We start from the raw sequence: 142,021 nt of genomic DNA, 5'->3' as shown, positions 1-142,021 counted from the left end.
TCATTAATACTTTTTTAAAAGCAGGGGCAGTTACCAGTTTGCCTTCTCTGATTATCAGGATTTTCTACTCATAAGCTCTATTCTGTTCCTTTTTCAAAAGCAGGCATACATGCTTCTTTGCATCCAGACTCACAAAATCACCATCTTCAAGCCAAAATGCCGCTGCTCCAACCATCTGAAAAAGTCCTGGGAAAGCCTCGGATTTCTCCGGCAAACAAGTGTCCCTGGCACACACAGTCTATAAGACAGAGGCGAAGACACCCTAGCACCTGACCCTTATCAGACCCTTCACATTCACCTTCTGTCCTCCTGACGAACCCATGATGTCAGTATTAGGATCTCCACTTTACAGGGAAGAAAATTGAGTTATATTTCAAAATAGCTAGAAGAGAGGACTTAAAATGTTCCCAACACATAGAAATGAATACACAAGGTGATAGATATCCTAAATACCCTGACTTGATCATTACACATCCTATGCCTATAACAAAATACCACATGTATCCACAAATCTGTATAACTATTATATATCAACTAATTTTTTTAATTACAAAAAAAGAAGAAAAGAAAACTGAGGTTCAAACAGCAAAGAACCCACCTGACATGACCCAGCTAATAGGAGACAGTGCTTCGCACCCCACCTGTCTGACTCCTTCGTTGCCCTCTTTCCATGACCCCAAGTGACCTCCTTCCCACACTGCCTCCCTAACTCCTAGCACTGTGCCTGCTTCCTAGCAGAGACCACCAGTGATTTATAATAAATGAGGGACAAATGCAAGCACAATATTCCAGAGGTAAGAGCCCTCCTTAAAGAAAGCCTAGCATGGCTGGCTGAGAAGACATGGGATTTTTTAGAGAATGAAAAATATCTGTCATATTTTTTTACACATTTTTGTCAATATAACTGACTACAACAAACGTAATTGGGTAGTTCACAAGGTATTAAACATAACCAACTCTCTGCCCCAAGGCTTCCTCCAGCCCCACTCTAATCCCTTCTCTCTCCTTCCTGTCACCTCCCCGTTCCCAGGCAACAAGTGATCCATTCTCTGTCACTATGGATTGATTTGTGTTTTTTAGAATTTTATATAAATGGAATTGTACAGTATGTACTCTTTCTATAATTATTTTTTGAGAATTATCTATTTGGCTGTCTATATCAATAGTTCACTCCTTTTTTATTGCAGAATAATATTATATTGAATGAATAAACCACAATTTGTTTATCTACTCACCTGCTGATGGACATTTGGGCAGTTTCAAGTTTGGCCTATTACAAATACAAGGATAGGCAGATGCTATTGTTTTCTCCTGGGTAAATACATAAGAGTGGAGAGGCTGGATTATATGGTAGGTATGTGGTCAACTTCTTAACTCTTAGAGAAAGAAAAGCACTTTAATGTGATTTTAAGTCAAAACAACCGCAGTACTTCTCAAGCAGCCTCAAAACAGGAGTTTCCCCACAGCTGGGTTTTACAACTTTCTGCTGCCACCATCTGGGAAACAAAAAGACAAGAGCTGTCCTCAGGATCCACTCCCTGGGCCCAAGGCTTACCCTGCCCTCACTGCTCTCTCCAGCAATGCTACCCCCACCCCACTACACCATACCCCACCACACCCACAGCCTACAACCCATTCAAAGACCATTTAACTCACTTGGTTACCAGTGAGGAATTTCTGAGTGATTCAGTCACACCCATAATCAATGGGAAGAAGGAGGACAGGGTTAAAACCTCTTTAGTCCTAATGTGGCAGAGGAAAAACATATTTCAAATGCTAGAAATAAGCTAGCACTGCCTCTGTAATCCAAACCAGCTTTGCAAATTGTGATATATGTCACTGGCATTTTTGTACCCTGGTGCCTGCCACTTGGTAAGTATTTAATTTACATTTGTTGAATGAATGAATGAGTGCACAATCACCACACACATTTCTCTAATTAGCAACAGTAAGGTGCTGTGGGTTCATAGTAAGAGCACTCAGTGAACTAAGGGTCAGACCTGGACTCTGATATTTGCCCTGCCCCTAAACTAGCTGTGTGCCAGGATTCAACCTTTCTGTACCTCGGCTTCTCACATATAAAATTAGAAAACAACCTGATGACTTTAGCTTTTGAGAACATTTAAATAAGATCCACAAGCAAAAATTCTTTATTAACTATCAGTGTGCCACAAATGTACAATATTGACATTTACAAATGTATTCACAAATAAAAATGACTATACAGAATGCCTTTTTATACTGTCTTCCAAAAACATAGATCTGTCTCATACATTTAGGGCTATGTTGTTTGTGAGTTAAGGAAGAGCAAATTTATGCTTCCCCTGGTAAACCAAGACATTGAGATGCAGAGAGGTTAATTGTGTTAAACACCCACTCTGAATGAAGAGACTCCCTAAACAGGCTTTGTGTGAGCAACATGGCTGTTTATTCACCTGGGTTTGGGCGGGCTGAGTCCTAAAAGAGAGTCAACAAAGGGCAGTGGGATAGGAGTTGGTTTTATAGGTTTGTGGTAGGCAGTGGAAAGTTATAGAAGACAGTTCAGGGCAGTTTTTGCAAGCTGGGAGGGGGTCATAGGGTCTGGAGTCAAGAGGTTGACCAAGGTCAGTTACAAAGTCCAGTTGCCTTATCAGTTGAGGCAGGAATAAGGAACAATAGAAGAATGTCTCAAAGTTAATTAGGCGCCCCAGGGGTTGATCATTCTTCTCCTTTTTGTGGTTTTCCAGTTACTTCAGACTCTCTAGTTCCAGGAACTTATCTGGAGTGTACATGCAGGTCACAGAGGTTACCAAGGCATAGTCCATGGTGCAGTCAGCCTAAAAGACCTTACAAATTGAGTTTCTAAAGATCACCCAGGGAGTCATGTTTTGGGCAAATTTGACTATCTCTCCCTTCTGAAGACACACATTCCTCTTTCTCTCCACATTTCCAGCAGCATTTCTCTGTACTGCTGTGTGTCTCTGACACTCCTAAATATGGAGATAGACTTTGTAAGACTATGTGGAAAGCAAATGCAAATTTCTTCCTTGCACCAATAAGGATGGTTCATTTGTGTGCTTGGTTATTTATAAGTGGTGTTAATTAAACTTTCTTAGATAAAGACCACCTAGTTCAAATACATAGACCAATACTATTGAAATATAATAAAGCTAACAGGCTATTAATGCAAGAGATTATTTTCACCACTGTCAGAAAAAATAAAAAGATATACAGAAATCTAAAATTCTTCAGAGTGGGCCAAATTCTCACCTGACCCTTACTTGTCCGCCACTGCTCCCACCTCCACATTGCCCATCTGCGCTATGCAGAGCTTATTTTAGATGAACATCTGCTCTGGTTTGGAGTTGGGGTTGGGACTGGAGCGGTAAATCATGACTTTGTAAGGACTGGGCAGTGGATTCTCCATCTTTCTCCATCTTCTACTATCCCATGGCACTGTTGTGTGCATTCCAGTGTAATTACTTTGCTCTTCTGTAACACAGGTGCTCACCAGGTAGAAATGATTAAACGAACACACACATAAACCAAGCTTCCAGATTGTGTGAGTGGGGAGAAGTAGAAGAATGCAATATTCCCTGCTAAGTAGCATCTTTTTCCAGAATCTTCTGGTGGAGAAAACTTCAAGATGATCACACTAATTACAATGAAATATGAATAAGGCAATGACAATGTTTTCAATAATAAGAAACAGAGCAACCACAGGGGGTCCCAGGGCTGTGGAAGCAGCACTCCTCATGACCCCATCCTGTCACACTCAGAGTAGAGGAGAGGAACTCACTCATTGTACAGCTAGCCTCATGGCTCCCTGAATGAGCTGTTTAACCTCTTCATGTGCTCTTCGGAAAGATGACCTTTGAGAAGGAAATGTAATTAACTTACTAACTCTTTAAACATTAAGAGTTTGGGTAACTTTGTATGAAAAATAAACAATGAAATTAAGCTCTATGTTGTCAAGATAGCAGAAATTTTAATGGTCAATAAAATCTATTATAAGTAAAGTTGAATACAGTAACTTACATTAAATACAGGGCTGAGGTGAGTGTGAGTACAGAACCTTTAAGCTCCCATTAAATGTAACCCAATGTCAGTAGCTGTTAGTTGGATCATCCCCAACACATGTGAGCATCACTAGCACCAGGAATTTGTTCTCTAATTTCACTAAAAGGAAAAAAGACTCCCTGGAGAGTAGCAGCTGATTGAATGTCTTAGAGAAGCAAAAAAGACTACTTTGAAACTGGAATATCCTATTGTTTCCAGAAAGCAAAGATGTTTTTTGAAAACGTCTGGAGTAGACCAACTTGGGGTAGGCTCCACTGGCCATATAATGACAATTTAAGTATCATCATCTTTATATGCAGTGGAAATCAGTGATTCTCCAACCTGAGAGAGTGTCAGAATCCCCTGGAGGTAGTAAAACACACACATTGCTGGGCCGACTGCTGGTTTCTGATTCTGTAGGTCTGGAGTGAGGCCCAAGAATTTGCATTTCTAACATGTTCCTAGGTGAAGCTGCAGCTGCTGATCCAGGGTCCACATTTTGAGAACGGGTATCCTAATTGAATTGAATGAGTATAAAGTACCCTAATTGAACTGAATGAATCTGTGAGCATCTGCAAGTTCATTATGATATTCAACAGAGCAAAGTCTATATAAAATTTACAGAAAGGTAGTTATAAAAACATTATTACATATGTTAACATATTTGGAGGTTTATATCTCCTCTTAAGTATATGTTGGCTTATAAAGCACAGTTCTTTTGAAATCTGTGTAAGCAATAAGTGAACACACACACACACATACACACACACAAATCCACAAGTTAATGAAACAACTCCAGGAAAAGCAGAAACTGTACCAAAAGCAAAGAAATCTAATCAGCACCAGCTGTACACTTAATAACAAGGTAGAAAGGGGTCCAGTCGTCAATCAACACATATTGCATAATAATCAATCAAAATCTTTGTGTTCCAAAATGATAAACTAGCCAACTGTCCCAAAGAAGAGAGTTAACATGGTTCATCTTCTCTTGGAAAAGAAAAGCTCCAAATGATTCATTGTAATGAGATACTCATAAGGAAATGATGTGTTTTCAATTAAAACATCAAACAAGGTGAAGACATCATAATGGCAGGACAATGAATTTGTCAAAGTCAGCCATTTGAAACCTAAACCAACATAATTTCTGAGAAAGATACCAAATTTCAACAAACCAAAATCTGCGAGAACGTCATCGACTTAAAATCCCCATTGATTAAACAAGGTGCAACTTAAGTATAAAAGGCACTTGGCTAATGACTCAGGTTTTGCCTTACGCTGGACTATGAAATCAAATTGAGGTCTCAACCAAGAACCTCCCAGATCTTGAAACTGCAGAAGACCTAATTTTTGTTTTGCTTTATTTTTAACTTTTTAATCTGATAAGATTATTATAACTTTAGGAGAAAAAAACAGAAATAAAACTGGATCAAATTACTGTAATTTCAAATATATAACTGAGAAGGCATAAGGGTAAGAATAGGAACAGAGTAAGAATAAAAGCCTGTATATCTGCACAAAGCTAGCTAGCACATGAATGCTAATTGTAGCTGTTTATAATAACCCAAAATTGGAAACCTCCCAAATGTTCGCCAACAAGTGAATGAATAAGAAAATTGTGGTATATCCATACTATGGAATACCACTGACTCAATAAAAAGGAATGAAGTGTTGATACATGCAGAAACACAGATGAATGGCAAAAATATAAAAAGCAAAAGAAGCTAGACATAAAAGAGTACTGTATGATCTTTGTGCTATTTAGCATGTGTTAAGTACCTTTTTTGGTGTTTAAAACATTTATGAGAAGTTTGTCTATTGGATTGGTGACTTAATCAAATGTTTAGAAACATTTATAAGATGGCTTTTAGTCAATATTGGTAAGTATGAGGGATTATAATAGGTTAAAATTCAAAAATTTTTATTTATTAGTTGTGGAAGCCCTATATAAATATGTAAAGGAGTATAAATTTTAATGAATAAAGAAATGCTAATTGTTTAAAATGTTTATAGGAATATGCATTGTTACATTAAATAAGACATAATAGAAGAGAGTGGTCCTCGCTTGCACAAAAGCCTTTTACACATTCAATAATGCATCAACATGCATCAGTACGATTCACCTCCCATCTTCATCAGCATAGGCACATGCATATAGCAAGGCTGTAATCAGTGTGTATAGGCCATCTGGGGTCTGTTGTTTCACTTAATGATTTTTCACATATGCAATTTGACCTATAGCATGGCCCACAGCATTGTCAATTTTTGAGACATTGATAAGGCATTCCTAGTATACCATAGTTTGACAGGCTTTTTCTCCACCGTGGGGTTTAAGTTCAAAGGCATGGAAGATTACTGTTACCAACTGTTTCTTTCTTGCATTGTACACTAGTGATACCCAGACCCAGCTCAGAATCCCAGCTCCACCCTGTCATAGCCATGTGACCTTGCCCACCTGGCCTTTCCCAGCTTCACTCATCCAAGGGTTATGGAGAGGATTACAGAGGCACTGCAGTGCTGGGCACATAGTGGCCGGATGTGTTGAACCCTAGATCTAACACATAGTTTTCAGATGTTCTTCGCTCTCACTAAATATGCTCTCAAGGGCAACCAAGCCTTTCAATTTGAGTGTGATATTAACAGAGCTTCTGCTTAGGTTGTTTTTTATATTCTAGATGTAATCTGCTTTTCTTCTTTGAAAGATCACTCAAGCTTACATTTTTCATTCCTCAAACCAGTATTTTCCCTGCTTTTTTGTTTTCATTTTTGTTTCTTCACTCCTATGCTTGCTATGCTTGCTATGCTTCACTCCTATGCTCCTTCCTGTGGACCTTCTCACCATTTGTGCTGTCTTTTCTATTGGGTACATATCTTTTCAACATTTTCTTTAGGCATAGATTGGTGTATGTATTTTATATACTGTTTATAACCTGTAACCATATGATCAGTTTCCACTCCTTTAAGCATTGTTTTTCATCATTTTAATAGGTATGTGGGTAAACTGCAATTTAATTAATTACCCACTTTTCAACATTTAGATTGTTTTTACTTTTTCACTATTGTAGATATACTCTGATAAATATTCTAAGAGCTATATTTTTAGACTTATCTATGATTATTTCCTTAGAATAAATTTCTAGATATTAAATTGCTGGGTCAAAGAAAAATATAAAATTCTTTGAGTGTGTATTTTCACATTACCTACAGAAAAATTAATACCAAATTATGTTACAGCTTTCTGCAGAAAACCTAAGGCAATCTTACCATGTTGATGAATTTTGTGTGGACACTCTTGTACTGATCAATTTTTAGAAATATTAACATTTTCAATAAAAAATTATTTCCTAAAGATAAATAAAATGCAGATCTTCCATTTTACCAATCTGATACAAAAGAAGTGGATACTCTCTGAAATGTCACCTTTATTAAACCAATGCTCTGTAAGGACACCTTACAATGTGGTGTCTGGTTGGTGTTTTTTTAACTTTTTAAATTGATGCATAATATTTGCACATATTTACGAGGGTATATGGTTCATAAAAGCTCATTCAGTTGAATGGAAGGAGATCAGTGTGTGCAGCGACCTGGGGGCATTCCTATCCCCTTGTTGCTCTGATTTCCCTGCGCTATGCCGACTGAGCACTTTGTTTCAATCACAAGGGTCTGGGCTCTGCATAGCTATACCATGCCTTTTAGATTAAATCTGATTTCTTCCTTCAAGTGAATGCTTTATTCTTATAGCCAACAGGGCACAGAGTTCAGAGAAAGAAGATCATGTTCTGTAGTGTTTATTAATACCTTAAAAGCATGTGCCCATCTGTTCCCAGTTTGAAAGAAGTCAAAGTTAGGCTTATAGAAAATCAGGCACAGTGAATCAATCAATTAACTATTGTTGAGTGTTGATAATGTGCAATAACAAAATTGTTATAAACAAAATCAGAGAGTAAACTTAAAATACATTGGTAAATATTCTTTCTTTTAGGTTTAGTTACTTTTCCTGGAATACTGGATGAATGATGGTTGAATTTTTTTCCCTAGATTCTTATTTTCTCTTAACCTGGAATAACAAGACCACAAAATATTCTATTTTTTCTCAAAAGATACTTTTTTAAATTGAGGAAATTCAGCAAACCACATTGCCATGTATGTACCTATGCCACAATCCTGCATGTTCTTCACATGTACCCCAGAAACTAAAGTGCAATAAATATATATAAAATAAAATAAAATTTTTAAACTGAGGAGATTAAGTGTCTCATCATATAAGTATTGGCCTTATATGTTTCTTCTGTGGAATATCAATTTATGTATTTTGCGTATTTTCCCACTGTTTTCATATTGATTTATAGGAGTTCTTAAAACTATTTTGATATAGAGTTTTTGTTAAATGTGATGCATCTTCTCTGTTTGTAGCTTATCTTTTCATCTTATTTAACACATCATTGATGAACACAAGTTTTTAATTGTAATATAATCAAATTCATCACACTTCCATTCTATAGTGGGCTTTTTTATGTCCAATGTTTAAGAAAGCCTTCCCTACCCTCAAGATCTAAAGATATTCACTACTATTTTCTTCTGAAAGTTTTGAAGTTTTGCTTTTGATATTTGAATGCTTAATCCATCCAGAGTTGATCTGCATGTCTGATATAAGATAGAAATCTAATTTACTCTTCATATGGATAGTAACTTTTTCCAGTGCCATTTATTGAACTCATAAGTAACTCTGGAAATGCAAATCAAGACCATAAAGAGACACCAATTTACATCCATATGATTGGCAAAAATTAAGTCTGGCAATACCAAATACTAAAGTGGATAGAGGAATAAGATAGCATAAACATTGCTGGCAAGAGTACGAATTGCTACAACTGCTTTGGAAAACAGTCTGGCATTATCTTGTAAAGATGACATTCACACACCCTACTACTAACCCGGCATTCCATTCATAGGTAGAAACCAAGGATGACTCTGGCATTTGTGCACCAAGAGAGAGCCACTTATGAGAATGTTCAGCACGGTGATGTTGATTACAGCAACAAATGGTAAAGCCTACACTCTGGAATCAAGAAGGCCAGATTAACAAATGATGGTATATTCACACTGTGGAATACTATATAGCAATGAAGATGAATTAATCACAGCTAACCACAACAATATGAATGACTCTTAGTAATAAAAAAACTTAATGAGGAAAAGTCCCAGAAGATTATATATGGCATGATATTTTCAAGGGACTGAACTTTTGTGCTTCCCCCACCCCCACACCAAGAATTCATATGTTGAAACCCTAATCCCAATGTAGGCCTGTGGGAGATAATCAGGTCATGAAGGTAGAGCGCCTTTGGATGGGATTATAAGGTGCCCTTATAAGAAGAGACCCGAGAGCTAGATAGCACTCATTTCATCTTTTGAGGATACAACAGGAAGATGGCAGTCTGCAACTCAGAAGAGGGCCCTCCCCAGGGTCTGACCAGGCTGGCACCCTGATCGTAGGCTTCTAGCCTCCAGAACTGTAAGAAATAAATTTCTGTTGTTTATAAGCCACTCGGTCTACAGTACTTTGTTATATCAGCCCACACTGACTTTAAAAATCCTTCTTATAAATGTCAAAAGCAATTAAAATTAATAATTATATCATTGACATGCCCATATGTGTGATAGAAATATATTTTAAATCAGCAAGGAATAAAACAACAAAACTCAGAATACACTACGTCAGGTGGGCAGAGGTGGAGGATATTGGGCTAGGGCAGGAGAACATGGAGGTGTAAGTTACCATCCATGCGTGGTTCTCTCTGTGAACGGTGGGTTCCTGGGTGTTCCTTGTATTATTCACAGATAAACTCATAAGTGCATAAAATGAGGTCCAAGCATGGACCAATGATGAGCGTGGGAGGTGAATTGAGGAGAATAAGGACTTCAACTATGTGCACCTGAGGTCTATGGAAAATAAAGTTGGTGGAAAAAAAAATCAGCACAAGCCCTTTGAGAAATGAGCTGGTCTAAGATGTGGAGTGACAATCTTAAAAACAAAGATCAAATAGCTATTGATGCAACTATTAGTAAATCAAAACTTCTGTTAGTTTAGTTTTTTATTTGAGTAATTTTTGTCATTAATCCCTATTAGTAAATCAATACTAATAGACTTTTTGATTTACAAATAGGTATTAATAAAAATTACTCCCTGCCACTACAGTCTCAGTGGTACAGCCCTAACAGCCCTCAGACTGGGAAGAAACAAAGGGCCTAGTCACTACACTGGCACCTCCAGCACACTGCAAGCAGCACACGGAGAAGGGTCTAGCCCCTCCCTAAGAATCCCCACCCCTACTCTTCACCAGGCAAGGCTCCCGGCTCATGAACACAGAATAATCACCACACCCATGGCTGAGCATACCCACTGGTAATGACCTGGCCTTTCCCCTGGAGAGGCTTCCAGAGGCACACAACAGCCCCTCTGCTACTGCCACACTAACAGTTCTATCCCTCCTGCCCTTGGTCTGGGAAAGAAACAAAGAGCCTGAGGGTTATATGCAAGCTTATAGCACACCACAGCCACCATACAGAGAGGATACCAATCTCTCCTCCCTGTGAGTCTTTAATCTCCTGCTCCCCAACAAGTGGAACCCCAAGCTCATGCCAGCAGTGCAGCTGCCCCACCTCACCAGCTGAACACCTCAGTAACATGGTTCTGCGTTTCTTGGAGTCGGAGCCTTCAGGGGCAGCTGAAAGCCTCCCTGCCACTGCCTCTGCAGTCGAACTGCCCTTGCTGCCCTTAGCCTAACAAAGGAGTAAAGATCCTCCTCATCCACACCTCCAACAAAGTGCAGTCAACCCAAGGAGAGGAGTCCAGTGTGTCTCCCACAGGTCCCACCTATCTCTGCTGCTCGTGATCAGACAGGGAACCCCCTGTGTGGGCCCACAGCACAAACCCTCCATCCTAGGCTGATTGCACTGATGGTTGCTGACCTGCATTTCCGGGTGGAGCCCCCAGGAGACAAGCAAAACTGGCACAAAGACTCCCTTGCCAGGTCTCCTTCCACAGCCCCTGGTCTAAAGTGTGAAGTGATGATCTAAAAAACAAATATCAAATAGCCATTAATGTAACTATTGGTAAATCCCACTTATATTTGCCATAAAAAGGATAAAATACCTGGGAATACATATAACCAGGGAAGCAAAAGATCTCTACAATGAGAGAAAATACTGCTCAAAGAAATCAGAGAAGAAACAAACAAGCTGGGCACAGTGGCCTGTAATCCCAGTACTTTGGGAGGGCAAGGTGGGCAAGGTGGGCAGATCACTTGAGGTCCAGAGTTTGGAAGCCAGCCCGGCCAATATGGTGAAACCCCATCTCTACTAAAAATATAAAAATTAGCCAGGCGTGGTGGCAGGCACCTGTAATCCCAGTTAAAGGTTAAGGCTGAAGCAGGAGAATCACTTGAACCCATGAGGCAGAGGCTGCAGTGAGCCAAGATTGCACCACTGCACTCCAGCACTCTATCCTGGGTGACACGGAAAGACTGTCTCCAAAAACAAAACAAAACAAAACAAAAAGACACAAACAAATGGAAAAACTTCCCATGCTCATGGATAGGAAGAATTAATATTGTTAAAATGGCCATAGTGCCCAAAGCAATTTATAGATTAGATGCTATTCCTATCAAACTGCCAGTGACATTCATCAGAGAACTAGAAATAACTATTTTAAAATCCATATGGAACCAAAAAAAGAGCTCAGATAGCCAAAGCAATACTAAGCAAAAGGAACGAACCTGGAGGCATCATGTTACCTGACTTCGAACTATACTACAGGGCTACAGTAACCAAAACAGCATGGTACTGGTACAAAAACAGGCACATAGATTGAGGGAACAGAATAGAGAGCACAGAAATAAAGCCACACACCTATGACCATCTGATCTTCAACAAAGCTGACAAAAACAAGCAATAAGGAAAAGACTCCCTATTCAATAAATGGTGCTGGGATAATTGACTAGCCATATTCAGAAGATTGAAACTGGACCTCTCCTTACACCATGTACAAAAATCAACTCAAGATTGATTATGTGGGTAACCCACCATCTGGGCACCGAGGAAGGAGTGCTAAGCAGATCCCTGGTGCAATTAGTGCCTGAAGAATACCTTAGTTTATAGTGTTACTGCTCAGTTATTTCCTTTACATAATCCTTTATATATAATCATGTATTAGTTTATAGTCAGAACAATTTGTGCCAGAAGAATATCTTACTGCTCTGTTATTTCCATATATATATATATAATTATATCTTAGTTCATAGTTAGAGGAATGCCTAGAGCAAACACAGTACAGAGCATGAATTAAGGAATAAGCAGCTCTATGTGTATATATATATATATATATATATATACACACAATCATAGCTTGCTTATAGTCAGAGGAGTGTCAAGAGCAGACATGGTGCAAAACATGATTTAAAGGAAAAAACAGTTATGCCAGGATGAGAATTTGTGGTCCAGGCAGTAGTGTCCCTGCCTGAAAGGGCATGTGCTACATAGCAGGTGGGCCCAGGCAGCAGCATTCAGTATCATAAAGATACCCACTGTATGGCAGGCTTGGAGCTGAAAAGGAGTTGTAGTACATTCCATCCAGTTATTGTAAAAAGCTGACCTCAGGTTGGCAAGCCTGCAAATGTCCGAGGGCTTAAAACCCCTCCGGTATAATTGCACCTAAGTGGCTGTATACCTGTCAGCTCTGTTGCTATGTACTGACTCAAAGCATCCTCTTATAGAAATCACTGGAAGCTGCCAGCAGGTGGCTGTGTACCCTGCCAGTTCTTTAGCTACTGTGCTGACTCAAAGCATCCTCCTATAGAATTCCTTAGAAGTAGCCTGCCCCTAGATAAAAGACGGTGCACATTGCACCCTCTTCACTGCTTACGGCCCACCTCCTTGCCTGGTGCCCTAATGGGAGTGGATCCCTTGCTGGACACTGCCCACCTTCCAGCCTAGGTGACCTAATGGGGGTGGACCCCTTGTTTATTGCTCATGTGATTGTCTTGACCCTATCACTATCCTTAAGATGACGTCATTCACTACCCTGCCCCCTAACCCATACCCAATAAATACAGATGCTCCTGGACATTTGGGACCTCACCTGTCTCCACTTGTAAGCGGCGTGCACCCTGCCTCCACAAGCCCAAATGCACTTTCTTTGTCCTTTTGTGTCTTGTCTTTTTATTTCTTGGATCCAGTGCCACAGCGCAGTGATAGGGGACACCCCACGTCCCTGTAGGGCAGGATCCTACAGATTAAAGCCTTAAATGTGAAACCCAAAACTATAAAAACCCTGGAAAACAACCTAGGCATACCATCCTGGACATAGGAAGAGACAAAGATTTTGTGACAAAGACACCAAAAGCAATCATAACAAAAGCAAAAATTGACAAATGGGATCTTAAACTTAAGAACTTCTGCACAGCAAAAGAAACTATCAGCAGAGTACACAGACAGACAATCTACAGAATGGGAGAAAATATCTGCAAACTATGCATCTGACAAAGGTCTAATATCCAGCATCCATAAGGAGCTTAGACAAACGTACAAGAAAAAAAAAACCCCATTAAAAATGGGCAAAGGACATGAACAGACACTTTTCAAAAGAAGACATACATACAGCCAACACACACATGAAAAAAAGCTCAACATCACTGATCGCTAGAGAAATGCAAATCAAAACCGCAATGAGATCCCATCTCACATCAGTCAGAATAGCTGTTATTAAAAAGTCAAAAAATGGCAGACACTGACAACGTTGCAGAGAAAAGAGAACATTTATATACTGTTGGTAGGAGTGTAAATTAGTTCAACCATTGTGGAAAGCAGTATGGCAATTCCTCAAAGAGCTAAAAACACAACTATCATTCAACCCAGCAATTCCATTACTGAGTATATACCCAAAGAAATGTTAACCGTTCTATCATAAGGACACATGCACACATACGTTCATTGCAGCACTATTCACAATAGCAAGGAGATGGAGTTAACGTAACGTCCATGAATGACAGATTGGATAAAGAAAATGTGGTAAATATATGTCATGGAATACTATGCAGCCATAAAAAGAACAAGATCATGTTCTTTGCAGGAACATGGATGAAGCTGGAGGCCACTATCCTTGGTAAACTAATGCAGAAACAGAAACCCAAATACTGCATGTTCTCAGGTAAAAGTGAGAAAATTTTGTATTTTTAGATTAGAACTCATGAACACAAAGAAGAACAACAGACACTGCGTCCTACTTGAGGGTGGATGGTGGAGGAGGGAGAGGATCAGAAAAAATAACTATTGGGTACTAGGCTTAGCACCTGGGTGATGAAATAATCTGTACAATAAACCCCTGTGAAACAAGTTTATCTATATGACAAACCTGCATCTATATCCTCAAACCTAAAATAAAAGTTAAAAAGTTACTAATAATAAATTTATTACTATTTATTTTTCTTTCCAGGGACTGCCCTTTCCCACCTTTCAAGGCTGTAGTTCCATGGCCTCACCTCCCCCTGCCCACAACATGCAGGCTGGCCACACAGAGGAGGTGGTTCTGTGACCCAAGCAGAGTCCTTTTCGAAGTCTTGATGCAGATGCTGGAAGAGAAAGAATTTCTCTCCCCTCCTAAAATTACTAGTGATAATAATCACGGAAGTCTAGAGCTTTGCCTTTATGGGAAAATCTAAGAACCTAGAGAAGAGCAGAGTTGTGAAATAAAGAGAGAAACTAATCCTAATTATATTCTTTAAGCTCAAATCCAGCAGTGCCTGAAACCCATAACCCTGGAATTCCTAGGTAAAAGAACAATTACAATGACTTTTTACTTCAGCTTGTTGGGTTTTTGGACACTTAAAACTGGGAAAATCTCAACTAATGCTGTGTGTGTGTGTCTACTAGATTGTGAGCTTCTAGGAGTACCTGTATGTAAGGACCTAAATGGCACCACCATTTACTCGGTGGCAGCTCCTCAGGCGGCAGGCACAAGGTCTAGATGACACTTCTCAGCTTCTAGAGCAAATGTGTGTTTCAGAGAATGAGAAGTTCCAGAGAAACTTCTCAACTTCCAGAGCTTCCTAGATCCACAAGCTCCTGGGAGCCCTTGGACACTCAAAGGAATCCAAAACCAAGAACGCCTACAAGCTCTCGCTGGTCTAAAGGCTGTGCCCTGCACTCTCAGCCCGATTTTGGTGATAACAGCCATCACATCTGAAGACCTGGAGCCAGGGGATAAAGGGCTTTGCTAGAACTTTCCTTCAAGCCTAGAGTATGCAAAAGCTTCCTGTGTTCCAGGTAAAAGCATACCAGGTTGGTTTGGTTTTGTGAAGCGTACGAGGATGCTTTCTGGTGTGTTCTCCTAAGTCCACTGAGGAATACAGATGGGGAATGTACGGTGGGAGGAGAAACCCAGTCCCCCTTCGGCCACAGCCTTGTTGTGTCTCACACGCCTCCCTCCCAACCCATGGGCTCCCTTAAGCACTGACTTAACCTATTCCTGTTAGTAAACTCCAGTTTGCATTCTTTTTTTCCTCTTTATTATGGTAAAATACACACAATCTAAAATGTACCATCGTAACCATCTTTAAGTGTAAAATTCAGTGGCATTAAGTGCATTCACAGTGTTGGGCATCCATCACCACCATCCATCTCTACAACGCTTTCTACTGTGCGAAACTTGAACTCTGTACCTGTTAACCAACAACTCACCATTCCCCCTACCTCCAGCTCCTGGCAACCACCGTTCTACTTTCTGTCTCTATGAATTCAACAGCTCTAGGTTTCTCACATAAGTGGAATCACACGGTATTGTCCCTTTGTGTCTGGCTTATTTCACTTAGCATCATGTCCTCTAGGTCCATACCTGTTGTAGCATCAAGTTTCCATTTTGAGCCGCCTCTGGGTGCTGTGAGTTGGCCTCCCAAACATGCCCTTTCACAGCTGGCATGTGGGCTGGCTTCCAGAGAGGAAGGACCAAATGCTGAGCCAGATGTTGCAAATCCTGCCAATCCCACCCTGGTCCAATGAGCCTCCCTCAGAGGTTTCCTGGGTACAAGAGATGGGAAAGTTCATCCCTCCAGGCACGTGTGGTCTCCAGGCTCATCACTTCTGCTTTTCCCAAATGTATGACCTGCTGTAGAAGCCTGCCAAATAATCTTTGGATATTCTTAATATATATCTGCTAATCCTCCTCATCCATAGTCATCAAATATTTGTTGGATGTCTACCATGTGCCAGGCTTCTCTGCTGCTGGCCCAGGACATGACATGAGAGCTGGAGCTCCTAGCTGGAGACCTTGAAAAGAAAAGCTACATTCTGAGGTTGATGGAGCACGAAGACAGGCACGTGTTTCCTTATTGACACCGTGAAGCCATGATGTCAACCCGAGACTATCATAAGTCTTCTGTCAAGTGAGAGAGAAATAACCTCTTTTTAAAAAAGAGTGCTGGCTGGGCACAGTGGCTCACACCTGTAATCCCAGCACTTTGGGAGGCAAAGGCCAGTGGATCACCTGAGGTCAGGAGTTCGAGACCAGCCTGACCAATATGATGAAACCCTGTCTCTACTAAAAATATAAAAATTAGGCAGGTGTGCTGGTGTACACCTGTAATCCCAGCTACTCAGGAGGCTGAGACAGGAGAATTGCTTGAACCTGGGAGGTGGAGGTTGCAGTGAGCCAAGATCATGCCACTGCACTCCAGTCTGGACGACAGAGCGAGACTTCATCTCAAAAAACAAAATAATAATTAAAAAAAAAAAAAACTCTCGCAGGCACATTGATTTTCAGAAACACTTGGCCAGCCCCCACTGCCTCTGTTCATCTCTGCATGCAGTGAGAAGTAGATCGGGCTCTGTGTTTGCAGATGGGAACACTCGGAGCATGACACGGCACATGAACCTCCCTCAGGACATAAATTCCCTTCTTCCATTCAGGCAGTGGCCCAATGTGTATTTTAGATTCCTTCTTTTGCATGCATCAGCACCTCTACCACTCATTTCATAAGCCAGCCTATATTTTGCTCTTATATTTTTAATCCAATTGAGTAATACAGCTACCAGTCTAGGCCAAAATTAGATTGATTTCCTTGTGACTATGAGTAACACAACAGAGAATAAAAAGGAAACACATAAAGACAGTTTGTCTCCAGAGAGGTACATGGATGCTCTGAAGAATGTCACGCTCCAATCCAGAGTTTCCCAGCATTTGGGGCTCTTCTGTACTCTCTTCATGAACTTCATTATATCCACTAGTACTTTTATTTTAACAGCTGTATTAAGATAGAGCTCACCCACTTAAAGTGCACAATTCAATGTTTTTTAGTATATTCACAGGGTTGTGCAACCATCACCATAATCTAATTTTATTTTATTTATTTTTGAGACAGAGTATCACTCTGTCACCCAGCCTGGAGTGCAGTGGCACCATCACACTTACTGAAACTTGACCTCCTGGGATCAAGTGATTCTCCCACCTCAGCCTCCTGAGTAGCTGGAACTACAAGTGTGCATCACCATGCCAGGCTATTATTTACATTTTTTGTAGAAACAGGGTTTTGCCACATTGCCCAGGCTGGCCTTGAACTCCTAGGCTCAAGTGATCCACCCACCTCAGCCTCCAAAAGTGCCAGGATTACAGGCATGAGCCACCTCATCCAGCCCATAAACTAAAGTTAAAACATTTTTATCCCCACAGAAGAAAGTTCACATCATAGCAGCTGCTCCCCATTCTTCACATCCCCCTCTGTACACACACCCCTCAACTCTGAGGGCTGATTAACCTACTTTTGTCTCCAGGGATTTGTCTCCTATTGCAGATATTTCATAGAAACGGAATCATATGACGTGTAACTGACTTCTTTCACTTAAATAATGTTCGCAAGGTTTACCCATATTTTAGCATGTATCAGTACTTCATTCCTTTTTATTGTCAAATAATATTTTATTATATGGATATACCACATTTTATTTATCCATCCATCAGGTGTTGGAAACTTGTGTTATTTCCACTTTGTAGTTATTATGAATAATGCTGCTATGAACAATTGTGTTCAAGTTTTTGTGTGGACATATGCATCTTTTCCCTAGGAGTGCATTTACTAGGTTAAATGATAACTCTTGGACTAATATTTTGTGGAACTGCCAAACTGTTTGTCAAAGCAGCTGCACCATTTTACATTCCCACCAGCAATGTATAAGTGTTTCAGTTCCTCCACAGCTTTGCCAATACCTATTATTATTTGTCTTTTTTATTACAGCCATCCCAGTTTATGTGAGGTTGTGTTAAAATAGGCAATAGAAGGGCACCCCTCTACTGAAGAGAGGAAATCAAGTTCTGTCCATCTTGGAAATGGCAAGCTGGAAAGATACCCCAACACCTGTTCCACAGACACACACACAGGCAAGCTGGGTTACTGGCACCCCTGAAGGATGTGAGGCAGTGGCCTTGAGAGGGATGGCTCCAGGAAGGGCATGGTGGCTCAGGCCTGTAATCCCAGCACTTTAGGAGTCCAGGGCGGGTAGATCACTTAAAGGCAGGAGTTCGAGACTAGCCTGGCCAAACTAGTGAAACCCCATCTCTACTAAAAATACAAAAATCAGCCGGTAATCCCAGCTACTCAGGAGGCTGAGGCACAAGAATTGCTTGAACCCGGGAGGCAGAGGTTGCAGTGAGCTGAGATCACACCACTGCACTCTAGCCTAGGTGACAGAGCAAGACTGTCTCAAAAAAAAAAAAAAAAAAAAAAAACGAGGGATGGCTCCATTGTCCATCACCAAAGTCCCCAACCCCCTCGCTTCAAATAGCTCAAATGTGGGTGTTCACCATTATAAGTATTCCCTACTGTTCCTTCCCACCCTGACCCTTTTTCCTCTGGGTCAACATTCCCACTTGTTGAACTCCTACTACGTGCTATTTTAAATCATCAGCATGGAATTTTCTATGGATTTTTCATTGTTATTGATAATTCCTTATATGAAAATAGTGGGGCTGTAAAATTTCTTCCAGGTACACTTCGCAGTAGTGTGCTGTGGCCAGCTTATGCAGGCTCTGCAGAGCCCACTGTGGCTTCTCTTCATGACTCCCCTGGTTCTATGCTCAGTGACAGTAAACCAGCAGCTGGAAATTGGCCAGACGTGCAGTATTTATACCACGAAATCAGCAAATTCTCCCTAGCAGGGCTTTCTCCCCTCCCACCCGCTAAATCCCCCCAGAGTCAGTTATTAAACATTTACCAGGCTGGGCCTCGTGGCTCATGACTGTAATTCCAACACCTTAGGAAGCCGGGGCAGGAGAATTGCTTGAGACCAGAATTTGAGATGAGCCTGGACAACATAGCAAGATCCCATTTCTACAAAAAAAACTTTTAAAAATTAGCTGACAGTGGTGGTTCGCACCTGTACTCTCAGCAATTCTGTAGGCTGAGGCAGGAGGATCGCTTGAGCCCAGGAAGTCGAGGCTGCAGGGAGCTAGGATCACACCCCTGTGCTCCAGCCTGGGTGACAGAGTGAGACTGTCTTAAAAAAAAAAAATTACCAGCATACAGCATATACTTCTTGTATGTACTTCCCTACACTTTTTTCTCTATACTACCTTTACCATGAACATTTTGCTCATGAGAATCGCCAAGCAAAGCCACTAAGTGATTATACAAGACTGAGTGTAAGTCACTGTAAGGCCAGTCGCCTCACCGGGAGCTCGGACACACCCCCTTCCCTCGCTGGGAGCTTGGACACACACCCCCCACCCCGCCTGGAGCTAGGAAAAGAAGCCCCGCCAGGACCTACCTGATAGCATTTTGTCCCATCCGGGTCCCATTCCCCACCTAGCATTTTGTCCCATCCGGGCCCCACTCCCCGCCTAGCATTTTGTCCCGTCCGGTCCCCACTCCCCTTGGGCTCAACCAATCAAATGCCTCCACTCCCTATAAAACCCCACGTCTGAGAGGAGTCCATGCGACTTCTCCTGCCTCTCCTGTAGTACCGCAGAACTTTGCCCGGGAGCTAAATAAATTCGCATTGGATTTTTTTGTGCTGGTCTCAGTTTCTTCCGTTTATACTCAGCAAGAACCTAACAACTCTTACAGTCACAGCCTCGCTCTTGTGACTTCTTTCCTCTACACTGCTTGCCCTGCCTCAAGCCGCCTCCTGCCACCCACACCTCCAGGTGTAATTGGCCCTCCTTCACTGCTTCTTACCTTTTCCCTTCACCTCTTCCAACTAGACTTTTTACTCTTTTAAAAAATAACTTAATTTTTCGTTATTATGAGTACGTAATAGTTATATATATTTATGGGGTGCATGCCATGTTTTGATACAGGCATACAATGTGTAACTAGATTTTAAGGGCAAGAAAGCATGGCAGAAGGGATAAGGTAGCTACAGCTACCTACAGCTACAGCTGGCTGCCTTGTCTTTCATGCCATGCTTTCCTGCCCTTAAAATCTAATTACACATTGTGTGCCTGTGTCAGTGCAGCAGTGGAAGCTAGCTAGCTACACCGTTTTAAACACATACATTTTAAAAAGTAGAGAACAAAAGTAGCCTCTGCCCTGTGGAGCCGTACTTGTAATGGGTCCCATTATTAATCAGGACCCTCACAAGCTTGTTTTGAACGTTTCATAATATGTACCGAACAGGGTGAATTTGGCCAGTGGTAATGACAACTCTAAAGACCAGTAGGAAATGAGAAATGAGACCGAGTGCCGTGGCTCCTGCCTGTAATCCTAGCACTTTGGGAGGCCGAGGCAGACAGATCCCTTGAGCCCAGACTGAGTAACATAGCAAACCCCCATCTCTACAAAAACTTAGCTGAGCATGGTGGCGTGCACCTGTAGTCCCAGCTCCTAGAAAGGCTGAGGCAGAAGGACCGCTTCAGTCCGGGAGGTTGAGGCTACAGTGAGCTGTGATTGTGCCACTATACTGAAGCCTGGCTAACAGAGGGAGACCCTGTCTCAAAAAAAAAAAAGAAAAGAAAAGAAAAAAGTACATGAGAAATGATTTTTTTTTTTTTTTAAGACAGAGTCTCGCTCTGTCACTAGGCTGGAATGCAGTGGCGCAATCTCGGCTCACTGCAACCTCCTCCTGCGTTCAAGAGATTCTCCTGCCTCAGCCTCCTGAGTAGCTGGGATTACAGGTGCCTGCCACCACGCCCAGATAATTTTTGTATTTTTAGTAGAGACGGGGTTTCACCATGACCTGACCTCGTGATCCGCCCACCTTGGCTTCCCAAAGTGCTGGTTGCAGGTGTGAGCCACCACACCCAGCCAAAATAATTATTATAATAGCAATAGATCATTTATATTTCATATTTCAAACCATAGAGGCTATAGATATGAGAGAGCAACAGACTAGATTTTTACCTATCTCCACATATCTCTGAATTTGATTTTTCTTTTCTGAATACTTAAGTGCTATGAGGAATCTAAAGATACAAGCTTAGAATGCCTGGCTTAAAGTTTCCAGAGTGGCTCTAGTTTTAGATGATCAAATACTCTATCAAAATCTGAAATCTACACATCTCTGCAGTAAAAGAAAATTACGGTCACGTGCTGTGGCTCACATCTGTAATCTCAGAACTTTGGGAGGCTGAGGTAGGCGGGTGGATCATTTGAGTCTATGAGTTTGAGACCAGCCTGGGCAACATAGTAAAAACTCATCTCTACTAAAAATACAAAAAATTAGCCAGGTGTGGTGGTGCATGTCTGTAGTCCCAGTTACTCCAGAGGCTGAGATGGGAGGATCACCCGAGCCCAGGACGTCGAGGCTGCAGTGTGCCACGATTGTGCCACTTTACTCTGGTCTGGGCCACAGGAGTGAGAGCCTGTCTAAAACAGAAAGAAAGAAAAAAATTACAAAATGTTACCTAAAGCCATTGAATTTTTATGTTTATATAAGCCTTTTTATATAAATGAGCACAAGTATTTTTTAGAGATGGAGGTCTTGCTATGTTGCCCAGGCTGGTCTCGAACTCCTGAGCTCAAGACTTCCTCCCACCCCAGTCTCCTGAGTGGCTGGGACTACAGGTATACACCACCACACCCAGCTTAAGCATTCATGGTTTTTCATATGCTTTTTGAGGTTTAGTCTGGTTCTTTGGTCTCTGGTTCAGGAAACTGTCAGGGGTCTTTGGGGCTGTGGAACAGCCATCTGGAGCCTCTGACTGCAAACAGCTCCACCCCCACATGACCAAATTGCTTTTAAGACGCAATTGCCTCCTTGGGCTCAGAAGGTTCCAACCAGCTACCTTTCAAAGAAATAAAAAGAAAAACAAGAGGCTCAAATGCTTACTAAACTAAGGATAACAGCTCCCAGCTACAGAGTGCTGCTATATGGACGACGATCAGACCAAATTCTAACTGCATCACCCAGGAGACACAGTGGATAAAGGATTTGCCCAAAGTCACCCAACTTGAAGGGCAGCGCCAAACCCGTCTGACTCCAAAACCTGTGTTCTTTCCTCCATGCTCTTTCCTCCAGTCTCAGATCATGTGCTGGGAAGAGAGTCAAGAACTAGGAAGCTGCTGCTTTCACATACAGCAGCGAATGGTCTCCGTTGATTCTCCTGCTCCTCCCCACCCCTACCCCCGCACAGCATCCCCACCCTCTGCGAGCTCTTCATCTCCTATCTCGTCACCTCCCAGAGCACAAGGTCTCAGTCCCAGCTGCATATTAGAATCCCTGGGGAGCTTTTTAAAAGAAACTGCACCAGGGTCCCATGAAGGTCAGATCAATTGAATCAGAATATCCGGAGGGAGAGTCCTGAGCATGATAATTTTTTTTAGCTCGCCTCAGGAGATGGTAATGTGCAGCCTGCATGGAGAATCACTGTCCCGGAGCCAAACACTGGTTGTCCACAGGGCCACACTGGTTTTTAAAGGAAACGTCATTGCCCAGCTTCTATCCCAGGCCAAGTAAATCCAAACCTCTGATCATCATCTTTTAGATGTTTTCTCTCTACAGTTTAATGTAGGGTGTTGGTAGAATTGCTAGACTTTGTAAACCTGTTTTCTTTAGTTGGCTTCTGGAATATAGTTAGACCATTACTGCACACTGATAATTAAGAAAACAAGAATCTCTGTGAAGGGCGCGGTTATAGATTTCTTAAGCTCCCAGAGATGTTCTCACAGCATTCAGTTTCCTTCCGGGTATGAGAGCACTGGAGGCCTCAGAGGTCCCAGGAGAGGGGATAGCCACTGAGCTCCTATTGTCCACAAAATAATAATAACTCAAGGCACAATGGAAAGCCACCTTGATCTGTACAATCCATTAGGAGCCAAAGTCCTTGTAGGAAGCCAGAGCCCTGGCAAGGTGAGGTGAGAGAGATGGAAAGAATAATAACAACGATGGTGATTAAAGTGCTTTACCTATGTTTAGTCCTCACTGCAGGCCTATGAAGGTACCACTGCCCCATTTTGTAGATAAGAAAACTGAGGCATAGGATGTTAGAGGCATTTGAACCAGAGCGACACCATCTTGATTAGGGGCTGGGTAAAGTAAGACTAAGACCTGCTGGGCTGCATTCCCAGGCGGTTAGGCATTCTGAGTCACAGGACAAGATAGGAGGTTCGCATAAGATACAGGTCATAAAGACCTTGCTGATAAAACAGGTTACAGCAGAGAAGCCAGTTAAAACCCACCAAAACCAAGATGGCCATGACAGTGACCTCTGGTCCTCACTGCTACACTCCCACCAGCAGCGTGACAGTTTACAAATGGCATGGCAATGTCAGGAAGTTACCCTAGAGAGTCTGAAAAGGGGAGTCATTCATAATTCACCCCTTGTTTAGCATATAATCAAGAAATAACCATGCAAATGGGCAACCAGGAGCTCTTGGGGCTGCTCTGTCTATGGAGTAGCCATTCCCTATTCCTTTACTTTCTCAATAAACTTGCTTTTGGCTGGGTGCAGTGGCTCACACCTTGTCATCCCAGCACTTTGGGAGGTCGAGGCGGGTGGATTGCCTGAGCTCAGGAGTTCCAGACCAGCCTGGGCAGCACTGTGACACTCCGTCTCTACTAAAATACAAAAAATCAGCCGGGAGTGGCGGCGTGCACCTGTAGTCCCAGTTACTCGGGAGGCTGAGGCAGGAGAATTGCAAGAACCTGGGAGGCAGAGGTTGCAGTGAGCCAAGACTGCACCACTGCACTCCAGCCTGGGTGACAGAGCAAGACTCTGTCTCTAAATTAATTAATTAATTAGTAAAATAAACTTGCTTTCATTTTACTCTGTGGACTTGCCTCAAATTCTTTCTTGTGCAAGACCCAAAAACCCTCTCTTAGGGTCTGGATCCCGACCCCTTTCCGGTAACAGAGAGATTTTCTGACATGCCAAAGATCACACCTTTGCTAAGTGGCAGAGAAGGGAACCAAAGCCAGGCAGTGTCCCTCACCCTCGCTCAAGGAGCTTACAGTCCAGTAGCAGTGATAAGACATGAATGCAGAAAATGGCCCAGCAACGTAGTGTGTGGGAAATGAGGTATATAAGTGCTGTCAGGTAGCTCAACACGTATTTGGAGCAGATTAAGTCCATCAGAGGCAGCAGACCAGCGCCTTAAAGGTTTAATGCAGTGGTCCTCAAGCTCTGCTCCTGGAGGGTCTGGGCACGTTTTCAGCTAGATACAAACATTTCCCAATGAAATGGAATAATGGCAACCTTACTCTGTTGGTGGGAAATAAGCAACTAATGACGGTTTTATCCATTTCAACTTTTTCTGCCACAAAAATCTTCCTGAAGCTTTTATTCCTGCTACAATGCATGTGCTCATAAATGGGGGGGGCGGGTACAAATTAATATTAACGGAGGCCACCAACAGACAATCCTGCTTAGTTCTTATTTTGTTTGTTGTCGGTGGTTGCCATTTCACATCATGTAGATAAGGTAGTTATCGTTTCTTTTTTTAAAAAAAAATCTTCTTTTATTGCCCTGTTTGGAGATTATAGCTATCATTTCTGCTAATGAAATGACTCCTCTTGTAAGTGGAGAATGAAACAGATCAGAATCTTACGATGTTCTCAAAGTATACTCTGACTCCCGGTGCCTCTCCCTGACTTTAGGTGAGACCCTCAGCGAAGTGCTCCAGATTAAACCTCTCCCCCACCGGTGATGATGGAGGAAGACAAGAGCGGCTAAGAACCCACTGGATGAGTTACTCGGCTATCCTGGCAGACTGGCTGACGACCATCACTTTTGGGAGCAGCTGGGTCAGGTTCACATGATTCCCCCAGCGACTGAAGCTGAGGATGTGCAGTTGTGCTGAGACACATTCCTCAGGACCTGCAGACAGACAGATGCCTTGTAGCAAAGCCAAGAGGTAGACCTGGGGATGCAAGGGGGAACCTAGAACCCCCACGTGCAGGATAATGGTTGGAAGCTAAATTCACGTATACATGGTTGCCGTATTCTTCTATGTGGAATAAGTCACACTACTGCATCAAAAGGCTTGGTTCACTTTTGTCCCCTATTCAACATTCCCATTGTCTAAACACAGGAGCCCAGGAAGAGGGTTGAGTTGACTAAACGGTGCACAGAACCATGACAGGTCCTACTCCTTCAATTAGGAGATGGCTGCTCAGGCATAACTCTTGGGGATTGTGATTTTGTGATTTATAGTCAGAAATAGATACAGTTGGCCTTTGTTCTGTTTCCTGGCACACAGTCCCTGAAACTCTTGAAATCTCCAAAGTGTTGTGTCAGTATCTTCTTTATGCTAATGAGATGTCTGGTTGGCGAGGAACTCTGGTTACCGGCCTCGTGATTAGAGGGTTGGAACTTTGAGCACCCCCCTCCACCTCTAGGGTTGGGGGAGGACTGAAGGTTGAGTTCATCACTAATGCCAAGGATGTGATCAATCATGCCTAGTAAAGAAGCCTCCATAAAAACCCAAAATGACAGGTTTTGGAGAGCTCTCAGGTTGCTGAACACTTGGAAGCGTTGGATGGGACACACAGAGATGGCAGGGAAACTCATGCCCGTTCCCACACGCTTCACTCTGCACATCTCTTCATCTGTATCTTTCATAATATTCTTTATAATAAATGGGAAATCTAACTGTTTCCCTGAGTTCTGTGAGCCATTCGAGCAGATGATGGAACCCAAAGAAGGAGTCATCGGAAGCCGTGATTTATAGATGGTTGGTCAGAAAAAGCAGAGGCCTGGGTTTGAGATCGGCATCTGAAGCAGGGACGGTCTTGTAGGACTGGGCCCTTCACCTGCACGCTCAGATGCTAACTTCAGGTAACAGTGTCGGGATTCAGCCAAATTGTAGGACACCCAGCTGGTGTTGGAGAATTGGTTCATGTGTGGAAATCACCTGCACATCTGGTCACAGGACTGTTCTGTGTTGAGTGTTGAGAGTGTAGTAGGAGAAACAGTTTGATACAGGGCTCAGTGAACTGTGGCAGGGAGGGGACTTGCAGGGTAACCAAAATGGGTCTGACACAGCCTTTGACTCTCAGAGCCTCCTGGTTCAAGGGCCCAGAATCATAGGATGCTGTTACCTAGATAACCCTCCCCACGCTACAGGTGAAGAATAGGAGCCCGGGGAGGGCGTGACTTCCCTGTGACCAGTCCCCATTCTTTCCAGTCGGATCAGGGCCCACTTCCACACAAAACTGCACTCACACACATCGGCTGGGTCATGGGCTTTACACATAGCAAAGGCTGCATCTGGGATTTTTAATCTCTGCAGAAAGCAATGATCAGGACATAATGGATCAGAAATCTATATACCACAGAAGGAGGAAATACAGACACTTCCAACACATGGCAGCAATCTCCTTTCCCTGAGACAATTAAAACAAAAACAACTCTGGCCACCCTATGGTCCTTCTTTTCATTCCCAAGAAATCAGAAAAGTAAAATTTGAGTTGAGAAAGCTTGCCCTCCAGTGGAGAAATAATGAACTAACCACGCACTTCAAAGTTTCAGAAAAACGATTATCATATGCTAACCAAATGTTAACAGAAAAATAAATACAAGCATAAATAAAAGTCAAGGAACAAATATGAGTACCTGCTGTGAGCTGAGCCTGGACCCTGCCTTCAGAGAACCTCTTGTTGAGGAAACAAGACTTTAAACACACACAAGGCCAGGAAAATGAGTAAGATATGCCATGATTACTGGGCATCTGACAGAGAGGAAGGAACACTCAGTTCAAACTTAGAAGGAATGGGTTTGGATCCTGCTCTGTACTAAGAAACTGTGTGGCCCTGGGAGAAGCTTATATCCTATCAGTTGAGTGTCATGGAGAATGGGGTTGATAATATGATCTCTTTCACAGGGCAATGGTGAAGGCAAACGAGAGATCAGAAAAACTACTTAGTGAGTGTGAATGTTTATCAATGACATTTATGAATATTTATTTCGTGCTGAGCTCTGTGATTCATACCCAGAACAGACATGGTTGGAGGCCTTACAGAAGCTAAATAAGTGGTCAGTCACACGGCACCCAAATAGCTAGCAACTGCTGGCCCACACAGGTCCTTGCGAGATTTGAAAACAAGTTGCAAACGATGCCCTTTCTGAAAAGAACTATTAGACAGATGTCACTGTCTAATATGGTAGCCACTAGCCTCCTGTGACTAAATTTAAATTAATTAAAATTGAATAAAATGTAAAATCTAGTTCCTCAGGCACACTAGCCATATTTGAAGTGTTCAAAAGCCACCTGTGGCTAGGGCTACTGAATTGGACAATGCAGATTAGCTGAGATAGACAAATAGAAACTGTTTTCTATGTGTTGCCCTTGGCTTTTTCCTTCTCTTTTCTTTTTCCCACTCTGTGTGTGTGTGTGTGTGTGTGTGTGTGTGACAGAGTCTTGCTCTGTCACCAGGCTGGAGTGCAGTGGCATGATCTTGGCTCACTGCAACCTCTGACTCCCTGGTTCAAGTGATTCTCCTGCTGCAGCCTCCTGAGTAGTGGGGATTACAGGCACATGACACCACATGCCACCACGCCTGGCTAATTTTTGTATTTTTAGTAGAGACAGGGTTTCACCATGTTGGCCAGGCTGGTCTCGATCTCCTAACCTCCTGATCCACCCACCTTGGCCTCCCAAAGTGCTGGGATTACAGGCGTGAGCCACCATGCTCCGCTGAAAGGGCCAATTCTGATTATCGTATGCCGTATCTTATAGATGGTCCCTGCCTCCCTTCTTGTGCAATACAGAGGAGTATTTTATCAAATATTTTGTAAATGCAAATTTTTTTTAGTAGCTCCAGAAACATTTTTAAGAAGAAGGAAGGACTCCCACCTCTTTCAATTTTTTAAAAGAGGTGAAATCATTTGCTGGTTGTTCATTTTTTGGTACAACCAGAAAATAGTGTGGGATACTGAATTATGGGAGGCTTTGACTGTCTTGGGTGTCAGCTGGACATTCCATAGATGCGGGAGTTAGTTTTACATCCCATAATACAAAGCATACTAAATGGCAATATGGAGTCACAGTCCTGCATTTAATGTCTTCAGCATTTAAAATTACTTCTCCTCCCATGTTGTTTTTTAGTAGAATTGTTTCCTAAAGTAAACCACTCCTTCCTTAATCATGGCTCTCCCTTGTCAGAATTGTGTGCACTGTGACATCTTTGGTCACGTTAGTCTTGCTTTCCTAATGACCTTGTTAATGTGCTATGCAAGATCGAAAATTTGAGGATGTAGTGTGTATGCTATCCAACTGCGAATCGGTGGGGTGTATGTAACGGCTTATCAACAGTTGAAAATACTGCTACTTGATATCCTCTTAAGGAAAATTTGCCTTGAAATTTTGAACTGGAAAGTCACTGGGATAACTTTAAAAACTAATACATGACTTTTTTGATTTGGGGTACATATGTTAATAATTGTGTACAAATTGAACTGTCTGTGTTCTGATCCTCAACACAAACAATAAAATCTCAGTTATGAAGGAAAAAATAATTGGTTTGTTCAAATCGATATTCAACTAAGATCTGATCGTTGCCTTTGGTTTTATCTGAGTCTCTCTTACTCTGCAGACTCCCTCTCCCTTTTTTATCTTTATAATTTATTTGTTCAGTAATCAAGTCACTTATCTATAGAATTTCCTGAATACTGTATCCCCATAATGTCTTTGAACATGTTTCTATGTCACCTGTATTTCCTATAAACTGGTAGAGAGATCTATCCAGGATAGGGGCTTGTTCATAATTAGGCTGGATCTTTTTTGAGGGTGTGGAAAGTGTGGCAAGAAAACTTCACAGAAGGTCATACGTCTTATTGAATTCACCAGGGGGCACTGAAGAATCTGGCTGTCTCTTTTTGTGATGTTAATTAGATCAGCGAATTCAGGTATTATCAGTGGGTTCAAGTGTTGTGAGCTTTATTTTTCCATTGAAAATTTCCCATGAGCTTTTTACCTAAGTTTTAGCCATTCACGATATTGCCTAGAACTGTTATTTTATTAGGAACTGCAAAATGGTGATAATGTATTTTAATTCTATCTTTCCTTTTGCATTCTTAGATGAAATTATTCCAAAAGAACTTTCCTTCATCAACATTTGCTAACTCCAACCTACAGTTCACACAGAATAAACGCTTATTATTTCTCTTTGTCAGTTTTCAGATTATTTTTTCCCTAGCATGAGAGCGGCTCAAACATGCTTAAAATGCTCATGGAAAGAAACCAGTAGAGAGGAAGAGACTGAAATGGTACAGGACATGATCAAGCCAAGTAAGTACCCTAAGACCTGAGGGAAAGAAATTTAGAACATGGGGAAATTACCCTTTTTAGGAAGAAAAATGTGACAAGAGGAAAGGAGGAAAAATTTCTGCAATCAGAAATAAGATTACAGACTTAGTACAAGGAAGATTAACAATTTGCATCTGATGGCTTCTATTTTTTGTTTCAATGAGAAGTGAGGTTATAATTTCCTTATAAATTACCCAGTCTGTGGTATTACAGCAACAGAAAACAGACTAAGACAGATGGAGATGAAAAGTATTGACACCAGGGAGATCAAGAAACTGAGAGGCCAGATTGAATGGGTGCACCAAATAGATGCCGAAACCACATGGGATTTCAGCATGATTGGAGAGAAGGGAAAATCTGTGAGTCAGAGAGGTGTATAAATGACAGCAACAAAGAGGCGGCAAGAGTACAGCTCAATAGCATTATCCTCAAAGGAGCATGGCTTCATTTGTACAATGGTGGAAGAGTGATGGGCTAGAAATGGTGGAGAGTGAAATGCTCTGAATGCAAAGGGAAATGGTGAGAGAATAAACAGCCTCCACCAGAAACGGCTGCATAATGGGTAGAGATGTTATAATTTTCAGTTAAAATTACAAGATAAAGGGAAATGGTGAAGGCAGAGAGTGAAGCTGTACGGAACTGTGAAAACGTAGATTTAGTACAAGGAAGATTAAGAATTTGCATCTGCCAAAGCCACGGAGTTGAATATTTTTAGAGGGTAAATTGCAAAGAACACAAGGAAAGCGTATAGAGGGCGACTGAGCTAAGGAAGAGAAAACAACACATGGGGATAAGAGGATGGGAGAGGAAAGCGAGCCGGAGGGCGCTTATGCCATGAGTGAAACTCAGAGATCGTCACAGGTCTGCCAGAAGTTGAGTCCCTAGAGATCTCTGGTGAATTAGAATTAGGGGATGGGGGAAAGGGGATAGGGGAGTAAACAAGCTATGGGGTGAGTATGAATCCCTACAGATCTCTGGTGGATTAGGAGTAGGGGTGGGGGGTGGGGGATAGGGAGTAGTCCTGAATAAGCTATGGGGTGGGTTTATTATATGGCTGCAAGTTCACAGACTCCCAGGGGCTGGGATTGAGCCAAAGCTAATACACAATTCCACTCAGGAGCTATGAAGCCACTTTAGCTACTTGAAGATAAAGAACTTTCACTTATCACAATGGCTGTCCTAAAGATGTAAAGTCACAAAGTGCTGCTAAAATATTAACAGACACTTGTGTTCTAGAACTAACATCTACACATTCTGGGAAAGAAGAAAGGGCTAGTAGGCTTTTCCTATCCTCAGGGATTAAAGTAATTTTCTTTAACAAGCTGTTAACTGAATCTATTAATGAGGCTATTGGCAAGAGAAAAACTCAGATCTCATGACTATTCCTCTCAGAGAACCCAAGGCACTGAAATCCATTGTAATTCCTATACTAAGTTTCAGTTACTTAAATTTGCTGTCTAAACATCCTTATTCTATTGCCTATTGAGGAACTTACTTAAAAAGACACACTGCAATAGTAGATATGGAAACAACTCAAGTGTGCATCAACAGATGAATGAAGAGTATGTGACATATATAACAATGGACTATCACTCAGCCTTAAAACACGAGTGAAATCCTGCCATTTATGCCAACATGGATGGATATAGAGGACACTATTCTAAGTGAAATCAGCCAGTCACAGGACAAATTCTATATCATTCCACTTACATGATGTTATCTGTAATAGCCAAGCTTGTAGAAGCAGAGAATACAATGGTTGCCAGGGTTTGGGAGTGGGGAAAGTGGGGAGTTGTTCAATGGGTTCGAGTTTCATTTATGCTATACATAAATTCTAGAGATCTGCTGAACAACATAGTGCCTACAGTGAACAATATTATATTATGCACTTCAAATTTTCTAAGTGTTAAGAACACTCCATGTTGTGTTCTTACTACAACAGAAACAAGGACACAAAGAAACTTTGGGAGGTGCTGCATGTGTCTTTTTCTCTGATTGTGGTGATGGCATCACAGTGTTTGCATATGTCCAAATTTAACAAACTGCATGCATTTACTAGGATTACTATACCTCAAAAAAGCTGTGAAGCAAAATGTGACACATTGTCACCAGGTCACCTATTCTCATCTTAAGACCTTTGACCCTCCTAGTCCTTCTGGAACAGTCTTCCCCTAAATATCTGGTCTGCAAAGCTGGCTCCATTTAGGTATCTGTTCAAATTTCATCTCATTAGAAAAGTCTTCTTGAACCATCCTACTTAAAAAGAGTAAACTCTTTCAACCACTCTGCATTTCATGCAGAGGTTTTACTCTTTTATTACTTTTTATTTTTAATTATTACTATTATTAAAGAGATGGAGTCTTGTTAGATTTGCACTGTTGGAGCTCAAGTGATCCTCACCTATCAGCCTCCTGAGTAGCTGGGACTTCAGGTGCGAGTGGCCACACCCAGCCTGTGTAGATTCCTGCCTGTATAAATACTAACTCAAGCTAATTGTACTGTCTTCGACAACTCTACTCTCTACTTATTTGTTGCCTGCTTTATCTTCCAGTTGAGAGGGAAAGGGGTGTATTAAGATCCAACTATATTGTTGGCATTTTTTTTTTTTTTTTTTTTTTGATGGAGTCTCGCTCTGTTGCCAGGCTGGAGTGCAGTGGCGCGACCTTGGCTCACTGCAGTCAATCTACACCTCAGCAGTTCAAGCAATTCTCCTCCCTCAGTCTCCCAAGTAGCTGGGATTGTAGGTGCATGCCACCACCCCCAGCTAATTTTTGTATTTTTAGTAGAGACAGGGTTGGTTTCACCATGTTGGCCAGGATGGTCTCAATCTTTTGACTTTGTGATCTGCCCACCTCGGCCTCCCAAAGTGCTGGGATTACAGGCGTGAGCCACCGCGCCTGGCCTATTGTTGGCTTTCTATTTTTGTCTTCAGTTGTCTGTTTCTGCTTGATATACTTCAACTTTGTGAAACATGGTCTCAGTCTGTCACCCAGGTTGGAGTGCAGCGGCATGATCACAAATCACTGCAGCTTCAAACTTGTAAGCTCAAGTGATCCTCCAGCCTCAGCTTCCCAAGTAGCTGGGATTACAGGCATGAGCTACCATGCTCAGCTAATTTTTTTTCTTTCTTTCTTTTTGAGACGGAGTTTCGCTCGTTACCCAGGCTGGAGTGCAATGGCGCGATCTCGGCTCACCGCAACCTCCGCCTCCTGGGTTCAGGCAATTCTCCTGCCTCAGCCTCCTGAGTAGCTGGGATTACAGGCACGCACCACTATGCCCAGCTAATTTTTTGTATTTTAAGTAGAGACGGGGTTTCACCATGTTGACCAGGATGGTCTCGATCTCTTGACCTCGTGATCCACCCACCTCGGCCTCCCAAAGTGCTGGGATCACAGGCGTGAGCCACCGCGCCCGGCCCATGCTCAGCTTATTTTTATTTTTTGTAGAAACAGGGTCTTGCTATGTTGCCCAGGCAAGTGCTTGACATACTTGAGGCTGCAAGTACATTTAAGTTGATGGTTTGTATCTTTTGGGATTTGTTGTATTTCTTAAAACCAATTTATAATGTGTTACATTTTGCATTAAATTCTATTTGAACTATTACCCCAGCTTTATTCTAGTTATCAGCCTTATAGTGTCACCCTTTTAATTTTTACTTTCAAGTATGCATCTTGTAACGAATTTTTAATACAATTTGAGAATCCGAGTCTTGGTTGGTTAACGTCTAATCAAAGTTTATTCTAACTAGTGCTACATCAGAATTTTTGCTATCTTATTTTCTATTTGTTGTATTTAACATTGCTCCAAAGTATTTTCTATGAAGAGCTTGGTATGACAAATCTTCTGAGATTTATATGCATGAGTATTTTTAATGTGCTGTCACAGTCTAAAGCTAATTTAACTGGATTTAAATCTTAAGCTCAAAGTTATTTTTCTTCAATGCTTTGAAAAAAACCTTCCATTTTCTTTCTTTTTTTTTTTTTTCTTGAGACGGAGTTTCGCTCTTGTTGCCCAGGCTGGAGTGTAGTAGTGCCATCTCAGCTCACACAACCTCCACCTCCCGGGTTCAAGCAATTCTCCTGCCTCAGCCTCCTGAGTAGCTGGGATTACAGGCATGCACCACCATGCCCAGCTAATTTTTTGTATTTTTAGTAGAGACGGGGTTTCTCCATGTTGGTCAGGTTGGTCTCGAACTCCCGACCTTTGGTGATCCACCCACCTTAGCCTTCCAAAATGCTGGGACTACAAGCGTGAGCCACCGCATCCAGACTAAAAACCTTCCATTTTCTTACATTCAATGCTTTAGGGAAATCCGATGTCACTGATTCTCTTTCCTTAGAGAGTCATCTTTTTCTGTTATGTTTTTAGACTTTTGATATTCTTGAATTTCACTATAATAACCACATTACTATCTACACTCATACTCTGCTTGATTTATCTTCACAGAAATGATCACTGCTTGACATTATATATTTGTTTCCCTCTCTCACCCAAATGGAATATAAACCCCAGGAGAATAAGGGCCTAAATTTGGTTCATTAGTGTATCTGTCATACCTAGAACAGTGTCTAAGATATAAGTACTCAACGAATACAGACTGAGTGAATAATTCTTTCCTTCTTTTCTCATCACAATTTAATAGACTGTGAGCAATTCCAGTGATTTTGTCAAATTTTTCACTGTTATCCTTGTAACTGCCTGGCATGTAAAAGGCATTCAACAAAACACCTGTAATCCTTAACGTACAGAAAAGCACTTGGCACGTGAAAGACACTTTGTTAGGATGAACATGCTGAATTAAAGGAGAGTTCTGTAACGTAGCAAAAGTGTCAAGATGCCTGGATTAAAATATATAGATAAAATTCACCCTGGTTTTAGGCGGGACAAGAATGGAATTCACAGGCACTTCTATCACTTTACTTCGCACACGCTTTTGTAGCTTTAGGGCCCACAAACTACAGCCTAGCCTGAAAGCCGAATCTGGCCCAAGCCTTATGTTTCTAAATATAATTTTATTGGAAAACAGTCATACCCATTAGTTCTGGCTAGGCTGCTTTTATACTACAACAGCAGGGTTGAATTGTTGTGACAGAGACCAGCATAAGATCTTCAAAGCCTACATATTTACTGCCTGGTCCCTTACTGAAAGTCAGCTGGCCCTTATTCTAGCTAACACCACAATCCAAGATCTACTATGGTTCTTAACTCTGTAGGCTTTTGCTCTTTAAATTCATTCAGTTCCTCGAGAAACCACAAAAAACCTGACGCCAAATTCTTAAATTATCACACTGTCTGGAATCTTTGTGCCTTTTCCTATCCGTTCTGGTAAACTTGACTGGATCACCTGGAACAAACTTTTTCTCGTGAGACTAAAGACCTTTCTAAGTGTCTGGCTTTCAGATGCCTCTCCTTTGGGGCTGGCCTATTCTTCTTTGGCTTTCTGGAGACTAAAAAGGCCTCTCCCAAGGTTGGGGGAATGGTAAAGGTAGAGGGTGGAGAGACGTGACACACCCTGCCTTCCTTATCCTAAGGAAGATCCCTGTCCGTGTCCCAGGTTTATGTTATTTTATGCTCAAAGAGTAACACAGACAAGAGGGAGAACAGAATCAGTATCTACTAATACACTACTGTTTTCATTAATCTCAGTGTCCCTTTATCTTGCCTCCCATAGCTTCCAGTGTGTACTCAAATTTTACTATTCACATCTCAACTGCATCTGCCCTACAATTCTCAAACTCCAAATGGATCCAATAAAAGGCTGTTGCTGAAAGCACAATTTCCACATTATGATTAACTGGCATATTTTATGCAGATGCTATTTTGCTGAAAGTAACATGAATTATGTGTCAGGATACTGCAGACAAAAAGGAACTACAGATGTTCCTCGACTGATGCTAGGGTTATGTCTCAATAAACTTGTTGTGAGTTGACAATTTCATATATCAAAACTGCACTTAATATATACCTGTCAAACATCATAGCTTAGCCTTGCCTACCTTAAATGTGCTTAGAATACTTACATTAGCCTACAATTGGGCAAAATCATCTAAACCAAAGCCTACTGCATAATAAAATACTGAGTATCTTATGTAAAAGTACTGTATGGTATATCACTAGCCCAGGAAAAGACCAAAATTCAAAACTTGAAGTACAGTTTCTACTGAAGCATATCACTTTTGCACCATGGTAGAGATGAAAAATCTTAATTAAAACCATCCTAAGCCAATGATCATCTGTAGTTACAAAATTATTAAAACACTAAAAGACACGCTACTGCAGCACAGAAATGTATTTGGTTTGTGATTACTCAGAATTACATTTTTTTATAAACCTTGAAAAGATTAAGGTGATTAAGTTTTTACTTCCTCAAAGAACATTTTGCAGAAAATATTGGTAGTGTGAAACAGTAACAAAACACAAACATAAGCAAACAACTGTGTACAAAATAATTTATTATAGCACTATCTAGGTTGGCATTATTTTACAGTGAGTTTTTCCTGTCTCAATAAGTATGAATCTACATAGATTAGGGTGAAGAAAAACTGTGTCTAAATAAAATCTCCCTTTTTGAATTTATATTTGTCTTAATAAAGGGAAGCATTAATATTACAGACATATTTACAAGGTTCTGAACATGAGTGATTCCATTACTGTTTTCTGTACAAGATAGAACAAAAAGCTATCCATCTGCCCCCCAAAAATATTGTTTAACAATACTATGTTTTAATAAACTAATGAGTTTCAAATCTCATTTTGTTGAGAGATGTAAAAATGCATTTAATGGTTAATGCATGGCTGTAAGAGTAACAATGATCCATTTTAATTTGTTTTCTACCCTATAATGCTCTCTTGAAGCACACCTCAATATAAGCTACTTGTTAACACTCAAAGTAACTTAGTTAAGAAAGGGTAATTCTTGCCTGTGGGCTTTTAAGACTGGGAGGGAGAGATATGCAACAATTTTACCAGCAAATTTCCATGACTGACAGGCAAACCAGCCTTCACATTCTGAAATCATCTACATAAAACTAGAGTACCCTTATTCAACCAGAAAATACCATTTTGATGAATATTACATAGGAAACAGCAAACCATGAAAAATTACAATGGAAAAAGGGTGAATTAAATTTTAAAATAAACTTCAGTATCTGCCAAGAGGAAGGACTCTACCATCTTTTTTTTTTTTTTTTCCCCCTGAGACGGCGTTCACTGCAACCTCCACCTCCCAGGTTCAAGCGATTCTCCCACCTCAGCCTCCCAAATAGCTGGGATTATAGGTGCATGCTCACACACCTGGCTAATTTTTGTATTTTTAGTAGAGAAGGGGTTTCGCCACGTTGGCCAGGCTGGTATCAAACTCCTGACCTCAGGTTATCCACCCACCTGGGCCTCCCAAAGTGCTGGGATGACAGGCGTGAGTCACTGCACCCGGCCTCCATATTGTTTTTAACAGATAGTTAACACTTTAAAACGGATGTGCTTTAATTAAAAAGGTAGCAAATAAACAATGAAACAAACCAGTAAGGTAAGGAATCAAAGCACAGATCCTGAAATCAGAATCTAAAGAAAACAATATAGTGGGGCTGTATAAAACTTAGTAAGAAATTATCATAATTATATAGACGCGACAGCAGCTACCACAAAACTGTGTAAGAATAAACAGGTAATTTTAACAGATGGTTATGTAAATTGGCAGGTAAGGTAAAGAATAAAATAAGCTTACAGAATATGCCATTGAAAAATCCTAACCAAATATTTCATTAAAATGCACCCTGGAAAAAAACCCTGATCTCATTTCAGCTTTGAGTCTATAGGAGTCTACTTTCTAGGAGATTTCAAATTTCATTTGCCAAGACATCATAGTTAGCTGTATGGTTCAGTGCCACACTAGGACTGTCGATTTCATTCACAGCAGGTAAGAAGGCAGATGTAAAAGGAAGCAGGTTATGACAGGCCATCCTATATTCTTCATACTGGGAACTACAGTTCCCAAAGCTGCCATCAAGCAGTGCTTCAGAAACCTTTATTAATGTCTAGTGAAACAAAGGGAAAATACAAATTATTTTAAAATAATAAGCTCATAGTTAATAACCACTTTAATCAAAAGATGCAATGTGTTAATCAAACTGAGAGAGCTGTCTCAGTTTAAAATAATGCCTTGCAATCTACAAAGTAAGCAATCACCTCAAAAGAGGTACATTAAAAAAATCAACCCTGGGCTGGGCGCGGTGGCTCACGCCTGTAATCCCAACATTTGGGAGGCCGAGGCAGGTGGAAAACGAGGTCAAGAGATCAAGACCATCCTGGTCAACATGGTGAAACCCCGTCTCTACTAAAAATACAAAAAATTAGCTGGGCATGGTGGCGCGTGCCTGTAATCCCAGCTACTCAGGAGGCTGAGGCAGGAGAATTGCCTGAACCCAGGAGGTGGAGGTTGCAGTGAGTCAAGATCGCACCATTGCATTCCAGCCTGGGTAACAAGAGCGAAACTCCGTCTCCAAAAAAAAAAAAATCAACCCCGAAAATCCTTTTAAAAAAAGGCAGTAAAATACTAATACCTGAAGAGAACCCTTTAAAACTGTGATCACTAACAATGAGCCTTTACTAATAACAGTAGTTCACATTTACTGAGTATTTAACAACATGCCAGGCACTAAGCACTTCATGTTTTATTATTTCAGTTAACTCTCACATGGATTCTGTGAAAGCAGTAGTATTTTCACCCTTATCTTAAAAATGAGGAAAAAGAAACTGAAACATGACTTGCCTAAATTTACCATCTCCTAACTGATAGAGCTGAGATTAATATCCAGGTATAACTCTGAAGGCCTACTTAAGAATTACACTATAAAAATACATGTTTTGTTAGATCACTGTGTATGTATAAATCAGCCAATGAAAAAATCTTACCTTTACATTTTTATCATTTACAGTTTCATCCAGTCTAGTGGCTAGAGCAATTGCTTTCTCCTGCCTTGACTTGTCCAGAAAATACATCATTTTAGCACCTGAAATACCAAGGCATTTCAAAATGAATAAACACTTATACTTTACATTTTATGTGATATAAACTGGCCAGTGACTGAAAATATAGTTTTAAGTGTTTAATCGGTAGTAAGCTGGAGCTGGCTCCTACCAGCTCACAGAGCCAAGTAAGACATTTCTTCCCTACCTCCTATTCGGTAGCATCCATTGATAGCTTAGGCCATGATCAGAGTATTTATATCATGAAAATACACTACAAATCACAGCTTTTTCCTTCAAAAAGAGATGGCTATTAAACATTTTTCAGATGAACAGTAATTTAAGAACTTCCTCCCCTTAGAAATGATAAAATTCAAAATGTAAATATGGACTGCCCTGTGGCATCAATTAGTATTTTAGTTAAAACTATGAAAAAAGATGATATTCTAAAATAAAACATCTAGGGAATAAATTACTGTCATAGAGGAGGAGGGTGGGGGCGGGGAAAACAGGAAAATGTTTGCATATTCAAAAAGAAAGTAAAATTTTAAAAAAAAAGCAAAATTTGTATTTCTCCTATAAATTAGAAGAAAAAATATATTCCAGCTTGGGCGACACAGTGAGGCTCCATCTCAAGGAAAAAAAAAAAAAGAAGAAGAAAAAAATAAATCATTCATAACCACACACCCTAACACACCCCAAATCAGCATTAAAGCTTTTGTAGACGCTTCCTTTCAGCCTTTTTCCCATGCACAGTTGAGATTACATTGTATGTTCAATTCCACACATGTATTATAAAAGGGTTTATAATAAATCTTTTGAATAAACATCACTTTAAACCCTTTGAATAAACAAACTCTGAATAAAGATCACTTTAAACCTGGTATTACATCCTATGAACCCCTCACTATTTCCCGTACTATTGAGCATACATTGAATTTGTTCCATATCTCTCCCCATACTTACACACAATAAGTACTATTCATTTTCTCTAAGTTTTGGGAGCATCAAACTTTTTCTTTGTTCACTTTTTCCATAAGCATTTTAACCGTGGGGGCTACATACAAACCTGAAAGTAGATGCTGAAGAGAGGTGGCGTTACGTTTCAGAAAATCCTCATTAAAACTTTCCAAATCCTTGTTGACAAATATTTTCTGCATTTCTTGAGATAGAACTTTGCTCACAATGTCTGGAAGATTACTATGATTAGACACTATAAAAACAAAAACATTTGAAATTTTTGTTTTTGATCTGTTTTTTGGAAAAAAAAATCTATTGAAAACCCTTTATTATTAAACTTGATCTATTTTACATAGTAAAATTATTATTCTTCCTTTGGAATATAAATATATCCTAGCCTAAAAATGCATTAATTTCTACCATCTCTCGGCTAACAAGTTTATTTTATAGACATGTTCATTTAACTACTATGTAAATTAATTTTTTTTTTTTGCTTTACATTATTGCAAATCTCTTTAATGCCCACGAGCTTAATGTAAGACAACTTATATTTGCTTCTCTTAGTGGCATCCCATTACAGCCTGGGCCATGACCAGAGTTATTTATATCATGAAAACACAAATCAGGGCTTTCTACTTCACAAAGAAAGGGTTATTAAGTACCATATTAACAGTGATTTAACAACTTCCTCCCCTTAGAAATAATTCAAAATGTAAATATGGGCCTTTTTTACACTTACCAGATTTAGAAAATCGAATTAAACATTCATGTAACCATGGGTTATTGCTGTTGATGGCAAAAGCTCGTTTGACAGACTGCAGCATTAACAGAAACTTTCCTGTGTCAAAAAAATATAAAAGTAATAGTATTAATACTTATATATTATTTTCTTCACTTATTTTAGCCTCACTTAAGTTCCATAACAAAATGCTACCTTTTTTATAACATTTGTAAGCAAAATTTAAAGTTGACTGTGGTTATCAAAGTCAGCTTTGGCTTTCTAAAGGAAAGCTCGAAAAATCATTAGAGACTACTTCAGGTAGACAATTTGCATAATTGTTCAAACTATTCTTACACTGGATTTGTTAGTATTATTATAATTTATTACCCACCAAAGTTTCGAGTAGCCAAGGAAAAGAGCCTTTGTGGAAGGCTGAAATGGAAATCTAAGAAACAAAAATAGATCTAACTGACAAAGATTACACTAAATGTAGCCACAAATATAAAGATTAAAAACTGAACTCTATTTATTACCTTTTCTAAAATATATTTCAAATGCTAACAGATGAGTGTCAATGTTATCAGCAACAAGGTTCTTAAGAGGTATAAGGAACTTAACAGCTTCCTCTAATGGATTTTCTACCTATTTGGAAACAGAAAGGAAAATTATTTAAAAAACAGCAGCACAAGTCAAATTTCCTGTAAAATTTTATATTAACACGTCTAAAGTAATTTAGACAGCTTTCTTTATAAAACCAAGTAACAAGAAAACATTTAAAAATCATCTGAAAATAAATTCAAAGTACACACAATCAATACTTTTCAAAATAGAAATAGCTTTTTTCCTGGTTACAAAGTCAAGATTGTTTTATTTAAATAAAAAATACATAAAGCTATTCCACAGACTTAAAGAGATGGTACATCATGTACTGACAGTCCCTTATATACTATAAACATCTAAAGTAAGGAGACAAATAAAAATGGCACCAAATAGTGGGGAGATGGTAATAAAATTTAAAATGCTTATAATACAGTTGACCCATGAACAACGTGGGCATTTAGGGAAGCTGACTCCCAAATACAGTTGAAAATCTGTATGTAACTTCTGACTCTCCCAACTTCACTACTAATAGCCTACTGTTGACTGGAGCCTTACCAATAACATGAACAGCTGATTAACACATATTGTGTATGTTATATGTATTATATACTGTATTCTTACAATAAAGTAAGCTATAGAAAATAAAATATTAAGAAAATCATAAGGAAGAGAAAATACATTTGCTGCTCATTAAGTGGAAGTGGATCACCGTCCTTGTCTTCATGTTGGGTAGGCTGAAGAGGAGGGGGTGGTTTTGCCACCTCAAGGATGGCAGGGGTGAAAGACGTAGAAAAGGAGGCAGAAGAGGCAGGCACATTCCATCTAATTTTATATAAGTACATTACGATTTCTTTTTTCCTTATTTATTTAAAAATGTTTCTGTCCAGTACCAATCTTCCCATTGTTTGCTTTGGTTTCAATGCCTGTATCATAGAAGGGTCCATGTCATAAAAGTCAAAAATAGTCTTGAATAATCGGAACCGTTCCGCCAGACTGTCTCATGTCTGTCTGTTTTTTGGCACTGCTGCTTCTACGTTTTCTTCCTAATCATCTGGCAAGGGTTTGGAAGCACCCATCTCCATCAAGTTGCCCTATATTAGTGTGGCGTCTACTAGCTCTTGAATTTCTCCAGGTTCCCTAACCCTGAAGCCCTTTATCACCATCTCCACTTTGTTTGTTTGTTTGCCATATCCACAATTTCTTTTATGATTTCCTTGATTGGCTCTGTCATAAATCCTGTGAAGTTGTACACAACATCTGGACGCCAGCAGGGATTTATTGTTTCAGTCTAGATGGCTTTCAAGGCTGCTTCTGCTAACAATGATGGCATCCTCAATGACGTAATCCTTCCAGACTTTCATAATGTTCTACTGAACATTATGAAAATAGCATTGAAAATCATTTCCATAAAGTACCATGCATAATGAGCCTTAAAGGTCCTTATGACCCCCTGATCTAGAGGCTGAATTAAACAAATGTTTGGGGTCAAGCAGGCCACTTTTACACTTTTGGTGATGAACTCATGAGGTTCCGGGTGGCTAGGAGTTCTGTCCAATATCAAAAGAACTTTAAAAGGCATTCCCTTACTGGCAAGGTACTTCCTCACTTCAGAGACAAAGCACTGATGGAAACAATCCAGAAAAAGGTTCTCATTGTCCAGAACTTTTTGTTATAAAACCAAAAGACTGGCAGCTGTTATCTTTTCCTTTCAAGGGTCAAGGGTTAGCAGCTTAAAGGGCAGCCAAGATCATAATCCCAATAGCATTTGCATAAAACAATAGAGATGGCCTATCCCTTTCTGCCTTAAATCCTGGTGTTCACTTATTTTCCTTACTAATAGATGTCCTTTGCGGCTTTCTTTTTTTTTTCCTGCGATAGGGCACTTTTTGTCTATATTAAAAACCTGTTGAGGCAGATACCCCTTCTCCTCAATGATTTTCTCAATGACATCTGGAACTTCTCTGCTGGCTGTTGGTGAGAAATTGATTCTCCCGTTATCTGGACATTTTTTAAGCCAAATATCTTTCTAAAATCATCAAACCATCCTTTGCTCTACCCTTGAAGTTCAAACCTATGTTGTTCAAGGGTCAACTGTATTAGACTTACAGTGAATAAACCAGAAAGCTAAATATTTCCTTAAATCTGATCCCAAAATAAGTATTAACACTTGAGAAAATCCTGGAGATGAGGTGCTAAAACATACCTAGTAAGACATATAAGGTAAAGTGATTCCATATGTAATGGACAATTGTATTGCTGCTGTAACAAATTACCAAATATTTAGTGACTTAAAACAACACACTTATTATGTTATAGTTCTTATAGATTAAAAGCCCAACACAGGTCTGTCTCACTGGGCTTAGAATCAAGGTGTCAGCAGGACTGCATTCTCCTTTGGAGACTCTAAGGGGAAATCCATTCAATGGTTTTTTCAGCGTCTATAGACTGCCCACATTCCTTAGCTTGTGGTACCCTCCTTCCATCTTCAAAGCCAGCAACAACAAATTGAGTCCTCCTCACATTGCATCATTTGGACCTCTGCTGCTGTCATCCTCAACTTTTAAGGCTCCGTTTGATGATATTAGGACCACATGGACAATCCAGGCCAATCTATCTTGAGGTCAGTTAATTACAACCATAAATTCCATCTGCCACCTTAATTCTCCCTTGCCATGAAAGGTTACATATTCACAGGTTGGCGTAATCAGAACACAGACACCTTTGCAGGGCCATTACTCTGCCTACCACAATTACAACTCTATGTATAACTTGCATTAGCCAAAATTTGTTTATTGTCACTCAAAGATAATTGATGGCTGTCATAACAACCTTGAAATATTTCAAATGGCTTCTTACAGATTTAAATAAATCATGTTAACTGTCAGAATGGAACCTAATAGCATAAATTTTACCAAATAACAAAGAGAGTAAGATCCATCTCACCCTTTCTAATTTTTCAGGTATAAGTTCTTCCTTAAAGCCACTGGCTTCTTCTTCTTCTTCATCTCTTTTTTTCTTTTGATTTTTCTGTTGACGTTCTCTTTCCGCATGCTTTCTTTCTTCTTCTAGTTTAGCCTTTTTCTGAGCTCTTCTCTGCTTGCTAAGCATTTTCTTCAGTTCTTTGGCTGACACGTTTTCTATAAATATCCAAATGAACAAAAACCATTTGCATTTCCTCATATTCTTCTGTAATATATACTGTTAGTATGGTAGCCCCTTGGTATCAGTGGGGGATTGGTTCAGTACCCTCTCACCCCCACAGATGCCAAAGTCCACTGATACTCAAGCCTGTGATATAAAATGGCACAGTATGTGCAAAAAACCTATGCACATCTTCCTGTATATTTTAAATTAGATCACCTTTAAATCTTTCACCTTCCTTTTGCTTTAAGGTGCATATAACGACTTCACTTTTTCATAAATTATATTATGGTCTATAGGTATGTCTAAAACAATGTAAATGCTATGTAAATAGTTGTTATACTGTATTGTTCAGGAAATACTAATAATGACAAGAAAAAAGGCTGTACATGTTCAGTACAGATGCAATATAAAAACATATACTCTTGATTTGTGGTTGACTGAATCCACCCATGTGCAACCCACAAAAATGGAGGGCCACCTGTATACTTTTTTTTTTCTGTTTTTTGGCTGGGCAAGGAGGAACACAGAGGCAACCACATAAAAGATTTTAGAAAGTGTATCCCCAGTAACTAGCACAAAATCTGGCACAAAAAGAACAGCCAGTAAATGTTGCATTAACTAAAACTGACCAATCGTAGCTCAGTTCTGCCTCCTACACAATGACTCCAGGCAAATCACTCTGTCCTTCTCAGTATCAAGTCCCAAAACTAGCCTCCTCTTGGGAGTATTTCAAGAATAAGTGAGATAATACATATAAACACCTGTGATCTCTAAACACTATATAAATATTAGGAATGAACAGTTACCTAGGAATATTTGAGATAGTTATCAAGGCACATTTCATGCTAACTAATCAACTATTTCTTTTTAATAGAAATGTATCTTCATGCTATTTCTCAAATGTTCCTAGATATTAACATTCTAGTGAATAAAAAGTTGTATACATATTCTCACCGATATTCTTATTTTTAATGAAGTAGGTACTAGAAATTTTAAGATTATATATTTTTCCATAAGAGGCTCAAAGGTATTTTCAGTTACTATTTTTTTAAAAAGGAAAGAAAAAAACTAGCCCACGGACATTTCTATGCTTCCTAAACTCATCTTTTTAAAGTTTGTAGAGATTGGGTTCATGCTATGCTGCCCAGACTGGTCTTGAACTTCTGGCCTCAAATGACTAGCCTGCCTTGGCCTCCCAAAGTGCTGTGATTACAGGCATGAGCCACCACACCCAGTTCCTAAATTGGTCTTTCTGAAGATAAAAATAAGAAAAATTCTAAGTCATTCCATTTAAGTAATTTAAAAGTATCACCTACAGAATATCATCCCACTTTTTTTTTTTTAACTCTCTCCACAACATTTTTGCTTTTTGGCATATCAGTTACCTAATGTTTGTCTTCAACTTAACAGACAATATATTAATATTTTCTATGTATTATTTATGCCAATGGCATCATGAAATTTAGTGTCCTTTTAAAATTAAGTTCCTGTTCAGTTACCTGAGTTCATTTCTTGTTGTTTGCTTTCATTGGTTAAGGGATTATCATATAATTTCAAGTATATTTCAATTGCTGATCTAGCAGCCTTGAAATAAAAGGCATGTCTTCTGAGTATGTCTTCTAGTCTCAAAAGGTCAACATAGGCACGAAGAGTCATCTTTCTCATGCAGTATGTATGGAAGTCGAATTGGTCATCGGTTATCTCAAAAAAATGCTTAAAAACAAAATCACAAAATTAACCTTTACATTTATGTCAATAATGTCTACCTCTGAAAAAAAAAATGTAAAAAGCCCAAAAAACAATAAACAGACACAATTTTCACTTAGCTGCCCTCTCCAGTGTTTATCACTGTAAAGGATATGAATATTTTTTGCATTCAACTTGAACTTTCTCTTCCTACAAATCATGCCCATTCCCTATAAATTATTTTTTGTGATGATACTCAACTTCTACGTAAGTCAAAAGATCAGGTTATTTTTAAACCTGAAAATTAGTATATATTAATATTTTAGTTTTTATGAAATATTTTCCTCCATATTCCCTAAAAACCAGCATGGCACAGTTAAACAGAGCTCTGAATGAAGTCTAAATATGTATAGGTTCACACTAAATATTTACAAATCCAACTGCTCTACTCAACTCTACGCTTTTCAAGGGCAATCCTTACCATCTCTATTCCCACTGCCTGCCACACGGCCTAATACACAGCAGACGTTCAATAAGCACAGAATTTGCTCACTCAAGAGATAAGCTTCTTATTAGGTATGTGACCCTGAATAAGCCTTTTAATTTCCTAGACCCTTAATCATTTAATCTAAGTTAAGAATAAAGAAATCTATACAGCCAATTTCTTAAGGTTGTTAAAGAATCAAATAGCATATTTTAAAGTTCATTTTCAACAGTAAACTGTTATATAAATACAGAGCTTTATGGTTTTCTCTTACTCCATAAGCTCCCATTAACCTACCTACATTCTATTTTAGCACAAGTTCTGAATCTGGAGTCTATATATAAACAAGCATAAAAACTTCTTCCTAAGGAGAGAGCTCAAAGCTTTCATCCAATTTTCAAAGGATCCATGGCCAAAAGAGGTTAAGAACTAATCTCTTCCAATAAGAGGTGAACACTAACCCTCTGTGCCCCCCAAACAAAATTTTATACTTGTACTGTTTCCCCTGGATGCGTTTCCATCTCTGACTTCTTCTTCCATACTTTAGTTTCTCCAAAATCATACAGAAAAATGAGTGATTCAATACACCAATATAGACCAAGCTTTCCTACTAGTTCATGTTCCCTCTGTCCTGGAGATAGTTAAGTCATTGTGCAGAGGACACATTAGTAATTGCCCATAATCATCTGATAATTATCTTGGTAATTAGAAACACACTATACACAGAATTACATTAACTACCTGAGACTTTAAGAGAAAAATTGTAAGAAGAATAAAAGTACATAGTATGGAGGGCAAGAAAGAGAAAAAGTTAACATTTCACATTAGTTTATGACTAAAAAGCCATGCTTTACTGATGTTATATTTGAAAACTGCATCCTTCCCATCAATAACACCAAATCGTAAATAATAATATGAACTTTTTTTTTAATCAAATGATTACATATTTCATAAAGCTGTAGTGGTTTCTCTTAATGTAAATCAAATTACAACTAGCACCACAAGAATATTTTTAAAAATTCAATACAGTTAACTAAGGAAAAATGGCAGCACTAAAAGTCCTGGAACACATAATCAGATGAAAACATCTAAGAGATTACAGGACATTTTTTCAGATTGAGAAATATCTGAAAAAAGGCAGATGACAAACTTCAAGAGATATTCCTAGCAGCTTTAATAGACAGAGATTTTAAGTCAAGTCTTGGAGGGGGCCGTAAGTAACCACAAATATTTAAGCCACCTCTTTATCAGTAACAGCCCATAGGCTGCCTCTCTCCAGTTAATGTCTTCCATATTGGGTGACCAACTTACTCTAGTTTTCCAGAGGCTCTCTCAGTTTTTCCACTGAAAGCACTGTGTCTTGGGAACCCACTAAGCCTCAAGCAAACCTGGCTTGTTAATCACTCCATAATAAACTAATGGCGGTAGACAGAATATGGCTAAATTAAAAAGAAGTGGGATACTGCAGCTACAGCTGATTATAATCATTGCTTTTGAAAGAAGGAGTGTATTGCAGAATACTACATAGAAACAACCAAATAATGTTGGGTTGAATATTTTTAACTTTTTATTTTGAGTTATAGATACAGAGGAAGTAGCCAAGGTCCGACATATGCCCTTCCCTCAGTTTCCCCCAAAGGTTACAGCCTACATAACTACAATACAATATCAAAACCAGGAAACTGACATTGGTACAGTGTCTATATAGTTCTATGTGATTTATCATTTGTAGAGTCATATAACCACTACCATAAGAAACACAGAACTACTCCATAACCATGAAACTCCCCTTTGGGTTGATTTTTTAGTCTCTAAATTTGTAAACCATAAAAATATGCTACATGTCACCAACAGATAAAGTTAGTTTCCCTGTACCTTTTGGCCAAGTATGAAGGGCGTGATAAAAATCACTTACAAACTACGTATTCAAATCTTTACATATAGCTCATGCCCTTAATTCTCTCCCACTAAGCAAGAATTAAGAAAAGCTGTTCACAGCTTTAGAGTGTCATGTTTTTATTTTTTAAAAAACTCCTCATTAGGTCCTCTCCTTCCCATTACCTCTTAGAGTTCCTGGATGTGACTAATAAGAGAGCTAATACAAAGAAAAAGAAACAAAAACCTCTGGACTTAAAAAAAGAATAACTAGGTCAAAAATAAGTAACTCTATTTACTTAATAGAGAATCTGTCATTATAAAGCATGTGTCAATTTGATAAAGATTAAGATACAATAGAAGAATAAAATTACGATCTTCCTATGGGTTAGATCTATCAGAAGTCCTAGGTCTTATCAAATAGAAGTATATACATTGTTGCCCTGCTTCAAATATAAGTCAGCACTCTAAAATAATAATCCAATCACCAGAAGTCTAATAGTAAAAGAAAAAACGGAAAGAAAGAAAACTCAATTCTTGAAAGATAAAATAGGTTAAAATGTTATTCTGAACACGAGTTTACATCTGATAGTTTGAAGAAGGTTGTTTTGTTTTAATAAAACTGAAGTTTCAAACATCAGATTGGGTTGGACTACACAACCCTAAAATCTTATGAGGAGGGACAAGATGAAAACAGAAAAGATACTACATTTGCTTATTCTAGAATTATAATGTTTCAAATTCTATTACTAACAGCTTATACCAGTATGTACCCTGGTTGAAACTGCCTTCAACAAAAGAACTCTTGAATGACTTCTTCAAGGCAGAAAAGACCTAATCTTTATTTGAACTTATTTCTCAATTCACTAATTCTCTATTTAGAAGGTAAATGCAGTATTTCTGTGTTTCTGAAAGGTGTTCCTGTCCTTATTAAAATATTCAAAACTCAGGGATAAGGTAACTCATGCAGATACCTATTATAATAAATCTAAAGTTTATAATGATTCCAAAATCCTTCCAATGATATCACTAAGAATTTTAGATTATATTAGAAATTAAGAAGCATTAATCATTCCATCAACCTATTTAGGCACCCTATTTATATGAAACATATTTCTACATATAACCACACATGTAGAATATACATATTAACTCCAAGAGTTGTCTTCTTTGCTTTTAGTGTGGATCTATTCATTATCAAAGACTAGCTTATAAGTGGCATAAGAGTAGGCTCTTTTCTTGTGTGTTTCTACTTCTTTCTAATCTCAAATGTTAAGAGTAAGCCCTACAGTTTCCAGTGATAATTATGTAACATGACCAGAGGGTGACGATTTTTAATCTGTGACAACCAATGATTTTCCTGTAGTTTCTTTCTTCAAAAATGCTTTTTACCAATTAATTTCTTGAGGTATGCCAATAGTTTATCTGAAATTACAGAATTTTTTCCACGTAAATCAGTCAAAATCACTAAAAATTTAAGGGAAAGCATAATCTAAATGAAACTTAGTAACAAGATCTGCTTATCATATTCTAAAAATTCTCAAAAAATATTAAAAAGAATAAAGCAATATAGCCATCAATGTTAGAAATGGAATTCAAGTTCAAGTTCACAACTATAATGATCCTTAGGATATTCAAATTTCATTTAAACAGAAAATTTGGTAAATTTCTAGTTACGGTCTTACTGAAATTACTAATTCGTAAGTGCTCAGTAGCCTCTTCATAAGGGAAACAATTTACCTCTCACTGAGAATGTCCTAGTTAATAAAAATGTATCTATCCTTAATAACAAGCAGAATGCTTGCAAAATAATGGTCCTCTAAGGAGTGTCAAAACAAGCTAGTGATCTGTGGGGTTTTATCAAGGAAACAAGAACTTGATTTAAACTAGAATGCTCGGATATTTCACCTATCATCCCAAGGGCTTTATATTTTTCAAGGAGAAGATGAGGAGGATTTTTTCCAGAGATACAGCCATCAAGCCCAGGCTTAAAAGGGCATGAAAAACAAACAAACAAAAAACAAAAACAGCAAAAATTCAGTTATTTTTAAAAATGCTTGGGTATAATCCTAGTTCCAGTCCCCATCAAAAGCCACCCCATAAAATTTAGCCTTCCTTGTGGGTAATCTCAGAAGTTTCACATGGGAAAAAGGCCAAAGTGACTGCCACGGTGCAGACATCAGGCTCACCTGACTACGATGCCTGTGGTTCTATACTGCGTCAGATGGGAACAGTGGTGCCGATTGCCCCCACAACTGAGGGCTGCTGAGGACTGCCTCAGGGGTGCATTTGCGGCTCTTTTCCTCCTGTGGTCCATGTGGAAGGAGAGTGCTTCAGAGATGACAAAGAACAGGAAAACAAAAATTCACACAAAGGAAAAGAAAAGTCCCCTCACTAAGGCACATCACACACATAATCCTAAAAGCAAGCAATAAAATAAGCCTGCAAACCGGCCATAGATTGTTATACAGAATAATGAATGTGAGAGCAAATATCCTGGGAAGACAAACTGGAGAGAGACTGACTGCGGACCAGATCCTGATGTTTTAAAGGGGAAAGAGGTTGCCATCAGCTGTGTGTCCTCTTAGGATGGTGATGAATATCAAATAATGGCCTAATTAGGGAACAGAAATTTTCAATTTATGTTAATAGCAATAATCCTTTACTAACAATCCTTTTCCTTCAGACAAAAATATATAGACATGTCAAAAGCATAACCATTTAAGGATCAATACAGCAATCCATTGTTTACAACTTCTGAATGTAAAGAAGGTTAAAGATCAAGAATTTGTTTCACAATGAAGCTCCCAGAGTAGTTAGAAGAAGCAGATGATCCCATGTAGAAATCTACCTGCTTTTCATCACCTTACAGAGAAAACTGAAGTCAAAATTCTAACAACTTACCCTTTCTACTTCATGACATTTTTTCAAGGCATCCCCATATTTCCCCAGACGCTGGTAAGCTGAAATGCATTCTGTCTGAAACCACATGCACTGCATTTCATTTAGATTTTCCATGGCAGATGTTCCTTCCTGAAATGGAAGCATTCAAAACTATAGAGAGCGAACTATAAAAGAGATCCTAAAAAACAGCAAACAATAAAACATTTCCTCTTTTACAACTAGGGCTACAGTACTATTATGACAACAGCAGCAACTAGCAAATATATTAGTATGTTTCCAAACATAATTTTAAATTACAGTAGTCCCCCCTCACTCAAGGTTTCACTTTCCATGGTTTCAGTTACCTACGGTCAACCATGGTCTAAAAATATTAAAGGGAAAACTGCAGAAATTAAACAATTCGTAAGTTTTCAACTGCATGCCATTCTGAGTATCATGATAAAATCTTGCGCCGTCCCACTCCATCCCACCCAGAACACGAATCATCCCTTTGTCTATGCTACCCACCTGTAATTTTAGGAGCCATCTCAGTTATCAGATGGAAAACACACACATACATAACGTCTTATTTACTCAGCTCTGCTGGGGGTATTCAACACTCTTCATTTAAAAGACTCCAAATTACTAAATCTTAGTTTTTAAACACTAAAGTTTTTATTTCAACTATTTAAGAAAGCAGTCATATGAAGTATTGCCTATCTTCTGCCTTTCAAGCAAAAGCTATTTCAGCATTCCTTGCTGACTTGACTTGAAGTCACTGTAATGTATAACCAGTATGTGTCAAATTTGTTATTAATAGTTGCAGGCCTGTTTTTTGGTTTCCCAGTGTCCCACCTCCATTGTCACTTTCTTTGTGCCCATGTCTGCTTCTATCAGCATCTCTTGTTTCATGCCAACTCTTCTACTTTGATATTTCTCCTTTGAGGTGGGCTGACAAAACCAAATAACTGAATTTGTTAATTCAGGCTCAATAAAAATTCTGAGAGGAGTGTGAGACATAAATTAACCAATTTTAAGTGCAAGGATACTCAAGTTTTGTCACAGTCTAGAAGAGACATTTAAAATATATTTTGTATGACCCCAGGAAAGGATGGCAAAGGTGCATTTCTATAAATGATTTCAGTCTACAGTTCTTTTCACTTGCATTTTATTAGTTCAATTTTCAGAACACATTAAAAGTCTAAAAACTAGTTTATCTCTGGGTGAAAAGAATTATTGACATATTTTGTGTCTTCATTATGGATGTGTATATTTTCCATTTTGTATAATGGTCACATATTTTTATAAGAATTCTGTATTACTTTTTATTTCAAAAAGTTTATCAACTAGAACTATCTAACATACATTAGCAACTGTGTACAAAAATTCTAAACAGAAAAATCTGCAAGAAGGAAATATGCACACTTCACTCATTTATTGGTAAGCAGATATATCCTGATTATTCAGGGTGATTTGCAATTTTCTTCCCATGCCTATGTTGTTCACCACACATTATGGATTTGCCTGGCCAGCAAACTAGTGTGGATAAAGTGAACAAGCTCGCCATACAGCATGGCAACTTGTCAAAAGTGGATGATCAGAGGCAGTTATGATGAGAAAGCCAAGCCACAGATTTTGGTGACTACTCTCCTTAAATAACCAACTCCTCTCACCCTCTTTCTCATTCTCCTATGCCTCTGAAGATGCATTCTAGTGTCTTTGGGTTTTTTTGTTTTCTTAAAAATCACTGAACTTCTTTAAGTTAGATTCAGTATTCCTTATCAGAAATGTCTAGAACCAGAAATGTTGCAAAGCTTCTCAAATTTTGGAATATTTGCATTATACTTACTGGTTGACCATCCCAAATCCAAAAATGAAAAATCCAAAATGCTTCAATGAGCATTTCCTTTGACCATCATGCCAGTGCTCAAAAAATTTCAAATTTTGAACCATTTTCGAATTAGGATTTTCAGATTTGGGATGCTCAACCTTTATACTTCATATTTAACTGTATTTCACTTTAAATCTCTACCTTGGCCTTCCAGGTGGTACTTTTCTCTGAAAACATAATTGGTTTTATGTTTATTCCTTATACTCACTTCTTAATTTCAAACTTGTGATATTGTGGAAAGGGCACCGAAGACTTTGAAGCTAGCAATATTTATTATGCGGTAACTGGGACTATAGGCACATGCCACCATGCCCAACTCAATTTTTCTCATACTTTATGCTTCTGGTGTCAAGAAATGCTTCCCACCTCAAGCATAAAGAATGCTTCTTTATCCTAAAGATAAACTCCTATATGTTTTCTTCTACAAGCGTGAAAGGTTTGCTTTCCATATTTGATCTTTAATCTACCTGGAACTGATTCATGTACAGCAAAAGACAGGGATACTGGGTTTTTTCCCCCCAATAGGAGTAACTAATTGTTCCAGCAATATCTTTTCATCTCTCATTTTTACAGTATCTCTGGGTATATCCCATTTTCCAAATATGTGTGAAATCTGTTTCTCAGCTTTCTACTCTGTTCCATTAGTCTACTTACATTTTTAACCATGAACATGTATTATAACATAACAGAAAGTCTACGTGGAAAGGATATAAAAGGATGGTAAAGGAGGGAAAGGAAAGGAATGGATGTGTAGCCCAAAAAATCTCAGGAAATTTAAATTCCTGAATGTCACAGAGATTAGTTCACAGCAATTAGTTCTACACAAAAAGAACTCTATGAGCAAGTCAAAAGTAAGACAGAATTAAAAAGCAGTCACAAATTACTAGGAGGACAAAGAATTTGAGATATAAATCAAATTTTACACCTAAGTGCTAAAGTATGGCATACTGTTTATATATGAACCAAGATATTTTGCTCTTGCTATTGTTTTTTAACCATCCCCTGCCAGAAACATATACACAGACACACACAGTAAGAAACCATCCACAGAAAATGGGCTAAATGGGATTTAAAAAGTAATAACAAAAATGAATTCTTATGAACTTCAGTAGCAAACTTCACAAATCGTCTTAACTTAGACAATTACATGTTCATGTATGCTATTTCCTACCCTTGTGAACTTGGAGCACATTTCCTCTGCTTCTTTGATCATATTTGCTCGAAGCATGTATTTTGCACATTTGGAATTGATAAATCTATCAGCTGTGTCCAAAGACTGTGCTTCATCCATCCACTTTGCAGCTTCTTTGAGATTACCTATATGCTATAAAAGATAAAATATATCACAATTTATAATCAAGAGAGTATGAATACAATAAAGCAGAAAATAATTTGCACAGGGAAAACAGAAATCTGTCCCAATTTCTGTCAAATTTACTGAGAAATCAAAATTACAGTTCGCATTTACTAAGAGCTCAAATGATTACACATCTAATAATTACACATTGATTATACAATTAATATATATAAAACTACTCAAAATTATTAAGAGTATTAGAAAAAGATTATCAGGATGCCCTAGAAATTATTTTCACAAAGAAAGAACTCCAAGGATTCTTAGAGTAGCTGAATTCTTCAACTACAAAAAGCAGGATTGAGATTTTACCTTATAAATTTTTGCTTTCATATAGAATAATTCTATTAAAGTTGGAGTACTAGCAATTGCAGCATTAATATAATCCAAAGCCAAAGAATACTGTCCAAGTTTATCAAAGTGCTGTGCCAGGAAATACTGAACCCAAAGTAGTGTTGTCGGGGGTTCCTTCTCCCCATTCTCTGCAATCAAACAAATATTAAATTATTATAGGAAGAATGTAAAGCAAATTGCATACTTTCTCTCCCCTATTTCATAATGAAATTAATGACTATTGCAATAATAATAAGCAGGAAAAACTCAGCAAAGACTACTAATTTCAAAAGAAGGAATATGACTTCATAAAGTCAAAAAGTGGCAGCCATGAAGAGAAACAAGATTGTACTCTGACAGGCTTCTAACCCCAATCTCACTCCAAAGAAACAACACTGGGGAAAAGACATACATCAGTCTAATTCTGTGAACTCTCAGCTTGAAAGCAAAAGGGCAGTAAGACTAGGAAAAGTCAAGGAAAATAACTTGGAAAGAGATTTCCTAACTACCACTGCAAGATTTCAACAGTGGCAAGAACTGCCAAACTGCCATGGCTTACCATTTTCCAGGCCTCAATACTAAATAAGGGATACCCAAAGTTGAAGACTATGACCTATTGGAAGAAGATACACCCGACAAAGTAGAAATAACCCTGCCATCTGACAAAAACCTAAGTAGAAAAAATACAGCATAGTCCTCTTAAAAAAGCTGTCACATATATAAACTTAGCTGAGTTCTATCCTGTTCCCCATCCTGCAACCTCTAACTACAGAGGAGTAGATAAAGAAATACCAAGCTCTCAAAACGGATTTCAGAAGGGAAGACATACAGGTATAAAAATGAGGAGGAAAGAGTGAATATACCCACACTACACCAAAACAAACAGGTCTCCTAGCGTAGCTGACCAAATAACATGATAATGTAAACACACTATAGCACACATTAAAACACAAATATTACAATAAAGGCAATGAGTTAAGCATCTATTTTGTTCCTCTTATATAAACTATATTTTAAGGGAACCAAATATTTGATGTAGGAAAGTTCTTTATAAGAAAAATTCCAGTTAGCAAATACAGAAGAAAAGATCAGAATGAACAAGGTATCTAGGTAATGATCTTCAATGGCTGAGAGGCCAGTAAGAAATTTTTGTCTCGTTTTTTCACTAAGGCTGGAGTGCAGTGGCATGATCATAACTAACTGTAGCCTGAAACTCCTGGGTTCAAGTGATCCTCATGCCTCAGTTTCCCACGTAGATGAGACTACAGGTAAGCACCACTAAACCTGGCTAATATTTTAATTTTTTGTAGAGACAGGGTCTCACTTTGTTGCCCAGGCCGGCCTCCAAATCCTGGCTTCAAGAGATCCTTCTGCCTCAGCCTCCCACAGTGTTGGGATCACAGGTGTGAAGAACGACCGTGCCCCCTGCCGTCAAGGACCTTTTTAATGAGTATAACAGGCAAACATCTGAAATCTTTAGCAATCTTAACATCAAAAAAGAGAGACAACCAGAATGCCTCAAGTTTCCTGATATGATACAACAGGAAGCACAAAACACCACCTGTATTTAAACAGAACCTGAATCTAATCCAGCATGTAAACCTAACTATAACTTACAAGAAGTATGAATGACAGTGGAATACAGCAAATAATACCATGATTAAGAAATCAGCCATATCCAGAATATGGGATATGTAAGACAAATATCCCAAATGACTGTTTTTTTGAAAGGGAGGGGAGAGTTATTGTTCTAGATTAAAATAATGAGACATAATCAAATTATGGAGATCTAACAACCAAATATTTGGTGTGAAACTTAACTGGATCTATACCCAAATAAACCAAACACAAAGACTTCTTTTAGATAACTGCGGAAATCTGAATGCGGATTGGGTATCGGATATTATGGTATGAGGTTTTGTGTGACATGGCACTCAGTGACTTCTTCTGTTTAAGTGTTTTAAATAGAGATGCACACTAAGGTATTTACAGATGAAATAGTAAGTCTGGAATTTGCTTTAAAAATACTCAAAGAGGGTGTGGCAGCTCATACCTGTAATCCCAGCACTTTGGGAGACTGAGACAGGCAGATCGCTTGAGCTCAGGAGTTCAAGATCAGCCTGGGTAATATGGCAAAACCCCATCTCTACAAAAAACCCCACCCACACACAAAATTAGCCAGGCATGGTGGCACACACCTGTAGTCCCTGCCACTCAGGAGGCTGAGGTGGGAGGATCACGTGAGCCCAGAAGTTCAGCTTGGGCAACATAGTGAACCCCATCTCTTAAAAAATATTACAAAAATTCTGAAAGAATATTTTAGTATTTATAGAATACTACAAATATCGAAACAAAAAACCAAATTAAACAGGATTAAATGCAATAAGAGGGTAGAAAAAGCAAAGAATTTAGGGACTTAAGAAAAATAGGTTCCAATATAATCTAACTACATGGTCTTGGGCAAGCCATTTAAGCTCTCAAGTCTGTTTCCACATGTTAAAACAAGGTTAACTCCCATCTCACAGGATTATGGAAAATTTAAATTAAGTAAGATGGAAAGTGTTCTCATTTCATTCACCAATTTGAAACCTATTTATTAAGTAGCCATTAGTTAGCACAAATATACATAAAAGAGCATTACTGTGATTAAAAATGAAATGAGTCATCAAATTCCAATTCAATCTAATTTAAACTTACCATGTGGGCTAAAAAAGTCACATGTTTTAAGAGAGGCTTCATAATTAGTAACAAGTTCCTGGATTATAGAAACCTGTTAAAGAAACATATTTTTAAAATATAAAAATATCTTATTGAAGGTATTTTTACTCATTATGGTTTAAATTACATTTGAAAAATATATATTTCAGAACTATGAATTACTTAAAATGCTAGGGTGTCTGCTTTGTCCCCATTCCCATTATCAATATTTCCCTTTAGAGAAGGGGTGGAAAAAAACAAAATAATGGACACTGCTATCTTTATTAATAGTGTGACAGAACCTCATTAATTTTCATCTCAAAAAGTAATTCAAAGTTTTGAAGGACAAATTATCACTAGTTACTATAAAACCTTTTTTATCCAATAAACAGATATTTATATAAATCTGAATATTTAAATGGGTAAATTTGTCCATTATGTAAATATTCAGATTTTCTAAAATGTTACACATTACAAAAAAGTGAAATAATCCAAGGCGTGAAAATAAGTGAAATTAAAAATGACTCTTCTGCTTATTATTGTTAGCAACCCCACAGTAATTGTATTGTACTTAATACAATTATGGGTTTTCCCAACCAATTTACTTGTCTACCTACTACAAAATAAGGTCTAGTGCTCACTTCAGCAGCACATACACCAAAATTGGAACAACACACAGATTGACATGGCCCCTGTGAAAGGATGACACACACATTCATGAAGCGTTCTATATTTTAAAGGAAATAAGGTCTAGTATATTTCTTAACTGTTTTATGAAAACTGGAGCTTTAGACATCTTTATTTTCAGAATAAAACAATTATATTTCTTTTATTTCCCTAGGCCTCTTTACAAACTAACCAAAATTCACTATGGTTCCCCGACACTGAAGTGATCATGTGTCACAAACTCCTGAACAGATTTTTGTATATATGGCTACAAAAGAAACCTCTTCACGCATACCATTTACTATCAGAAGGTATGATTTAATTAGCTTTACTTTGAATCCAGATTACTCCCCACACTACAAAGACACAGGACAGTGTCCATGAATCCACTGACCATCCCAGACACCATTCAAAACACAAAAAAGGCCAAATTACAACACTTTTCAGGCCTATATGATAGCCTTCTCACATGATGTTGCAGCATATGGCAGAATTCTCTAGCACAGTTAAATGGACAGACAATGCAGAAATAAGACAGTAGCAGTAAGGAACAGAAAAGACAGAGTGTGAAAAAAATTTACACACAGTATTACTTCACTAAAACATGTATGTACAGATACCACATAGTCAATGAAAACACAACCAAAGACATTAGGATGGTGGAAAATGGGCATATTCTTTTTTAAAAAAAACATAGATTGTTTAATTTAAAAACAGAGGGTCTGAAAGTGTGATCTTTAGACCATTAATACTGTCAACATTAGTGTCAGCATCACCTGGCAACTTGTTAGAAATACTATTCTGTACAATCTGTTTTGGGGTGTGTGTGTGTGTGTGTGTGTGTGTGTGTGTGTGTTTTGGAGTGTGTGTGTGTGTTTAAGAGACAGGGTCTCCCTCTGTCACCTAGGCTGGAGTGCAGTGATGTGATCACTCACTGTAGCTTTGAACTCCTGTGCTCAAGTGATTGTCCTACCTCAGCCTCCAAAGCAGCTAAGACTACTGGCATGTATTACCATGTCCTGCTAATTTTTGTTTTTTTAAAAAATAGAGTCTCACTATATTGCTCAGGCTTGTCTTGAACTCCTGGGCTCAAACAATCCTCCCGCCACCACCTACCAAAGTGCTGGGACTACAGCTGTGAGCCACCATGCCCGGCCTCTGTACAGTCTGTTTTTAACAAGCCGTCTGTAAATTCTGATACACAATTAAGAGTTTGAGAACCACTGATAGAAAAAAATTGCAAAAAGACTTTTACTATAAAGCAAAACTAAAGGTAACAGACATTTTTAACCCACCATAACCTCCCCACCAATCTCACCTAGAATATCTGTAACTTAAAAACCTTTTTTACAGGCTTAGAAATTTAGTACTCAAGTTGTTTAACTTATGAAGGCAAATAATTTTTTTTCAGGAACTTGTGCCATCTACTGGTAGTTGCTAAAACTGCAACTAGAGGAGGCTTTTAAAAGGGTGGACTAGTGCATCTCCAAGGGTAAAATCTATTTTTAAAGAAGTCAATTTTAACAATAAAGAGTACAACAAAATGGCAGGGAGCGGTGGCTCACGCCTGTAATCCCAGCACTTTGGGAGGCTGAGGTAGGCAGATCACCTGAGGTCAGGAGTTTGAGACCAGCCTGAGCAACATGGAAAAACCTGATCTCTACTTAAAATACAAAATTAGCCAGGCGTGGTGGTGCATGCCTTTAATCCCAGCTACTCAGGACACTGAGGCAGGAGAATCGCTTGAACCCAGGAGGTAGAGGTTGCAGTGAGCCGAGACTGCACCATGCACTTAAGCCTGGGCAACAAGAGAAAAAAAAAAGGGTACAACAAAACATACACTAAAGTTACACAGAATCCTTCATAAAAGAATATAAACACTGATAAATAAAACAAATTTCCAGATTCAGAATGTCAAAACAAGATCTGATGACAGGGGAAAAAAGATAACGGAAAATTCATATGAAATCTCCTACATAAAAAAAAAGCGGGACGGACTGGCTGTTCTGGTTCATTAGGCATACTTCTTGAATATATTTCACATATATATTTGTTTGTTTGTTTGTTTGAGATAAAGTCTCACTCTGTTACCTAGGCTGGAGTGCAGTGGCATGATCTCAGCTCACCGCAACCTCTGCCTCCCAGTTTCAAGCAATTCTCCTGCCTCAGCCTCTCAAGTAGCTGGGGCTACAGTTATGCACCACCATGCCAGGCTAATTTTTGTATTTTTAGTAGAGATGGGGTTTCACCATGTTGGCCAGGCTGGTCTCAAACTCCTGACCTCAGGTCAGGTGATCTACCTGCCTTGGCCTCACAAAGTGCTGGAATTACAGGAATGAGCCACTGCGCCTGGCAAAAATTTATATCACAGTTACTTATTATTTTTATTTTTTGAAACAGGGCCTTACTCTGTCACACAGACTGAAGTGCAGTGGTGTGAACTCTCCCTGCAACCTCCGCCTCCCAGGCTCAAGCAATCCTCCTGCCTCAGCCTCCTAAGTAGCTGGGACTACAGCCATGCACCACCACACGTGGCTAATTTTTGTGTTTTTTGTAGAGACAGGGCTTTGCCCAGTTTCCGGGGCTGATCTCAAACTCCTGACCTCAAGTGATCTGCCCACCTTGGCCTCCCAAAGTGCTGGGATTACAGGCATGAGCCACCACACTCAGCCTTAATAGTTAACTTTTCATTCAGTAATTAAGTGAACAATTTTCCATGAAAGTTAATCTAAGAAGTTTTACTCGTTTACTTACGATTTATATCTTAATTAGGTAGTGTGTAATTTGACAAATTAATACATAATAGCTATTCTTCTTTAAAATGGTGTTTTGTCTCTGTTATTTTAAAATCAAGAGAGTCAATCCACTTAAGTATCTGAGATCACACCAAAAACATAAATGGCCAACTTAAATTTTATGGCCCAAATTTTTCTTACAATATGAAAAATTTTCCAAGTTCAGCCACCTTCTCCTGGTTTAAATACTTTCTTCTAACAGCTACATTAGATCAAGATGGAAGCAGCTTTACCTTCATTAACAAAATCTAACCTGGGATAATACTGTAACTGTTATAATTTCCTAAAGTATGTCCTTGACAAGCTTTACTTATGCAAGAGTTAAAAGACCTCTTTATTAACCTTAAAGACAAAGTCCCACAACATCATATCTGATACACAATTTTTTCACAATAAAGAGACAAATCACAGGTTTAAAATGTCAATGCAACATGAAGGTTACTAAATTAAGTACACTAGTTTATCAACAAAGACCAAAATTGCTGAATTAAGTTCTGATACAGGCACAATTACTAGTGATAATTCTGGTGCTAAAGGGGCTAGTTATAGAAGTAAATTGTCCAAGAACAATCAACAATAAAATCAAAGTACAGAGATGAGGTGTGAGAGGGGTGGGACTTACCATGTAATTTAGAGAGTAAGGGAAAATTACCATTTCTTGAACATATTCAAACCAGGTACTTTACAAACTTTATCATTTAATTAAAACACACATCAACCCTTTACATATTATTTTCCCCACTCTATGATTCAGGTAATTGCTCAGAAAAAGTAAGCGATGGAGTCAGGATTCCAAACCAGGCCTGATTCCAAAGCAATTCTCTTTTTATTTTACCAGTATTTCTCCAAAGGCGGTGCATACAGTGAATGGGATGATTATCATTAACTTACCAATTGAATTTTTAACTTATGTTTTCCTATTAATATGTGTTATAACCCATGATTTTCATGACAAACAAAAAAGTAATCAAATTTGGTGAAAAACATTAAGTAAATAACACCAGTGTTAATCTAGATTTGGTAAGAATCATGAAGAAATTAAGTGAACGTTGGCAGACATTATACTTTACTAAATGACTCCCTAGGCGGGAAAAGCATTTGTCTTTATTTTCCTCTACCAAACTTTAAAATTTAAAAGTGATTCACATAGATCAATTACCATTAACTGTTGATCAGAATGTCTCAATAAAAATACCACCTGGGGAGTTGTCTGATAGATACTCTTACCTCTGTAAACAACACCCTCTGGAATTTTTAAAGATAAGATGGTATCTTATTATTTTCCTTTTAGTAAGAAATCCAGGATTTCTGGGTCCCTCAAATATTGTACAATAAAAAATTTAACATGGTCCTTTCTCTCCCTTACTTACAGCATCTGAGAAAAAATATTCCTTTGTATTGCACTGAAATACAAATCAAACTCTTCCTTTCCTTGATAACTGCTATCCCAACATGTCAACAGTAAAATTCTTTGTTAAGAAGGCTGTACTGCCAGGCACAGTGGCATGTGCCTGTAGTCCCAGCTACTAGGGAGGCTGAGGCTGGAGGATCGCCTGAGTCCAGGAGTTCTGGGTTGTAATGCGCTATGCCAATTGGGTGTCCACACTAAGTTTGGCATCAATATGGTGACCTCGTGGGAGTGGGGGGCCACCAAGTTGCCTAATGAGGGGCGAACCAGCCCAGGTTGGAAACAGAACAGGTCAAAACTCCAGTGCTGATCAGTAGCAGGATTTCGCCTGTGAATAGCCACTGCATTCCAGCCTGGGCAATACAGCGAGCCCCTGTCTCTTAAAAAAAAGAAGGCTGTCCTGTGCCTTGTGGAATGTTTAGCAGCATCCCTGGCATCGACACACTGGATGCCAGTAGCACATCTCACTGTGGTGACAATCAAAAACCTCTCCAGACATTGTAAAATGTCCCAGGGGGAAAAAAAATCCACTCTCCAACACCCTCAATGAGAAGTACTGCTCTAAGGAGGACTTTCCAAGGCGGTTTTAAAACAGCAGATGAAATTCCACAACAGAAATAAACATCACCATATCTGGTTCCACTAAATTTTTGACATCTATGTCAAAACAAAAACAAACACAAGACAGGAAATATTTCACACACACTGCTAGTGGAAATACAAATTGATGTTCACAACCTTGTGAAAAACTAATTTATCTGTGTTTATCAAGAATCAGAAAAATGTTCATGCCCTTTACCCACTGAGTAAATCTGAAAGTTTATGAGAAGAAAATAATCCTAAGCAAAGTTACTATAAAGATATTTAATAATAAAAAACTTGAAAAGCCAAAGTCTACAATGAGGGGATGGTTCTAAAAGGTTATTCAATAACTAAAAGAAATGATGAAGATTACATAACAACACAGTAAAAGCTTATCAAACTGCTGGGGCACGGAGGTGGGTACAGGTAGTTCACATCTATAATCCCAGCACTTTGGGAGGCCAAGGCAGGCAGATCTCTTGAGTCCAGGAGTTTGAAACCAGCCTGGGCAACATAGTGAGACCCCATCTCTATAAAAATGTTTTTTAAGGCCGGGCACGGTGGCTCACGCCTGTAATCCAAGCACTTTGGAGGCCAAGGTGGTCAGATCACCTGAGGTCAGGAGTACAAGACCAGCCTGACCAACATGGTGAAATCCCATCTTTTTTTAATTTAAAAAAATGTTGGGTTTTTTTTTTTGAGACGGAGTTTCACTCTTGTTACCCAGGCTGGAGTACAATGGCGCGATCTCGGCTCACCGCAACCTCCGCCTCCTGGATTCAGGCAATTCTCCTGCCTCAGCCTCCTGAGTAGCTGGGATTACAGGCACGCACCACCATGCCCAGCTAATTTTTTGTATTTTTAGTAGAGACGGGGTTTCACCATGTTGACCAGGATGGTCTCGATCTCTTGACCTCGTGATCCACCCGCCTTGGCCTCCCAAAGTGCTAGGATTACAGGCGTGAGCCACCGCGCCCGGCCCTAAAAAAATGTTTTTTAAAAAAGGAACTGCTAGGAGGAAAAAGAAGAACAAAATTTTACAGACAAAATGATTACAGGTATGCACAGATACACCACAATTAAATTCACAGGAAAAATAAAACTGTCAGAGGAATTACATTAAAAATGCTCTTACAGCTGGGCATGGTGGCTCACACCTGTAACCCTAGTGCATTGGGAGTCTTAAGGCAAGAGAATCACTTAAGCCCAGAAGTGTGAGATCAGCCTAGACAATATAGCAAGACTCCTTCTCTACAAATTAAGAAATTAACCAGGTGTGGTGGCATGCATCTATATTCCCAGCTACTCAAGAGGCTGAGATGTGAGAATCACTTAAACCCAGGAAATCAAGGCTACAGTGGGCTATGGTCAGGCCATTCATTGCTCTCCAGCCTGGGAGACAAAGCAAAATGCTACTTCAAAAATAAAATAAGTAAGTAAATGTATAAATGCTTTTAAATTGTATAGTCATATGGCAGTTTATAACTGGGTTTTGTTTGGGCTTCCCTCCCATTTTTTAAGATCTTTCCTCTGTTTTCCAAATTTTCTGTATTGTGGTTATAGCACTTTTTTTAATGAAAAATTACTTCTGAACTTTTGTGCCAAGTTGCTCAGCACTTTTACTATTTGAGAACATGGAAGCTGATGGAAGAGTGCTACAAACTTACACAAATGCCAACAGAAAAGTGAGGAGATAAGATTCCTTATACATATCATCAATGTGAAAAGTTAATACACAATACACATTATCTGTGCAACATATAAAATAGTTGATCAAACATCTGACTCACTGTCCCACTGGACAGCTTATCTATGAGTATTACAGAAATAATTTGTTGGCGTTATGACTTAGACCACCAACAGACTATGGTATACATAAAATCTTCTCATTAAACTGCTACAGATGTTGTGAATACTATGTTAGTTTGTTTCTACTTTTGATTTTCTATTATTACTGCTATGCCAACTCTGGAACAGAAGGATTCTGAGACCCAATCAAAAAGATTACTAGGCAAGGTTCTTTGTTCACACTTAGAAGAAATGGACACTATTTTAGAAAGCCAGTAAGCAATTACTCATAATAAAAGTTTGGTCTGGGCCAGGCACAGTGGCTCACTCCTGTAATCCTAGCACTTTGGGAGGCCAAGGCTGAAGGATTGTCTGAGCTCCAGAGTTCAAGACCAGTCTGGTAATATGGTAAAACCCCGTCTCTACTAAAAATACAAAAAATTAGCTGGGAATGGTAGCGCGTGCCTGTAATCCCAGCTGCTCAGGAAGCTGAGGCAGAAGAATTGCCTGAACCCAGGAGGTGGAGGTTGCAGTGAGCCGAGATCGCGCCATTGCACTCCAACCTGGGTAACAAGAGCGAAACTCAGTCTCAAAAAAAAAAAAGAAAAAAAAAAATACAAAAAATTAGCCAGGCATGGCAGCATGTGCCTGTAGTCCCAGCTAATTGGGAGGCTGAGGTAGGAGAATCGTTTGAATCCGGGAGGCAGAAGTTGCAGTGAGCTGAGATCATGCCTGGGTGATAGAGGGAGACTCCATCTCCAAAACAAAGAAAAAGTTTGGACTGATACAGTATGTGACAGACTACAATACAAAGTGACAGATGAAAACATCTGTGCACTTCAAGTATATAAGAGTTATTTTCTAAAAGTAGGAATTTTTTTTTTTTCCCCTGAGACAGGGTCTCAAGTCTGTTGCACAGGCTAGAATGCAGTGGCCTGATCAAAGCTCACTGCAGCCTTGATCTCAGGCTTAAGCAATCCTCCCACTTCAGCCTCCCAAGCAGCTGGGACTACAGGCTCCTGCCACTATGATCAACTAATTATTTTCATTTTTTGTAGAGATGGAGTCTTATGTTGCCAGGCTTGTCTTGAACACCTGGCCTCAAGCAATCCTCCCGCCTCAGTCTCTCAAACTGCTAGATTACAGGTGTGAGCCACCATGCCTGGCAAGCTGTCTCTTTTTTCAGTATGTATTACCAGAACATTTAAAGGTGGTTATTACCTATAAATACACAACTGATATTTTCAATGAGGTGACATCCACAAAAAATTTAGAAATATTCTTACCATTATCTTCAGTAAAAATTACATTATTTCACTAAAGCAATAAAAGATGTTGGAATCCCTATGCCATATATAGCAATCTAAACTGTTTTAGTTTAAAACTACTTAACAGGTTTAAGGTCTATAAAAAATATTCTCTATAATTCATAATTTTCTACTTTCCCTGAAAGAAAAAATATAACTGCTAAAAAAAATTGTTAGTAAAAAAAAATAGAGAAAATATAAAAAGAAAAAAAAACTATGCCAAGATAAAAACCTAAAACAAAGGTACAAAGTTGAAAAATTCAGAGTCTACATAAAAACTAATTTTTAAAAAGTCTTTCTGTTGCCATGTTTTACTATGGATGCCACTTAAAATATTATGTGAGGCCAGGCACGGTGGCTCATGCCTGTAATCCCAGCACTTTGGGAGGCCAAGGCGGGAGGATCACTTGAGGTCAAGAGTTCGAGACCAGCCTGACCAACATGGTGAAACCCCATCGCTATTAAGATTACAAAAATTACCCAGACGCAGTGGCATGTACCCATAGTCCCAGCTATTCAGGAGGCTGAGGCAGAAGAATGGCTTAACCTAGGAGGTGGAGGTTGCAGTGAGCTGACATCACACCACTCCACTCCAGCCTGGGTAAACAGAGTGAGACTCTGTCTCAAAAATAAAATAAAACATTATCTGAGTAAGTGCTTTACATTGTGATTTTCACATTTCTGAAATAAGATAGTTATACACATTTGAAATAAGATTTGGATTCTTTTATACTTTGGAAACTAATGGACAAATTTTAATTTCTAAAACCCAATAATAGCTATCTCCCATTTACTCAGATGTAATTACACCATGATTATATATAATCATATAACAGTAAAAGGATAACCCAAAACCCAAAAGCCTCACTCAAAGACTGGCAATTTTTTTTAAGTACTTTTCAAAACAAGTAAGCAAATGTTTATCATCTCAGCAAGCTATGTGTTACGGACAGGACACCTATATTCAAATGGATAATAAGAAACAAAACAATATTAACTTTAACAAAATCTAATTTAAAAGGGGTATAAACATATCTTTAGTAACATGTTTTATTCTTATAAAGTTTCATAAAAGAAAAGAATACCTGGATATCAGAGTTTATAGAAGATTCTATTTCAAAATTAAAGAAAGCTGGGAAAACGAAGAAGACTTCTCTTCTTCACCAAAGATTCCGCCAAAACCTCGCTGACAAAAGTAAAGTAAGTGACATTTCTATAACTAATTATGTTTTTAAAAACCTTATGGAAATTGACTGGGCACACTGGCTCACACCTCTAATCCCAGCAATTTGGGAGGCCAAGGTAAGTTAATCACTTGAGGCCAGAGTTTGAGACCAGCCTGGTCAACACGGCAAAACCCCATCTCTACCAAAAATACAAAAAATTAGCTGGGCGTGGTGGTGGGCGCCTGTATTCCCAGCTACTTGGGAGACTGAGGCAGCAGAATCATTTGAATCTGGGAGGCAGAGGTGGCAGTGAGCTGAGATCACGCCACTGCACTCCAGCCTAGATGACAGAGTAGGACTCCATCTCAAAAAACAAAAACAAAAACCTTATGGAACTTGTCTGATGAGCAGTCACTGCCTTCCACTTCACACAAATTCTAGTTTGTCAAAAAAATTAAAATGTTGAAGATATTTAAGAGATATATTTCTTGCAACTGTACTATATTCCAAGCTAACTTCAAAAGACAATTTCATTCTCATGCTACCAATATGAACTACTCTTTAATATTTGGAAGCTTATAAACAACTGTTTATCAGACTTCACCTCCTTGAAATCCTTCCTTGAAAGTTAAAAATGCATCTAATTGCTAAAAACAGGTCTCACTGCTGGTTAGAAATGTGCAGTTTTAAAAATGGTCTCATAGTGTGCAGTGTACACAGCTCAGGTGATGGGTGTACCAAAATCTCAGAAATCACCACCAAAAAACATATCCATGTAACCAAATACCACTTGTTCCCCAAAAGCACTGAAATAATTTTTTGACAAAAAGAGTCAAACACCAAACTTACAAAATTTAATTTAAAAATAAATATTAAAAAATAAAATAAATAAAATGGTCTCATTGAGTAATCACAAACATACGTGCCAAAATTATTTGAGAAACAGTTCCTAGACTTGCAAATTTCTTCTCACTATACTAAATTCAGATAACTTGAGCTCAACTGTCTGCAGTTTAATCCATTTTGCAAACACACTTGGTCTTTTGGCATTTCTAATAAAATAACATTCCTGTTGCTGCTTTAAAATTAACACTAAAGAGATAGTTCCTATAAATTAGTGTATTCTCAATGCCTTATTCAAAAATACAATTTTCATGCTTTATATAAAATACCAAAAAAAGTTTAGCATTCTTGGAATGGCAACTTTGGGTCAATATTGGAAGAATTTTTTAAAAGTAAAAAGCCTGTGCCTGTGAAAGCCCCATGATAGTTTAAGAGAAACAAATCCTTTAATGTCCACTGTAGTCAGGAGCTGCTGCAAGACTGTTATAAAAGTACTCTAATTCACATTCAGAGGACTTTTTTAATTTCTGACATTTCATCTAACCTTTTTTCCTCTGTCGCCCTAACCAAAAAGGACAGAAGTATTTTACCCAATGTTAAATAACCTAGAGATATTATTGGTAGGCACTGTGTACATGTTTACATAGGAATCAATCACTATTTTTCAAAAAATTGACAGCAGAAACATTTCAGTCAAACCACACAACAGACATTAAAGAATTTTAAGGTTTTTTTTTTTAAAAAAAAAAACATGATTTTTTTCTAATTGGGTACTAGATATCATCGGTTGTTTCTTTTGTTTATGAAACCTGCTGCCACAGGTAGGAAAATGCCAATCAGCTATACCTATAACTAATGTTTCCAACATTTTATTATTCACAATTACTGCAAATTTATAAATTATTACGAATCAAAGCTAAGTAAATATAAAATGATAGTTTAACTAAAAATCTTTTAGCATTTCTAACAAAATATTTTCCTTATCCACTAGTAACTTTTAAAAATTGACTACAGAAAAGAAAACAAGATTTTCGACTTTAATAAATAAGAAGCAACACTTGGAAATAAAAGTATAACTTACTTTCTATTAACTTTTAATTATCTTTCTAATTTAACACCAAGATTTAAGTGCCTATTTTCTAATTTTAAAAAGGAGAAAGATACTCAATTCTTTATTCAAGAACTAGCTAAAACTGTGTTTATTAAAATGTAACCTTACTGATTAAAACCAATAATTTGTACTGTTGACCAAATAGCATTTTACTGTTGCACTAACTCTCAATTATCCAAGCTCTAACTTTAAAAGCATACAAAACTAATTTAAAAATCCACAATCGTACCATAAAATAATCATCACAGAATAGATAAATATATACCTTTGGTAACAATGTCAAATTTAAAATCCCACTTAAAAAAAAGTATATCCATTAAAAATAAACAACCTTTATAATCTTAGTGGTTTCATAAACCCTTTACTCGGTAAATTTCAGACTGACATTTCTTTTGATATTACTTATACTACAGGCATATGATTTCAGTACATTATTAGACTGAAAGTGAGTAACATTACTAAAATAGAAAAAATGATTAAGTAATAGCACATTATTTACATGGACATCTTTCTATAATTTAGTAAAAAGACTATAGCAAATCTAAATAAATACCAAATTTTACCTTTTCTGTATTGTAATACAAAGATTTCAAAGTAGTAAACAAGGGTGGGCAGCCTTTACTGAAGTTAACCCTCAGGAACTTATCCATTAGTTCTCTAAATCTTTCACCTAGAAACAAAAGCGTACTTTGTTATTCTTTGGTTCATGTAAACAATTCTTAAAATGACGTTCTAAATAAAAATGAAGCTCCCTCAGAAACAATATACTTCTATCCAATTTATAAACCCCCCAAAGTCATGTAGTTTTAAGTAGAGTAAAAGTTATCAACTATCCTGAATATAGCACAATATCAAATACCTTTCTTAATCTCTCACTGACTAGCATACTCAGTCTACAGCTCAAAACCTTGCAGATACACATAAAGCACTCTGTAGCAGACTACTGTAACCAGCACTATATTTAAGTGATAGTCAAAAGATCTTTTTAAACACTAAGCTGGTATTTACAATTATTCCAAATCAATTTGTACCTGTCATTTACTTCAACATTCATTCACTCATTTATTCCACAATCATATGTCAAGCACTTACTGCATGCCAGGCACTGTTCTAGGTATTGGGGATATAATAGTGATTAAAACAAAAATTTTTGTTTAAATTCTACCCTATAGAACCTAACATCTCGGTGAGTGAGACCAACAATAAAAATAAAGTAAGTTTATGCTAGACATTAGACTGAGGAGCCCTGGGCATTCTAACATTAGAACTAAAATAAATACTCTGTTTGCAAGATCAAGTAAATAATTCTATCATTGCTAAACCCCTACAAATGATTTTTGTCATCACTTTTTGAAAGCAGAGACTATTCAAAGAATTTTAATTTTATAATACAAAGATATTAAGAACTTTTTGATAGTACAGACTAATAGTTAAGGATATAACCATCTGGGAAAAAAAACACACACACACACACACACACACACACACACATATGTAATGAATGATTTAGCCTCAAGTAAGACGATTGAAATGACCTCCCATAGTTTCTTAATGATTCGCAACACTGCACAACAAATCTAACCCAAAATGGTTTTTATTTGTTATGACTGACCATGTTGAACAAAACATGCATGCATACTCAATTAGATGTCATAAAAATTTAACTCTAGTAACTATGAAGATCATATTCAGATAATCTCTAATTTCTTATTCAATCGCACACAAAGTACTGGTCTTGAAAAATCACAGATTATGGAGACAACATCCATCCTGGGTTAAATTATACACCAGTGCTTCCTTAAAAATCAAAAATAGTTTCAGAGACCAAATCTTTCCAGTAATCCCTCTAGTGTACAACAAAAGTTAACAATATTGTGGTAGACAATAAGAGATGCTGTTTCTGAGAGAAATGCAGATTTCTCCATTTATTTGTGTGCAAACTTGGGCAAATAACTTGTCCATTAAAAACCCCAGTTTCACCACTGTAAAATGAAGACAATACTATCGCTGGCCTCAACAGTACTCTTCATGGCTCAAAGACGATATGTATATAGCAGTAAACAATGTCTTGGCACAGAGTAATCACTCAACAAATGTCTCCTTATCTTCTCTGATATATGACAATTTTTATATTTTAGAATTAATATTTTGTTTTCTATACTTGCAATCACTCACTGAGAAAACAAGCATTTTATCTTCATGGCAGAAGCAACTCTGAACTCCTCCTTGATCAACTTTCTCAGTCTACTCAGATCATACTGGCAAATTTGATTTATTAGACTGTGCAGGTATGAAAAAGAACGAGGAAGCTCTGCTGATCCAGGACTAATCTCCAAATACAGATAAGTGAAAAGAAAACCCAGGTGCACAGCAATCCATGCTATGGCACTTTTGCTAAAAACAGAAGGGACACCTTACACAAATCTCCCACACACATTTTTGCTTACACATGCACATCATCATCAGCTAATGACAAGCGATGTCTTCAGGGAAGTAAACTTAGTTGCCAGGGGACAGACAAGAAAAAGACTTCACTTATAAACTTATAAACCCTCTTTACCTAATTTGCAACTGTGAATGTATCACCTAAACAAGAAGCCTATACACAGCTTACCCAACTGTTCAGTCACACACCATATCCCCAAATTACTTATGAGTTATCCATCTCATTTTTTCCATCAATTATTATGTGCCTGTTTAGCATTACTGCTCACAAAACAGGTTACCTGAATAATTATCTAGCTACGTAGCACGACGTCCCCAAAACATGATGTCCCTGTTTACACTTAATTCTTAAGATAGTGTAAACAGCAAGAATAGGCTGTTTCTGATGCACTGGAAATCCATTCTAAATAATGGAGCAAAAATTAGTATTCTATGTTTAATACTCTCGATTATTTCCTTCCCTCTCTCTACTCTTCAGCCAGTGCATAATAAGATATGATAAAAAGTAGCTTTATCCCTTCATTATTTTTAGAGCACTTAATATTTTGGGGTGTTATTTTTTATGTATTGCTTTACATTATGCTCTATATGAAGCCCTCTTATCTAAAATATGGAAAGCCTTTTTCAAAACTTTCACCATGCATTCTCAAGATGCATCATGTTTCTTGAGAAAGATCTTACTGCTTTTGATAATGCCAAGATGGCTTTCTTATTGTACATAAAAGTATTTCTAGACAGGCAAAAAAATCATGAAATATTTGGTTCCGCACAGAGAAAGTTAAGTATTTGCATAATTTTATATATATTCACTGGAGCTTTGTAAATACCCATATGTCAGAACCTCACAGCGATGATGACCCTGAAAGCCTATGCCATCAGAACGTTACACTGAAATCTGATTTGTAAAAAGATTTTTACGGCATTTCAAAGACAGTATGTCCCAGAGGCTCTAGGATGGTTACACTTTAACCTAAATCACACTTTACAATAAAAAAATTCTAGGCTTTTTCAGTAAAAATATATTTCCTTCCATATACTGCCACATATTGAGGGCTTTTAGCAAACTTATATTGTCTATGGAAATAAATGTAGGCAGTATAAATCTGAAGCCCCATGTTCCAAGTGAGAAAAAGAGAACAAAGAGGTCTTGTTCATAATCTTAAAGCTATGTGAAGTTTTTTCCTTTCCTAAGAAGCATATAAATGCATTTTAAAGCTCCTAAGGAAATATTCCCACCCACAACATATTGTGAAACACAAAATACACCCTGAGACCAATAAAAGGAGGAGAAGCCAGACACTAAAGGCCACATAAGGTATGATTCCATTTATCTGAAATGTCCAAAAACAGGCAAATCCATAGGTACGGAAAGTAGATTGGTGGTTGCCAGGTACTGTGGCTGAGGGGTAATGGGGAGTGAAATAGGTACGGGGTTTCTTTTTGGGGTCATGAAAAATTTCTGAAAGCAGACAGAGATGATGGTTGTACATGATTAATATACTAAAACACTGAATTGCACACTTGTAAAAAGTGAAGTTTATGGTATATAAATTATATTTCAAAAAGCTATTATTTTTTAAAATGAAGAGGAGAAGGAAGAAATACAGAAATGTAAGTATACGCATCTTCCACAAAACACTTTTATTAGGGAAAATACTCCATAGTACGCATATACTACCATCTTTGAAATTCACAAAGTGTATATTAAAAGCTCTAAGAAGTCCTGTAGAAACCTGATAGCTGTGTTTAATCCAGTTTCCCAAACTTACTTGGCTGAAGAACAGCTCAAGCACACTAACACCCTCCCAACCAAGCCTATTAATATCTACTTGGACTTAATGTTCCCTGGAAAACAACAGAGAAATCTGCTCTCTGTATTCTACACAAACGAAACAAAAAAATGGAGGATCAGAAGAATACTACTGTTCATCTGTGGAACTGAAATGCAATAATATAAAATGAATCTTTAAAATGAATTTCTGTCTATTGTCTAATCCAATACATTTCTAAAAGGTATTTCACATATTTCACAAGTCAGCCAACTAAAAATTTTTAATTTTCATGAATCTTTTGGTAAAAATAAAATTATAACCAAATTATTTAAACAAATATTTGCCACTATAAATGTGAACAGAAAATAGACTCCTCATCTCCCCAGAAACTTAAGTTATATTAGCTGTCCAGAATCTGAGTTGTATCAAAAGAAATACCAGAAGTCCCAATATATAATTCATAATCAAGGGTACTTACAAAAATAGACTTCAAAAAAAACATGTAATTTTTTAAAAACTAAACAAAGACATTAACTACCTGAAGAGCTAATATACTGTCTACCTCCTATGTAGCCCAAAAAATGAGTTCAGCTATATGCAATAACTCAGCTCAAGGTCATGAATATACTATTGTACAATAAAAGCAAATCACAGAACATATACCAGAGTACTCCAATTTATATAAAGTACAAAAGCTGTTTTTGTTTTCAGGGATACAAAATACATGGAGCTCTAAAAAATAAAAGTAATGACATGATAAAAAGCAAAACTCAGTAAAGTGGTTAACTCTTGAATAAATGATGATGATCTGTTCTTAAACACTGTGGTGGGTGCAAACAGTTCACAACTTTTTCTTTCAATTTATGTTCGAAAAGAAGATACAAAACTTCAAAACTATAGCTTGAGTCCAGGAGTTTGAGGCTACAGAGATTGCGCCACTGCACTCCAGCTCCAACCTGGGTAACAGAACAAGCTACTGTCTCAAATAAAAAATTAAAACTTTTACCATTTAAATCATGATACCACATATAATTTGTCATTAATTATAAGGAATTTACCTTCTAAATATAATGCTTTTTTAAAAGTCACATACAAATAGCAGTTTTTCTACTGATACATATTTGTACATATTTATGCAGTACGTGATATTTTGTTACATACGGAGAACATGTAATGATGAAGTCAGGGTATTTAGGGTATCTATCACCTCGATTACTTATCATTTCTATGTGTTGGAAACATTTCAAGTCCTCTTTTTTGCTATCTTGAAATATACAATATATCTTTGTTAACTACAGTCCCCCTATTCTGCAAACATTGAAACTTATTCCTTCTGTCTAAATGTATGTTTGTACCCATTAACCAACCACTCTTCATCTTCCCCCAATGCCCCCTTGCCAGTTCTGCTATCTATCATTCTACTTTCTACCTCTATGAGATCAACTTAAGAAAAGCAGCTTTATATTTATATAGATAACTTCAAATTTTAAAATCAACATTTAGCTACGCATTGAAATATAACACTTATTAATATATAAATAATAAATTCATAACTGTTCAGTCCTAACTCCAAGATTGCTGCAGACATAAACTCTACACCAGAAACATGTTTCTAAAATATAAATAACACTGAGTAATTTTGACAAATAATTAGTAGTATAAAAGACATCCTAATATTACCTGGGACAAGAGTCAAAGGTAATCTTCTGGGTGTAATTGCTCTGGGGTGCTGCTTACTAATTTCTTCATAAATTTGAAGCCTCTCTTCTAAAGTGCCTATTATCAGTAAATATGCGTGAGATTCGTTGCATCAAAATTTTCATTTATGGTAAAACACTAACAAACTTTTAAAATTATGTTACAAATAAAATTGCATTAACAATATTAAAGCTGCTTTCAATTTTGGTAAAAATGACATTTAAAACATCGTGGTGGTGAAATTCTATAATCAGTTAAGTCATCATTTTAAACTCATCTCCAGAGAAATCCAAAACTTCTTTCATCGAAAGATTCTAAATAGAACCCAAATTACATATACAAGCCATCGCAGACTCAAGATATGCTGCACTTCTCTTATATTCCTTTAGTATACAACTCGTGGAAAAGAAAATCTTTTTATAACATATTTCTAGTAACATATCTTATGTAAACACTCTGAACCAAAAAAACCTACATAAATCCCCATAAAAGCCTATAATGTCTGTTGATTAGGCTCAAAGAAGTAACAGTTTTAGGATAACGATTGCGAATGTTTAAAATATAAAAAGATAAACTAAACTTCATGTTAACTTTAACACTTAAAATCTTCAATAAAACTCCATTATCCTTCCAAAGATATAAAATATATTTCTAATAGAAAGTTATACCTTCCCTTCCAAGAACCACTTAATTTTATAGTACCACATAAAGATCTATCTATATAAACTACATGTTACTCTGAAACAACAGTATGCAAGCAAACAGGATCTAGGTGTAGTTCATTTTTCTAAAATAATATCCTGCATAATTCACAAAGAGATTTATAAGCAATAAGATAATTTACAGTTGAATTTTAAAAAAAAGCAAACAAATCTGTTTTTGAACTATAAGGTTTTAAGTAGATTTTAATTTAGACCACAAAACAATAATTATCCTAAAAATAACCCTGGGTGTTAGCAGACAAGCTATCTCTGTAGTAAATGTAGTGTTTAGTATCAAGTATTGACACTCAAGATTAATATCAATTACCAAGACTGTAAACACTACACTTGAAGAGGTATGATCTTGTTTAGACTCATTCCTTCCCCCAATAATATGTTTTGGAGCTCCAATGTGGTTGGATTTGAAGACCAGCGATATGTGAAAAAAATAAAGAAAACCTTGCTTTCTGTTAATGATTTGGAGAATTCACAAATATTAAAGACCCTTATATTAACACATAAATGCAACTGCATATAAGTATTTTTAAAATATTCTCATATTCACACCTAATCTTAGAGAATAACAAGTGCCAAATATAAAAAAATTTCTCCACTACCCCAGATATAACAAGCCATATAAATGTAATTAAGACAAAACTAAACAATTTCAATATTCTAATTAAAGTCACAAGTTGGAGCTCCAGAACTTACCAAGGGGAAGGAAAGGTCATAAGGAACCTAAAACAATAAAGTAGTATAATTAGTTTTGTAATCAACACATTTTATAGTAACCAAGAATCCCGACATATGGAACATAGTATTCATTTTACTAAAACATTAAAATATTTTTATTAATTGTAATGTCAGTTACTGGCAGTTTAAAGAAAAATCATAGTTACCCCATGTTTTCAACCTTCACACATGAGTTTTGCTGTTTTTTTCAAAATACTGCTTTAATCAATATTGTGATTTTAATCATTTTCTTAAAAATATTTAAGAAAATAAATTTTTAACAATTTGTAGTATTGAATTTTAAACACAAAAAGAACAGCAGAATTAATACCAGTGAGGATACAACAGTTAAACTTTTCTTGTAGTTTATACTACTATAAATCAATGTGGGTAGCTACCTATTTACCATACTTCTTAAATTTAAAAATTCTAAAAAAAAAAAAAAAATCCTGCTGTTTCAACATCTTCAAGCCAGTCCCATAATTATTTCAGAAATATATTTATTCATAAGTAAATATGATTTTAGAAATATTAACTGTTCCTACCAACACTTAATTATGAAAATCTTATAAAAATCTTAGACTAACACTAGATTTCTGAAAAGGGTCGAGGCTACCTAATTTCAAAAGAAGATATGTAATATTTTGCTCTAATTTGGAATCAGAGAATACCCTCAACAATAATTCTTTGGACCAATTCTTATATTTAGAGGTTGACGATAATGAACCTTTAACGATTTTTAAATATTAAAGTTATGACACCTCCCAGAAAGGGAATGCTCATCTTCTTTCCCACATCTCTAGTCCAAATTGGTATGGTTTGTTTTGGTTTGGTTTGGCTTTGTTTTGTTTTTGCCTCACCTTCCAATACCATCACAGGTAAGGGTCAAGGAACCTAAAATATCTGCAAGCATTTACACTTAACTTGAATTCATTTTTACTCCCATGTTTAACCTATAATTTTACTCAACAGAAAAATGAGTACTAATGCTAAAATTATTTGTTCTCAAGTATTATTACAACTTTACATTTTGTCATACTTCAAAACAGTAGTTACAAGAAAGGGGAGAAAAATCATTACATACTAATTTGTAGAGCTTTTTCCAAGCCTTCATAATAACACCAATTTTCTGCATTCCGATCAATCAAGTTTTTGAACACTTCACTGGCTTCTTTTAATCTTCCCAATTTCAACAGTATTTCCCCTAAAATTGTTTAAAGACATATTCGTTTTAAACATTAAATATCTATCTGACCCCAGAGACTTCACTAAGCATTACCAGTGAATAGATGGTTAAAAAGACAGAATTCTGTATGCTTCCCCTTGGGGCATGTTGCAGTTTATGTGACTAAGCATAGCTTGCCTTCAGAAATGAACCTTCATTTGTACCTTCATTTTTGGCTCCCTCTAACACTCTAAATACATATGTAGGACATTAATTTGTTAGTAAAAAACTTTTGCATTACATATATCTTATACCCTTTGAAACAACTAAAGATATACACAAACACATCAAAATTAGACTGACAAATAATTCTACTGAAACATTCCTATCTTCCTACTACAAGATTTAAATAGAACTTTACTGATCAGTTCATATGTTAATTCTCCACTCAATTCTTATTGTCTCCTTTCAAAGGCACTAAAATTGGAGAAGTTTAACTCTGAAATTATAACACCAAACACCACTTTATAGCAGGAAACCACACAAGCCATGTTCATGTGCAGATCCATTCAGTGGGTCAGTAAAGGTCAAATCCTTTTACTAAGCCACATAAATCAAGAGCAGGTGTGGAGAATGAGGACCCAGACCTCTCAGAAATGATGGAAAACACACCTAGTCCAAGATAAAAGGGAGATTCTCAAAAAAGGACATACCTCAACTTTCTGCTCCCAGGATTTCCCATTCCCCAACAATGTATTTCAAATAAATACCCTTTAAAATGTCTTCAAGTCATACTATTTCTCCTTTCATCATGTTGGAGGAGGTAGTATATTCTAGCAGGTTTTATGTACTATTATTTTACTGTTTTTATATTACATATCACTCAAACTCTAGAATAAGACTGAACTAGGAATACTTACCAAATCTACCACTGCTTGTCACAAAATGAATACACGTAAAAGTGTGCTACTTAAAACTTTAAGCATGCCCCATTCCTCCACAATTAACTTCTGGCCAATTTTTACCCTGCTTATCCCAGATATAATAGACATTAGCATTTTTCATTTTCAAAAACATCTGTTATCTGCTACTACTATGAAGCAAAGGTTATTACTAGAGAAATGTATAGGGCAAATAAATACATACCTGCATATTCATAAGTGAAAATCTCTAACTTTTAAGGCTTTTTAAAGGATTATAATAAATTAATGACCACACACACACACAAAAACTGTGTGAATAACAAAGGTCATTTTGGACCTGCAAAGTTCCATGAAAAACTAAAAATAATACCACATCTGTCTCTGTAGATAATATAGAGCATGGCTTGCAATTCAAATTAATGGCCCCAAATTACCTCACTAGCACTATAAGGATAAATGTGACTATGAGGCAATCTGCAGGACTTTTTTTGTTTTTTGAGACAGGGTCTTGCTCTGTTATCCAGCTGAAATGCAAGTGGTATAATCACAGCTCACTGTAGCCTCAACCTCCCAGGCTCAAGCAATCCTCCCTCCTCAGCCTCCCAAGTAGCTGGGACCACAGGCATGCACCACCATACCCAGATAATTTTTTAATTTTTTTGTAGAGATGGAGTCTCACTATGTTGCCCAGGATGGTCTTGAACTCCTATGCTCAAGCAATCCTCCCGTCTCAGCCTCCCAGTGTTGGGATTACAGATGTGAACCACCATGCATGGCCTCAAATTTTTTAACTTGACTTAATTTCACGGTATCATATTTACTTTTCAAAATTGCATTCCCTATTTTTTTTTAAGATTAAATAATCTAACCTAAATGCATTCCCTACTTTTTTTCAAGATTAAATAATCTAATCTATGGATTACATTGAATGTATTCCCTATTGATGCTACAGGAGAAGTATCAAGAAAGAGAAACAGCAACCTGAGGGAGTTAAGATTTAATCAAGAAACAGCAATAATATTTCAGGAAGGAAACATAATTGCCTTTTTTTTCTTTGCTCCCATCAATAAGTAGTGGAACAAGATAGAGACCAGAATATTTAATTATTTACCCATATTGTATCAATAACTTTTAAAAGTGTTGTCATTAATACTGGTATTGATATTAATTACAATAAAAACTAAGTCACTCGTGTGCTATACACATTAATCAGAAAGCATATAGTGGTTAAAAGTAAAAAGCTCATGAAAAGACAAGGGAAAAAGAATATCTATTACTAAGTGAAAGAAGCCAATTTTTCTCAGGCAAGAAATGATTTGGCAAAAATAAAGCCAATCTGAAAAGGCTACATACTGTATGATTCCAACTACATGACATTTTGGAAATGGCAAAACTATGTAGAGAGTAAAAAGATCAGTGGTTGCCAGGGGTTTGCAAGATGGAGGGACTCTATCTTTTTCTAGATTTTACTGTGAACCTAAAACTGTCCCGAAAACGTCTGTTTTTTAGAAAAAAGTAAGGGCTCTGAAGTCAGAGGGATGTGTTGATGTGTTTGGAAACTAACTCCACCACTTAAAAAGCTGGGTGACTTTGGGAAGTCCTTAACCTCTCTAAGCCTCAGTCTCTTCCATTATAAAATGGGGTTAACAAATAGTACCCATCTTAAAAGTCCTAAAAAGTTAAATGAAATACAGCAGTTTAAGCAATTACCATACTCAAACAGAAGAGTTTTAAAATACATATTAGCTATTATTTTTATTAAGCTTCAGACTTCAGAGGTCATACAACTGTTAGTTCTAAACTATTATTTTGGCTGGACATTCAATTTAATACAATATCGTTCAGGGAAAGGAAATTAATGAGCAAAGGTTTGTGAAAATTTCTGTCTGACCCTTTGCTGATGAACACTGTTAAAAATATAGGGATCCTGTCTTCATAATTAGTCCATAATGAAAATAAATGACCCTTGTGTTCATCATGATCCCAGTATCATCAATTATGGTTCTCACTGTATTTAACTACATATGGACATACAGAGATACACAGTCAATATGAAGGCAGGATAATATACCAATTAAGGGAATGAAATCTGGATTCAAATCTAGCACTCTCTAGTTTACTAAACTGTATGATTTGGGGTTAGTCAATTTCTCAGTTCCTCAGTTCCCCTCATTTTCAAAACAGATATAATAACTACAACATAGGGTGGTTATGAGGATTAAATTAGTTAATAATGGCTTAATAATAAAGTGCTTAGAACCCTGCTGAATACATAACAAGTGTTATGTTAAGACTTAGGAGAGAATAAAACATATAGTTTTTTCGCTTTCTGCTTGAGGCCATTAAAAAAAGGCAAGCCAACTTACCTTTAATTTCTTCCACCAAAAGTTTATCACATATTTGTTTCTCATATGTTTCTATATGTTCCAAAGATTCCTGAAACAGATCTGCCTCTCTCATCACTTGATTCTGGTATAGTATCAGTTCACTATATTCATAATCCATTTTGTTTGGAGGAACCTGAAAAAAAATGACCAAATTACTTTATTGATATAATTGTATAAAGCAGTTATATTAAACTGCCTTCTCAGGAGGGTCATTCACACAAACAAGAAAGCAACCCATAAGCAGACAGAAACAGAAGAGTGATTAACAGCACCAAAAATGAATGCATTATTTAAAATAAATAATGAGGTGAGACTCCTGTCTCTCCCCAAGTCATAGAGGTCAACAAATCCTACAAACAAATATAAAAATGGCTGGGCGCAGTGGTACGTGCCTATAGTCCCAACTACTCGGGAGGCTGAGGCTGGAGAATCCCTTGAGTTCAGGAGTTCTGGGCTGTAGTGCGCTATACCGATCAGGTGTCTGCACTAAGTTCGGCATCAATATGGTGACCTCCCGGGAGCAGGGGACCACCAGGTTGCCTAAGGAGGGGTGAACCAGCCCAGGTCGGAAACAGAGCAGGTTAAAACTCCCGTGCTGATCAGTAGTGGGACTGTGCCTGTGAATAGCCACTGCACTCTAGCCTGGGCAACATAGTGAGACTCTGCCTCTTATTTAAAAGAAAAAAAAAATTAAAAAAAAAAAAAAATATATATATATAAAAATGGCTGAAATACTACAGAATCTACAAAAAAAAAAAACAAAAAACCCTACTAGAATTAGTAGAGGTATTTAGCAAGGTCACAGAATAAAAGATCAGTGAAGAAAAATCAATTACAGGTATACCTTGGAGATTGTGGGTTTGGTTCCAGACCACCTCAATAAAGTGAGTGACACAATTTTTTGGTTTCCCAGTGCATATAAAAGTTAACAATATACTATAGTCTATTAAGCATGCAACAGCATTATGTCTAAAAAACACTGCCAGGCACACCAGTACAGCTGTAGTCTCAGCTATCCTCCTGCCTCAGTCTCTGGAGTAGTTCGTGCTAGAAGTTCAAGTCCTAGTCCTAGCCTAGGAGTTCCAGACTGTAGCACACAGCCACAGCACTCTTGCCTGGGCAACATATTCAGACCTTATCTCAAAAAAAAAAAAAGAAAGAAAGAGAAGAAAAAGCAGAAATTGCAAAAACCTAAATTTAACCATCAAAATGTAGTAATTTTGTGTTTAAAAGGGAAGTTTTTTATCAAGTCCACCAAATGTGATACAGTGCTATCTTTTGGTCAGAACTTGATTACTGGATAAAGACAAAGAACTAGTCTAATAAAGAATTATCTGGTGTGAGGTAAAAAGCTAAAAACCTAAGTAAAAATGGAGGCCTTACTACACAGTTTATTTCCTTCCTTTGGAAAGTAAAATAGCAATTAAAAGACATAAAAACCCATAAATAGAACATACTATGTAAGATTTCAACAAATTTCTGGAAAATAGAATGCAAAGGAGGAGTAAGTAAAATAGAATGGAGGAAGCCCAAGCCTAGAGTACCTATAAAGAAGAAATTACTACGGAGAATGTCTATCTGTCCTGAAAAACTCTAGACAGGGTCAAGATTATGAAATGACAGATAAACACAGGAGTGGAAAAGAGACTCAAGATTGGGGGATTAACTCTAAGTGAAGTGACTCAATCGCATCATCTCCATCAACTTGCAGCTGAATCCACATGTAGACATGGAGGCAGGCGTGGTGGCTCATGCCTGTAATTCCAGCACTTTGGGAGGCTGATGCAGGATGATCATTTGAGCCCAGGAGTTCGAGACCAGCCTGGGCAACATAGCAAGACCCCGTGTCTTTAAAAAGAGGAGAGAGAGAGAGAGAGACAGAGAATCCTACATTGTAACTGTTTCCAATTATGTCAAAAAGTTTTCCAGTTTTCCATAGGTTTCAAAGACTTTAATTCACATTTGAGGGCAGAGACAATTTAGAAGTCAACTACTCTGTTTGTGAAGGTAGAAGGAAATGTTAAAATTCTTACTTGCTGAGTTTGTCTAAATTCTTCCAACAGTTTTAGGGCCATATCATAATCTTTCAGCAAATGGTATGCAATAGCATATCCAATCCAGGAAGCACGCTGTGTTGGGCGTAACTGAAGAAGCTGGTATCTTGTCTCCTAAAAAAAATTTGTTTTAATTTGTTAAACATTCTGTAAAACATTATTTCATCAGTTTTATCAATCTAACCTTTAATACATTTATAATAAATTATATCAACAAACATCAGCTTCCGAATAAAACAGAAATACTTTTTATTTCTTACCTAAATTACTAAAGTTCTAGAATACCATGTAATACACACTGTGAGGCCGTTATTGAAAATCTTTGGGGTCCATGCCTTTGGACTGCCTTATTAAATTACCTTTAAATAATGAGAATTTTTTTTTTTTTTGGTAACTAAACATTCTGTAAGACGAAGATGGTTTTTTAATTAAACTACATTTTATTACTTTTAAAACTATTATATGAATTACACGTATTTACAATGTAAATATCTTATAATAATTGTCCACACACAGGATAGACACAGCCAGGGGAAACACCCAAACATCTGACTATCCCTAATTTTTACCATGGCTTCTGTCATTCCCAAATCCTTTATTAAAGTCTAGTCAACATTCTTTTCTCTGTCAACTCTTGCCATTACCCTGGGCAAATGCAACAATACGTGTATCACCCAACCCACAATCTATCCTCTAAGTCCCAAGATTTTCTCATTTTTAATAATTTTCTCCTCCACTCAATCCAGAGACCCACTCACATAACCATACCCTAGAACTTTCTGCCAATCAGAAATCATAAATTGAGGTATCTCACTCTCTACCCACAGTTCCTGCGCTGCCAACACTATTATTTGGTGACGTTCCTACCCTTGTTCTTTGACACCAACAGCATCTGTACTTCCCTGGTTTCTTCAAACTTTCACCACCAGCTTTCATTTTTTTTTTAAACGGAGTCTCGCTCTGTCACCCAGGCTGGAGTGCAGTGGCATAATCTCGGCTCACTGCAACCTTCACCTCCCCGGTTCAAGCAATTCTCTGCCTCAGCCTCCCAAGTAGCTGGGATTACAGGCGCCTGCCACCATGCCTGGTTAATTTTTTTGTATTTTTAGTAGAGATGGAGTTTCACCATCTTGACCAGGCTGGTCTTAAACTCCTGACCTCGTGATCCACCATCCTTGGCAGTCCAAAGTGCTAGGACTATAGGTATGAGCCACCATGCCCAACCTCTTCTTTTCATTTTGGAGACAGAGTCTCCCTATGTTGCCCAGGCTGGATCAAACTCCTGAGCTCAAGCGATCCTCGCACCTCAGCCTCACAAGTAGCCAGGACTAAGGCAAATAATACCATGCCTGGTTCTCTTTGAACTTAATTTACTTCACAATTCACTTTAGCAATTATTGTTTTGCCAATATTCTTAATTTCTATGCCTCATTCCTAAAGATAACTTTTTTTTTTTTTTTAAGACAGAGTTTCGTTCTTGTTGCCCAGGTTGGAGTGCAATGGTGCAAACTCAGCTCACCACAACCCCCACCTCCTGGGTTCAAGCAAGTCTCCTGCCTCAGCCTCCCGAGTAGCTGGGACAGGCGTCCACCACCATCACACCTGGCTAATTTTGTATTTTTAGTAGAGACAGGGTTTCTCCATGTCAGGCTGGTCTCAAACTCCTGATCTCAGGTTATCCGCTCACCTTGGCCTCTCAAAGTGCTGGGATTACAGATGTTGAGCCACCGTGCCCAGCCCAAAAATAACTGATTTTAACTCCAACCACATCTAAGCTGCTAAGCACAAATGAAGAAAAAAAAAACACTTTGAAGAGTGGTGCCATTATTAAGTTCAGCAGAGCCCTTGAAGTGGCTGCAAAAATCTAGGCACGGGGTATAAAGACTTATATGGCAGTACAGGGCAAAAGAAAGAAGTATATAAATAATGTCTTTAAAGAAAACTGTTAGAACCTGGTGGCCACCTTCTCACAAGAAAGCGAATTCCATGTGGGACATACTGATTCTAGGACATTAAGTGGAACAAGCACATGGAGATGTCCAGGAGAGAGTTGAAGATGCAAAAAATCTGAAGAGGTCTGAACTACAGAAAGACTGATTTATGGCAACCCTTCTCATATTTTAAAAATATTTACTAATAATTTTTAAAAGCTACTTTTATATTTAGGTTTCAACTATAAAAGCTCCATTAGTTTACCAAATTTGTAAATATCAAACACACAAAGAATCTAGTACAGCAGTTGCACATAGATATTATTCCAGTTAAACAGTTATGGTCAGATGTGGTGGCTCATGCCTGTAATCCCAGCACTTGGGGAGGCTGAGATGGGAAGATCACTGGAGCCTAGGAGTTCAAGACCAGTCTCAGTAACATGGCAAGATCTTGTCTCTACGTTTTAAATAATTAACAAATTTAAAATGTTCAAAAATCCACTTTGTTTTTTGAGAAAAAGTCTTGCTCTGTTGCCCAGGCTGGAGTGCAGTAGCACAATCATTGCTCACTGCAGCCTCAACTCTTAGGTTCAAGGGATCCTCCTGCCTCAACCTCCTGAGTAGCTGGGACTGCAGGTGTGAACTACCATGCCCAGCTAATTTTTTTTATTTGTAGAGACAGAGTCTTGCTATGTTGCCCAGGCTGGTTTCTAACTCCTAGCCTTAAGTGATCCTCCAACCTCAACCTCCCAAACTGCTGGGATTACAGGCGTGGACCATTGCACCCCACCAGTTATTGTTTTCTGATACTCAAGAAAGTACTGTAGTAATGGGGTTCAGGGTGCCCTCAGCTCCCTGAGAGGATGTATCTCCAGGTTCTTAGTCTCCTGCCCTCTCAAGAATGAGAGAGGGGACCACGGCACAGTGCACAGTAAATGCCAGACTCAAAAGTGTTTGTAGAAAGTGATTTATTTAAAGAGAGAGAGAAACAGGAGGAGAGAGAAAGAAATAGCTAACTCTCACACTGAGTGAGAGAATCCAGAAAGATGGAATCCAGGAAAGGAAAGCAGCTTCCAGAGAGTGTTAGGGAATAGAGAGAGATGGAGTTTAGAAGGAGAAGACAGGCTTCCACAAGAGGGTGTGGAAGGGGACTCCAGAGGGAAAATCCAGGAGAGAGAAAGACAGCTTCCACAAAGGAAGTGTTCATGGAAGAGGACCCAAACATGGAGTCCAAAGGGGTGCAGAAGAAGGGGACTTTTAACCTGGGAGGAACCCCCACCTTCTCTATGACCCCGGGCCAATGAAAGGAGTTCCTAGAACTTCCACTGGAGTGACTGACTCTTAGCTTCTTCCCCGCCCTCCAAATTTAAACATAAACCGGTAAATCTCCCAGATGGAGAGAGAGGGGTGAGGGGCATGGCACTGGGAAATTCTTGTCCTTAAAACTAAGCCCCTCACAGACCCAGAAAGAGAACGCACTCCCTCAGTACCTTAACTATGATTGAGGAGGAAGATCCCAAGTGACATACACCATCTAATGAACAATCAAATCTACGTGATCTTGGCTTATGTTCACCTCATTCTGAATTCACATGCTCTTACATTAAATCTACTGTAAAATCATGTACATTTAAGAATGAAGTACTTACTCGGTAACCTTCAAGGTCTCTCATTTGGATCTGCAACAGTGAGAGATCCCTCAAAATTTGCAGGTTATCTTTATCTAATTTGAGGGCATTTCGGTAACATTTTATAGCTTCATCATATTTCTTATCAGAACGCTGCAAGAGTCCATATACATGCCAACCTATTAAGTTAAGGAAATAAAGACATACATAGACACTAGAATATACTATGCTACATATCTAATATAAAACTTCCATTAGGGAAATGGTATTTTGCCTGAAATTTGTCTCAGAATGATATGGGGCCTGAGGGAGGGGAATAGTGAGGGTAATTTAAAAATGAAACCAGATCAGGCTTAGTTGATAATTGGCAGATTGTTGAAGCTGGGTGATGGCCATATTGGGTTGGGGGAGCAGGTCCTTATTCTGTACCCTCTACTTATGTATATGTTTGAAATTTTCTGTAATATTTTAAGTAACCTTAAAGAATTCTTGGCAAAAATTCTTCACATTTTCTACCCTCTATCCTATCACTTTCCTACCCCAGCAACCTCAACATTCACCTATTCTTCATCATGATGTGTTCCAACAGAATATATACTTAACTGCAACTACCTTTTGAAATAAATTTACAGCCAAACAATACTAAAGTAACATGTAACCATCACTTAATTCCCTAGTTATATTAAAGGCCACAAAAAAAAGTTTTATTTCTTGTAAATTAAAGTCTTAGCATTTCTTGGAGCCAAAAGTCCCACAAAACTATCATACTTACATGCCCTTCTCTTCACTCTGGGGTAAGCACTGGGATAAAGAAGTAAGTATTTAGTAATTTGAGAAAACCCTAAGCTAAATATGTGAAAACACTACTAAGACTATTTATGTTCAATACCAGTAAGTGGCTAAGTGAATTAAACGTAACACATTAAAATGCAATGGCAATATGTGAAAAAAAAAACCCTGCAGATAAACATATGGATAGGAAAAACAAATTAAAATCAATTTCAATGATCCATCCTTTAAAAATTTTTTTTGGCTGAGGACAATGGCTCATACCTGTAATCCCAGCACTTTTGGAGGCTGAGGTGGGTGGATCACCTGCAGTCAGGAGTTCAAGCCCAGCCTGGCCAACATGGCAAACCCCATCTCTATTAAAAATACAAAAAGTAGCTGGGCGTGGTGGTGCACACCTGCAGTCCAGCTACTTGGGAAGCTGAGGTGGGAGCTTCAAAAAAATCTTTTTTTTTTTTTTTTTTGAGAGGGAGTTTTGCTCTGTCATCCAGGCTGGAATGCAGTGATACAGTCTCAGCTCATTGTACCCTCTACCTCTCGGGTTCAAGTGATTCTCCCACCTCAGCTTCCCAAGTAGCTAGACTGCAGGTGTGCACCACCATGCCCAGCTACTTTTTGTATTTTTAGTAGAGATGGGGTTTTGCCATGTTGGCCAGGCTGGGCTTGAACTCCTGACTACAGGTGATCCACCCACCTCAGCCTCCAAAAGTGCTGGGATTACAGGTATGAGCCATTGTGCTCAGCCAAAAAAATTTTTTAAAGGATGGATCATTGAAATTGATTTTAATTTGTTTTTCCTATCCATATGTTTATCTGCAGTTTTTTTTTTCTTCACATATTGCCCTTGCATTTTAATTTGTTACGTTTAATTCACTTAGCCACTTATTGGTATTGAACATAAATAGTCTTAGTAGTGTTTTCACATATTTAGCTTAGGGTATTTTTTTTTTTTTTTTTTTTTACACACTGGGATATTAGCCAAAGAAAACACAATTATAAAGCTCCAATTAAAGAACAGCTATGTCTCTACGTTAACAGAAACCAAGCTGAAGGACCAATATCATATTTAATATTAAATAAAATCTGTTTTAAAATAAGTTTAAGTTTTTCTTCTAAAATTTCTAAAAGAAGTTTAAGACATACAAATTTTACCATATAATTAACTAAAAGTCAGTATTTGGAATAATAGGGAAGTATTACTCAGTTAATGATGTTTAAGGAAATAAAATGGGTTTCAAGTCACATACAATTATCAAAGTAACTTTTCTCCAACACTAAGCACAACAGAAGTAAACACGTATTATAGATTTCCTTTAAAATACTCCAATAAATAAACACAAGGTATGGAACAGATGAAACTAGTATTGGAGGAGGGGCATGGGTAAAAGTTGATAATATTACAAAATGTTGATAATGATTATAGTTGAGTAATTGATAAAAAGAGTTCATTAAATTCTCTCTTCTATGTAGGTTTAAAATTTTCAAAGTAAAAATTTAATTTGAATTAGAAAAAAACTAATGAAAACATAAATTACACTACTGCAAAAGGATACAGACATGACTCTTGACATCATTACGAAGTCCTTTACGAACAAATTCATAAGCTTCTTCCTTTTTTCCTAAACAGTTCAATGTTAATCCTTTCATAGCCAAAGTCTCTGAAAAAATAATTTTTAAACTCTATTTACAAATGAAAAAAAATTATTCTCTTAGTAGTACTTTAATACTTGAGAGCTGAAGGATTACTACAGCTCCAATTCATCTTTTTAATCTCACAGTTTGAACTTCTCTTCAAGTAGAAAAAGTAAAACTACATTTAAATATTTACTTAAAGCTTAGCAGCCCAAGTCTATTTCTGAAATTCCTTAGGTACAGAGTTGCTAAAATGGTTTCTGCTCTTCACAAGACTCTGTAAAAGTGATTGATATTATTCTGCTGAAAAAACAGAAAAGCAGGCCAGGCACAATCGCTCAAACCTATAATCCTGGCAATTTGGGAGGCCGTGGCAGGTGGATCACCTGAGGTCAGGAGTTTGAGACCAGCCTGGCCAACACAGCAAAATCCCGTCTCTACTAAAAATACAAAAATTAGCCAGACATGGTGGCACATGCCTGTAATCCCAGCTACTCAGGAGGCTGAATGAAGCAGGAGAATTGCTTGAACCCAGGAGGTGGAGGTTGCAGTGAGACAAGATTGTGCCACTGCACTCCAGCCTGGGCAACAAGAGTGAGACTGGTATAAAAAAAAAAAAGCAGACATATTGAATTAAATCTACTGTAGCAGTTCCACAGCTTTTACCTAAGGTCAGTTCTAATCAATCAATCACCAATCTGATTTACAATCACACAAAAACACTCAATCTACCTTAATAAAGACATATACAGGCCGGGCGCGGTGGCTCAAGCCTGTAATCCCAGCACTTTGGGAGGCCGAGGCGGGTGGATCACGAGGTCGAGAGATCGAGACCATCCTGGTCAACATTGTGAAACCCCGTCTCTATTAATACAAAAAAAATTAGCTGGGCACGGTGGCGCGTGCCTGTAATCCCAGCTACTCAGGAGGCTGAGGCAGGAGAATTGCCTGAACCCAGGAGGCGGAGGTTGCGGTGAGCCGAGATCGCGCCATTGCACTCCAGCCTGGGTAACAAGAGCGAGACTCCGTCTCAAAAAAAAAAAAAAAAAAAAAAAAAAAATAAAGACATATACATAATTTAAAAATCACTTTATTCAATATTGGAACAGACTTCATTTTTGATAGCAAGTTTATTCCAATAAATTCTACTTAGGCTAATTAACATCAGTTCACATTTCAAGAGCACAACACTGGACAATGGTAGTGGCAACAAAAAATATGTATGGAAGTTAACAAAAGATGGTTTAAGATGAAACAATTCTGTGAATTATCCACAAGAAGGGAATTACGCAAGAACAATGGTTTTCAAACTGATTTCGGCAGACTCCATGGTATTCAGAACATGGTGATCCTGTGGCCCAAACCCCCTCTCCAACGCCTTTTATCTGTTTTACATACTGAACTTTCCCGCAGGCTCCATTTGGATAAACCCACAGACTCCATTTGGATATGTGATACACATTGAACTTTCCCACAGGCTCCATGTGGATAAAGGTTCCACAGCTAAAAAGCTTAAAAATAAGCTTTAAAATTAATTCTATAAAATAAAGATTTCTTTCCATTTCCTTCAAATAATCTTTTAAATGTGGTTAGAAACGTGAGCAAGGTCAGTCAACTTTCCCAGCAAGATGGTCTCAACAGTTACTCAAGTCTGATACTAAGTAACCTCAACCAGCTTTGCTATGCTACAGGATCATAATTGTCATGTCTATCCTGATCCACCCTTCTAACACTGGCCACTACTCAAAATGGACAAAAGAAGAAAACACAAACCTATTAACACCAGTGTTAGAAAAACAACTCAAAATATACAATCTAATGGTAAATTAGCAGTATCATACGTAAAGGTCAGCACATACTTAAAAAAAGAAACATACATCTACCAAACAATAAAGTGCAGGTGACCATATCTTATACTTCTACATTGCAAATTTTGTCCTAATTTTACACATAGGAAACCAAGGTATAAACTTAAAATTCTATTCAAAATAATAATGGAAACCAGGTCTATAAAAATACTGATATATACTTTCTCCAATTGTTCCCCAATAGATCAACCAACTAGTCCTAATCTAAAAGACAGGACATTAAGGATAATACAGGTAATCTAGAATAAGACTCATATAGAGCACTGAAAAAATGCTGAACAATTATGCATTCTAGTAAAGAAATGCAAGGCCTTGGAATCTGGGAAATATTCTTCTTTCACTGTTAATCCTGTCTGGTTTTGGAATTCGATTTCCCTAAAGCAATCTCTCACATGAGACAATACCTCCATGTTCAGCAAATTTGGGGTTCGATAGAATCATCTTGCAAAACTTGAGGCCATTTTTGTACTGCTTCTGTTCATAACATTTCTGTAAAAAAAAAAAAATGAACAAAAGTTATTTTATCAAATGAATACACAATGAAACAACTTTTCACTGCATCATATATTCTAAATTCATGATCCAAAATTAGGTCTAAGATATGATGGAAAGGTTATCACTTACAAACGCGCAGTATACTTGTGTTACCTATTCTTGTCAAATTGTTCTAAAATCTACGTATTTTCACTTTTATAGAAGATGATGAAAAAAGACATTTAAAAAACAGGAAATTTGGCAGAGCCAGGTGGCTCATGGCTTGTAATCCCAACACTTTGAGAGACCAAGGTGGGCAGATCACTTAAGCTCAGGAGTTTGAGACCAGCCTAGCCAACATGGCAAAACCCCATCTCTACTAAAAATACAAAAATTAACCAGATGTGGTGGCACATGCCTGTAATCCCAGCTACTCAGGTGGCTGAGGCAGGAGAATTCCTTGAACCCAGGAGGTGGAGGCTGCAGTAAGCCAAGATCGTGCCACTACACTCCAGCCTGGGCGACTGAGTGAGACTCTGTCTCAAAATAAACAAACAGAAAAAAATGGAAATTCATCAATCAATACTGCCACAGAATTTTTTATTTTGTTTCCCTTTCCTAGTACACAGAATTTTTTAATTCAAAATTTAAAAGCAGGCTGGGTACCATAGCTCACACCTGTAATCCTAATGCTTTGGGAGGCCAAGACGGGAGGATTGCTTGAGCCCAGGAGTTCAAGATCAACCTAAGGAACAAAGCAAGATCTCATCTCTATAAAAAAAATTAAAAATTAGTCAGGCATGATGGTGCACACCTGTGGTCCTAACTACTTGGGAGGCTGAGGTGGGAGGACCACTTCAGCCCAGAATGTTGAGGCTGCAGTAAGGCATGATTGTGCCACTGTACTCGGCCTAGGCAACAGAGCAAGACTCTGCCTCAAAAAAAAAAATTAAGCAAAAACACGTGACAACAGAAAAATACCAGAAACTGCACTAAAAGCCTTTGCTACTACAAGAATGAAACCCAAGTGCATGCACTCACATGTGCGCACACATGCACGCACACATACACAAATAACTACCATTTATTGAGCAGCTATTATGCGTCTGTATGAAACTTGTAATATCTTAATACCAATTATTTAAGGTAGGTGTCATTACTTCCACTTCAGAGATGTGGAAACTGAACTCGAGAGTTCAAGAACTTGTTTATAAGCAGCTAAGCTTAGCTGCAAACTCTGGTCTTACTCCAAAGACCATCATTAGTCCAATGCAAGGATAAGGAACATCTTTATTCCTGAATGCCACCAGCCAGGGTACGCAATTAACATCTCTCCCTGGCAGCCAGTGATGCGGAGAACCACCCCATTGCTTTCCACTCTTCCCTGGCTTACGTTGTTCAGTCACACTGGGGTTATATTACTCAACATGCCAAGCTTATCCCCACCTCTGGCCTCCTACACTTGTGTTCCTTCTGCCTGAAATGCTTTCCCAGATCTTCCCATGGATGATTCCTCATTATCCAAGTTTCATATGTCCCCTACTTGCCCGCTTTATCAAATACTGCCATCTTCCTTCCGTCCCCAACATATTCTCTACCATATTACTCTATTTTCCACACAGTGCTACCATTTCCTGAAATCTTATTTATGCTATTATTTAGTGTCTGTCTTTCCCAACATCATATAATAGATCCTTAGAACAATGATCTCAGCTATCTTTCTTACTTATTTTTTAGCGACAGAGTGTTGCTCTGTTGCCCAGGCTGGTGTGCAGTGACACAATCACTGTAACTTCAAAGGGCTGAACTCAAGTGATCCTCCCACCTCAGCCTGCTGAGTGGGTAGGACTACAGGTGTGTGCCATCATGCCCAGTTAATTTTTTTTTTTTTTTTTTTTTTTTTGGTACAGATGAAGTCTCACTATGTTGCTCAGGCTGGTCTTTTGTTCTGGGGTCAAGTGATCCCAGCTCCCACCTCAGCCTCCCCAAAGCGCTGGGATTACAGGCGTGAGTCACTGCACTGGCCTTAGCCTATTTTAAACACTGCTGCACTGCCATGGCTAAACAAGTAAGACACTGCTCGATAAATACAGCCTACTAACTTCAAAGCAAAATGGCACTAGCAGTGGATGAGACCCTCATTAAGCCTTGCATTAGGGGCTGGATGTGGAAGAAATTAGAAAAGTCTTCACAGAAAAAAACTTTATACTGCAGCCTCTTGACAGCCTCTGGGGAAGGGAACTAGGTGGTTCTGGGATAAGGACAAGAGAGAAACCTAAATTTTGAACCATGTGAATATACTGCCTATTCCAAAAATATTTTAAAATAAAAAATAACAATCTGAGTTTGACTACAGGAGTCTGTCTCACAAATGACAAGAAAAAAGTGGAAGGAACTACTGAAAAAGACAAAGAGAAATACTATTCTGACTTATGATCTGAAAATAATAATAATCATACTCCCAGTAACAGTAGTAATAGGTAACACCTATTGGAAACATTTACTATGTGTCCAGACACTGTTCTTATTTTTTTCCTCATCCCAAGACAGCTTACTTCCTCTTTATTTAAATCCCAGGAAAGTCTATGAGATGCATATCTTCATTTAGTTAGAGGAGCTGAGGCACAGTTATAGAGTTTACATAACTAGTAAATGCCAGAGCCACAATTCTGAATCCAAGTCTGGCCCCAGAGTCTAAGTACTCAGGTAAAAACAAGTCTACCTGAAATATCAGCTACTCAGGAGCCTGAGTCACGAGAATCGCTTGAATCCAGAAGGCAGAGGTTGCAGTGAGCTGAGATCTCACCACTGCACTCCAGCCTGGGTGACAGAGCAATACTCTGTCGCAAAAAAAAAAGACAAGTCTACAGCCACTCAGGAACCATTATATACTAAGTAGAAATGATAGATTCTTGTCTCAACTTTGCTACTAACCAGATAGAGAACCTTAGCTACTTGGTCATTTACCAATCTTAGGTTTGTCTCTTCCTAAAAGAGGGCATGAAATAGCTCCAAAGTTCAACAAATTGTAACACTAATTAACAGCCAGTCTGGGGAATAAGACATGCAGATATAAGCCATGTGTAACACATAAAAAAACAGCTGGTCACTTTTTGTGAAGTGTCTGAGGTTTTTCAATAGAAAAAATTTTATTGTTAGTGGCAAAGCACTTTAACCAACTAAACTTTAAAGATAAATTTATTATAGAGACTTCTGTTTCCTATGGAATTTGTTGTAGCCAAATTTTACCCACATTCATTACAATTGTGAAATGATAAAATCATAGGCCGTGTGCAGTTGCTCACGCCTGTAATCCCAGCACTTTGGGAGGCCGAGGCAGGCGGATCACCTGAGGTTGGGAGTTTGAGACCAGCCTGACCAACATGGAGAAACCCCACCTCTATTAAAAATACAAAATTAGCCAGGTGTGGTGGTGCACGCCTGTAATCCCAGCTACTCAGGAGGCTGAGACAGGAGAATCACTTGTACCCGGTAGGCGGAAGTTGCGGTCAGCCAAGATCACGCCATTGCACTTCAGCCTGGGCAACAAGAGTGAAATTCCGTCTCAAAAAAAAAAAAAGAAAGAAAATAAAAAAAAAAACAATTCACTTATGCAGAATCCTTCTAAATTCATGCAGCCTTTTAAGAAACATTACATACCTAGATTTAAAAATGTTTAGGTTGGCTGGGCACAGTAGCTCACATCTGTAATTCCAGCAATTTGGGAGGCTGAGGTGGGATGATGGCTTGAAGTCAGGAGTTGGACAGTAGCCTGGGCAACAAAGCAAGATTCCCATCTCAAAATAATTAATTGATTTTTTTATGGTTATCATTTCCCAATTTGGGGATAAACTCTACCTTTTTTGTAATTTGAGAATAACAATGTAACTTTTTCTTTTATGACACTGATCCATGGTTTGAACTACAAAAAAAACTCAATATAGAGAGAAAAGAAGTGCTGTCATCTTTTAAGTATGATGCCAAATGTCCTCAAATCCAACTAGCGATTTATAGATGATATTCTCACTAATGTTTCAGATTCCTGGGGCAAAAAAATAAAAAATAAAAATAAAAATAAATCACTTCTCTAATTCCATGCTGTGTAAAATAAAAGGGCATGAGAAAAAAACCAAAAAGCCCAATAAAGCAACCTGCCACATGCTTTAATAATTTGTATTTTTAATGTTCTCACATTTCTTTTTATTTGTTCAAAACTAAGCACCACATAACATTTAAATTTTTTATCCCATCTGCAATATATGTTTTTTTTGCTTTTTTTTTTTTTTTTTTTTTGAGGCGGAGTTTTGCTGTTGTTACCCAGACTGGAGTGCAATGGCGCAATTTCGGCTCACCGCAACCTCCACCTCCTGGGTTCAAGCAATTCTCCTGCCTCAGCCTCCCGGGTAGCTGGGATTACAGGCACGCACCACCATGCCCAGCTAATTTTTGTATTGTTAGTAGAGACGGGGTTTCACCTTGTTGACCAGGATGGTCTCGATCTCTTGACCTTGTGATTCACCCGCCTCGGCCTCCCAAAGTGCTGGGATTACAGGCGTGAGCCACCGTGCCCGGCCCCATCTGCTATGTATCTTAACATTCTGAAGACTGTGTGAAGTTTCTATCGGCTTCAAACAGAACAGCTACTATGAACTACCTGCCACTGTTAATACTTAAAAATACTCTAAATTACTATTTTCTTTATAGTAAAGTTAAGTAACAACTAACAGCCATATAGCCAACCCAGCTTTCAATAAATTCACCTTTAATCCTAAACGCTTTTTTTTTTTTTCAAATGAAAAGATGAACCAGAAAAGACAACTACCTATCAACAATATTAGTTTAAAACCTAGGGTCGCCAGAGTATACTGAGAAAAGCAAAGGCATGCTGCCTCTTCTTCTTCAACAACAGAACCTGGAAAGCAACCAGAGACGCTGGCACCCAGCCCACAGAAAACTGCCCACCCGGCTCTGCAGCGGCTATCACTACGAGGCCATTATTTAGGCTTCTGCTCAGCATTAAAGTAAAAAACCGCTCCCCTCAAGTGCAAAACCAACCAGTCCACGCGGCTTTAATTACTCAAGTAAGGCCCGTGCGACTTAAAAGCAAAGAGCTGTGTTGAAGTTTGTGACAACTCAGACACACAGTTCAAGCCAACGATTCACTTCCAAAGAGGGTAAACAAGGTACATTACAGACAGGCAAACTTTCTCCTAAAGGGAGGTGGTGCCAGGCTTGGCTTCCTAGAGTTGCCAGTTTTATTTCCTTGTAACCACGATAAATTCCACCAACGCATCGATCACGCTTTAACAGGTATGAGGGTACACTGTGCAATCGAATAAACGCAAAGCAGGGAATGCAAAATGCAAAGCAGAAAATGCAGAATGCAAACACCTCGCCGACGGGAGACTGGCAAAATAAACCAACAGGGAAGGATTCCTGCGGAGCGGCTGCGAGGCCGGTGCCGCAGAGAGCACGACAGCCACTACCGGCGAAGGAGGCTGTGCCCGGGCACTGCGGAGGGCGGCGTGAAGTTTCTGGAAAGAGCGCGGCGGGGTGAGGAGAGCCGCCGCAGACTGAGGAAAGGAAGCGCGCGGAACAGCGGCCCGGAGACCCCAGTGGGCCGATCGGAGCGGGGAAGTGGGATCCCGCGGGCTCCGAGGTAAACAAAGAGCGGTGGACAGCGGAGGCCAAGCCCGGCCCGCGCCAGCCACCGCCAGACTGCCCTTAAGGCTCGCGGACCCGGAGACTGGGGGGCGGCAGCGCGGCCTATGGCCACTCACCAAGATGCGTTTGAAGAGGTTGCTCTCCTTGGGCGGCAGTTGCACGTTCGGCATCGTGGCCGGCAGGGAGGCTGGGTGCCGTGGCGCTCCGTTTCGCGGGGGTGGGCACCGGGACGAACCGCTGCTGAGAGTCGGGCTGCGGGCGATGGATTAGTTCATTGGCCTAGAGTTGCAGTTGAGCAGCCTAGCTGCTCGGCACTGGTGGCAATAGAGAAGGAAGGCGGTCTGAGCAGTACACGCTTTCGCTAGGCTCAGCTTTTTGGCTAGCGGCGGCGGCGCTTCCCGCGCGCAGCAAGATGGCAGCCAGGGCCCGCCTCCCGAGCCGGAAGCCGTGCGCATGCGCGGGGCGCCCCGCGGCTAGAAGCTGCGGGTGACTACAGGGGCGTGGCCGGGACCCACTGCGTGGATTTGCCTTGAGCTGCTGCTCTCGTCGCCGCAATCTCGGCGCCCCCTGGGGCTCAGGCGAGCTGTCACCAAAACCTCGGAGTCCCATGGGGTGGTGAGCCACCATCCTCATTCACCATTGTTCCTATGCACCGGAGCCCCTCATGAGACTCCGACTTACTGTCTGTTTCTCTTTGCAATAAAGTAATAAAAATGAGAATTTTTTTTAAGTAGAAAAGAGAAGACACTGACTTGTATTGCATTCTTGATAAGTTTGTGGCCCAAGATAATGTTAGTTATGACTCTGAAGAGTCAGAGTATTTTGCATTTCTCCCCATTTAGGAATTTAAGTGTCCAACGCAAAGTAAACTTTTGATGTAAGACGAACTTGTTTTCCTTCCTTTTCCTCCTTGATTCAGACTGAGAAGCCTTCTCTTTTCAGTGCAAACCAAATATTTACAATCTTTGTTTTTTTGTTTGTTTTAGAGGCGGAGTATCGCTCTTGCCGCCCAGGCTGCAATGCTGTGGTGCAATCTTGGCTCACTGCAACCTCCGCCTCCCAGGTTCAAGCGATTTTCCCGCCTTAGCCTCCTGAGTAGCTGGGACTACAGGCGTCCGCCACCACACCTGGCTACTTTTTGTATTTTTAGTGGAGACGAGGTTTCACTATGTTGGCCAGGCTGGTCTTGAACTCCTGACCTCAGGTGATCCCCCGCCTAGTCCTCCCAAAGTGCTGATATTTACGAGCCTGAGCCGCCGCGCCCTGCCTGTTTACAATCTTTGTGAGGCTATCCAGCAGGCCTTGAAATGAGCTAACCAATCAGAATGCACGTTTGAAAGAAAGGTGGGAAGAAATATTCCCAGCAGTTTAGAGTACCTAACACTTTCAGTGGCAATTATGGTTGGTAGGTTGGTTGGTTGGTTGGTTGGTTGTTTTGAGATGGAGTCTTGTTCTGTCACCAGGCAGGAATGCAGTGGCACGATCTCAGCTCACTGCAACCTCCGCCTCCCCAGTTCAAGTGATTCTCCTGCCTCAGCCTCCCGAGTAGCTGGGACTACAGGCGTGACCCACCAGGCCCAGCTAATTTTTGTATTTTTAGTAGAGACAGGGTTTCACCATGTTGGCCAGGATGGTCTCGATCTCTTGACCTCGTGATCCGCTGGCCTCGGCCTCCGAAAGTGCTGGGATTACAGGCATAAGCCACTGGAATTATGGTTTTATAAGTCCACTGGTCCTCCAAGTCTACCTACTCTTTCTCTTCAGATGGTTCCCCTTCTTACAAGCCACATAATAATAGGAGAAACACTCTTTAAACCCGGGATCTTTCAACTATGGGATACTTTCTACAACAAATAAAAGGCAGCATATTGATGGTAATGTATGAGTCTAGAAAGATACATGGGTGGCATACATACAGTGTAGGGTTAGTATTAAGTTGTGTGTAAACATTAGGTACATAAGCTTATTTATGCATATGCTGAATCATAATGGGTGCATATTTCTGAGACTATAATTGATAAATAATTGCATTTAATGAGCTATAATCAGAACTGGCCTGCCCTTTATTTGATTTTCCTGTTTTTGTTGTTGTTGTTGTTTTGAGACAGAGTGTCACTCTGTCCCATGATCTGGGCTTACCGCAACCTCTGCCTTCTGGGTTCAGGCAATCCTCCCACCTCAGCCTCCCAAGTAGCTGGGATTACAAGCATGTGCCACCACACCTGACTAATTTTTTTCTTTTTAGTAGAGACAGGATTTCGCCATGTTGGCCGGGCTGGTCTCAAACTCCTGACCTCAGGTGATCCACCCACCTTAGCCTCCCAAAGTGCTGGGATTATAGGCGTGAGCCACCGCACCTACCTATTTGATTTTCCTTCTTTCTAGCCTAAGTTGATTGGAGATGAAAGAAAGAATAATAGGAGTCTTTTTTTTTTTCTTTTAGTCTCCTATGTTTCACACAGGATCATAGGAGTCTTTTAAAATAGGGAAAGTACTGTCATTAAAATTGGGGGTCCACAGCAATCCCATTGCTGGGTATATGCCCAAAGGAATATAACTAGTTCTACCATAAAGACACATGCACGGCCAGGTAGCTCACCCCTCTAATCCTAGCATTTTGGGAGGCTGAGGCAGGCAAATCGCCCTGAGCTCAGGAGTTGGAGACCAGACCAGCCTGGGCATCATGGCAAAACCCTGTCTCTACCACACACACACACACACACACACACACACACACACACACTATCAGGGCATGGTGGTAAGTGCCTTGTAGTCCCAGCTACTTGGGATGCTGAGGTGGGAGGATCAATCGAGCCTGGGAGACAGGTTGCAGTGAGCCAAGATCATGCCACTGCACTCCAGCCTGGGCAACAGAGTGAGACCTCTCTCTTAAAAAAAAAAAAAGACACATGTACATGTATGTTTTTTGCAGCACTATTCACCATAGCAAAGACATAGAAGTAACCTAGATGCCCATCAGTGGTGGACTGGATAAAGAAAATGTGGTACACATACACCATGGAATACTACACAGCCACAAAAAAAAATTAGACCATGCCTTTTGCAGCAATACAGATAGAGCTGGAGGCCATTATCCAAAATGAATTAATGCAGGAACAGTGAATCAAATACCACATGTTTTCACTTACAGGTAGAATTATAAACACTGAGTATGCATGGACACAAAGAAAGGTATGGTAGACACTGAGGACTTCTTGAGGGTAGAGAGTAGGAGGAGGGTGAGGATTGAAAAACTACCTGTGGGGTATTATGCTGATTGCCTGGGTGACAAGACTATCTGTACACCAAACCCCCACAATGTGCAATTTACCCATGTAACAAACCCGCACATGTATCCCTTGAGCCTAAAATAAAAAATGGAAAGAAAAAAAATAAAAGTGGGAGTCCAAAGGGCCTATGTGCTCTCTGCAGAGCTCCCAAACTGTTAGGAAGTAGGCAAGGAGGGCTGCTTTGGGAGCTTGCCTGAGTTGCTCCTGAACCAGTGGCAGTCCCCCACCCAGAGAACTGAACAGGCACAGAGAAGTGCCTCCTCTCAGCACCCTCATACTCAACCACTGCCACAGTCCCTACCCACAGTTTGCTTACCACAGCATTACTAATTCCTGAAAACCCTTTGGCTCCCAATTTATCTACATCATCATTTATCTACATCATCGGAAGTCAAGGGTTACTCATGGGAAAAGCCAAACCTTCAGTGTTTCAGTCAAGCCCTCACTTGACTCTCATAGGACATGGACCTTTCTAGACCTATTTCAAAATGACAAATTAATTTTTAAAAGAAATATACAAAAGAGGGGGAGAAAATCATAGTACCAACTGTAAATATTTTGAAGACAAGGAACGTTTATCTTTTATGAAAGTTTCCTGTGGACCTCTTCTAGCCTATTTACTATAAATCATTAACTATCTTCACTCTCTCTGGTAGCTGCTAAATCACTACCCTCATTCACCGTTGCTCTCCCCAGCCCCTAAATCAGCAGCCTAGGAAGGGTCTTCCTCACGTGTACTCTGCAGCCTCCTACCCAATGCCAACTTCCCCTTCCCACGATACATGGCTCTGTGCCAGCATCTCCCAGGGAAGCACAGTCGCACAAAGAAAATCTGCAATCTCAAATACTAGAAAGCAGCTCTAGTTTGCTACTAAACTATAGTTTTATATATAGTTATAAATACTCATATTTAATATTTTCTTAATCTGTCTTCCACACACCATACACACATAACTTTTGTATTAGTCTGTTCTCATATTGCTATAAAAAATTACCTGACACTGGGTAATTTATAAAGAGAATTTATAAATTCTCTTTATTTATTTGCTCACAGTTCCACAGGCTATACAGGAAGCATGGCTGGGGAGGCCTCAGGAAACTTACAATCGTGGTAGAAGGCGAAGGGGAAGCAGGCACATCTTACATGGCAGGAGCAGGAGGAAGAGAGTGAAGCAGGAGGTACTACACACTTTTAAACAACCCGATCCTGTGAGAACTGACTATCATGAGAACACCAAGGGGAATATCTGTCCCCATGATCCAGTCACCCCCTACCAAGCCCTTCTTCCAACACTGGGGGTTACAATTCAACATGAGATTGGGGTGGGGGCACGAATCCAAACCATATCACCTTGGTTGTCTACACTAGTGTGGGGGTGAGGGGAAAGGGAGGGAATATCAAAGAATACCAATCATCCTGCTGTAGTTGTCATTCTGAACTTTATGTGTATAAAAGATATAATGTATGCACAAGCAGAAAGCCTAGATTAACCAGTAACTATAATCTTATTACTGACTTCCTGTTTAGTCTGGAACAAATCTTATTTCTACCTTTCAACAGAAAATTGGGTTATAATAACATTATTATAACGTGTTTCACAGCAGGGTTATGTGAATTTAATGCTTAGTCATTTCAAAGCCTGCGATAAAAAAAAAAAAAAATTACTGTATTAATCTGAACTCACTGTTTCTCAGGAAAAATGCTGAAGTTCCTTTGGGGCCATCGTGGACATCCACCCAGATGCTCCTTCCTGGTGCTTCAGACAGTGCATACCTCCTTTAGAATCATGCACAAGGTAAAATAACAGTAACCGCATCTGTAAAGACCTTTACGGTTCCCAAACACTTTTTACATACATAATATGGGCCAGTGATTCCTCTTGTTCAGCCTAGTAAAGGAGAAAAGAATCTGGAAAAGGATCTTCTCCACCCCATATATTTGCATGTCTTCTAGAGCCAGCTGGCAACCTAAAATCAAATAGTTTGCTGCTATTCCTACAGCCAATTTAACCATGTAATTAAAGTCTGATGGGAAAAGAACTTATCAGATTACATAACGTGTTCCACCTCAGACTCCCCCGTGTTTCTGCTCTCTTCTATGTTCGTGGCTCTTCTTTCTGAGAAAGAAAGTTACTCTCATTCCTCCCTTTCAGCTCTTCATCTCATCCCTTTGTGCTTTTCCCCAAATTTTATCCAAAAGTTACTCTCCTCCCAATTTGCATTTTCTCTCTCTTTAGTTTATATCCTAGTGGGAGGAGACAGATTATAAACACATAAACAAATAGACAAGATAATTCCAAACTGTATGAAGTCCCATGAGGGACATAAAGCAAGTCCTATGAAGGACACAAAGCAAGGTCACTTGAGAGCAATGGGGGCCCAAGGGAAGGACTACTTTAAACCAAGTACACAGGAATGAGAACCCTTTGGGGAGGTGATGATGACAAGTGAACAGAAACCTGAGGACAAGAAAGAAGTTTGGCTGGGAGATCCTGTTGGGGGGCAGTGTGTCATGGGACAGCATAGTCTTAAGCAAAAAGAACCACATGCAAATGCCCTAATGCAGGAACAAGATTGGTATGATGAAGGAATAGAAGGGAAAGGTGAGAGCAGAGCCTGTCTTCCTTCTCAAATTAAAGGAAGTGGCTGGAGTGTAGTGCAGGAGAAGGAAAGTGATATGCAATACAGTTGAAAATACAGGCCAGGTTGTGCCGTTCATGGGCTCAGGCAATGTGGTTTGGTTTTGTTGTTTTTAGTCCTAAATTAAATGGGAATCCACTGAAACATTTTCAGAAGGTAAGTTACATGATCTGATGATTTAATTTTTTAAAAGTCATTCTGGTGAGGCACAGTGGCTCACACCCATAATCCCAACTCTTTGAGAGGCCAAGGCAGGAGGATCACTCCCAGGAGTTCAAGACCAACCTGGACAACATAGTGAGACCCTGTCTCTACAAAAAATTTTAAAAATTAGCTGGACATAGTGGGACATGCCTCAGCTACTTAAGAGGCTGAGGTGGAAGAATAGCTTGAGCCTGGGAGGTTGAGGCTGCAGTGAGCCATGATCACACAACTGCATTAAATAACTCTGACTACATGCGAAAAACAGAGGAGAAATAGTAGGGTTTCTTTTAGGAAAGTGGCTCTATTTATTCCTTAAGATTTGGCTTCTGCACCCAACAGTTTTCTGAAAATGTTTTCTGAAATATCACCAGTTCATTTGTTCTGTGTTGTGAACCCCGAAAAAGTCAATCCTTCAAGATAAATCCTTAGTGTCTAACTGGCCTGAACTGAAAATAGAGCCAATTGGACATTTGCTGAGTAGAGGTCACACATGTACTCCGAGTTTCTGTTCACTTGTCATCTGAGTTCCTGGAAAACACGCTTTTGCTTAACTTTGCAACTTTCAAAGCTGCCTCTTCTTGTTTACAGCACCTGAACCAACCAATAGGCTGTAACTTGTGTCAACCAATCAAAACTCAGCAATCATCAACCAATCAGAACTAAGCAAGTTTGCATCCTTTGCATAAATGGAGGAGCATGGGAACCTGGATGGGTACCTTCTGTATAAAAAACAATCCCTTCCTTTGTTCTCTGGAATGTACCTTCCTTTTGTACCAAAGGCTGTGTCTCCCCAGTTTGCAAACTGTTCATTGGAATAAAGTCTCTTTCCTCTAAATTCCTTTTCAGAGAACTTTTGTTCACAGTATTTATTTTTGAGCATCTACAATGTTATAGGCAGTCTTCGAATAGTCAAAAATATCAGCTCTCAGCGGGAGCCTCTGCACACATCTGTAGTCCCAGATTCTTGTGAGGTTGAGGCAAGAGCAGCACTTGAGCCTAGGGATTTGAGGCTGCAGTGCACTCTGATTGTGCCTGTGAATAGCCACTGCTCTCCAGTCTGGGCAATAAGCAAGATCCTGCCTCTAAAAAACATCTGCCCTCACAGAGCTTATATTTTTAAGAATTAGCCAATTCCAAAAAGTTTCTCAGTCCATAGGGTCCTTAACCTCTCATTGGCATTTCACACAATAGACCACCCTCTCCTTCATGAATTTTTCTTCCTAATGTTATGGGAAAGAGCTCCTGATCCAGACCCCAATAAAGAAGTTCTTGGATCTCAGCCAAGAAAGAATTTTGAGCAAGTCCACAGTGCAAAGCAAAAGCAAGTTTATTAAGGAAGTAAAGTGGTGAAAGAATAGCTACTCCATAGACAGAGTAGGGCATTCCTGAAAGTAGGAGGAGGAAGGCGCCCAATCCTAGGCACAATGCTTATTTATATACAGAATAACAAAAAAATCATGGGGAGATGTGCTCTGCTACAAGGGTTTGTGATTCAAAAAATTAATTTTCTTAATTAATTTTCTTAACTATATTTTGCAAGAATCGATATTATTTATCTTTAAAGCACAATTAGAAATGCTTTTGTTTTCAAGATATCAGGGTATCAGGACATTCCTGAGTCTGGTTCTCTTTTTTTTTTTTTTTTTTTTTTAAAGAGAAAGAGAGAGAGAGAATAGGAAGGAGAAAAAAGGAAGAGAAAGAGAGAGAGAGAATGGGGAGGAGGGAGAAGGAAAAGAGAGAGGGAGAGAGAATGGGAGTATTGCTTTCTTGCCCAGGCTAGAATGCAATTTAGTAATGGGTATTGAAAACCTCTTTTATACTGATAATTATACTTAATGATGTAGTCAGGAAGGAATAAGGGAAGAAGATAACAAACAAACAGCCAACCAATATTTAATTTAAACCTATGAAATGCTATGCGATTACTGAGGAGTGATTTACTTCCAATTATATAGTCACCTTTGGAATAGGTGTGAGGTGGTAATGTATGTTTTGTGTATTTGAAGTGGAGAGTTCTATAAATATTTATTAAGTTTACTTGTTCGGGGTCTGAGTTCAAGTTCTGAATTTCCTTGTTAATTTTCTATCTCGTTAATCTATAGAATCGTTAGCTCTTCTTGTTGCATTGATCCTTTTGCCATTATGTAATGTCATTCCTCACCTCTTTTGATCTTTGTTGCTTTAAAGTCTACTTTATCAGAGGCGAGAATTGCATCTCCTGCTTTTTGTTTATTAGTTTATTTTTACTCTCTGTTTGATTGGTAAATCTTCCTCCTTCTCTCTGAGTCTTTGTGTATTGTTGGATGTAACATGGGCCCGGATGCAGCATACCGATGGGTTTTGGCTTTTTATCCAATTAAAATATATATTAGTTTAATACTGGCATTTGATGCTAGCTGGCTGTTTTGCCCATTAGTTGATGTGAATTTTTTATTGTGTTAAAGTTCTTTGCTTTTTGATATATTTTTGGAAAGGCTGATATTGGTTGTTCCTTTATATGTATAGTGCTTCTTTCAGAAGCTCTTGTAAAGCAGGCCTGGTGGTGGTGAACTCTCTAAGTACTTGTTTGTTCGCAAAAGATTTAATTTTTCCTTCGCACATAAAGCTTAGTTTGGCTGGATAGGAAATTCTGGGTTGAAAGTTCTTTTCTTTAAGGATGTTAAATATTGGTCCCCACTCTTTTCTGGCTTGTAGGGTTTCTGCTGAGAGGTCTGCTGTAAGTCTGATAGGTTTCCCTTTATGGGTAACCTGACCTTTCTCTCTAGCTGCCCTTAGTATTTTCTCCTTCATTTCAACCCTAATAAATCTGGCGATTATGTGCCTTGGGGTTGGTCTTCTTGAAGAATATCTTTGTGGTGTTCTCTGTATTACCTGGAGTTGAATATTACCCTGCCTTGCCAGGTTGGGAAAATTTTCCTGAATGATATCCTGAAGAGTATTTTCCAGCTTGGATTCATTCTCTTCATCACATTCAGGTACACCTATCAAACGTAAATTAGGTCTTTTCACATAGTCCCATATTTCCTGGAGACTTTGCTCATTCCTTTTCATCCTTTTTTCTGCATTCTTGTCTTCTCGTTTCATTTCTCTAAGCTGGTCCTCGACTTCTGATATCCTTCCTTCTGCTTGATCAATTCGACTGTTTAAACTTGTGCATGCTTCGCGAAGTTCTCGTGTTGTGTTTTTCAGCTCCATCAATTCACTTATATTCTTCTCTAAATTGTCCATTCTCATTAACATTTCGTCAAACCTTTTTTCAAGGTTCTTAGTTTCTTTGCATTGGGTTAGAACAAGTTCTTTTAATTCACAGAAGTTTCTTATCACCCACGTTTTGAAACCTGCTTCTGTTATTGGAACACACGTGTAATCTATTAAGCCTTGTTCCGTTACTGATGAGGAATTGCAATCCCCTGTAGAGGGAGAGGCATTCTGATTTTGAGTATTCTCTGCCTTTTTACGCTGGTTTCTTCCCTTCATTATATATTTGTCCGTCTGTCGTCTTTATAATTACCGACTTTCTAACTGGGTCTCTGACGTCCAACTTGTTGATTCCCTGCGCCGAAATCTGAGCAATCCACTGAGCCGGCCAAAACAACGGTGTTAAGATTGATGGTGCTTTTCTGCCCGGGAATCTCCGGACTCTGCACCAAGAACTGGCGTGCTAAGGCACCAGCAAAACCGCCACGCCGGCCACAAGAGTCGCCCTGGCGACCCGTGGAGCTCCTCCACTGGGAATCTCGTGGTCCGTGAGCAACTAATATTCGTCTGAAAGTGTGGCGTCCTCTCGTTCTTTGCGCTTTCACTGGGAGGTACGTGCCCGAGCTGCTAATCATCAGCCATCTTGGATCTCTCTGAGTCTGGTTCTCTTTAGTAAACTTTATTAATCTATTCCCTTAACCTAGAGATTAGGAATACCTAACCTCCTGGGAATGCAGCCCAGCAAGTCCCAGCCTCAGTTTTCTTAGCCCTCACTCAAGATGGAGTAGCTGTGGTTCAAATGCCTCTGACACTTACATCTCCAAGACCCTGCAGGATTCTGAGTTTTCTCTTGTATCTCCTTGGTAATCCTTTAGGTCCTCAATCAAGTCCTCTTTCTTCTCCTAAATGTAGATTATCTAGACAATTTTGTTTTCTTTTTCAACAACAATATAAAACATGTTCATTGAACACTTGCTATGTGCAAGACCAGCATGTACAGAATTAATACAGTAGCAATACAAAATTAATAAATTCTCCTGCTCCCATAGCTTCATGATTGACAGCAAGTAGATGATTTCAAATCTGTCTCCAGTTTCAAGTCTTCTTTTGATTGGCCTTCATTCTCAATGTTTAGTGTCTCCATCTGGATGTGTTATAAGGATTTCCTACTTTAACAGTTGAAATAAAATGCATTATCTCCCCATCAAAGTAGTCCAAAAAAACAGAGAAAACTACTTCTCTATTTTTTGTCATTGATACCACTTTTATAGTTAGCATCAAATATATATGTATATAATAAAAATAAATTTAAAAAAACCATAAATAAATAAATAAGAAAGCTCTTTCTGGGATTTATCTGGAATATATATATTCCAGCCTCTTGAGTAGCTAGAATTAAGGTTCCACCTACTCAAGGTGCTCTCTTGAATAGCTGGAATTACAGGTTCCAGCTACTCAGGTGCCACCACACCCAGCTTGACTCAAAATTTTATAATCAACTTTGACTGTTTTTTCTTATCATCAAGTTGCCAAGTGCTTTAGATTCTAGATCTAGGCCAGGCACAGTGGCTCATGCCTGTAATCCCAACACTTTAGGGGGGTCGAAGCAGGAGGAATGCTTAAGCCCAGGAGTTCAAGACCAGCATGGACAACATAAGGAGACCCCATCTCTACAAAAAAATTAAAATAATTTAGCCAGGTGTGATGGTGCACACCTGTGGTCCCAGCTACTTGGGAGAATGAGGTGGGAGGATCACTGGAGCCCAGGAGGTCAAGGCTGCAGTGAGCCATGATTGTGCCACTGTACTCCAGCCTGGGTGACAAAGCAAGACCCCATCTCAAAAAAAAAAAAAAAAGATTCTAGATCTAGTGTGTTTCTCCCTTTACCACCTGTATTGGGGCACAGAAATGATTCCCCAAATATAGCCATGCTGAATGCTTTTGAAAATCCTCAAAAATAAGACTGAGAACAAACGTCTCTCCCTGCCCCTTCTCTCACCTTCCTGTCTCTCTGATACTGTTTCCAGAAGCACCCTAAGCAAGACTCTTGGCCAAGCGAGGTGGCTTGCACCTGTAATCTCAGCACTTTGGGAGGCCGAGGTGAGAGGATCACCTGAGGTCAGGCGTTCAAGACCATCCTTGCCAACATGGTGAAACCCTGTCTCTACTAAAAATACAAAAATTAGACGAGTATGGTGATAGTGGGTGCCTCTAACCCCAGCTACTCAGGATACTGAGGCAAAAGAATTGCTTGAACCCAGGAGAGGGAGGTTGCAGTGAGCCAAGACTGAGATTGTGCCACTGCACTCCAGCCTGGGCAATAGAGGGAGACTCTGTCTCAAAAAATTAAAAATAAATAAATAAGAAAGACTCTTTCTGGAATTTCTTATCCGATGAAGAAAATTTAAATACAATTGTCTTAACACTCCCTCCTTAGGGATCTCATCAAATAATGAGGAAAGATCAACCACAGGAGAAGAGACTGAGATTCATCCCCACACCCAGACAGAATTTTCTTTTTATTTATTTATTTATTTATTTTAAAGATGAGGTTTCACCATGTTGGTCAGGCTGGTCTTGAACTCCTGACCTCAGGTGATCCGCCCGCCTTGGCCTCCAAAGTGCTTGGATTACAGGCGTGAGCCACCACGCCCGACCCAGAATTTGCATCTGTTCTTCTGAGAGCAGCACCGAGAGATTTCCCAGGGACTTTATCTGCATAATAAGACAGACTTTGTTTCTGTGCAACTCTGGTCCTTGCTTTTCTTTTTTTCTTTTTTTTTGAGATGGAGATGGAGTCTTACTCTGTCACCCAGGCTGGAGTGCAGTGGTGCGATGTCAGCTCACTGCAACTTCCACCTCCCAGGTTCAAGCAATGCTCTTGCCTAAGCCTCCCTAGCAGCTGAGATTACAGACACTCACCACCACCCCCGGATAATTTTTTGTGTATTTTTAACAGCGACAGGGTTTCACCATGTTGGCCAGGCTTGTCTCAAAAATCTGACCTCAGGTGATCCACTCACCTCATCTCCAGATTGGATGTATTGATGTTTCCAGAGGGAGAGATCCCTCTGGAAACAGATACATAAGCTTCTGTATAATACTGGGTTGTTGGGTAACCATTCTGTGATTCCCCTATGCTATTCACATGAAAATAAAATTGTGTATACCTTCTCTCCCATTAATCTGCCTTTTGTCAGTTTTCAGTGAACCTTCAGAGAGTGAAGGGAAGAGTTTCCTATTAAATAATAATGAACACAGAGTTAACTCTACTACCTGTGCTTAGGAGGGTGTACATCTTTGCCTTCTTAGGGAACTTTTACTTCTCTCTCCTATCTCTCCTTTCTCTTCTCAATTACTATAATCATTCCATCATAAGTAACTTATTGAACACTTACTCTGTACCAGACATTATATGCAATGTGCTATTTCTTAATTTAATATTTATGAAAACTCTATGAGAAAAACACTATTATCCTGAGAAAAGGAAAAATAGTTCCGAGAAATTTGATCTATGTGAGGTATGCAAAATGTATCTGCCCCAGAGAGACATGCATATGGACCTTCACTCATGCCCCCTGCACCCAGGCAATTGTTTAAAGGCATTCTGTTCTAGACTAGCTGCCTTGCCCAATAGCTTCATGTTCCTGAAATTTGTGATGCAAAAACAATGTGTAGCCACTCAATAACTTGTGTCATTTTAATGTAAAATCTTGGTAAACAATTTAGGAATTGCCTCTTTTTTATTTTTATTTTTTAAAAAACACTGATAAGGCCGGGTGCAGTGGCTCATGTCTATCATCCCAACACTTTGGGAAGCTGAGGCAGGAGGATTGCTTGAGGCCAGGAGTTCAAGCCCAGCATGGGCAACATAGCAAGACCCTGTCTCTAATTAAAAATAAAAATGTTTAAACCACTTGTAATTACAGCAAATGGAAGTGTGTATTCAGGAAAACTTGAATCTATGCTTTTGGGTAGCCATCCTCAAGCTTTGAGCTCAAATAAACTCTATGCTTAATCATATTTTCTGCATCTCATTACCTATGGTTAACATTTTGGTGACCCAAACAGGACCTAAAGCAGACCTCCAGTGATCACTGTCACTTCACTGATAATTGGAGACCTGGTGCCAGAAGTTTATTCAACCTGCCGGTGTCAACAAGGATCTCTGGAAAGGCCCCTCTCAAGTTTGAATCTTCCTGGCTTGCTTGAGGATTCAGACATTTGAGCTACACACATTCCTAAGTTGATAGGGCTGAAATTGAAACTCTGCTGTTAGGTAGGAGTTTCATTTGTTATTCTTCCGTGATTTCGCTGATCACAGATTTCTAAGTTTCACTTTTTCTCTAATATTAAGGTCTTATTTGAATTACACCTTAGACTTTTCAAACTTTTCTCTTATTCAAAATTTTGGTCAAGGATATATCAGTTTATCACTGAAAAAAGAAGGTCTTTAAAACTGGCCAGATTGTGAAGCTCAGTTCAACTGACAAATTTACGCTTTTCTTCTTGAGTGATCAAAATTCCTCCTGCTAGGTCTTTTTGGCCATTCAACAAGAAAGTCTTAAATATGGGCAACCTTCTATAACTGAGTCTTCCTCCTTAAGTAGAGATACACTACTAGAAACAGCAGCTGGATTCATAGTTAATATTTACAGCACCTCCTCATGCACATATCTAGGAAAAAACGGATCTCACATTACTCAAGATGAGCCTAAATTACAATGGCCAAAATGGGGTACTTTTGAAATACCTAAAATAGTTTATCTGTATGGTCGATTAGAAAAAGCTGGCTCTAAAAGAAAAGAAAATAACTGGGAGAGCTATTTTCAATGGTACTTAGAAGCCTCTAAAAGAGGTTATGATAAAGTCAATTCTCTAACTTAAAAATACTGCCAAAATTTCTCCTTCTCCAGCTCCTCTTTCTTTTTTTATTTTTTGAGATGGAGTCTCACTCTGTCACCTAGGTTAGCGTGCAGTGGTGCAATCTCAGCTGACTGAAGTCTCCACACACACACCCCCACCCCCAGATTTGAGCAATTCTCCTGCCTCAGCCTCCTGAGTAGCTGGGATTACAGATGTGTGTCACATCCAGCTAATTTTTGTATTTTTTAGTAGAGTCAAGGTTTCGCCATGTTGGCCAGGCTGGTCTTGAACTCCTGGCCTCAAGTGATCCACCTGCCTCGGCCTCCCCAAGTGCTGGATTATAGGCATAAGCCACTACTGCACCTGGCCTCTTCCTTCTCTTTTGACAGAACGTCCTTGTCCAAATTTACCTTTCCTTCCTCCTCTTCCTCCTTCTTCTGTTGTTCTGGCTCCATTTTGGGAATACCTTGTGTCCATTAGAGGAGAACTTGACTTGCTATATCAACCATGGTCAAAAGTAGAACTTAAAGACATAATTTAAAAATTCCCAGATCCTCTTCAAGATCCTATTGAATTTGCTAGAAAATATGAATTAAACGTTTTTTGTTTGTTTTTGTTTTTTGTTTTTTTGAGACAGAGTTTTGCTCTTTGTTGCCCAGGCTGGAGTGCAGTGGCGTGATCTCGGCTTACTGCAATCTCCGCCTCCCAGGTTCAAGTGATTCTCCTGTCTCAACCTCCCGAGTAGCTGGAATTACAGGCGCGTACCACCACACTCAGCTAATTTTTGTATTTTGAGCAGAGACAGGGTTTCACCATGTTGGCCAGGATGTGTTTTTATTTATTTTAATACATTATTCATACATTTGAAGAATTATTTTCTTTTTGTAGGCAGTTGGATTTTAAGACTGTTTGGAGCTGGCTGAGACAGTAAATGAAACAAGACTTCTTGATGTTCCTTCCAGCTTTATTATGTGTGTATTTTTACAGCTGATTTTTTTAAAGTCTGTGTTTATTGTATTTCAGATGCTGAGATGAATCGTCACCTGTGTGTTTGGCTTTTTAGACGTCCATCTCTTAATGGTTACCTCCACTGTCACATCCAGCTCCATTCTCATCAATTTAGACAGATACATCTTGATACAAGGATGCAGGTTTTTAGACAAAATGGAAATTGCATTCTTCATCATCTGCTAAGTGAGAATTGGTCCAGGAGATATTGTCATCAAGACACCAAGATGCTCTGGAAGCATAAAGCACTACAGAAATATATGGAGAACCTGAATAAGGAGTACCAAACACTTGAGCAATGTCTGCAACATTTCTCTGTGAATGAAGAGAACCGAAGGTCCTTGAACAGAAGGCATGCTGAGTTGGCACCTCTTGCAGCCATTTACCAAGAAATTCAGGAGGCTAAACAAGCAATTGAAGAATTAGAATCAATGTGTAAAAGTAGGTAAAAGATACATGTGTGTCTTGGGGAAGAGCTATGAAAAAAAACCACACACTTATATGTGTGTGTGTAAGTACAGGTTTGATTTTCTAAGTTCAAGCTTTATTGAACTTAGTCTTTGTTTTGTTTTGTTTTCCACTGAAACAGGGTCTCACGTGTTGCCCGGGCAGGAGTACGGTGACTCATTCATAGCTCACTGTAACCTCTAAGTCCTGGCCTCCCACCTCAGCATCCTGAGTAGCTAGGACTGCTGTGCCAGGGCCTTCCAAGGCGACGTGATTATAGCCATTGAGCCACTGAGGCTGACCTGAACTCAGTCTTTCATAAAACCTACAGGTAGTAAGTTCAACACTTGGAAAGAACAGCTAATTTTTTTTTGTATTTTTAGTAAAGACAGGGTTTCACCATATTGGCCAGGCTGGTCTAGATCTCCTGACCTCAGGTGATCTCCCCACCTTGGCCTCCCAAAGTGCTGGGATGACAGGCGTGAGCCACCATGCCCAGCCAAATATTTAAGCTTATAATCCCAGATTCTCTGGTTTATACCAAATGATTCGTATGTTAGTGTCAGAAAGTAAAGCCAAAGATTAGATAGCAAAGGCAAATTGGAGAAATTGTTTAAAGGACTTCCATAAATTTTCTGAAGCAGATCTTGAATGGGCCTGCAATACTGCCAAAGCTCTGTGAAATCCTATCCCCTTCATTTTCCAAAAAGTAGTTGATTGGAACAAAATCTAACAATGCCAAAAAAATTTTGATGAGCCTGTAATGTTATACCATGAGAACATGAAAAAAATTTTTAACAATATTCAGACCTATAAGAATAAATGTATGCTAACTTACCAAAATGATGCTTTCCCTAACTAAAACTTCGTAAATGGATCGGGTGAAGAACTGACAACTGTAGCAAAGAGACAATGCCCCAGTTGTACTACCTCTCAAACTCACGAGCTAGTTAATTTTGCTGATCAAATATCTCATACCCTAATTAAGGAAGAAAAGGAAAAGAAAGTCAAACAGAGAGGAAAAGCAAAAAAGATTGTGAGTTTGCAACTAAAAAAATTGTCTAACCTAGTAAGTTCCAAAACCAACCTAATCCTCTGCTTTGCAATACTTGCAAAAATCCTGGACATTACAAAAGGATTGTAAGTTACATAATATTCACAGCCTCCTTCTCTCAGAAAAAAATGGAAAATATATTTAGAATTAGAAGATAAGATCGAATTATTGCATTCAAGAATATTTTGAAATCTGATCCTATTAATTTATAAATTACAAATTATATTGTCATAGAGTAAACCAAATTGTTAAATAATGAAGAATTATAAGAGTAATTAAAGGCTGGGTGTGGTGGCTCACGCCTGTAATCCAGCACTTTGGGAGGCTGAGGCAGGTGGATCACTTGAGGTCAGGAATTCAAAACCAGCTTGGCCAACATGGTAAAACCCCATCTCTACTAAAAATGCAAAAAATTAGCCAAGTGTAGTAGCACACACCTGTAATCCCAGATACTCAGGAGGCTGAGGCAGGAAAATGGCTTGAACCCGGGAGGTGGAGGCTGCGGTGAGCCGAGATTGTGCCACCGCACTCCAGCCTGGATGTAAAAGCAAGACTCTGTCTCAAAAAAAAAAAAAAAAAAGAGCAATTAAAATTAGTACTTGATCTCTTTGGCTTTTGGGGTACCAGGGATGACTTTGTATTGTGAGAGAGAACCTGACTTTTGTGTGGATAATGGGTGACAAGTTACTGGCAAAAGCTACAGTTTTGGAAGTGGCAGTCAGTGGCTGCGGTGAGTGGTTGTTACTGCAGGGTGCTTAGGTAAAAAGGAAGATGTAAAAGCTTAGAGGTTGTGGAAACACTCAACACCGAAAGATAAGTCTACTGTGGGCTATTCACAGAGTGGGCTGATTGGCATTGGGTCACCCACTAGCCTTGGGGAGTGTCTTTGTAGTGAGATATACTGTGGAAGTGTTGACTTTGGAAAACAAAATATAAAAAGCATCAGCAATATTTCAAACAAAAATGTATGTAATCATTTTAGTGCTCCATCAGTTCAGTCCCTTGTAATTCTTGTTCTGCTAGATGTTGAGTTAGCAATCCTCATGAATCAGTCTTTCATTAGAATTCTGGGAGTTTTTATTTAGCCCATTTATCTTAAAGTTATCAGAAATCTGTGTTCAAGAGTACTTGTCTTTTCCATGAAAAGCAATTTTGGACTAAAGCTGATTGCAAATGCTTTTAGAGAAGAATTCAAAACAACAGCTGTGGATGATAAAAACTTAGAATAGGCATGATTAAAATCTGATGAAAGTTCCAATTGACCAGGAAATTTAGTTATTGCTATTATATGCAGCATTTAAAATATCTAGTAGATGCAACCAGAATAATGACTGATAATGTCACATCAGAACCATCAGCATTTTATAACTTTTATATAATTTTTAGAATATTTAAATTGATAACATATCCATACAAATATAACTTCATGAAATATTTAACATAGCAATAAAAAATCATAATAAAATTATGACTGATAAAATATTATATTTTTATTAATTTGTATGATTTGGGAAACACATATTGATAACATACTCATAAATATAACTGAAAGAAGATTTAATATTATTATTTGACAATGCCTACCATACAATTTACCAAATAAGTCAAATCATTATCTCTACAAAATGAAAGATAACATTTTTTAATATTTCCAGGGACCCAACTAGAATATCCCAAAGTTAATTTTAAGCCAAAAAAAACTTAATTTGGAATTTTGATCCCGGTAAAATCTGCCAAAGATGTGAAAAGGTTTGAAACATTTGATCAAAGAGAATTATGGGCTAGCTACAGTGGCTCATGCCAGTAATCCCAGTGCTTTGGGAGGCTGAGGTAGGAGGATTGCTTGAGGCTGGGAGTTTAAGACCAGCCTGACTACATCAGCAAGATCTCATCTCTACAAAAAGTTTTTTACAGCACAGTGGCTCATATCTGTAGTTCTAACATGTTGAGAGGCCAAGACAGAAGGATTGCTTGAAGCAGAAGTTCAAGACCTGCCTGGGCAACATAGGGAGACCCGGTATCTGCAAATAAATGAAAAATTAATTGGGCATGGTGACACACACATGTGGTCCTAGCTACTAAGGTGACCAAGGATCACCTGAGCCCCAAAATTGTAGCAAGCTATGATTGCACCACTTCAGTTCAGTTTGGGCAACAGAGCAAGACCTTATCTTCATAACAAAAAATGAAAAAAAATTTTTAATTAGCTCGGTGTTGTGGCATGCATCAGTAGTCCCAGCTATTCAGGAGGCTGAGGTGGGAGGATGACTTGAGCCTGGGTTACAGTGAACTATGACCACAACACTGTACTCCAGCTTCAGCAACAGAGCAAGACCCTGTCTCAAAACAAAAACAAACAAATAAAAAATCCAAAAAACAAAACAGAATCACAGGTCACTATTAAATAATAGTTATTCATTTAACCAGAGTAATAATCATAAAACTTCAAAAGCAATATAGAAGTTAATGGAGGTGAAAACCTTAACCCATTTAAAGCTTACTCAGTTTTCCTAAGTAACCAAAATCCTAATAAAGACAAGAATTATCTTGATAAAATGTAAAATCTTTTTTTTTTCAGGCCTGTTACCAAAAAAAAAAAAAAAAGAAAAAAAAGAAAAACCTTCCGTAGTGTGATTGCTTTTCCTAAGTATATCAGTATTTTGCTGATAAGCCAGAAGATACAGCTATTTTCATTAAATCAACAACATTAGATTAGTCTTATCACAAAATCACATAAACAAAGATCATTCTGTTTTAGGCTGAGTTTATGTTTTTATAACCTTTGTGTTAAACCATGACAGCTTCAGATACCTAGCAGAGAAAAATTTAAAACTGTCTGGCAAAAGCAGTAAACCTAGGCAAAATGTATGCTGACAATTCTGAAGACATTTCTATTTTTATTTTACCAATAATTTTAAAACCATCTTATTTATTAATGCTTTATTCATTTCACATAAACTAAAAGCCATTAGGGTTATTATATATTTTATATGAGCACTCATTTATCCTTAAAAGATTTCTGTTCAACTATGCCAGATTTTACCATGTAGACACAACATATAATACAGGTTCATATGTATAAATACATTTAAACACACACACACACACACACACACACAAAAGAAGATCTCACAGCTTTCATTTCAGAATTTTAGTCATGAGATAGTATTAAAAACTCTCTAGTTAATAAAAAACAGTTGGATCCAAATTATATTTCTGACAAAATTGGAATCTGTTCACATGGCTAAAATTTAATTGCCCTTACAGATAATCTAATGAAGGCTGTGGACCAAAATTTCAGGCAAATAAGTTTTTGTGGCAGTTTGATTTTATGTTTTGGTGACAGTGTTTCACTCTGGCACCCAGGCTGGAGTGCTATGGCATATTCATAGCTCACTGCAGCCTTGAACTTCTGGGCTCAAGCAATCCTCCCACCTCAGCCTCCCAAGTAGCTAGGGCTACAGAAGCATGCCACCACACCTGGCTAATTTACTTTTATTTTTATTTTCGCTGAGATGGGGGTCTCACTATGTTACCCAGGCTTGCCTTAAACTCCCTGCCTCAAATGATCCTCCTGTCTTTGCTTTGCAAAGTGCTAGAAAGCCATGAGCCACCATGCCTGGCCAGCAGTTTGATTTTTGAAAAACAAATTTTATCCTTTTTTTCAGTTTCAAATGAGTTTAAGGTTAAATTTTTAATGTTTACATTTTGGCTAGGACTGGGTGAATTGAATAAGAAAAATAAAATCCCGAATTAGCCCTGAATCGGTAACAAATCTGTCTTTTGTTTGCCAGTCTGGTTTGCTTGGTTATCAAATGTGGGCGGGAAAGATTAGAGCAGTTTCTCTCTCTTTTCTTTCAGCTTTTTCTTTTTGGTATCTGCATAGCAGAAAAAGTAAAAGTTTTGTATTGAACAGAGATTCCTTATATTACCACTCCAAGCTCAAGATTTCAATCTGTTTGATCAAAGAGCCTAACTTTATTAACAGTTAGATAGTTCTTTTTCTTTTAGATTTCTAATTTTTCAATTAAGTGTTCCATTTTAATAGGGATGGCTGAATATATTTTACCGTCATTGGACTAAGATCACGAAAGGTCCAGGAATGCTTGCAGCAAATAGTTAGTGGCATTCATTAGTCCCAGTTTAGGAAAAATTTGTTGGATCTGTATTTTAACAATCTCAGTAGTTTTATTCCTGTTCTGTAGCTGTTCTGTTTGCTTCTTCTCTTCTAAATTTAAATACCTTTCCCTCTTTTAAGAGAAAGAAATGTATGCATTGTGAAATTCCAAAAATCTCTACCTAAGAGATATACGAGAGCTAAAGGAACAAGCAGAAAGGAATGAGTTCAAATAAGGGTGTGGGGTGGGGAAGGAGCCAGAAGGATAAGGAGGAGCTGTTGGAGGTGAAAGGGAGAAATTTGCTTAATCTTTTTCAATTTAGAAATAGTTTCAGTCTGACCAGGTGCAGCAGCTCATACCTGTAATCCCAGCACTTTGGGAGGATGTGGCAGGTGGATCACTTGAGCCTGGGAGTTCAAGACCCCCCTGGACAACATGGCAAACCCCCATCTCTACTAAAAATATCAAAATTAGCCAGGTATGGTGGCGTGTGCCTATAGGCCTAGCTACTCGGGAAGCTGAGGTGGGAGGATCACTTGGGCCTGGGAGGGCAAGGCAACAGTGAGTCATAATCATGACACTGCACTCCAGCCTGGGCAACAGAGCAAGACCCTGTCTCAAAAAAAAAAAAAAAAAAAAAAAGGAAAAGAAAAGAAAAGGTTTCTGGTATCCTTTTATTTACCTGTTAAATAGAGACAACTTTTCTTTCAAAAGTTCTTTTATAGGATGGTGCAAATGTAATTGTGGTTTTGGAGGGTGAATTTTAAATCATGATAACTAGGCTCAAATATATCTTTATTACTCAAAGTATGAACCATTACAATCAACACATTTTTGGCAATGAAAAATAAGTTTATTTCTTCCTGTAGCGTAAAAATCCATGTTTCAGGATTCAACAAACTCTTGGAAAGCATTTTCTGCATCCTATTAGTTGTGGAAGCGTTTTCCCTTCAAAAAGTTGTCGAGATACTTGAAGTGAATAGCAGTTGGTGAGAGGTCACATGAATATGGCGGATGAGGCAAAACTTTGTAGCCTAATTTGTTCAACTTTTGAAGCATTGGTTGTTCAATGTATGGTCAGGCATTGTCATGGAGAAGAATTGGGCCCTTTCTGTGACCAATGTCAGCTGCAGGCGTTGCAGTTTTCAGTGCATCTCATCGATTTGCTGAGCATACTTCTCAGATGTACTATTGTTTTGCAGGAATTCAGAAAGCTGTAGTGGGTCAGACAGGCAGCAGATCACCAGTGACCATAACCTTTCTTTGGTGCAAGTTTGACTTTGGGAAGTGCCTTGGAGCTTCTTCTCGGTCCAACCACTGAGCTGACTGTCATCAGTTGTCATATAAAATCCACTTTTTGGCCAGGCGCGGTGGCTCATGCCTGTAATCCTAGCACTTTGAGAGGCCAAGGCGGGCGGATCACTTGAGGTCAGGAGTTCAAGACCAGCCTGGCCAACATGGCAAAACCCCATCTCTACTAAAAATACAAAAATTAGCCAGGCGTGGTGGCGCATGCCTATAATCCCAGCTACTTGGGAGGCTGAGGCAGGAGAATCGCTTGAACCCAGGAGGCAGAAGGTGCAGTAAGCTGAGATTGTACCACTGTACTCCAGCCTGGGTGACAGAGCGAGACTCCACCTCAGCAAAAAAAAAATTAAATTCACTTTTGGTTGCACGAATCCAATCAATAAATGGTTCGTTGTCATTGCATACAATAAGAGAAGGCGACACTTCAAAACAATGATTTTTTAAAATTTTTGCTCAGCTCATGAGGCACTCACTTGTCGAGCTTTTTTACCTTTCCAATTTGCTTCAAATGCCAAATGACCATAGAATGGTCAACACTGAGTTCTTTAGCAACATCTTGTATAGTTGTAAGAGGGTCAGTTTTGATGATTGCTATCAACTGATCATTGTCAACTTCTGATGACTGGTCACTACACTCTTCCATCTTCAAGGCTCTTATCTCCCTTGCAAGACTTCTTGAACCACCACTGCACTGTATGTTCATTAGCAGTTCCTGGGCCAAATGCATTATTGATATTGTGAGTTGTCTCCGCTGCTTTACGACCCATGTTGAACTCAAATAACAATATCGCTTGAATTTGCTTTTTGTCTAACATCATTTCCATAGTCTAAAATAAACATAAAATAAACAGCAAGTAATAAGTCATTAACACAAAACCATAAAGTTAAGAACATTCACTAAAATGATGTATAACATAGCCAAATTTATTTAAGAATGCATTCCAAGCCGGGCTTGGTGGCTCACGCCTGTAATCCAAGCACTTTGGAGGCCAAGGCAGGTGGATCACCTGAGGTCGGGAGTTCAAGACCAGCCTGACCAACATGGTGAAACCCCGTCTTTAAAAAATAATAATAAAATAATTTAAAAAATAAAAGAATGCATTCCAGTATCAAACGGCAAGTTCCAACAATGCGAAAACTGCAATTACTTTTGCAATCACCTAAATAAAAGCTTCTAAGTGCCAGTGGCAGTAAGTCTCCCAGTCTGTCTAAACCCAGCTTTTTCCAATTGTGCATGCAAATTAATTATTTTAGGCATTTTCAAAAGATTCCCATTTTGGGTTAAGGGTAAGGTGGCATGGACAATGACCTTGACACCCCATCCCCCGCCACCTATAGCCATGCACCTGGCCTACCATGCTTCTATCCCACTGCTTCTTGCCTTAGTGCCTGGCCACCACCGCCAGGGCCCAGCGAGTGACCCAGGTGCAAACCTTTAAGTGTATGGTGGTTGGAGATGGAGCTATAAGTAAAATTTGCCTACTGATCAGTTTTACATCCAATGCATTTCCCAATGCATTGTCACTACTGTCTTTGATAATTATTCTGCTGCCAATGTTAAGGCAGATGGAAAACCAGTAAATCTGGGCTTATGGGATACATCTGGACAAGAAGATTGTGACAGATTATGCCCCCATTCTATCTGTAAACAGACACAGTTTTAATATGCTTCTCCCTCGTGAGTCCTGCATCATTTGAAAATGTCTGTGCAGAATGGCATCCTGAAATGCAGCACCATTTCCCAACACTCCCATCATCCTTGGAGGAAGTAAACTTGATCTTAGTGTTGTTAAAGACACAACTGAGAAACCGAAGGAGAAGAAGTTGACTCCCATCACCTATCTGCAGTTTTCAGCCAGGGATAAGGAGATTGGTGCTGTAAAATACCTAAGTGCTTGGCTCTCACACAGTGAGGCTTCAAAACTGTTTAACGAAGCTAACCTAGCAGTTCTCTGCCCACCTCCTGTGAAGAAGAAGAAGAGAAAATACCTGCTGTTGTAAATGTCTGAGCCTCTCATTCTTAGTGCTGCCCTTTGGAACTATTGTACATTTTGCTTAAAAAAAATGGTAGCGCCTTCTCACTCAATGCCAAGTTTTAGTTACAGATTAATTTTTCCATAAAACCATTTTGAACCAATCAGTCATTTTCAGATTTTGTTTGTTCCACAGGCAAAAGTTGGGACTTGCATTCTGTTAAAAATCAGATCTAAAATGACAAACCTTCTTAAAGCCTTATTTTTTAAATCCCCTCAATATGGTTTGAATATGTGTTCCCTCCAAATCTTAAGTTGAAATGTAGTCTCCAATGTGGATCATTGGGGCAGATATCCCTTGTGAATGGCTTGGCACCATCCCCTTAGTGATAAGAGAGCTCTCACTCTGAGCTCACACAAGATCTGGTTGTTTAAAAGTATGTGGCACCTACTCCGCCCTCCTTACTCCTGCTCTGGCCATGCTCTGTCTTTACCATACACCATAAATGAAAGCTCCTTGAGGCCTCCCCAGAAGCCATGCAGTTGCCAGAGCCGCGCTTGCACACTGCAAAACTGTGAGCCAATTAAACCTCTTTTCTTTAGAAACAACTGAGCCACATGGTTGTTCTTCATAGCAATGCAAGAACGGCCTAACACACACCTATTCTTACTTAGATTAAGAGTTGACAGAATACCTTCTGAACTAAGTCTCGTTGTATTAAGAACACTAAGCACTAAACTATTTAAATACCTTTGTCTTCGGAAAAACTGTAGTTTCTGAAATTAGGAAATGCAGACATTTTCTAAGTAATTTTAAGATATGTAAAGCAGAACAGCCTCCTTAATGAAACATTGCCATTTAATGCACCAATAATCTATCAACCCATGTTCATTATATAACATGGTACTGTATATCATAATGAAATGAGTATAACAGACTCAGCTCTTTGGATCAGTCTTTTTGAATTTATAGTGAATTTCTGTTAAGAAGAATTGACCAGCTTTTGCTGAGATTTTGAACAGAACTTTTATTCACATAGTTTCCAGTAATGAAGTATTCTGCTCCTAGTTGTGGATGTACTGAGGTGGAGTGTATGAAACACTCCGTGTGATCAAAGGATGAAGGTAGTATTCTGATAAGATATGAAGTAGAGATTAATTTACCCTTCATTGCATGAGGAATAATCAAACTGAATTAAAATGTCATGGGTAAAACAATTTTTTTTAAAACCCCATTTTGGCCACTGCTGCTTACAACCATCCTGGGTGAGCAGGTCCACTTGTCTAAGTACTTGGAAGTAGAAGGACCATAAGTATTATACATAAAACCAGCTGGTGTTGACAGAGGTGGTGCACCCTTAGTCTTAGAAGACCCATTTCCAGCCAGTAGCGGTGGCTCACGCTTGTAATCCCAGCACTTTGGGAGGCTGAGGTGGGCAGATCACGAGGTCAAGAGATCAAGACCATCTTGGCAAAAATGGTGAAACCCCGTCTCTACAAAAATTAGCTGGGCATGGTGGTGCACGCCTGTAGTCCCAGCTACTTGGGAGGCTGAAGCAGGAGAATCACTTGAACCTGGGTGGCAGAAATTGCAGTGAGCTGAGATGATGCCACTGCACTCCAGCCTGGCAACAGTGCAAGACTCCGTCTCAAAAAAAAAAAAAAAAGACCCATTTCCCATCTTGGTTTTTTGAGCAAGACAAACTATGTTGTGTATTAAGTGTTCCGCCTAGAATCTTTCTTCCTGGATATTTCACCAAACAGGCTAAAAAGATTTCTAACTGCCTTGGATTCCCAAATCACTTCTGAAGAAGTGGCAGGATGCTCACTGGCAAGAGATGATCAGTCTTTAGAAAGTCTGCCAACCAAGCAAAAAGTTGTGTGAGGATTCTCCTATAAGACTGCTACATATTTCGGATAGTATGTCTGACACCTCCCTCTGCTAATTTCAGTTTCCCTTTCTTTTTTGAGATAGAGTCTCACTCTGTCACCCAGGCTGGAGTGCAGTGGCTCGATCTTGGCTCACTGCAACCTCTGCCTCCTGGGTTCAAGTGATCCTCCTGCCTCAGCCTTCTGAGGAGATGGGATTACAGGTGTGTGCCACCACACCCAGCTAAGTTTCACCATGTTGGCCAGGCTGGTCTCGAACTCTTGACCTTAGGCGATCCACCCACCTCAGCCTCCCAAAGTGTTGGGATTACAGGCATGAGCCACTGCACCCAGCCCAGTATTCCCATTGGGCTGGAGATGGTGAGTGTCTCAACTTTGGAGCAAGCATGCCCTCATGCAATCAAAAAGGAGAAAAGAAAATGTTGTCTCTCCTCCAACTTCCAGGACAACCATTCACAGATCTCCTGTTTTGCCCTGTCCTAGAATTTCACCCTTACCTTGAATTCATAACAGTAACTCTCAGTCGGAAAGAGTCTTTGTGCCTCCTAGCCAAGAAGGACAGCAGCTTCAAAAACCAGAACTTTGACCAAGATGGGAGGTTGATTAATTCTGAAGGAACTCCTCTGTAGCACCCAGCAGGGGCATCCGAGGAATGTAATGGGCTTGTTGCCAGCACCTGCAGAGGGTCAGAAGCTACGCTGGGTGGTCCAGGGGAATCACTCTGAATTCCTGCCAGCTACACCAAAACTGTCAGCCAAAATTAAGACTGTTGAGACGTAAATAATTTGATAAAGGTTTATTGAAAGACAAATGTGAAGATCGACCCAGGAAGACACATCAACAAAGTTGGGAGTTTTCCAGAGTCTGTTATAAGTTGCAAGGCTTTTATAGGAGAGTTTAGATGAAGGGAGGAGGACTCCTCATACCAGAGTTGTCTTTTTTCATTAGAGCGTACCATCGTTGACTACAGATTGCAGCATATAAGCTAAAATGTCCACATGCCAGACAATGAGCAAAACTTCGTGATTCAGAAATAAATCAGCATCCTTTTCATTTCAGTGTCAGTAGATCATACATTTACCAGTAAGTCAACAATTTGAGGAACTCACAATAAGATTCTTTGCTCAGGGAGATGATGTTGCCATGAATCGCAATACCTCCTCAAGGGGAGTGAACTTAAAAGCCTGTTGACAGTTTGGACACGGTGGCTCACGCCCATAATCCCAGCACTTTGGGAGGCTGAGGTGGGTGGATCACCCAAGGTCAGGAGTTCAAGACCAGCCTGGCCAATATGGTGAAAGCCCATCTCTACTAAAAATACAAAAATTAGCCAGGCGTGGTGGCGTGTGCCTGTATTCCCAGCTACTTGGGAGGCTGAGGCACAAGAATCACTTGAACCTGGGAGGCAGAGGTTGCAGTGAGTCAATATCATACCATTGCACTGCAGCCTGGGAAATAAAGCTAGACCCTATCTAAATTAATTAATTAATTAATTAAGAGCCTATTGACTATTAAACTGCTGATAAAAGGTTCTCTGATAAAAGGTTATCAGAGAAATTTTTTTTTTTTTTTTTTTTAGATACAGTCTCACTGTGTCACCCAGGCTGGAGTGCAGTGGCAGAATCAGCTATTTTTTGTCTGTTTTTTGAGACAGAGTATCACTCTGTCACCCAAGCTAGAGTGTAATCTCTGCTCACTGTAGCCTCTGCTTCCTGGGTTCAAGTGACTCTCCTGCCTCAGTATCCCAAGGATCTGGGATTAAAGGCCCAGCTAATTTTTGTATTTTTTTTTTTTTAGTAGAGACGGGGTTTCACCATGTTGGCCAGGCTGGCCTCAAACTCCTGACTTCAGGTGATCCTCCCGCCTCAGCATCCCAAAGTGCTGGGATTACAGCTGGGATTACACTGTGCCAGGCCTAATCAGCTTATTTTTAATTTTTTTGTGGAGATGGTGTCTCTTTATGTTGCCCAGTCTGGTCTAGTCCTAATGGAGGCTACAGATAGGAAAGTAAGTGTTGATAGAATTAAGATAAAGGTTTATAGGAAAGTTAGTATGTTTGAACACAATGTAAAGTGGTTGTATCTTACCTGATTGTGTTATAGGGATGGACATTGTACCCAAATGGGGAATGTTTCCCCTGCCTAGTGCTATAAAACAGAGGGCATGTCAATCTGCCCTTTAAGCAGTAGTATTTGAACACGCTAAATGGGAACAAACAAGATTGTCAGAGCCCACACAGAATGTAGAGTAGAAGCTGGAGTGCTGGTATGAACAAATTCTCTGTTTGTTAGCTTTATGTGGAATATAAACTGGAGCTTAAGGTAAAAGTCTATGAGCGCCTCTCAGTGACAATTCCTGGGACTTTGGACTAGAGAATTTCCAATGAAGGGGCATTTGGTACCTTGATATGGGATATTAATTGAAGCTACCCCTATGACTGAAGGATATAAAATGATCTTGAAACCTGATGTTTTGGTCGGTGTCAGAGAGACACTCTAATGGGGACAGCAATGCCCATTCGAGTTCCATGATAAAATGGAAATGGTTTACACAGGACCAACCACCTGAGGAATACAAGGAAGAGATGAATAGAGAAATCTTTTCCCCCCAGGATTAAGTCTGGAACTGTGTGAAGAGCTGCTAGATTCTATCATCACGTGGATAGTGCCCTATGAACAGCTTTCAAAGAGCTGTTTACCTTGTGAACAGCATTTTAAAGGTGAATGGCATCATCCTATTTGGAAGGATACTACCCTGATCAAAGAAAGTTAAAACAAATCAGCTTGGTGGGCAGAATTGCATGCTGTTTTCTTAGCAGTAGTAGAAGAATTGAGCAGTGGTAAAAAGCCCTTATGTTTGGGTTTTTACTGACCCATGGGCAGTGGCCAATGACCTGGCCACACAGTCAGGCAGGAGGGCAATGGAATCCAATTAAAAGGATGCCCATATGGGGCACAGCCCTATCAACATTAGAGGCATTCATTAAAGTAGGACATGTCAGTGCCCATCAAAAGATACCCCTTCCAGATTTGGCAGGTGATGAGAATCATCAAACAAATAGCTCCATGTGTTCCCTTGAGGTTGTAACTAAACTCAGGTCTGGCCACTCATTGCTTGAGGCCAAAAACTTAACAACAAGCTTTGGTGAAAGGAAAGTTAGCTCTATTCAAAAAGCCAGCAACCTAGGGAAGGCAGTGAACTAGCATTCAGACTACCTTTCCAAGTTGGGCTTCCAGATCTGGGACTTTTAAGGGAAATTAGAGAAATGATGATCAAAACATTCTTGTGAAATATGCACAATTTCAGGCCACTAGTTAATTATTACTCTCTCTTTCTTCGAGACAGGGTTCTGTTCTGTCGCCCAGGCTGGAGTGCAGTGGTGCCATCATAACTCACTGTAGCCTCAATCTTCCAGGCTCAAGTGATCCTCCCGCCTCAGCTTCACAAGTAGCTGGGAGTATAGGCACGTGCCCCCATGCCCAGATAATTTTATTGAGTTTTAGTAGAGATAAGGTCTCATCCTGCTGCTCAGGCTGAATCACTGCTTTCTTGGTCAATGTTTCATGACCTTCTGCAGGCGCCATTAGCCTATTCATATCAGCTGGTCAGCCTATTCCCAGAGTATTTTCTTTTATCTTTCTTGAAGATCCTGTTTTCCTGAGGCTGTTTTTAGTAAGCAATCTACAAACTCAAGCAAAGCAATAAGTCTATTCTAGCAAACAAGCTTTTTTCTAACGTGGAGTCGGTACTGTTACAAAGCGGCCACCTGGGTCCATGAAATGGGTAGATATGGGGATACTGTAACAATGCAGAGATGAGCTAAATCTAAACGTGTTCTTTTTGCACTGTCTCAGGCACATAATGCCAATAAAAATTGTTGTGTCTGTCAGCACAAGCTATAGAGACTGCCAGTGGCTGTGGGCAGATTCCCTGAGGGGAAGGCCCTGAACATAGTTGGGAAGTGAGACTGATACTGGAAGCACTGGGGGCTACGAATGGGTCTTGGTAAGAATAGACATTGACTCTGGATCTGGCTTTCTTACCCAGTGGAAAATACAAATTCTCAGAGTGCTATTAAAAAAAAATACAACAGAGCAGGACTATTGCATGGATTTGGATGGCTGACCACAATTTCCTCAGACCAAGGAACACACTGTACAGACCATAATGTCTAACAGTGAGCAGGGAAATCTCCTCCTCAGAGTAATAGTTTGACAGAGGAGGGAAGCTGGCAATTAAAACATTGGTTGTCTCAAACAGAGGGCGGTAAGTGCATGAAGGGCTGGCTTACATGCCTTCCTGATGTGCACTTACACTCGACATGAGGGGGACGCAAGGTCCTCACTGGTTTCTGGTGATTCACTGGATTCTCCTGTGGTTCTGGTTGATCTGAGGAAGAGGGGGTGGGGACAATGCTGGGATGATATACAGTTCTTACCAAGGGAGGGGCATACTGCTATAATGATTGTAGTTTCTTTTCTTTCTTCCCCACATCACCTCAACTTTTTCCCCTGCTACCCGATGCAGGGGTCCTAGGATCCGGGATGCGACTACAAATGCTGGAAGCAAGAATAATTTACAAGCAAGAAACTCTTACTGTGTGTTTAAACCTTATGCCAAGATTCCTAGGGACCTCATCGAGGTGGGTTGTACCTTTACTCCGTCTGCCAAAATTGGGGTGTCAATGAATAGAGTCAAACTCTGTAAAATATTTGAAGAGACTTATTGAGAGGCAAATATGAGTGACCAGTGGCCTGTAACACAGCTCTCAGGAGATCCTGAGAACATGTTTCCAAGGTGGTCAGGGTACGGCTTGGTTCTATACATGTTAGGGAGACATGAGACTTCAATCAATACGTGTAAGATGTACATTGGTCCAGAAAAGTATGGCGACGAAAAGAGTCCAACTCTGTAAAATATTTTAAGAGATTTATTCTGAGCCAAATAAAAGTAACCATAGCCCGTGAAACAGCCCTCGGAAGGTCCTGAGAACATGTGCCTAAGGTGGTTGAGGTATAGCTTGGTTTTGTATATTTTTAGGGAGGCATGAGGAGACATCAATCAAATACATTTAAGAAATACATTGGTTTGGCCAGGCACAGTGGCTCATGCCTGTAATCCCAGCACTTTGGGAGGCCAAAGCAGGTGAATCATGAGGTCAGGAGATCGAGACCATCCTGGCCAACATGGTGAAACCCCGTCTCTACTAAAAATACAAAAAAATTAGCTGGGCGTGGTGGCACGTGCCTGTAGTTCCAGCTACTCAGGAGGCTGAGGCAGGAGAATTGCCTGAACCCAGGAGGCAGAGATTGCAGTGAGCCGAGATTGTGCCACTGTACTATAGCCTGGGCAACAGTGCGAGACTCCATCTCAAAAAAAAAAGAAATACATCAAAGCAGGGGGCTTCCAGGCTATAGGTAAATTTAAACATTTTCTGGTTGACAATTGGTTGAATTTATCTGAAGACCTGGGATCAATGGAAAGGAATATTCAGGTTAAGATAAAGGATTGTGGAAACCAAGTTTTACTTTGCAGAGCAATCTCTCAGATAGTAGTCTTCAGAGAGAGAGAGAGAGAGAGAGAGAGCACATTGTAAAATGTTTAATGTCAAACCTAAAAGGGTGCCTGGCTCTTCATTGATTATCTCCTGGCTGTGGAAAGGAAGAAAGGAAAACAAAGGGGAAAGGAGATTCTCTATAGAATGTGGATTTTTCCCACGAGAGACTTTGCAGGGCAATTTCAAGGCATAGCAAGGAAATATATTTTTGGGTTAAATATTTGTTTTTGTGTTTCATAAAGTTATGCCAGAGTCAGGTTGAAAAGTAAGTCATGCTACATAGGGTCAAATAAAACCTATCTGATGAGAATTTATGGTTTGTAGGGCATGACTCCCTAGACCCCTTAGGTAGGAATTTGGGCAAGATAAAAGAAAAAATCAGAGCTTAGTCCTCAGGTGAAAGAATTAGAAGTGGAACTTCCAACTTACAGGCATATTCAAATATTTTTCGGATTGGCAATTGGTTGAAAGAGTTATTATCTAAGGACCCAGAATGAATAGAAAGGAATGTCTGGGTTACATTAAGAGGTTGTGGGAGCCAAAGTTTTATCATGCAGATGATGCCTCCAGGTAGCAGGCTTCAAAGAGAGAACATTGTAAATGTTTCTTAGAAGACTTAAAGAGTTGGCTGGGCACAGTGGCTCACACCTGCAATGCCAGCATTTTGAGAGGCTGAGGCAGGTGGATCACCTGAGGTCAGGAGTTCAAGACCAGCCTGGCCAACATGGTGAAACCCCATCTCTACTAAAAACATAAAAAATTACCTGGGCATTGTGGCGGGTGCCTATAATCCCAGCTACTCAGGAGGCTGAGGCAAGAGAATTGTTTGGAGCTGGGATGCAGGGGTTGCAGTGAGCTGAGATCGTGCCATTGCACTTCAGCCTGGGCAACAAGAACAAAACTTCATCTCAAAAAAACAAAAAAGTCTTAGTCTGTTCTATCAGTAATTCCAAAAAGGAGAAGGAGAAGGAAGGTACAACAAGGCATGTCCAGCTCCCCCTTCCCATCATGGCCTGAAACTAGTCTTTCAGGCTAACTTTGGAATGCCCTTGGCAGATAGGAGGGGTCCATTCAGATGGCTGGAAGGCCTTAGAATTTTATTTTTTATTACAGGGACCAAGAGTGAATGCAGCTATATTGCCTTTTGGTAAAGATGGCTCACTAATTCTTCATCTCTGTTCTTATCCTATCGAATGAGAATGGACTGAGGGGAGGCACTTGCCAGACTTGCCTGCAATCTAGACCAGTGCAGTGGCTGATTCTAAAGTCCCTTGCAAAGGTGAAAAAGTTTGGATATTAGCGGAGAGAAGAAGGAATAGTGAGGCAGGGTCTGGAGGCAGGGAACATAAGGCCAATTCGCACTTCAGCTGTAACAGGAAATATCCTCTTCACAGGGTGTAGGCCAAAAATGACTTGTAACTTTACTTCATCTTCTCCATTTACATGGGGCATGCTCCACCTAACCAATGGAATCCTCTAGGGGATATTTAAACTCACAAAAACTCTGTAATAGGGCCTTTGAGCCCCTATGCTCAGGCCTGCTCCCACACTATGAAATGTACTTTCATTTTCAATAAAACCCTTCATTCCTTCATTGCTTTGTTTGTGCAATTTGTCCAATTCTTTATTCAAGACGCCGAGAACCTGGACACCCCCCTACCGATGGTTAAAGGGATGAATAAATGGGTTATACATTAAGGGATAATATTACATTAACATCTTGAAAGAGGCTTGGAGCATCTCAGGAACCTGACAAGATGGAATGGAAGTTTGCAGACCTGAGTGGCCTCACTGTGGCAGACATTCACAAATATAATGAACCGGACTAGTTATTAATAATTAAATGGGATTCTAGTAATAGAGCAGTATCTTTTGAGTTGTATATCCTTTTGATGTAAGAGACTTGTGAGTGAACTGTAGTCCTGTGAAATATATATTTGGTCTTTGACCCAGTTTCCTATTATATGACTCCTAAAATCCTTAGAATCTCCAAAGTGATATCTGTTGTATGCTAATGAGTTGACTGATGGCTGGCAGCCCCTAGATAACTTTAACTTTAGAATGAGAGCTGGTCACCAGAAAGACCAAGGTAGGTTTAGAGGGTTGAGACTTTCAGCCCCACTCCCTAACATTCAGGGAAGGGAGAGGGACTGAAGGTTAATTTGGTCACCAATGGCCAAAGCTTAAATCAGTCATGCCTATGTAATGAAGCCTCCCTTTTGGAGGTTTGGAGAGCTTTTGAAGAGCTGAGCATGTGGAGGTTTCTGGAGGGTGATGCTTCAGGAGAGGGCATAAAAGCTTCATGCCCCTTACCCATACCTTGCCCTATGCATCACTTCTATATCCTTTGTAATATCCTTTATAATAAACTGGTATTGTTACCACCTGATGGGTTCTTCCTGCCTGCTGCTCAAAAAAGACTATGCCATTGCAATAAAGACAGACTTTGGCAGGTCATGGTGACTCATGCCTGAAATCCCAGCACTTCTGGAGGCTGAGGTGGGCAGATAATTTGAGCTCAGCAGTTCAAGACCAGTCTGGGCATCATAGTGAAACACCATCTCTACTAAAATATCAAAAAAAGAAAAAATAGCTGGGCGTGGTGGCATACAACTGTAGCCCCAACTACTCAGGAGGCTGAGGTGGGAGAACAGCTTGAGCCCGGGGACAGAGACTGCAGTGAGCCAAGATTGCACTACTGTACTCCAGTCTGGTGACAGAGAGAAGGAGATCCTGTCTCGAAAACAAACAAAAAAAAAAGAGTTTAATTGATGTGGGGCCAGCCACACCACATGGGAAACAGAGTTATTACTCAAATCAATCTCATCAAAGGCTCATAGGTTAAGGGTTTTCCAAAGTTAGGTAGAGGGAAGGGGTGGGAGTGGTTATGTTGCAGATTGGTTGGGGCAGAAATGAAATCTTAAGGAGCTGAAGCTGTCCTCTTGCACTGAGTAGCTTCTGGGTGGGTCCAGGTAGAGCCATGGGTGTCAGACATGCAAAAAACCTCAAAAGAGGCCAATTGTGGTGGCTCACACCTGTAATCTCAGCACTTTGGGAGGCCAAGGCAGGCAGATCACAAGGTCAGGAGTTCAATACCAGCCTGACCAACCTGGTGAATCCCCGTCTCTACTAAAAATATAAAAATCAGCTGTGGCTGGGCATGGTGGCTCATGCCTTTAATCCCAGCACTTTGGGAGCCCAAGGTGGGCAGATCACAAGGTCAAGAGACAGAGACCATCCTGGCCAAAATGGTAAAACCCTGTCTCTACTAAAAATACAAAAATTAGCTGGGCATGGTGGCGTGTGCCTGTATTCCCAACTACTCAGGAAGCTGAGGCAGGAGAATTGCTTGAACCTGCGAGTACAGAGGTTGCAGTGAGCCGAGATCGTGCCACTGCACTACAGCCTGGGTGACAGAGCAAGACTCTGTCTCAAAAAAAAAAAAAATTAACTGGGTGTGGTGGCAGGCACCTGTAATCCCAGCTACTCAGGAGACTGAGGCAGGAGAATCACTTAAACCCAGGAGGTAGAGGTTGCAGTGAGCCGAGACCACACCATTGCACTCCAACCTGGGCAACAAAGGGAGACTCTATCTCAAACACAAAACAAAACGAACCTGAAAAGATATCTCAAAAGGCCAATAGGTTCTACAATAGTGATGTTGTCTTCAGGACCTTTGGAATAATGGCTGGCAATCATTTGTCTACACCTTAACAGAAATCAGGCTCCTTTCCTCCCCCTAGCTTGGTGGTCTCTCATTGCTTTACAAAGGCAGCTGAGTTTGGGGGAAGTTTCATTATCATTGAAACTATAAACTAAATGTCTTCCAAAGCTAGCTTGGCAGCTTGAAAGCTAAAGGCAAGAGAGGGGTTGGCTGGATCAGATCGCCTCCGCTGTCATGATTTTCTCACTGTTATAACTTTGGAAAGGTGATTTCAGTAAGTATAAAAAGAAAAAAACTAAACTAAAAGATGATGACAGTTGGAATGATATTAGCTTTCCTCACCATTGAGCCCCCAGCACTTAGCAGTGCTTGGCAGATGGTAGTATTTAATAAGAACTGATTTGGCCAGGTGTGGTGCTCACACCTCTGATCCCAGCACTTTGGGAGGCCAAGGCAGGCAGATCACTTGAGGTCAGGAGTTCAAGATCAGCCTGGCCAACATGGGGAAACCCCCATCTCTACTAAAAATACAAAAGTTAGCCAGGCATGCTGGCGCGTGCCTGTAATCCCAGCTACCTGGGAGGCTGAGGCGCAAGAATCGCTTGAACCCAGGAGGTGGAGGTTGCATTGAGCTGAGATCAAGGCCATTGCACTCCAGCCTGGGCGACAGAGTAAAACACCTTCTAAAAAAAAAGAAAAGAACTGATTTGATGAAGAGAATTTTAGTGATTTACAATCTAGGTAGAGGAATTAGTAATGTCAAGAAAAATTATTAAAGACTTTGAAATGGGTGAATTATGACGTGTCCTGTCATGTAAACTGCCTTTAAGCCATTTTGCAACTCCTATAAGTTGTGGAAAACTGATAATAATGCAAATGATTCTTGTCCATAGAAATGCAAATTGTGTACGATGGAGGGGCAAGTGATTATGGTCTTGAAGTTGTTCATCTTTTAACCCTTTTCCCATTTAGGAAAAAACAAAGTGCCGATAACACTCATTTAATTTGACATAAATACACTCTTTGAGCCTGAAGCAAATCTAACTGATTTTCTTTCTTTCTTTTTTTTTTTTGAGACTGAGCCTTGCTCTATCGTCAGACTGGAGTGCAGTGACTTAATCTCAGCTCACTGCAACCTCTGCCTCCCATGTTCAAGCAATTCTCCTGCCTCAGCCTCCTGAGTAGCTGGGACTACAGGCGCACACCACCATGCCCCGCTAATTTTTTGTATTTTTAGTAGAGGCAGGGTTTCACCATGTTCGCTAGGATGGTCTCGATCGCTTGACCTTGTGATCTGCCCGCCTTGGCTTCCCGAAGTGCTTGGATTACTGGTGTGAGCCACCACACCCAGCCTAATCTGACTGATTTTCAATGTGAAAATAAAATACAAAAACTATTCTTAGGCTAGGCACAGTGGCTCACACCTGCAATGCCAGCACTTTGGGAGGCGAAGGTGGGTGGATCACCTGAGGTCAGAAGATTGAGATCAGCCTGGCCAACACAGTGAAACCCTGTCTATACTAAAAATACAAAAATTAGCTGGGCATTGTGGTGCGCACCTGTAATCCCAGCTACTCGGGAGTCTGAGGTAGGAGGATTGTTTGAACCTAGGAGGCAGAGGTTGCAGTGAGCTGAAATTGCGCCATTGCACTCCAGCCTGGCAACAGAGCAAAAACTCCGTCTCAAAAAAAAAGTGTTCTTGGAGTTATTTCTAAACAGAGCTAACATTAGAATTGTCTGAATCATCAGAATCAACTAATTTGGAAAAACCTGATTCATCAAATGAATCTTTGGCAACAACTGTTCCAGAACGAAGTTAACATTATGCATAGGAATGTTATGTTTTCTAGGATCTGACATTTTCAGCAATCAAGAATTACTATATTTTGTAAATGGAAGGGCCACTACTAAAAACAGAATGCTATAACAAAATGATGTCTTGTTTCCAAAGTTGGTATACTAGAGTGACACGAAAATAATAATAGGCCGGACATGGAGGCTCATGCCTGTAATCCCAGCACTTTGGGAGGCCAATGCGGGCAGATCACTTGAGGTCAGGAGTTCCAGATGACTCGGACCAACATGGTGAAACCCTATCTCTACTAATAATACAAAAATTAGCCAGGCACAGTGGCGCACACCTGTTACCCTAGCTACTTGAGAGGCTGAGGCACAAGAATCACTTGAAAATGGGCAATGGTGTTAAACTGTGTCTCAAAAAATAATAATAGTAGTAATAATAATAAAATTATTTTGTGGCAAAGTTATCTCGGGGTAAACATTGCAGCCACAGGCACCCCCAGCAAATATTCTCAGGGGAAACAGGAAAGGGTTTCAACAAATTTGTTTCAGAATTCCTTATGGTGTACTTACTTGTCTCAGTATTTTCTTTAACTGGTAATAACATCTACTGGTTTCCCGATTTATTAATAAATTAATCATTTTGGCATGTTCAACTTTATATTTGTACAAGGGTTGTAGCTTTATCTTTTAAAAACATGCTTTAGCAGTATGAACAAAAAAAATAAGTTTGAAAGTATGTTTTCAGGAAATAGATCACCCTCTTGAGGAAACATGAGGATCTCGGAGGATGTCATTAAAGTCGCTTCACAGTGTTAACAAGAATTCTGGACAGAAATACAGTTATAATTAACCATTAATCCAGCAGCACTTTGGCCTACTTCCTTGTAACCACAAGTCATATAGCACCAGATTTTGACCATTTGTTTGTATCCCCATTGTTCCTGTGAATGTAAAATAAATCTTGGGGCCCCAAAATCACTAAGCTAAAGGGAAAAGTCAAGCTGGGAACTGCTTAGAGGAAATCTACCTCTCATTCTATTGAAAATTACCCCACTGCTTACTGAGATAAATGTATATCTGATTGCCTTCTTTGGAGAGGCGAATCAGAAACTCAAAAGAATGCAACCTTTGTCTCTTACCTACCTATGACCTGAAAGTCCCCTCCTCGCCTCCAGTTGTCCCACCTTACCAGACCAAAGCAATGTTTATCTTACATGTGTTGATTGATGTCTCATGGCTCCCTAAAATGTATAAAACCACATTATGCTCTGACCACCTTGGGCACATGTCAAGACCTCCTGAGGCTGTGTCACAGGCACGCATCCTCAACCTTGGCAAAAGAAACTTTTAAATTAACTGAGACTTGTCTCAGATATTTGGGGTTCACATTTTGGTAACCACGGAGGGATTCTGAGTGAAGATGCCTCTGACCTTTGACAAATTTCCTGTTCGTGCTTGGTACCAGCATAAGCTAATTTTATTGGCTCAAATCAATAGGACAATTTGCTGATGTCTGGGAGCACCCCCTCCAGAAAATCCCTGTCTCTCCAAATTTGGTCAAGATCTAAAGTTTATTTTGCTGTACAATTACCCCTCGTCTTTTTTGTTTGTTTGTTTTGTTTTTTGTTTTGGCATTTTGCTTGTTTCTGCAAAATTTTCTGCTTCTGTGACGATGGAAGGTAGGTAAATCCTTTATGTAGTTTGAGCTTGAACCCGGCAGGGAAGATGAGTTCAAGTGTTTTTCTTGCTTCTAGGATAGTAGAAGGCAGTCTTTTAGCCAGAGACCCATCCCTGGGTAAGTAGCTGAATTGGGATTTTGTCTTGACTGAAGCCTAACAATAAGCTGGTGTTAATTCCTCCTTACCATTAGAGTGCCCCGTGATCATATTGTTTGGTTTTTGTTGCTGTTGTTTTTGTTTGTTCCAGTCTTTCTCCCTTCAGATTTGACCAACTCTACCTGACTTGGTCAAATCTGAGTGAGAATTCCAAGTAATGGGTAACAAAGCCTCTCTAATTTGGCTAAAATTCCTCAAAGTTGCAAAAGAGGAAAAACAAAAACCAAAAAATCATACATTTGGTTTCTATGTTTGCTCCTACCTTAACAAAACAAATGTTCTTTCATTTATTTTTCTTCCACCCTGTACCTCCCTCCCCCATTGCCATCTGCAGTACCAAAAAATCTAAAGAAGGCTTCTAATGACTTGAACTTCTTTGAAGAATTCAGAACAAAGGCACCACTCACCCTTTTTGGGGTGTTCTGTGTTCTTTGTGGAGTTTCAGGAGTCATGAGCAGATTGTTCTTAGATCTAAAGCTCTCTTTTTCTGTAGTACATGACCTGATGTCTTTGATTTTGGAGATTACCAGAGATTACCTCGTACTGTGAGAGGATTTGACCTTGGCGTGTGTAATGGCAGATAAGAGCTACAAACTTTGGGGTGGCTGAGCACAGTTTACATGAAGTGGTTTTGGTTGTTTTTTTTTTTTTTTCTCCTAGGAAGTTGTCTAAGGATCCTGATTCTAGTTCAGAGCTGCATTCTAAAGGGTCTTCTCTATTGCTTTTTCTCCCCTAGTTGATCTCAATTCAGCTTGTCTCTGAGCATTCACATGAGGAAATGAACGGTTGTCTTCATAGGTTAATGGGAGACAGTTTTCTGAGTTCTAAAGAGAAAGGGCATTTGCTTCTTCCAACAGAAAGGCACCCCTGGGTGACCAGGGGCCTCATGGGAGTGTCTGGGGGGTTGAACCCTGTGATGTGCAGTGGCTCTACTATAAAATCCCAAACAAAAATTAATCTTTAAAACGCTCATCCAGGAAATGCATATAAGGGCTGATCACCAGGTGTTTCAAGTCCTCTCAGAGGTCATAGACCTCTGGAAAGAGAAACTAAAACAAGGTGGAAAGAGGGTGGAAATGACTGATTGGTGACACACTGTTGTCTTGCCAACAAGCAGCTCACATTGATCCACCACACAAAAACCCTAGGCCACAGCTCAGTTCCTTCTTTTAAGAAAAAAAGTGGGAAACAAATAATCTAAGAGTGAGGAGAATGACCCCCTTTTGAGCACTCTGCAGGTTTTATGGCACCTCTACTTGCCAGAGTTTATGTAAAATGGAAGTAGTATGGTCTTTGTGCACATTTACATTAAGAAAAAAGAGCCCTAAGGTCAACCTGCAAACTATAGAGTTCCTAAGTTCTCTTTTATCTCTATTTACTTTTCTGCCTGCTTTAAATCTGCTGTTATTTGTCTATTAAGATAAAAACCACTGTTTGGATCAGCCAGTAAATTTGTACTTATCTCATGCCTAAAGTTTTGAAGTAAAAGCTATAGGATCTTTGTGTGTGTGTGTGCGCGTGTGTGTGTGTGTGTGTGTGTGTGTTTAAAAGGGCTTTGGACTGGGCATGCTGGTGCACACCTATAATCCCAGGACTTTGGGAGGCCAAGGCGGATGGATCACCTGAGGTCAGGAGTTCGAGACCAGTCTGGCCAACATGGTGAAACCCCGTCTAAAAATACAAAAAATTAGCTGGGTATAGTGGCATGTGCCTATAATCCCAGCTTCTTAAGACGCTGAGGCAGGAGAATCACTTGAACCCAGGAGGTGGAGGTTGCAGTGAGCTGAGATCACACCATTGCACTCCAGCCTGGGCAACAAAAGTGAAACTTCATCTCAAAAAACTAAAATTAAATTAAAATTTAAAAATAATAATAGGCCTTTATAATTTCTATAATTTTATTTTTAATTGGCAATTAAATTCATTTTAATTTTCCTCTAGCACAACAGACTTTTTCTCTCTATACCTTATCATGTAAATTTTGCTATTTGATTTTCACCTGAGTTTTCTCCTTTAATATGCAAATTTAAAGCTATTTAGCTAAAACTGCCTAGGATAGTGAGACAGGTTACCAAGAGTTTGAAAGTATAAGATAGGAAAAAAAGCTGTTTATGAATCTGTAAGATGTATTTCTATCACCATTCCTAACATGTCTATGTATTTTTGTGTTGCATACATAATGTTTCACTATTGAAAATATCTAAAGGAGCTCTAATTAATTAACTTGAGAAAATAAAAATGTGTTAATCAAATACTTTAATCAGGAAAAAAGACTAGTTAAATACTTTTTCAAGTTTACGTAACTTAAGTAAAATCTTTTTTTTTTTTTTTTTTTTTTTTTTTTTTGAGACGGAGTTTCGCTCGTTATCCAGGCTGGAGTGCAATGGCGCGATCTCGGCTCACCGCAACCTCCGCCTCCTGGGTTTAAGCAATTCCCCTGCTTCAGCCTCCCAAGTAGCTGAGACTACAGGCACGTGCCGCCACGCTTGGCTAATTTTTTGTATTTTGGTAGAGATGGGATTTCACCAGGTTGGCCAGGATGGTCTCGACCTCCTGACCTCGTGATCTGCCCGCCTCGGCCTCCTAAAGTGCTGGGATTACAGGCATGAGCCACCATGCCTGGCCCAAGTAAAATCTTCAATAAATAAGCTAGCTTTAACATTATTGGTAAACTAATAATAGAAATATCTTAAAAATTGCCAACATAAATTTTTGTTTGCATTTATTAAGCAATTTCATAATTATCCTTGCCAAATACTATAAAGTTTCAAAATTTGGCATAGGGGTTACAAAACTATAAACCCAGCCCAAGACAGAATGATCTTTGCTTATGTAATTTTTAATAAATAGGACATTGATACTGGTTTAATGAAAATAGCTACATCTTGAATTTAGTAAGATTGCCATAACTTCTAATCTTGTGGCTTTAGGCAGTCTAGTCCACAGGCAGTAAAGTTTGTTTTGGGAAAGGACTGTTATCTTTGTTTCAAAGCTAAACTATAAACAAAGTTTTCCCAAAGTTAGTTTGGCCTACATCCAGGAATGAACAAGGACAGATTGGAGGTTAGAAGCAAGATGGAGTCAGTTAGGTCAGATCTTTTTCACTATCTTAATTATAATTTTGCAATGGCAGTTTCATAACTTTAAATCATGACTATCACAGTTTTCATAAGTAACACAGGTAAATAATTAGGTAAAAACTCAATAATTTAGAATCTGAAATTATATTAAATAATAGATAATTTGTTATTTGGGTATTTTCTAATAAAAATATATTGTAGGAAAACATTCTAAAATAAAGTGTGTCCTTGTTTTAAAGTGAACAATTTTTGTCCAATTCAAAGCTTATTTAAAGGTTATGTGCAAAACAAGATAAAAGGAACCAGGAAATGAGAGAGATGTGAAGAAAGTTATAAAAATGAAGTTTTGTTTTTGGTAAGAAAGCTTAAAGAGAAATAACTTGATATATAATGAAAGAATTTTTTATGGTAAATTTAATCCTAGAATAAAATGACTGGTTGTTAAAAAAAAAAAAAAAAAAAAAGGATGTTCATGACAAACCAGAAAGTCCAAGCATGTCATAAATAGTCTGTGTAAGTAGACATTTTAGCATCAGGCTACAAAAAATAGAACTTAAGGGGAAAACAAAACAAAAACATATGAGCTGAAAATGAGCTGAATTAGAGGATTTATAAGAAAAAAACAAAAACTTTTTAATGATCAACTTGTCTAAAATTAAAGAGAAATTATAATGGTCTCTCTAGAGATTGGGCTAGATGTAAAAAAGAAAACACTTATACACTAAATAATTGGTTAGAACAATAAAATTAATTTTCTTAAGGGATTAATTTACTCTTAATAAATTATAAAATATTTTAATTTGGCTGGGTGTGGTGGCTCATGCCTGTAATCCCAGCACTTTGAGAGCCAAGGTAGGTGGATCACAAAGTCAGGAGTTCAAGACCAGCCTGGCCAACATGGTGAAACTCTATCTCTACCAAAAACAAAATACAACAATTAGCTGGGTATGGTGGTGTGTTCATGTAATCCCACCTACTTGGGAGGCTGAGGCAGGAGAATTGCTTGAACAGGGACCCAGGAAGTGGAGGTTGCAGTGAGCCAAAATTGCACCACTGCACTCCAGCCTGGGCTACAGTGCAAGACTCCGTCTCAAAAAAAAAAAAAGAAGAAGATTTTAATTTGTTTAACACAAAGTTCAACTTTTATTACATCTTGTCATTGTTGGTTATTTCTCTCCCCTTTTAAAGGGCATGAAATAATAACACACTTATTCAACTCATTTTCAGCTCATATAAGTTTTGTTTTCCCCTTAAGTTCTGTGTGTTGTAGCCTGATGCTAAAATGTCTACTTAAAGGCCTAGAGGAAATGTTTCTTTTTCTTTTCTTTCCTTATTCTTTTTTTGAGACAGAGTCTCACTGTCACCCAGGATAAAGTGCAGTGACATGATCTCTGCTCACTGCAATCTCCACCTCCCAGGTTCAAGCAGTTCTCCTGCCTCAACTTCCTGGGAATGACCTATTTTACAATTACCTGTAATATCAAGTGTTTTTAAACCTTTGATATTTGACAAACGTTCTAAAATCAAATTATAAATTATGTCTTTTTTTTTATCTAATTAATCCTTTATGATATTAGTTTCCCTAACGTCCAAAATGACATAGTTTGGCTTATTTGGTGTAAAAATTATACAGGAAGCATTGTCAAATATGAAATGGTGTTTGGTTACTCCCATACCCTTATTATCTATGTAAGTGATTTCTTCTTAATTCCTATATCAACAGGATTTCTGATGTTAGAATCATAAGGTTTTTGTTTAAGGATTAATTTACCTTCCCATTGTTCTTATAGATCTCTGATGTCATAATAATGAGAAATTTGTTTAATAATTGCTTTAAATGGTTTCCAGATCCTGAATTTCAGTGGAATAGCTGATGCCAACCAGTTTGAAGATGCCCACAGAACTCAATCAGTATGAGAATATAGTGCCCAGGCTGGAGTGCAGTGGTGTGATCTCAGCTCACTGCAACCTCTGCCTCACAGATTCAAGTGATTCTCCTTCCTCAACCTCCCAAGTAGCTGAGATTGCAGGCATCTGCCACCATGCCAAGCTAATTTTTTTATTTTATTAGAGATGGGGATTCACCATGTTGCCCAGGCTGACCTTGAACTCCTGAGCTCAGGCAATCTGCCCACTTGGCCACACAAAGTACTAGGATTACAGGTGTGAGCCAGCATGCCTGGCCTCTTTTTTTGTTTTGTTTTTGAGATGGACTCTCACTCTGTCACCCAGGCTGGAGTGCAGTGGCACAAACTCTGTTCACTGCAAGCTCTGCCTCCCAGGTTCAAGCAATTCTCCTGCCTTAGCCTTCTGAGTAGCTGGGATTACAGGCATATGCCACCATGCCCAGCTAATTTTTTGTATTTTTAGTAGAGATGGGGTTTCAACATGTTGGTCAGGCTGGTTTCAAACTCCTGACCTCAGGTAATCCACCCACCTCGGCTTCTTAAAGTGCTGGGATTACAGGCATGAGTCACAGCGCCCAGCAAGAACATAGTTTCTTCATCTCCCTCTCCCATGACTTCACCCTGCACTCTGTGACCAATCAACAATGCTCAAACTTCAGCCTGTTCCAAAACCCTTAAAAACTTCAGCCCCAAACTCCTCAGGTAGATGAATTTGAGATTTCCTCCTATCTCTTTATTCAGGGGCCCTGTGATTAAACCTTTTTCTCTGCTACAACCCAGTGTCTCAGCATATTGACTTGCTATGTGCATCAGGCAATGGAGCTTCTATGGTTACATCACGACAGAGAAATAGGCAAGATTGGAGTCACATCATTGACAGCTGGGAGAATAATGGTGCCATTTAGTGAGATACAGAATACAGGGGCAGATGCAAGGTCACAGTGCAACCCAGCTGTCTTAGTTCAAATCCTTTTGGCCATTAGACTGTCCCTTGGGCACAATCTTGAGCAATTCATTTGGACATGCTGGCCTCAGTTTCCTGAAAGAAGCATTGCAATTGAACCTACTTCTTAGGTGTGTTGTGAAGATTAAGTGAGTTACCTCTAACACATTTAGAGCATTACCTGGTACAGAATAAGTACTCAATGAAAGTTAACTACTCTATTTTTATTACAGTTCACGGTCCCTTATCCGAAACACTGGGACCAAATATATTTCAAAATTCAGAAATTTGGGGTTTAGGAAGGTTAATGCATATCTTGAACATTGTATAACACCTCAGCAGGACCTGGGGCA

The 142,021-nt window shown here is 39.1% G+C and overlaps 1 protein-coding gene and 1 non-coding gene across 4 annotated transcripts; one reads left to right on the top strand and one right to left on the bottom strand.

Moving 5' to 3' along the window:
- Positions 1 to 36,974: 36,974 nt before the first annotated feature.
- NAA16 (N-alpha-acetyltransferase 16, NatA auxiliary subunit) lies at positions 36,975 to 97,293 on the bottom strand. Of its 3 annotated transcripts, XM_064361776.1 has the most exons (20): positions 97,000 to 97,293; positions 91,150 to 91,234; positions 88,799 to 88,903; positions 86,478 to 86,635; positions 82,877 to 83,011; positions 80,823 to 80,976; positions 77,453 to 77,572; positions 74,918 to 75,013; positions 69,584 to 69,690; positions 57,355 to 57,427; positions 54,637 to 54,806; positions 54,142 to 54,294; positions 51,101 to 51,229; positions 45,651 to 45,864; positions 43,951 to 44,144; positions 40,941 to 41,049; positions 40,426 to 40,524; positions 39,796 to 39,939; positions 38,673 to 38,770; positions 36,975 to 37,795 (listed from the first exon to the last, which is right to left on the bottom strand). In XM_064361776.1, the coding sequence occupies exons 1-20, from the start codon at positions 97,051 to 97,053 to the stop codon at positions 37,598 to 37,600; spliced, it is 2,595 nt and encodes an 864-aa protein (XP_064217846.1). In that variant the 5' UTR covers positions 97,054 to 97,293; the 3' UTR covers positions 36,975 to 37,597. The 3 variants fall into 3 exon arrangements, with proteins under 3 accessions (XP_064217846.1, XP_064217847.1, XP_064217848.1); XM_064361777.1 differs by lacking the exons at positions 36,975 to 37,795; positions 38,673 to 38,770; positions 39,796 to 39,939; ... (2 more) ...; positions 43,951 to 44,144; positions 45,651 to 45,864 and adding an exon at positions 50,392 to 50,527; XM_064361778.1 differs by lacking the exons at positions 36,975 to 37,795; positions 38,673 to 38,770; positions 39,796 to 39,939; ... (4 more) ...; positions 51,101 to 51,229; positions 57,355 to 57,427 and having other exon boundaries at positions 54,208 to 54,294; positions 97,000 to 97,273.
- LOC135268825 (U6 spliceosomal RNA) lies at positions 57,988 to 58,091 on the top strand. The gene has a single exon (XR_010337161.1). It is a non-coding gene; the product is annotated as a U6 spliceosomal RNA (small nuclear RNA).
- Positions 97,294 to 142,021: the final 44,728 nt, after the last annotated feature.

This window comes from Aotus nancymaae, unplaced genomic scaffold, assembly GCF_030222135.1.
Source record: "Aotus nancymaae isolate 86718 unplaced genomic scaffold, 86718_ANA_hifiasm-v0.15.2.pri h1tg000043l, whole genome shotgun sequence".
Lineage (NCBI taxonomy): Eukaryota > Metazoa > Chordata > Mammalia > Primates > Aotidae > Aotus > Aotus nancymaae.
This window is presented reverse-complemented; position numbering and strand designations above follow the sequence as displayed.

What these genes read in the sequence shown, in the direction of transcription:
- NAA16 (XM_064361776.1), bottom strand. Translation starts at nt 97,053, where the DNA reads ATGCCGAACGTGCAACTGCCGCCCAAGGAGAGCAACCTCTTCAAACGC. An exon ending in TGATGTCAAGAGTCATGTCT is followed by an intron (nt 86,636 to 88,798) that starts GTATCCTTTTGC and finishes TTAACTTAATAG; the next exon opens with GTTGGCATGTATATGGACTC. An exon ending in TTTGGTGGAAGAAATTAAAG is followed by an intron (nt 77,573 to 80,822) that starts GTAAGTTGGCTT and finishes AAACAATTTTAG; the next exon opens with GGGAAATACTGTTGAAATTG.